Source organism: Molossus molossus, unplaced genomic scaffold (genome assembly GCF_014108415.1).
Source record: "Molossus molossus isolate mMolMol1 unplaced genomic scaffold, mMolMol1.p scaffold_m16_p_1, whole genome shotgun sequence".
In the NCBI taxonomy this organism is placed as follows: domain Eukaryota; kingdom Metazoa; phylum Chordata; class Mammalia; order Chiroptera; family Molossidae; genus Molossus; species Molossus molossus.
In genome coordinates this window covers 133,914,088-134,030,496 of record NW_023425344.1, presented here as the reverse complement: position 1 = coordinate 134,030,496, position 116,409 = coordinate 133,914,088, and the positions used below count along the sequence as shown (strand labels likewise).

At 40.7% G+C, this 116,409-nt stretch overlaps 2 pseudogenes; one reads left to right on the top strand and one right to left on the bottom strand.

Moving 5' to 3' along the window:
- Positions 1 to 12,560: 12,560 nt before the first annotated feature.
- On the bottom strand, positions 12,561 to 16,943 carry LOC118639928 (annotated as a pseudogene).
- A 4,877-nt stretch (positions 16,944 to 21,820) lies between these two features.
- On the top strand, positions 21,821 to 110,739 carry LOC118639870 (annotated as a pseudogene).
- Positions 110,740 to 116,409: the final 5,670 nt, after the last annotated feature.

Genomic DNA, 116,409 nt, shown 5'->3' with positions numbered 1-116,409 from the left:
ACGCAATAATACCTCTTAGAATAATACCAGTTTCTTAGAATTGTTATGAAGATTAAGTAAGTTAATTTGTGAAAGCACTTTGTAAACCCAAGTGCTCTACAATAAGTGTGATTGGGTATTATTCACTTGGTGGTTTAGCCAATTTGCGACTGAAAATTACCCTTTATACCTCAGTTCATCCTGAAACGGAGATGTACATTTCAGGTAGATCAGGTGCATGCAAACCTCTGATAGGGCAACTTCAAAACAAAGATTACTCCTCATAAGAACTGCTACAGCATAACTACAGGAATTTTATGTATATGCTTCGTCTCCTTCACTAAGTGGTAAATCTTAGCGAACCTACCAACCTTCATATATAATACCTAGCAAAATGTTTGGTGACATGACAGATACTAAATAAAAATTAGTTTTTGGATTTACCTCCTTATACGTGCAGCAACTGTCAGATAAAATAGATATTTGGTTAAAGAATACCTATTTATAAAAATTAGAATAAATTAAGGAATTAGTTTTTTAAATACCTGGAAAAGCTCTTCCACTAGAAGTCCAAAAGTTTCCTTCAGATCTTTGTTCAAACATTGCCTTCTCAATGAGGACTTCCCTACACATAGTACTGAAATTTGCAAAACCCCTTTGCATTATTTTTCTGCATAGCACTCACCACCCACCGATATAGTAGATATTTTACTACTTTATTTGTTCACTGTTTAATCTTCCCCAAAGAGAAGGGAAGCTTCATGAAAGCAAGGATTGTTGTCTGTTTTGGTTTGTTATAGCCTCTGTGTCTAGAGCAGTTCCTGGCATATAATATGTGCTGAATAAATATTTGTTGAAGGAATTAATTGAATAAATCTTCTAGAGTCCTTCCTAAGATTGGAAGGTGATGTAAAACAGACAACCTCAACCACTCATGAAATAGTTCTTGAAACCTAAATCAAGTCTATGCAGGCTGTAATATCAAGAGCATATTTGTGAGGTTCACAGTATCCTTCTGCTCTTCTGCTCTTGGGCAGTAATTATGAAAGTGTAGTCCCCAGGTCCCTAGAGCTCCCTTTCAGGGGGACCCTATGATCAAACTATTCTCATGATTGTTCAAGATGTTATTTACTTTTTTCACTCTTGTTCTCTGCTGTTACAGTGGAATTTTCCACAAATCATGACAGCAAAACAGATTAAAGGCAGAACCAGATACGAGAATTCAGCTATTTTTCTATTAAGCCAGCCGTTAAAGAGATTTGCAAAAATGTAAAATAATACCACTCTTCTCACTAATTGTTTTGTTTTAAAATAATTATTTTCATAAATACATAAATCAACTAGTAATAGGTTTATTTTAAAAATGACAATACATATATTTAAGTTTTTCTCAGTTTTACTTTCTAAATAAATATTAGTAGTATAGCCACATAATCAGCTCTTTAGAGGCCTCAATATTTAAAAATGAGGCCTGGATGTATTGCTGCTACATGGAATGTCATCCATCTACTTTGGCAACACTACATTCTCTTAGATTTTTCTAGTACTTCTTGGCCACCTGTACAAGCCCTGACCTCAGCTTAAATGCTCAACCTAATTATGTGCCCTGATTGGGAGTCAAACCTGTAATGTTTTTGGTGTTTGGGACAATGCTCCAACCAACTGTGCAACTAGGCCAGGGCCTTCCTTCTCATCTTTTCAAGATTTTTGTTCTTTGTGTTTAGCTTGGTATTATTTTCTTAGTCTGCACGCACTTTGTCTTTTTGGGCTCACAGGGCTTCCTCATCCCACATACTTTGAGGAGTCCCAAAGTTACATTTCTAGTGGAGATTTCTCTCCTGAGGTTCAGGCCACCATACACAACTTCCAAGACATCTTCACATGGGTATGTCCAGGTTGGAGAATGCCAAGTGAAACATGACTGACGCTGAACTTCCCTTCTATTCTAGTACTTTTTCCTCCCTGATTTCCTTTTTAAGAAATGACTGACATCCATTTAACTTCTCCCTCACTTCTAACACCCAAACATTTAGTCCTCACAGTTCTACCCCTTAAGCATCCCTGAAATGTATCCACTTTTTTTTCATTTTTACCACCACTGCTATGGTCAGGTCATCATCATCATCATCATAGTAGGATAACCTATTATATCAACTGCCCAACTGGCCTTCCTGCCTCCATTTCTCTCTCCCTTCAGAGCCCTCTGCAGCCAAAATAGTATTCTTAAAAGACGTAAAGCTGGTTGAGTCATCCCCATTTTCATATGCTGCTTATTGCCCTTACAAGTCTTTATTTTATCATTAAGTCCTGATTATCCCTGTAACCTTATCTCTTAATATCCCATGTCTTTCACTCTGTGTTCTGGCTAAATTAAACTGCTTTTATATTTTCAATGAACCATGTTTTGCTTGTCTCCAGCACCTTGAACGTGTTGTTCTTTCTGCCTGAAGCACTCTTCTGTACTCCATCCCCCACCCAATCCATGCTCAAACTCACACATTTTTGCTTGTGCAACTCCTGCTCATCTTCCATCATCCAGCTTTTACATTCCTTCCTCTGGGATGACTTCTCTGGCCTCCCAGAGCAGCATTACATGTTTCTCTGGTGTGTTCTGATAGTGTCCTATGCATGTATTGCAATATGTACTCCACAGTATTGTAATTGCATATTTAGTTGTTTGTTCCTCTACCAGAATGTGTGCTATTTTGAAAGCAGAAATGATTAATGTACTGTTCATTGTTCTGCCTCCAGCATCTAGTATAATGCTTAGTCTAGAGTAATTGCTCAAAAAATACTAATATAAAAACCCAAAGTCAGGACTTCCGATCAAGATGACAGCATAGGTAAACATGGTACTCACCTCTTCCCACAACCACATCAAAATTAGAACTGAACACTGAACAACCATCATTCAGAACTGCCTGAATTTGAGCTGAATGGAAGTCCTACAACTACAAAATTAAAGGAGAAGCCACATAGAAATTGGAGGTGTGGAGGTGTGGATGGGCTGGTCTCACACCCACGTGTGGTGGAAAAAATCAGGAGGGACACCTTGGCTGTGAATGTCCTCACTGAGGAGTGAGGGGTCCCCATTCCACACCAGGCCCCCAGCTCAGAGTTCCAGTGCCAGGAAGAGAAGTCCCCATAACTTCTGGCTGTAAAAACCAGCAGGGATTGAGGCTGAGGGAGTTTGAGGCTGAGGGAGTTTGAGGCTTCTGGAGCCCCAGGCAGTTCCTCTTAAAGGACCCGCATACAGACTCACTCAGACTTGCACCCTCCAGGCTCCAGCATGGGGGAGGCAGCTTGAAGGGCAACAGAGACATACTGGGAAGAACTGAGTCATTTGGCATTGGGATGAGAACTGGAGAGGTGGCTTTCTCCCAGACAGATATGCTGGAAGAGGCTGTTGTTCCTTTGGTGAGCCCTTCCCCATGGGCAGCAGACAGCACTGTGTCTGGGACTCCAGCAACCTCGCTCATACTGTTTGTCCCACCCCAGTGATTCCCTGAGGCGCTGCCCCACTCAACATTGGGGCCCACCCAAGGTGTTTCTAGTGGCTTTACCATAGGATTGGCCTGTCGGCTCCTGCTTCAGATTTTCCTAAATTCTCTCAAACAAATGGCATCGGCCTCAGTGAGACCCATTCATCTCGCTAAGTGGCTTCAGGCCAGGCACTAGAAGTAGCTAGTTTTGGTCCACAGCTTGGCTTTGCCTGGGTACATCCAAGCCCAGCACAAGAAGCAACCATCTGTGGATTGCTTTGTAGCTTATGCCTGGTGGCCCTGGATAGAGCACAGGCAGTGGCCTAACCTTGCCCCAGAGCCAACACACCAAGTGGACAACTTCAGACCATGTTGAAGCAGTACCACCCAACCACCTCCACAAGTGACACACTCAAGGACTGGACTCAGTGGGTAGCAGAGCACTGCTGAAGTAAGTCTTGCTCTGTGTGGTGGGCCCCTGCACAGATGATCCTCCAAGGTGGTCAGAGGTCAGTGGTCAGTGGTCTGTGGGCACAGCCATCTTTGCAGCTGATCAGCCTGAGTAAATCCCTCCCATTAATGTGCCAACAGCATTCAAGACTCAATTACAACAGAAGGGTGTATAGTCCACATGAGGGGTGCACCTTGAAGGTCCAGCTGGGATGATCAAGGAGGCTGTGACACTGGACCCTACAGGACGCCTACTACAATAGGCTACCCTGTAAAGCCTAGGAGACATAACAACTCTACCTAATACACAGAAACAAACCCAGGGAGGCAGCCAAAATGAGGAGACAAAGAAACATGTCCCAAATGAAAGAACAGAACAAAACTCCAGGAAAAAATATCTAAATGAAATGGAGACAGTCAATCAATCAGATGCAGAGTTTTAAAAAACTGGTTATAAGGATGCTCAAGAAACTTAGTGTGAACTTCAAAGAACTTAGTGAGAACATCAAAAACATAAAAAGGAGAAGTCAGAAATCAGGAAGCACTAACTGAAATAAAGAATAATCTATAGGGAATCAGTACTAGAGTAGGTGAAGCCAAGAAGCAAACCATTGATTTGGAATATAAGGAAGCAAAAAAACACAACAGCAAAAGAAAAAAGAATCCAAAAGTTGAGGATAGTGTAAGGAGTCTCTGGGACAACTTCAAGTGTACCAACATTTGCATCATGGGGATGCCAGAAGGAAAAGAGAGAGGGCAAGAAACTGAAAACCTATTTGAAAAAATAATGACAGAAAACTTCCCTAACTTGGTGAAGGAAACAGACATACAAGTCCAGGAAACACAGAGTCCCAAACAAAATGAACCCAAAGAGGCCCATATTAAGACATATCATAATCAAAATGCAAAAGATTAAAGACAAGGAGAGAATCTTAAAAGCAGCAAAAGAAAAGCAGTTACTTACAAGGGAGCTCTCATAAGATTGTCAGCCGATTTCTCAAAAGAAACTTTGCAGGCCAGAAGGGATTGGCAAGAATTATTCAAAAGCAATGACCTACAACCAAGACCTAAAACCAGTATTATATGAAATGTTGAAGGGTCTTCTTGAAGAAAATAAAAAATATGAATAATAAAATGGCAATAAATACATTTCAATCAACAATTGAATCTACAAACAAAATGAACAAGCAGGTCATAAACAGACTCATAGATATAGAGAATGTTTTGTTGGTTGCCAGATGGGAGGGGGTTTGGAGGGTGTATGAAAAAGGTGAAGGAGTTAAGAAGTACAAATGGTTGTTAGACTGAGAAACCTTAAAGGAAAGGGGGCGGGGGGCACAAAGAGATAAATCAAAGAACCTATATGCATATATGTATAACCAATGGACACAGACAATAGTGTGGGGAAGGCAGGAGGAGGGCAGGAGTGGGGAGGAGGGGGTTAATGGGGGAAATAAAGAGGGACATCTGTAATACATTCAATAATAAAGACATTTTTAAAAAATAAAATACCCAAAGTCAGTCTCAGGAATTTGGAACAGTAGTCACTTATTTGTGGTTTATATAGTTTGGAATGTCTCTTGAATCTCTATGTTGAACATTAGGCGGGGAAAGAACCCCTTAGTAACTTTTTTTTTTTAAATCCCCACTCGAGGTCATTTTTGCATTTATCTTCAGATAGAGCAGGAGGGAAGAGGGAGAGAGAGAAACATCACGTGAGAGAGACACATCGAGTGGTTGCCACCCAGACGACCCCAACAGGGACTGGGGACAAACCGCAACTGAGGTACATGCCCTTGGCAGGAACCGAACCCGGGATTCTCTGGTCTGCGGGAGGATGCTCTAATCGCTGATACAAACCGGCCAGGGCCCCTTAATAACTCTTAAGGCACAACCATTGCCTGATAATGGAAACGAAGTGAGCATTTGTGTATAGATAAGGCAAAGTAGTATTTTTTTGTGCTAAATTGGTAATACACGTGATAAATGCTCCAGAAATTCAGACAAGAGTAATTAGTTACTGAAGTTTAGGACAACCAGAAAAGGCTTCACAAGGGAAGCAGGATTTGAAAGAAGGGTACACTTTAGACAAGTACAAGAAAAGGGGCAACTCTTCAGACAGAATGAATTTAATAAAAATAAAGGCATCAGGTGATATGTAATGGATGATATTTTAGGTGATAAATCTGGCTATGTATAGGAAGTCATTAGGGAAAGTGTAGGAGTAAAGTAATGGATACATCATAGGAAACCATTGGAAAATCTGAATGCAGTTGTGATAGTGGGAGCTGAAAAATGAAGGGACTATAAAAAGGCACAAGGATTAACCAGTGAAGGGCAAGGAGATAAAAAGGGAGAGAGAAATATCAAGCATTTCTCTAACTCATGAAGGAAATGGGGAGGAAAATAAATTAGGTTTTAAGCATGTTGAATTTTATGTGAAGGTAGGCCTTGGAGGCAAAATGTTTTATAACTCTTTTAGAGCAGAGGTTCTAAAATTCAAGGCAGATAACAAGACACCAAAATGCAAGAATCAGGAAGATGACATTTCTAATCAATAATTTGATTGAGGTTCCACGTATACACGGTTGTCCTTTAATTCCTATGTTATAGGATAGTAAAAAGCTAGTAAAATTTCAGGACAAGAGGAATAGAAAAACAGACAAAAAAATTAAAACAATGCCAAACAGTTTGGCAGCCTGCAGCCGGCTTATAAATAGCAAGTCCTCGCCCTGGCCAGTTTGGCTCAGCGGTAGAGCGTCAGCCTGCAATCCAGAGAGACCCAGGTTCGGTTCCCGCTAAGGGCACGCACCTCGGTTGGTTTGTCCCCAGCCCTGGTTGGGTCATGCGGGTGTCAACCACTCGATGTGTCCCTTTCACGTCAATGTTTCTCTCTCTCTCTCCCTCCTCACTCTATCTGAACAAAAAATGGAAAAATGTCCTCGGGTGAGGATTAAATAAATAAATAAATAAATAAAATAAAATAAAATAACTAGCAAGCCCTTATCTTCTCCCAACTAAGGATGCTTGAGAGCAAATGGTTAATGTCTCTCCAAAGAATGCAGAAGAGGGGGAATGAAAGAGGAGGGGAGGAGGAATCTTAATGCAACTAGAGAATATATAGCTTAAATTACCCTGAAAACTAAAAGGAAGCAGAGAGAAGGGAGAAGAGGGAAGGAAGAGTGCAGTCTTATCTCATTCTACTGTTTAAGCAGAAAAGCCAACAGTATAAAGATTTAATTGCCAAGTGTTTTTTTTTATAAATTCTAAAAAAAGCCATAACAAAGTAAAAGGGAGATAGACCTTCAGAGTTAATCTGTACCAGTATATCTAGCAAAGGAATTTTACAATAAAAAAAGTATATAAGGCAGAAACACCCCCACTGCACTTAATGTGTAGATTCACTTGCCTTGCTTCTTTAATAAATTTGCTTACCTTAATTTTTTAATAAATTGCTTTATCACAAAGCAATTATTTGTAGTCTCTTGTTTGAATTCATTTATACAAGCGTGACAAGAATCAAGGTGGAGACAGCCCTCTCCCTCTGACCTAGGGGGCTATCCCTAACACCTCTCTGGTGTCTGTGAGAGGGGCCTATAACCCCTAGAGAAAAAGAGTCATCTGTTCTTAGGGTTCAGAAATAACTTACTGACCCCCCCCCCCTTTTAAATGGATCCATCTTCTAGTATTGATTTTTTCTGCCACATTTGAAAGATATGATCAGCTTGCTAGGGAATATCTAAGCCAAGATTCTTAATATCTGAAGTTTGGAATGACTTCTGAGCAAGCCCATATAGGAAAAGGGATTGTAATTAAGAAACACTTGGAGGTCCACCTTGGCTAGAGCACTGGTCCATAGACCAAAGGGTCGTGGGTTTGATTCCCAATCAAGGTTATGTACCTGGGTTACAGGTTTAATCCCTGGCCCCGGTTGTGGTCATGTGCAAGGCAACCAATTAGTGTGTGAGATGTTTCTCTCTCTCCCTCCCTTCCTTCCATTCTATCTGAAAATCAATGGGAAAATATCCTCAGATGAGAAGTAACAATAACAAAAAAAGCAACACTTAGAGGTGTGACAGGGAAGGCCTCCTGAATCAGTGCAATTCACAACACGCCCACAGCAACAACCCCAGAAAAGGGACAGAAGGAGAGAAAAACAATCAAATTTGATCTGTTGACTTTTCTGCATCTTTCTGCTGTTTCTCTCAGCATCATTGGCAAAGAATCGAAATGCTGATTGCAGAACTCACAAGCTCTCAACAGGTACCAACATGAGCATTGTGACTCGTGGCTTGTATAGGGATGCTATATCCAAGTGTAACAAGGCCTTTGTGGCTGGAGTTCAGGTGTTACTGGTGGAAAGAGTCACAAGGCATCCCTCGCCAGTAGAGGTTCTAAAACCACACCCTACCTTCCAGGTATCTCCTTGCTTCTGTTGATGAGCCCAGAAACTTTGGTTTTCAGTCAAGGAGGAATTCATTTCATTGTTTAGTTGTTTTGACAAAGCCCTGGGGACTTGGGAGAGATGGGTGAGAGGTGAAGTCCCTGGAAGAGTTAGGTGGTATGCCCTTTGGGCCCTTGTGTGGGATTTCAGCCCTAGGATAAGAGGGGTTGGGGTCCAGAGCCTGATCAGGTATTTTTAAAAATATATTTTTTTTCTTTATTGATTTTAGATAGAGGAAGGGAGAGGAAGAGAGAGATAGAAACGTTGATGAGAGAGAACATCGATTGCCTGCCTCCTGCATGCCCCCCATGGGGATCAAGCCCACAACCTGGGCATGTGCCCTGACTGGGAATGGAACCAGCAACCTCTTGCTGCATGGGTCAATGCTCACCACTGAGCCACACCAGCCGGGAAAGCCTGATGAGGTTTTGTAGTTTAACATAAGCAGTACTATCTTCAGGGCCCATGAAACAGTTTAGTCCAGACTGGGAAGTGGGCAATTGTGCGGTCATTCTTCATTTGACCCAGACCCATTATAACCTCTACAGTTTCACTTCCCACCAAAGAATTCATTTTGCAGCAAAAGAAATGTGACAATGAACTCATGCATGTCCTTAGACTTCATAAGTGTTATCACCACATCCTGCCACCCAAAAGGAGCTTGTCTGATAGACTGGACCTGCCAGCAAGAGGACAATATCCTGTGAGGTTGGCTGTCTGTCTTTGGGATGCAGTAAACTTTAAATCTGCTACCTACAAACAGTGCTGCTTTTCTAATATAATTTATAGTCAACAGGAAGCATCTAACCTCCAGGGTCTATATTAGATATTCCTCCTACGTGGCTCATACCATAGCCCCAGTTCTTCCTGGGCTCTGGTAACACTATTTTCTGCCTCTTCTCTTTTAAATTTACAGTAGAAAGGGCTTCCCACTAAGTTAATCTATGAGTTTTTTCCTTGTTGGTTATTCTATCTTGACCATGCTGCTGTGAATAGTCCCTTAATTGTAGTCTCTTGAGACACCGGAGTTAGATTGTGTCTTTCTGGAACCCTGGCTGATGCAGCCATTCCCATCACCTCTTCATTGAACTGAGCACCTAATATTATTCCCATTTTACAATTAAAGAAATGAAGTCACACAGGGTTCAATGATTTTTCCTAGGTCATAAGTCCAGGAGATGAGAATTGAACCCAGCTCCCCACTGTACCTCCATTACTCTATACAGCATCACCATGATCATGCACATTTAAACTAGACCTGGAAAAATTTGATTCCCCAACCACCAGTAGCCAGTGGTAGGAAAAGGAGTCGTAACTAATCTGGTTCTTTTCTAGTTTCATCTCTTAACCACCATGAAGACACAAAGGAAGATAAATTAACTTTGGAGAACACTGATTAATTGGATATGAGTTCTGTGCTACTAAAACATTTGCATTTTTCTCATTTTCACTATTAACTACAACTTCTTAGATATTTTTTCTATGTTGATGCCAATATGCTCAGTTCCAAATGTCATGTGAATGGTTTGATATTTGAATGTGGTAGACTAAATGGACCACAATTTAAGGTAGGCAGTAGATTTTCTCGAAGACATATTAAGTGAAGAGTTAAAATTTGAGTGAATAAGAAGAAGACCCTGGTGCCAATAGCCAACCACTTGGATTACTAAAAGCCAGTAAGAGTAAGCTAACAAAGAATCTCAATAGAAAATATAGTATTAGAGGTAAGTATGGTTTTTATTATAAAGTCAGTTGAGAATTATTAGTCAATGTAGTATGAGAATATAAAACAGAGATAAACCCAGCATGCATATACCTGGAAGTCAAAATCATGGAGTGGCCAAATTACTGTTCTTACATAAGGATACTTGAGTTCTATTCCTTGGCTCTGCTACATATTTACTCTGTAACTTTTGATAAGTCACTTAGTCTTTCTGACATGTATCCTCATGTAAAATAAAATATTTGGGAGTGTGACATGATAAGAAATGTATATTTGGTCTTACCTCCAGTTCCTGACACAGAGCTTTTCAAACCCTTGTAATTTACTGAGTGATGGGAGTGATAGGAGCATCTTAGGCTGAGTTCCTAAATCTTTTGAATTGCCTGGATGGAAGGAGCATCTTTTGCTCTAATGAGGCAACTCTCGGTGGGTTCCTGGAGAGCTTTAGGATGAGACTGGTCACCACAAATAGTATTTGTAGTTTCTTTCTTTTTTTTTCTTCCATTTTTTGTTCAGATAGAGCGGGAGGGAGAGAGAGGATGAGAGAGAGAGAAACATCAATGTGAAAGGGACACATCGAGTGGTTGCCACCTGCATGCCCAACCAGGGCCGGGGACAAACTGCAACCGAGGTACGTGCCCTTAGCGGGAACCGAACCCGGGTCTCTCTGGACCGCAGGCCGACGCTCTAACTGCTGAGCCAAACTGGCCAGGGCAGTATTTGTAGTTTCTGATTAAAAGACTCCCAAGATAAAGCCAAGAAGTTATCAATATAAGGACAGTCCACACAAAGGCCATATAGGAAGAAAAGAGTCGAAGCAAAGCCAAAGGAAAGAGAAGGTGAAGGGCCAGAGGCATATACAGACACCATAGATGGGCTGAAGAGAACAGGACATCAAAATGGTGAAATACACGGTAGATCAGAGAGCTGGCAGAGATTAAAAAGGGGCAGGTACTAAGGAGGGACAGGTTTCAGATTTAATATCACAAGTACCAAGTGATGATCATCACAGTTCTTTGTTTCCAGGGTCTTAAAATGATACAGCATAGTGTCACAAGATCAGGTTTTTCTTCTTCAAGCCTAGTCTCAAAAGAACAAATAGCTTGTAACAAATTGTCTCTCAGATCCCTTCCAACTCAGCATTTCTTGATATCAGTTAAGTTGTTAGAGCCCTTCGCAGAGTTATTTGGACCTATCTAGTGTATGTACCACTTGATGGCCAATCTAATTCTGAGCAGTGATGTATCTGTTCACTTCGCAAAGTTTTTGGTTTTCTGAATAGGATCAGACCCAATCATGTGACCTTGGAGATGAGCCCCAGAATTCATAAGCAAATATATAGTGTCATTTCCCTGAGCTCCTCCCTCTTGGTAATCTGCCTAATACTTTCTGATTCTTCATAGATCTTCTCAGTCCTCCAGCCAGAGAGTTAGGGCTCTAGTTACCCTGGTATGCTGTGCACTTTCATAACCGGTCCATGTCTGTGGTCAAATCGTGGAAGAACCCAAGGAGAAAAAAAACAGCAATGTTAGTTGACCCCGATATTTTGCTATCTCCACTAAACAGAGAGGAAGGTTTTTCTCCTTGAGTTTTGCCTGCTGTTATAGGCACCAGAAGCACCCTAAAATCTTGTTATCAGAGATCCCTCTGAGTTGAAGGGAGAGGGCTGTCCCCTCATCAGTTCTTGTCAGTCTCATGAGAAAGAATTCAAATGAGTGACAGACAGCAGCATTTAGTAAAGTAAATTTATTAAAGAATCAAGGCAAACAAAAAATATATTTGGCAAAAAGCGCAGCTGTGGGTCTCATCTAATCTGGGGAGTGCTGCTCGCTAAGCAGTTTAGCTTTTTATACTTTTCTCTCCACAGGCTTTAAAACTCCTCTGCTGAATATCTTGGTACAGACTAGATCTCAAAGTCTCCCTTTTACTTTTTTTCATGGCTTTCCCAGAATTTATGAGAAGCATTTGGCAATTTTATCTTGTAAAGCCTCGAGACTGCTGGCTTCACCGTTTAAGAAGTGAGATAAAACTCCCCCTTCTCAGCCCCTGCCCTAGACAGCTGACTCCTTTGTTTAGTGGTGAGATCAAACTTTCCTTTCTTTTTCTTCCCTCTTCCCCTCTCCTGCCTTAGCAGTTCCAGGATGATTTAAGCTATGTATTCTCTGATTAGGGAGGAGAGACATTAACCATTTGTTCTCAAGCATCCTTGGTTGGGGAACATAAGGGCTTGCTATTTACAAGCTGGCTGCAAGCTGCCTAAACCGTTTGGCCTTCTTTAATTTTCTTGTCTCAGTTTTCCTATTACTACTGCCCAGGAATTTCCCTAGCTTCTTACTATCCTGTTACAATTGCCAGTGGCTGCTTTTGCTGCCACAGGATTGCTTGGAGGCTAGGGCCCAAAAGAACAAAGAAAAGAAAAAGAGGAGGCTAGATTTCCACCCTCTCTCTGAGTTAGAAGTTATGTTTTCTACTTCTCAAGCCACTACCAGAGGACTTCTGGAGCTCTGTCTTTTTGTCCTCCACTGCCCGCTTCCAGTGCATTGAGCTGAGGCTAAGAGACATGAGGGGAAAGGTGGTAAACTCACTGCCACTTTTGTGGTACTTCCAATTCTGGCCTTCCCCAAGCCATACGCCACTATTGACTTTTCAGAGTCTCAAATAGCTGCTCCATACATTCTTTGCAAGTTTTATAGCTTCATTCACTGGGAGAGAAAGGGTGAAGTGCATTTATTTCCTCTTACCTGAAACCGGACCCTTTGACCAGTGGCTTTTGAGTTCTGGAGTTTGGGGCCCTCTGGTTCAATCACACAGCTACATCTATTGATGAACAAAGGATAACCTACCACAGCAAAAGCTCAACTTCAACAGAATGTCTTTCTTTAATGTATTTAAAACATAATTATTTACTTTATGATACGCCATTCATAATCCTTGCTGTACATGGAGGGAATTGTCAGGGTTTGTTCCATATCGTCTCAACCCAGTTATATTGTCAAAGGAGTATCCATTAGGGATAGGCTGCCTACTGTCTCCCAACCCTGAACTAATAATCAGCTAGCCCAGCGCCACATCAGAATTACTTGGCCTGCTGCTCTCACCAAAGCGGTGTGCTTATGTTAAGTATGTCTACAGTTCCAGTACCAACAAGTGTTGGAAAACACAACATGGCAAGTCTGGGCCCCTACCAATCTCTTTTCTATCTAGAGCACTTGAGAACTCAGTGCCCTATGGATAACCATGCCAGCTGGCTGGAACCTGCTTCCAGCTTCATTCCTGCCAGCCCCTTTTCCTGTGGGCTGTGTTGTTCTCTGTTTTCTCTAGTTCTGAGATAATTCTTAGAACAACCTGTCTCTGTAACTAACCCTCCCACTGGCCCTGTTCCAAAGCAAGTCTGTGTCCTCATTCTTTAGATCAGGTTTTCCTCGTTGATAAACTAGACTGAAACTGTCCACTTTTGCTATGTTGGTCTTTTATTGGTAGAAAAATTCTCTCATTTTCTGTTTATGATACTTTTAGTATCTGCTTTCTCCCTTAATGTATTAAACTAGCTAAGAAGAAAATATTAAATAATAACGATAATAATAAGCATAATTTTTTCCAGTTCCTAAACTCAATGGGACTTGCTATAGTTTAACTTATTGTTTGTTATTTCTTATAATTTACTAATCTAATGTATTATATGAATAGATTTTGTTATTTTATTCTGTGCTAAGATACATCTTGATTGATTTTGGTAAATTATTCCTTTATATACTGTTCAATTATATTTTCTGACATTTCATTTATGAGTTTGAATATAAAAATACATTCCTAAATGAGACTGATTTATATCTTCCTGTAAGTCACGTTTATATATAGATAGAGCACAGCAGGTATTGTTCTAAGATAATCACAGATAAAGCATACAGGCAATTTTTTTGTGAAAGGGCTCATTGTGGTGTATATCTGTTGTTTCTAATTACCTCGAATCTATTTTCACTTCTTATTAGCACAGTCCTAATTTCCTTGGGAAACACCTTCCTTAGTGACATTTGGGAAAAATTGTCACACCAATTCCAGGAGGTGGCACATAACCATGGCCTATCTAATCAGCTCACTCCCTCTTTAAAATAATTTAATTCATGGATGGGCACTTGACTCAATGGGATGAAATTATAGGACTTTTACTGAAACTGTCAGAAGCAGTGCATGATTTAAAAGATGCTGAAAGGTTAGGACATCGGCCTAGTGCTATTAGGAGCCCTCCAGTTATCATCAGTGAAGAACTTGGACAAGGATAGAACCGAGAGAGAAGAAAGTAGAGCCAAGATATGGAGAGAGCTCCTGACAAATTGATCCTCTGGATAGAGCAGTATCACTCTCGGATTTTTATGTCCCATGAGCCAATAAATTCCCTTTTGAAAGTATCAACATAAGAAACAGTCAAACCTGTAGAGAATTTTTGGGAATTTATTTGAGCCAAACTGTTGACAATTGTTGGGAAGCAATATCTCAACAGGTTGAGACTATGCTCCAGAGAATGGAAGTTTTGCACCTTATTTTATACATTACAATAAAAAGAGAAGACATAAGTGGATTATATGAAATCCATTGGTGATAGTTTAGGAAGGCAGGAGAAGGCAAAGCAGGAAAATTTTTGGGATTGGGTAAAAAGTAAAATGAAAGACACATACATCTTTTACATAAGGATAGTTAACAGTCAACTATTAATTCAATAACAATGATCTGATTTGTGGTCTCTGCTCTGTTATGATACCTGTGCTTTGAGGGGTCTGGAAAAAGAAAATTACTTTGACATTCCAAAGGTATATTATTGTAGATATAAAAAAACAACAGTGATTATTAAGGTACAGATTGACTTTTGATAGGGAAGATTCTAGCCTAGGATATGACTACTTGCCATAAACTGTTTTTAGTTAATAAGTTTTCATTTCACACCATCCTTTGTGGAAACTTTAGGTCTCTGAGCTTGTAATACTGCCACACAGCCCTCCCCTGAGCTTGTCAGGTTTAGTATGTGACCCCTTTTGTCCACAAAAGAAAACTATGAAATATTTTATTTTATTTTTTTAAGAAGAAAAATTTTATTTAAAACAGGTTTGGTGATACATGTATTACAGCAAAACCTAAATATAGCAGTTTCACTTAAAACCAGCAGTAATATAGAAATTAAACATTATTTAGGAATGATTAATTTCTGATAGGTCAAATCCAACAAGTTTTACAATTATTGTAGACCCTATTTCAGTACTAGAGGTTACATATGCATCACCAGAAAATGAGAATAACTGCTAGTAAGGTGAAATTTACTCTCTAGCACTGTTCTGAAAATACATTGCTAAATTGATAATAGAAAATCTGACTTGATCAAAATTCTTTAGCCATCATCTACTTTTGGCTTGATTGTCACTCCTCTTCTTCTTCTTCTTTTTTTTTTTTTTGGTACGTGCCCCTAGCGGGAACTCTCTGTCTGCAGGCCGACACTCCAACCGCTGAGCCAAACCGGCCAGGGCGTCACTCCTCTTCTTATTTGACCCCAACCAATTAAACCCCAGTGTTTCTCAACTCTTTGGCTAAGGGCATTTTTTCCTCCTACTTCTGTGCACACAGGATTAATCAAAACGATTTTGCCCAAATCGGCCTTGACTGCACTAACTCTTCCTCCAGTCAACAGGGACCCTATGTTCGCCTTGACAATTTTTGCACATTTGCTGCTGTTTGTCTCCTTCAGTGTGTACACCTAGAAGCCGTCAAAGCAGGACATAGGAGATTTCCAGTTCTGTGAAGATCTCAGGTAAAGCTCCAACTGCACCAAGTACCTGCCCCACCTTTCTGTCAGCCTGGCACAAAGTAGGGTCAATTTTTGTTTCAACTCCAATAAGACCTCCTGTAGCAGCATACTGAAGATCATTATGTTCCACAAACAGTAATACAATTTTGGAAAAGATTTGTTTACACGTGAGTTTTCCTTTACTATCTTTGGAAACAATACCAGCTCTGACTTCAATCTCTTGGCCTGCTTTGAACACTCCCTTTAGCATACCACCACCAACTACACCCCTCTTAAGGTCATCAACTTCACAGCCAAGTTTGTTGACATCAAAGGACCTAATGACAATAAGTTGAGGTTCTGAAGTAAAATATCTTGGGGGTACTGGAATTTCCTTTACTCACAGACAATTTCAATATTGTGTTTTAGCTGAGCAGAAATTAGAATGATAGGAGCACCTTCTGCTACTGTACCTTGTACAAGCAAGGATCTGTTCGTACTGTTCTTTAGCCTGGCTTTCTTTTACCAAATCAATTTTATTTTGTAGAATCTAAATATGCTTCAGTTTCATGATTTCTATAGTAGCTAGGTGTTCAGAAGTCTGAGGCTGAGGTCAAGACTCACTACCTGCTATCAACAGAAGAGCTGCATCTATCAGTGCTGCACCGTTCAGCATAGTAGCCATCAAAATATCATGGCCAGGACAATCAATGAAGGAAACATGTCTGACTAACTTGAAGTTCCCTTTGGTCCCTGGAATGTCCGTCGGAAACTCAGCAGGTGTACCACTTCCACAGAATCTATAACATTCTGGCCAAGGACGACTTGGGTCATCAAGTTTATAAATCTTAGCATTAGCATACCCAAGCTTGATTGTAATATTTCTTTCTAGTTCATTTTTGAACCTGACAGTGTAACTCCAGAAATAGCTTTTACAACTGTGGATTTCCCATGAGCTACATGACCAGTTGTACGTATATTAATTGTGGCTTGTCTGCTGATAACTTTGTGCGAAAGTGGCTCAGTTTGGTAACATCCAAAGTGGCGAGAAAGGTGCGGCTGGCCAAGAGGCACTCCTGCCTTCCTTGTGGACATCTTGTAGGGAGAGGAAGCAAAACTATGAAATATATTAAACAAACAGATTACAATAGAGAATAGGTGAAATTTCCAATTACTTTATTTGAAACTTGTAAAAAGGGTGTTGTTAATAGGGGTCAGATATATTTGGAGCTAATTTTATATTTGTATATGAGTCTCAGGCCAGTGACATGTCGCCTCATGGGCACCTTCTCAAGTTATTGCCCATCCTCTAGTTACTGCATCACTCAGGTGCTGAAGGCAGATCTCTTAGAACACAACACATCCTAATGGTAGAGAAAGCCAGAGAAAATGGGCACATGATGCTGTTGTTGGAGGGACGAGTGGGCCCGATGCCTCCAGCACTCGTGGGAGAGGGATTCTTGGGGTACTGCTGACAGAAGCATTTTCAGATGCTCCCACTGGAGAATGAATGGTCTTTATTGGTGTTGTGTTACATTTCTGGGATTGTAAGGTCCCTGTTCCCTTAACCCAGTCCTGGAAAAGGGGTAGCTGTGGGTTTAGTAAGGCCAGAAATAGGGCCAGAGTCGAGTGTCCCATGGTTCAGCTGGGTCCAGATCAGGATCAGGCTGAGCTTGTCCATCCGTCCATTGAATGGGGTGATGCAGGGCATGGGAGCCCCACAAGCCAGAAGTCCCTCAAAGGCAGCAAGAGAGAGAAAGAGAGCTTTCCTTTGTCTAGGAGAGTAACCATTCAGGTTTTGTGTGCTTGTGGTGGCCACACCCGTTCTGACCACTGACTGACTTCCAGGTGTAATGGACAGGTAGGCACCACCCATGTCCCTCAGACCTTATTGGGCATGCCTCTAAACTGCCCTTGTGTAGTCTCTTCCTTTACCAATCTGTGGGGAATGAACCTGGAGTGTTAAATTGCTAGTCTCCCCTCTACCCCTTAAATAACGACCGGATTATTGTAACAGTATCAATGCCACGAAAGGAAACAAGGCCTGGGTTTTTCATAAGAAAATCCTCCACAGCCCTGCCAATACCTCCACCTCTCTCTAGGCTCATTCCGAACCTAACTTCTGGGATACCGTCTTCCCCTGCCAGCCACCTTGAGCACTCCTAGTCTTGTCACCTCATTCTCCCCCTCACATCGTCACTGTAGCCCACAAGCTACCAAAATTTAGCTGGTGAGTCACTGAAGATTGTTGACCTTAAAACTGTCTCCAGAGACTAGAGAGCGCTTGTTTTTGAGGCTCTGTTTAGGTAGCACGCATGTCCTGAAATGAATGCATCCAGATGAAGGCACACTTTAGTGCAGAAGAAGAAGATTCGGCTTCCCCTGGAAGTGGACTCTGGTGATCACATCTTCATTGCAGGGATCTCAGGTGATCTCACTATTCCTGCCCAGTGCTCAATGGAAGGAAACTGGGAGATAATGGAAGTGTTTTACCAGTTGGTGACAATTTAAGGATAGTCCCTTCATTTAGAAAAAAAAATAAAAGATGCCCTACCTTCTGTTTGAAAGGTAATTAGGTAATCAAGTTTGGGCTAAATTTTCAGTCTCTTTGAGAAGGTAATTAGACAATGGACTCTGACATTAGTGTGGGGAAGGCAGGAGGGGGCGGGATTGGGGAGGAGGGGGTCAATGTGGAAAAAAGGGAGAAACATCTGTAATACATTCAACAATAAAGATGAGTTTTTAAAAAAAAAGAATGTAATTAGAGTTGCTGATATGCTTACAACTGAAATGTAAGTGAGCTCCAAGAAAAGGTTGAAAGTCTCACTGCTCTTCAACTCTTTAGAAAGACTTAAAACTTTAAAACTATCAATGCTAGATACCCTTAAGAAGTTTTGATGTCATTGATTTAGGGTGGACATAATCTTTTTTTTTTTATTGATTGTAATTTCTCCAATAATTACAATGTGCTGCCAGGGATAGGATCCACTGAGGTAGAGAATTCTACCACTCAGTGTCTCACATGTGTTGAGACGGTTACAGAGTAAGATGGCAGAGTTGGTGATTCTGGGAACAAGAGTTTCACATGCAATTAGTGTGAGCTCTGCTGAGAGAGCTGTAATCACTTAGAATAGATAACACCCATGGATACCAAGGGACATTGGGGCTCTTGGGTGGCTAGGAGAGAACCCCACCTAGGAAAGACTGATGGCTCTGAGAAGTCCCAGGAATAGGACCTGGGAGGTTTCTTTTCCCACTCAAACCCCTAAATCACAACAATAACAAAGCACTACATTTTCAATGGTACGTGTACAAATATAAGTAACTGTGCCTTGTGTGTGCCTTGTGATTGAACGCAACACAGTGGTAAAAACAAGTAACTTACCACATTACTCATGGTTAGAGAGCATATGCTGGTGTATATAAACTCTGTCACTAGAAAATATTACACTGATTGGTAGAGGGAACAAAGAGCCTTCTGGAATGCTTATAATGTTCTTTCTTGTTCTGGATACTGGTTACACCAGTGTGTCTAGTTTATAAAAATTTATAGAGATCTACACTAATAAATTTGAATTTTTCAGTCTGTATTTTATATTTCAATACAAAGTATTTTAAAAAATCAAAAACTGACCAATGCTTCCTTTTAAGTTGTGTATGGAGGTGTGGCTAGATAACGCTTATTAATGGAAAAATAAATGTCTATGTTGAACTATTCCATGTACAGAGCTTGGGAGGAGGCAAACAGGGGTAGCGTGGGGACTGAAGAAAAACAATAATTGCAAAGTGTGCCAGTTCTTTAGTGTTGCAGGGCTGAACCCCAACCTGAGGAGAGAGTGGAGAGCTAATTGCTCTGCCCTGCAAGTGAAGGGAATTGAATCTGAGAAGAGCTAAAGATAAAGAGATCTAGAGAATCAGGGAATAAGAGGGTATATCCGAGGCAGGGAGAGGACTGATTAAACTGCGTGATGGCAGGTTGGAGCCTGGGGAAAAGATGGCCAGAAAAAAGTGGGATGCATTCTGGAGATGCAGTGAGTGGTGGAAGAACTTTTAAGAAAAGGGGTATCTAATATTTAACTGCAAATAGTTTATGTGGCAGCAACGAAAACCAGCTCCATTGCTCCAAATCCCCAGTAACATCTGCTCCTCTCGCTGCCCTGCTTCTCACCTGCCGTATATTACAAATCAGCCAGATGGAAGGGTAATGTAGCTTAATAACCCAGAGAGATTATAGTTTGGTTCGGATAATTTTTCTGGCTTGTTGCAGAATACTGAACTGAATTTTCTTTTAATGATGATACATGACTGGAACTTTGTGATTTGGGGCCAGTCTCTCAAACCGTGAAATGGAAAAGTGTAAAAACTAATCTGGGCCCCTTGTGAAGTAACTTAATTCTGACACATCTGTTGTTTTCATCTTCAAGTATCAGTGATCAGTGTTTCACTGACTGCTGTGATGTGGGACAAAGAGTAGTAAAACTTGAGCCCTGGCTGGTGTGGCTCAGTTGGTTGGAGCATTGTCCTGTGCACCAAAAGGTTGCAAGTTCGATCTCCAGATGGGGCATGTGTGGGAGGCAACCGATCAATATTCCACTCTCACATCAATGTTTCTCTCTCTCTCTCCCTCTCCATTCTTCTCTCTCTAAAATCAATAAAAGCCGCCCTGGCCGGTTTGGTTCAGCGGTTAGAGCGTCGGCCTGCGGTCCTGAGAGACCCGGGTTCAGTTCCCGCTAAGGGCACGTACCTCGGTTGCAGTTTGTCCCCGGCCCTGGTCGGTTGTGCGGGTGGCAGCCACTCGATGTGTTCCTTTCACATCGATGTTTCTCTCTCTCTGTTCCTCTCTCTCCCTCCCACTCTACCTGAACAAAAAATGGAAAAATGTCCTCGGGTGAGGATAAAATCAATAAAAGCCTGTTCTCAAAAACAACAAACAAACTTGAAGTTAGAAGATTATCTACATTTCTTGGGAAAGCTGCTTAAAATCTCTAAGTTTGTTTTCTCATCTATAAAATGGAGGAAAATAACTCCCAAGTAGTGATACTCTGAAAGTTAAATAGAAGAATGTGTTTGAAGTAAGTCCTTTAGAAGATGGCATATAGTGAATAATAAGTATTAACACCTTTTGCCTTGGCTAGTTTGGCTCAGTGGTTAAAGGGTCAGCATGTGGACCAAAGGGTTGAGGGCTCAATTCTGGTCAAGGGCACATCCCTGGTAGGGGTCATGCAGGAGGCAACCAATTGATGTGTCTCTCTCATATTGATGTCTCTTTCTCTCTCTCTCTCTCTCCCTCCCTTCCTTCCACTCTCTCTGAAGAAAAAAAAAAAGTCAATGGAAGAATATCCTAGGGTGAGGATTAACAACAATAAAAGAATTAACACCTTTTCTTCTTCCACTTCCATCATATTGCATGTAAAAGTACTTTGTAAGTTGTCACAAAATAATTGTTAGTAAAATTGGTGAGAACTAAAATTTGTTGATTATTTGAAAAACATGTCCTTCATAAGAGCAAATTTCTAGAAGCAGAAAAAATATTTTTGTGCTGCAAATTAAATCAATGGTTTTAGTGCAGTGATTTCTAACCAGGATTGATTTTACCCCCCAGGGGATATTTGGCAAGATCTGGAGACATTTTTGTTTTTTTTATTTTTATTTATTTATTTATTTATTTTTATCCTCACCAGAGGACATTTTTCCATTTTTTGTACAGATAGAGTGGGAGGGAGAGAGGGGAAGAGAGAGAGAGAGGGAAACATCGATGTGAAAGGGACACATCGAGTGGCTGCCACCCGCACGACCAACCAGGGCCGGGGACAAACTGCAACCGAAGTATGTGCCCTTAGCGGGAACCGAACCCGGGTCTCTCCGGACCGCAGGCGGATGCTCCAACCGCTGAGCCAAACTGGCCAGGGCTGGAGACATTTTTGGTTGTCACAAATGGGGAAGTGCTACTGGCATCTAGTGAGAAGCCGCAGATGCTGCTGAATGCCGTGCAGTGCGCAGAACAGTCTCCTACAATACAGAAGGATCTAGCTCCAAATGTCAATGGCAGTGTTGTTGAGAAGCTGGTGGTAAGTCAGGTTAGTCTGGTTAGTTTTGGCTTCCAACTTTGTAGTGCCTATGCACATATTAACATTCCTTAACTTCAAAGTACTCAGCCTGTGAACTCTCATAAAAAATGGAAATTTGTATTCTAAAGTGTCTATATATTCAAGCCTATATAAGTGATGTACCTGTAATATCAATAAAAGCTTGTGTTCAGCTTGAGAAAAGTCTAAAATACCCTATCACTATACATTGTTCTCCTTACCCCATTCAAAAGATGTATATTTTGTAAAATATTACCGTTTTGAAACTTGTACATTCCTGCTTATCTCAAGCAATACTTGGTAAACAAAATTCCACTGTACTTAACTCATTTCATAATTCAACAATGTGGATGGAGCTCTTTTCAGTAGAGGAGATTGCTTCAGAATAAGAGCCCTCCTTCATAACAATCCGAAATCTTAATTTTAGAGATCAGAATGACATAACTCAGAGCTAGAAAAAGCCACAAAAAACTATTCAGATATATTTATATTATTGTACAATAATTATCAGAAATGTTCTTCCCAGCTATGAATTTAATGGAGGGTGTAGCTGGTAACCACCTGGAACAACTGAGCTGCTAGTACTGCTGTTCAGTTCATCTCCCATGGTCTGTGCCACTACTGCTGCCATTTTATCACTGGCTCCAGGGTAGGGCCTGGAAATCCAACCGCAAGGTCACAGCTGGGTCGGGGGCAAAGGATGCTGGGAAAGTGGGGAGGACCCAGCAGCATAAAGTTGTAGGGTGCAGTAATTTACTTTGTATTTTCACAATATATTACTGATCATTTTATTTATTATTTATTTATTTTATTTTTTTATCCTCACCTGAGGACATTTTTGCATTTATCTTGAGACAGAGCAGGAGGGAGATGGGGAGGAAGAGAAGAGAGAAACAGCAATGTGAGAGAGACACATCGAGTTGTTGCTCCTCACACGACCCCAACCGAGGCCGGGACAAACCGCAACCGAGGTTCGTGCCCTTAATGGGAACCGAACCCAGGTCTTTCAGGTCCGTGGGCTGGCGCTCTAACCACTGAGCAACCGGCCAGGGCTTACTTGGTCATTTTAACAACCCAATGATGTAAGCAAGATAAGTAATTTTATCCCTAGCCTGTGTGTTTGTTAGATGCCGTTGATTCGGCTCTGAGTCCTGGAGATCCTTTGAATGAGTGATGTCCACAACGTCCTGTCCTCAGCAGCCTTGTTCAGCTCCTGTAGATGCAGGCCTGTTTGATTTATGAAACTGAACCATCCCATGGTTGATTTCCCACTTTTTCTGCAGCCTTCTCACCATTATTGTCTTTTCAAAAGACTTCTGCCTTCTCATGATGTGCCTGAAGTAGAACAGCTTCACTTTTGTCATTTTCGTCTTCAATGGTGTTTCCCTAACTTACAGGTGAAAACACACACACACACACACACACACACGCACACACAAACAGACCTATGAAGTTTGAGTGTCTTGCTCTAAACCATGCAGTGTCTAGGATCCAGCTCTCCCATCTCTTAACCTAGAATTCTGTATACTACAGGTCACAAAAATATAAAGCCTACCTTAATGGTCCTTTTCTTTGAGTTTTCTCTTTTTATTTATTTTTCTTTTTTTTTGCCAATCAAATCTGCCCCAATCCGCCCTGGCCGGTTTGGCTCAGCGGTTAGAGCGTCGGCCTGCGGTCCGGAGAGACCCGGGTTCGGTTCCCGCTAAGGGCGCGTACCTTGGTTGCAGTTTGTCCCCGGCCCTGGTTGGGTCGTGTGGGTGGCAACCACTCGATGTGTCGCTTTCACGTCGATGTTTCTCTCTTTCTCTCTCTCTCTCCCTTCCACTCTATCTGAACAAAATATCGAAAAATGTCCTCGGGTGAGGATAAAAAAAAAAAAAAAAAAAAAATCTGCCCCAATCCACCTGACAGGGCAAGCTTTTTATTTTTATTTCTTCTTATTATTTTTTTAACTTTTATTTTTGTTACAGATGTTTCTCCTTTTTTACCCCATTGACACCCTCCTCCCATCCCCCCCGCCCCATCCCCAGTTTTGTTGTCTATGTCCATTGGTTATGCATACATGCATATAACTTCTGTGGTTTATCTCTTCCCTTCCCCCACCACTCCCTCTTCTGGGGATTGTCAGTTTGTACCCTACTTCCATGTTTCGGGGTCTACCCGATTACTCAGACTGTTATGTTCATTATATTGCCATAAATAAGTGAGATCATGTGGTATTTGTCTTTTTCTGCTTGGCTTGTTTCACTTAGGATAATACTTTCCAAGTCCCTCCATGTCATCTCAAAGGATAAGAGATCTTTCTTTCTTACAGCTGCATAGTACTCCATTGTGTATATGTACCACCGCTTTTTTATCCATTCGTCTACTGATGGACACTTGGGCTGTTTCCAGATCTTAGCTATTGTAAATAGTGCTGCTATGAACATGGGGGTACAAATGTTCTTTCTGATTGGTGTTTCAGGCTTCTTAGGGTATATTCCTAGAAGCGGGATCACTGGGTCAAATGGCAGTTCAATTTTTAATTTTTTGAGGTAACACCATATTGTTTTCCATAGTGGCTGCACCAGTCTGCATTCCCACCAGCAGGGTATTAGGGTCCCCTTTTCTCCACATCCTCGCCAACACTTGTTGTTTGATGATTTGTTGATGGCGGCCATTCTGACAGGTGTGAGGTGATACCTCATTGTTGTTTTAATTTGCATCTCTCTGATGATTAGTGATGTTGAGCATTTCTTCATATGTCTCTTGGCCATTTGTATGTCCGGTTTGGAGAGGTGTCTATTCAGCTCCTCTGCCCATTTTTTAATTGAGTTCTTTGTCTTCCTTTTGTTGAGTTGTATGAATACTCTATATATTTTGGAAATTAACCCCTTATCTGATGTACAACATTGGCAGTGATGTTCTCCCATACAGTGGGTTGCCTTTCCATTTTGATGGTTGTTTCTTTTGCTGTGCAGAAGCTTTTTAGTTTGATGTAGTCCCATGTGATCATTTTTTCCTTTATGTCTGTTGCCTTAGGTGATGTATCAGTGAAAATTCTGCTACGTATGATGTCCGAAATTTTGTGGCTTACATTTTCTTCTAGAATTTTTATGGATTCACAGGTCACATTTAAGTCTTTTATCCATTTTGAGTTTATTTTTGTGTATGGTGTAAGTTGATGGTCTAGTTTCATTTTTTTCCGTGTAGCTGTCCAATTTTCCCAACACCATTTATTAAAGAGGCTGTCTTTACTCCACTGTATGCTCTTGCCATCTTTGTCAAATATTAATTGAGCATATTGCCTTGGGTCCATTTCTGGATTCTCTATTCTGTTCCACTGGTTTATATGCCTGTTCTTGTGCCAGTACCAGGCAGTTTTGATTACGGTCTCTTTGTAGTATAACCTGATATCTGGTATTGTGATCCGACCTGCTTTGTCCTTCTTTTTCAAGATTGCTGTGGCTATTCGGGGTCTTTTTTGGTTCCAGATGAACTTTTGAAGTATTTGTTCTAGTTCTGTGAAATATGTCATTGGAATTTTGATGGGGATTTCATTGAATCTATAGATTGCTTTGGGTAATATGGACATTTTAATGATGTTAATTCTTCCAATCCATGAACAGGGTATTTGCTTCCACTTTTTTATATCTTCCTCTATTTCTTTTTTCCATGGTCCTGTAGTTTTTTGCAAATAGGTCCTTTACTTCTTTGCTTAAGTTTATTCCTGGGTATCTTAATTTTTTTGCCACGATGGTAAATGGGATTGTTTTTTCAGTTTCTCTTTCTGTGAGTTCATCATTAGTGTATAAGAATGCCCTCGATTTCTTGAGGTTAATTTTGTATCCTGCTACTTTGCCAAATTCATTTATTATGTCTAGTAGATTTTTGATGGAGTCTTTAGGGTTTTCTATGTACAGTATCATGCCATCTACAAATAATGACAGTTTTACTTCCTCCTTTCCAATTTGGATTTTCTTTATGTTTTCCTCATGTCTAAAGCTACGGCTAAGGCTTCCAGTACTATGTTAAATAAGAGTGGCTAGAGTGGGCATCCCTGTCTGCATCCTGTTCTTAAGGGAAATGCTTGTAGTTTTTGCCCATTAAGTATGATGTTGGCTGTAGGTTTCCTATATATTGCCTTTATTATGTCAAAATATGGTCGCTCTATTCTCACACTGCTGAACATTTGTTTTTTTAATCAAAAATGGGTGCTGGATTTTTTAAAATGCTCTTCAGCATCTATTGATATGATCATATGGTTTTCATCTTTCATTTTGTTTATGTGGTATATCACACTTATTGATTTGCAAATATTGTACCATCCTTGCATCCCTGGGATGAATCCCACTTGGTTGTGATGAATAATTTTTTTTATGTATTGCTGGATCTGATATGCTAATATTTTGTTAAGGATTTTGGTATCTGTGTTCATCAGGGATATTGGCCTGTACCTTCTTTGCAGTGTCTTTACTTGGCTTTGGCATTAGAAATATGTTGTCCTCATAAAATGTGTTTGGAAGTTTTCAGTCTTTTTGAATTTTTTGGAATAGTTTGAGAAGAACTGGTGCTAGTTTTTCTTTGAATGTGTGGTAAAACTCCCCTGTAAGGTGTCAGGCCTGGGCTTTTGTTTGCTGGGAGTTTCTTGATTACATCTTTAATTTCCTTTATTGTTACTGGTGTATTCAAGTTTTCTATCTCTTCCCTGTTCAGTTTTGGGACACTGTGTATTTCTAGAAATTTGTCCACCTCGCCTAGATTGTCCAATTTGTTGGCATATAATTGTTCGTAGTATGTTTTAATAATCCTTTGTATTTCTATGTTGTTAGTTGTTACTTCTCCTCTTTTGTTTCTGATTTTTTTAATTTGAGTCTTCTCTTTTTGTTTCTTGGTGAGTCTGGCTAAGGGTCCATCAAAGTTGTATATCTTTTCAAAGAATCAGCTCTTTGTTTTATTGATCTTTTGAATTTTTTTTTTTTTTTTAGATTCTATGTTGTTTATTTCTGCTTTGACCTTCACTATTTCTTTTCTTCTACTTGAGCTGGGTTTTTCTTTTTGTTTACTTTCTAGTTCTTTGAATTGTAGGGTTAGAAAGTCAGCTAGGAATTTTTCTTGCTTCTTGACGTAGGTCTGTAGTGCTATGAAGTTCCCTCTCAGTACTGCTTTTGCTGCGTCCCATAGATTTAGTGTTATTGTGTGTTCATTTTCATTGGTTTACAGGAAGTTTTTAATTTCTTCCTTGATCTCCCTGGTAACCCATTTATTGTTTAATAACATGCATTTAGCCTCCATGTGTTCGAATGTTTTTACATGTTTTTGTTGTAATTGATTTCTAGTTTCATGCCATTGTGATCTGAGAAGATGCTTGATATAATTTCAGTCTTCTTGAATTTTGTAGAGATTTACTTCATTTCCTAACATATGGTCTACCTTTGAGAATGTCCTGTGTGCACTTGAGAAGAATGTATATTCTGAAGCTTTGGGGTGAAATGTTCTGTAAGTGTCAATAAGGTTCAGCTGATCTAGTTGGTTATTTATGGACTGTGTGTCCCTGTTAATTTTTTGTTTAGAAGATCTATCCAGTGGTGTCAGTGGGGTGTTAAAGTCACCCACTATAATTGCATTGCAATTGATCTCTCCTTTGAAGTCCTCCGGAAGTTTTAAAATATATTTTGGTGCTCCTGTATTTGGTGCATATATGTTTACCAGGGTTATATCCTCTTGTTGGATTTTTCCTTTTAATATTATGTAGTGACCTTCTTTGTCTCTTATTATGGCCTTCATTTTGAAGTCTATCTTATCAGATATGAGTATTCCTACAACAGCTTTTTTTCATTTCCCAGAAAATTTTTTTTCCATTTTTTCACTTTCATCCTATGTGAGTCTTTTATTGTGAGGTGGGTCTCTTGTAGACAGCATATGTATGGGTCATGTTTTCTTATCCAATCAGCTACCCTATGTCTTTTGATTGGGGCATTCATGCCATTTATATTTAAGGTTATTATTGATAGATACTTATTAGTTTCCATTTTTATTTTATGCCTGTGTTCCTCTCTCTCTATTTCTTATTCTTCTTATAGCAGTCCCTTTAGCATTTCTTGCAGCACTGATTTGGTGGTGGTAAATTCCTTTAGCTTTTTGTTTTCTGTGAAGCTCTTTATTTCACCTTCAATTTTGAATGATAGCCTTGTTGGATAGAGTAGTTAGTCTTGAATTCAGACTCTTGCCTTTCATTACTTTGTACACTTCATGCCAGTCCCTTCTGACCTGCAGTGTTTCTATTGAGAAATCAGCTGACAGTCTAATGGAAGTTCTCTTGTAGGTAACTTTCTGTCTCTCTCTTGCTTCTTTGTGTTTAATGTTTACCATTTTAATTATGATGTGTCTAGCTGTGGATCTTTTTGGGTTTCTCTTGCTGGGACTCTCTATATTTCCTGGACCTGTGTGACTTTTTTCTTCACCAAATTAGGGAAGTTTTCTGCCATTATTTCTTCAAATGGGTTCTCTATTCCTTTCTCTGATTCTTCTCCTTCTGGTACCCATATGATGCAAATGTTGTTATGCTTTGTGTTTTCCCAAAGCTCCCTTAAACTCTCCTCCTGTTTTTTAATTTTTTTCCCCATTAACTGCTTTATTTGGATGTTTTTTTCTACCTTGTCTTCTAACTCAAGCATTAGGTCTTCAGCTTCTTCTAATCTACTATTGAATCCTTCTAAGCTATTTTGCATATCAGCTACGCTGTTCTTATTTCCTCTTGATTTTTATTTATAGCTTCAACCTCTTTGTTTATGCTGATGTAGCTCCTGCTGAGCTCTCTATAATTCTCATTAAGTTGCTTGTAGTTCTTACTGAATTATTTGAGCACCCTTAAAATCATTACTTTGAATTCTTTATCTGACAAATTGCTTTCTTCCATTCATGTAGTTCTTTTTCTGGTGATCCTCCTTTTCTTTCTCTCTTTCTTTCTCTCTCTCTCTCTCTCTCTCTCTCTCTCTCTCTCTCTCTTTCTCTCTCCCTTCCTCCCTTCCTCTCTTCCTCCCTTCCTCCCTTCCTCCCTTCCTCCCTTCCTCCCTTCCTTCCTTTTCTTTATAGATTTTAGAGAGAGAGGAAGGGTGAAGGAAAGAGATAGAAACATCAATGATAGAGAACATCAATTGGCTGCCTCCTGCATGCCCCCCACTGGGGACCCAGCCCACGATCTTGGCATGTGCCCTGACTGGGAATCGAACCTATGACCTCTTGGTGCATGGGTAGATGCTCAACCACTAAGCCACACCAGCTGGGCTCCTCCTTTTCTTTCATTTGGGTGTTATTTTTTTGTCTCTTTATTTTAGCCATTTGGTAGTTCTACTACCAGTGAGGGATGTTGGAATGTGTAGGCAGGTCAGTGTGTATCAAATAAGACTTCTGTGCCTCCCAGACACTTCTGGTGCCTGGCATATCTTGCCTGCTGTGGTACCTGGAGGACTGACTACTGGTCGCTAGTATTGGTCTGTCCTGGTAGGCGGTACTGCTAGATCATGCAGGCCCCACTGGAGTTATGGCCCCGCTGGTGTCACAGGCAGCTGTATTGCATGGGCCCCACTGGTGCTAGGGTTCCTGCCAGTGCTGCAGGCTGCTCAATCACATGGACCCCACTGAAGCCACAGTCCCCATCAGTGCCACATGTAACTGTATCATGCAGGTCCCACTGGAGCCCCAGGTCCTGCCACTGGCGGCTGGGGAGTGCTGCTGCCTTGTGGGGCTCAGCTGCTGCTCAGCGTCTGCTGGGGTTGGGTGTCAGCTGCCAATCTGTGTTGCTGCTGCCTGGGGGTGGATGTCTGCTCCAGAGCCTCTGTTGCTGGGGGTATGTCTTGGCTCTAATCAGGCTGCTGCTGTGGGGGATGGTGCTGGGCTCCAGCTGCTTGCAGCTTCCACAGCAGGTACCTTGACAGCACCGCTGCTGTGCACTGGTCTGTGTTGACCCAATGGGGTCCACTGGACCAATGGTGCGAGATACACTGGTGGGCTCACATCACTGGGCCCTAGCCACTCCAGCTGCCTCCCCCCAAGAAAGACCAGGGATCTTCCAAAATGGTGGGGCCTCCTGGACGTGCAGGGAGAAGTGCCCTGATGAGCCACTTACTGTGGTAACCAGCTGCTCCCTGTCCACAGCCCAGGAATCTTCTGCCCTGTGTTTCTGAACTGCTTGAGGTTGCTCGTCCACACTCACGTCCACTCACACTCTCACACTCGCTCACTCTCTCACACACTCACCCTCCCTCTGGTCCTGCCCACCACCATCTTTTTCCATATCTCAAAATTAGCCTTTAAAGAAAATAATAAATAATTTAGTTTTTGCCTAATTTGACGCCATTACTCTAATTTAATCACATTACTATGATTTAATGTGCTTTTCTTCAGGATGATTATTTTAAACATTTGAAGACAACTTGTTCCAAATTAGCAAGGTCATGACCTGAATGCATATATTTACTTTCTTCATTAACTTTCTTAGTCATTGTCCCTTGAAAAGATTTTTCTTTAGTTCCTTAACTTTCTTTTACTTGGATACTCAATGTAATTAATTGTTTTCATAAAGAACATACAGGTTTTTGTTTTTTTTTTCTGAGAATTTAAAGCCACACTTGTTCATTTATAGGAATTTGTTTTGATGAGGGTTTTTGTATGTGTATGTACAGAATGTAATTTTAGTTTTATTTTTGTTTGTCTTCAGAGGAGTTTAAAATTTCACAGTAAGTTCTTAGTACTATTTAAAGTCAGGGATTTGTTTATATGTAGCCACAAAATTGTAGATTGTCTTTATAACTATAAAGGACAAAACCAGGAATGAAGTATTCCTGCAGCAGCATAGAGGTCCTGAATTAAGAATCTGGGCTTTCTAACTTCTATAAATAAAACTCCAAGTTACACTGTTATTTTTTTCTGCTACTACACTTTGAAAATTTATACCTTCAAAGACAGTAAAACTCTGAGAGAGTATATATGAGTCATTATCTTCCTCCATAGTGAAAGAGGCCTTGGTTGTATAATACAGAACTATTCTGTTCTGGTCTCATCTACTTCTAGGAGAAAACAGGGAGACCGTCAATTAAAGATTCACTATGAATTTGCAAAAATTCAGCACAGATCAAGGGTGGCAAAAATATCACTGGATGAAATTGATTTTTTTCAGCTCACCAGTTCTTTAGCATTTTAATCCTTGTCTGTCTCTGAATGATACAATAATGATTTCTTGTAACTAAATGGTTATTTTCTCATCTTCACTGCACTTTTTTAGACAAAACATTTTTTAGCAAAAATTTTATTGTTGATGAGAAATGCCTGCTTTAGTGAACAATTAGTTTTTAAAAAACTTATCTTTATTGTTGAATGTATTACAGATGTCCCTCTTTCCCACCCAACCCCCTCCTCCTCTATCCCAGCCCCCTCCTGCTTTCCCCACACTATTTTCTGTGTACACTGATTATGTATATATGCATATAAGTTCTTTAGTTTCTCTCTTCCCACCCCACCTCTCCCCTTCCCTTTGAGCTACATCACTCTAACAACCAATTTATACTGCTTAATCCCTTCATCTTTTTCACCCAACTCCCCTCCCATCTGGAAACCACCTCTGTGAGTCTGTTTCTATTCTGCTTGCGCATTTTGTTTGTAGATTCAGTTGTTGATAGATATGTATTTATTGCCATTTATTTTTCATATTTTTGTACTTCTTCAAAAAGATCCATCAACATTTCATATAATACTGGTTTGGTGGTGATGAACTCCTTGAACTTTTTCTTGTCTGAGAAACTCTTTATATGGCCATCGATTCTAAATGATAGCTTTGCAGGATAGAGTAATTTTGGTTGTAGGTCGTTGCTTTTCATCACTTGAAATATTTCTTGCCAATCCCTTCTGTCCTGCAACATTTCTTTTCTTTTTTTTTTTTTTTTTTAAATCCTCACCCGGGGACATTTTTTGATATTTTGTTCAGATAGAGTGGGAGGGAGAGAGAGAGAGAGAAACATCGACGTGAAAGGGACACATCGAGTGGCTGCCACCCACACGACCCAACCAGGGCCAGGGACAGACTGCAACCGAGGTACATGCCCTTAGCAGGGACCGAACCCGGGTCTCTCTGGACCGCAGGCCGACACTCTAACTGCTGAGCCAAACCGGCCAGGGCTGGCATGCAACATTTCTTTTGAGAAATCAGCTGACAGCCTTATGGGAGTTCCATTGTAGGTAACTAACTGATTTTCTCTTGCTGCTTTTAAGATTCTCTCTTTATCTTTAACTTTTGCATTTTGATGATGATATGTCTTTGTGTGGACCTGTTTGGGTTCATCTTGTTTGGGATCTCTGTGCTTCCTGGACTTCTTTGTCTGTTTCCTTCACCAAGTTAGGGAAGTTTTCTGTTGTTATATTTTTCAAATAGGTTTTCAATTTCTTGCCCTCTCTCTTCTCCTTCTGGCACTCCCATGATGCAAATGTTGGTACCCTTGAAGTTGTCCCACAGTCTCCTTATGCTATGCTCATTTTGGAGGATTCTTTTTTCTATTTGCTGTTCTGATTGGGTGTTTTCTGCTTCATAACATTCTAACTCAATGGTTTGCTTCTTGGCTTCACCTACTCTACTATTGATTCCCTGTAAATTATTCTTTATTTCAGTTAGTACATCCTTTATTTCTGACTGGTCCTTTATTTATGCTCTTGAGGCCCTCACTAAGTTCATTGAGCATCTTATAAGCTGTGTTTTGAACTCTGCATCTGTTAGATTGCTTACCTCCATTTTATTTAGTTCATTTCTGGAGTTTTGTTCTATTCTTTCATTTGCGACATGTTTCTTTGTCACCTCATTGTGGCTGCCTCCCTGTGTTTGTTTCTATGTATGAGGTAGAGTTGCTGTGTCTCCTGGGCTTCCTAGGGGGGCCTATTAGGTGTCCTGTAGGGTCCAGTGGCACAGCATCCCTGGCCACCCAACTGGGCACTCAAGGTGGACCTCTTGTGTGGACTTTATACCCTTCTGTTATAATTGAGTCTTGACTGCTCTTGGTATGTCAGTGGGAGGGTTTTACTCAGGCTGATCAGCTGCAAGGACTGGCTGTGCCCATTAACCATTGACCTCTAACTATCTTGGAGGATCAGCTGTGCAGGGGCCCACCACACAGAGCAAGACTTACTTTAGCAGTGGTCTGGTTCCCACTGAGTCCATTCATTGAGTGTGTCACTTGTGGAGGTGGTTGGGTGATGGTGCTTCAATATGGTCTGAAGCTGTACACTGGGTGTGCTGGCTCTGGGACAAGGTCAACCACTGCCTGTGTTCTACCCAGGGCCACCAGGCATAAGGTACAAAGTGATCTGCAGATGACTGCTTCTTGTGCTGGTCTTGGATGGGTCCAGGCAAAGCCAAGCTGTGAACCAATGCTGGATGCTTCTAGTGCCAGGCCTGAGGCCACTTAGCAAGAGGTATGGGGCTTGCTGATGCCAGATACTGCTTGTTTGAGAGGATTTAGGAAAATCTGAAGCAGGAGTCAAAACAGGCCAATCCTATGGTAAAGGCACTGGAAACAGCTTGGGTGGGCTTGAAAGTTGGGTGGGGCTGGGCCTTAGGGAGGGGCAAAGAGTATGAGAAGGTTGCTGGAGTCCCAGATATGGTGCCCATCTGCTGGCCATGGGGGGAAGGGCTCACCAAAGGAACAATAGCCTGTGCCAGCATGTCTGTCCAGGACAAAGCTGCCTCTCTGGTCCTCGCCCCTATGCCAAACAACTCAATTCTTCCCCATATGTCTCTGGTGCCCTCCACACTGGAGCTCAGAGAGAGAGAGAGGGTATGAGTAAGTCCATGTGTGAGTCCTTTAACAGGAGTTGCCTGGGGCTCCAGCAGCCTCAGCCTCCCTCAGCCTCAGTTTCCTCTGTTTTTCCAGCTAGAAGGTATGGGGACTTCTCTTCCTGGCACTGGAACCCTGAGCTGGGGGCCTGGTGTGGGACAGGGACCCCTCACTCCTCAGGGAGGAACTTCACAGCTGAGGTATCCCTCCTGATTTTTATCCTCCACACGTGGGTCTGGGACCAGCTCGTCTGAGCCTCTGCCCTTCCTACCAGTCCTGATGTGGCTGCTGCTTTAATTTTGTAGTTATAGGACTTCTATTTGGCTTGATTTCAGATGGTTCTGAAGGATGTTTGTTCTCTAGTTTAGTTGTAATTTTGATGTCAACAATTAGTTTTTTGGGACCACATAAATCAAACTAAGAATCTCTCTCTCTCTCTCTCTCTCTCTCTCTCTCTCTCTCTCACACACACACACAAATATTACCCACAAATAAAATGTACTGGTATGCCCTGGCTGTTTGTCAGCTGTTAGAGCTTAGGCCTATGCACTAAAGAGTCTACAGTTTGATTCCTGGTCAAGAGCATGTACCGTGGTTGCAGGTTCAATCCCCAGCCCTGGTCAGGGTCTTGCGGGAGGCAACTAATCGATGTGTCTCTCTCACATCGATGTTTCTCTCTCCCTCCCTCCCTCCTTCCCACTCTATCTAAAAATCAATGGGAAAATATCTTCAGATGAGACTTAAAAACAAAATTAAAATGTACATGTGTAATTTAACAAATAATTTTAAAACCCCACATGTCAGTGCAACCGCCATGTAGGTCACAGATAGAAATTCTCTAGCACAGCAGCCACCCACATGTGCAGTCCTTCCTGCTCCCAACCCCCCTCTCCATTGGTGTCACAGTTTACTCCAACTTTTACGCTAATCATTTCCTGCTTTCCTTTATATTTTTACCATATATTCATGCATCTATAAGTAATATGTTCAATTTTGCCTGTTTAAAAAATATTAAGTAGAATAATGTATTTTGTCTCTTTTTTAAAATTTGTTTATAAGATGCATTTATATTGTGTGTAGCTGTAATTAATACAATTTTGTTTCTGTATAAGATTCTAATTTATAAAAATACCACAGTTTATCCTTTTCACAGATGGTGACCATTTGGGTCATTTCCAATGTCAACAACACTGCTATGTATGTGATTGTACATATATTTAGAGTATTCCTAGGAGTGAAATTTCTGAGGCATAGAATAGGCATATCTTGAGTATTATTATATAATTTTAAACCATCCCCAAAAGCCATTGTACCAACTTAAGCACTCATTCATCCTACATGTGAGCTCTTACAGTTTACATCCTTGCCAGCTTTGGTATTGTGAGACTAGCGGCCTGAGCGAAGAATCAGAATGCACTTTTCTGGGAGCAAATTTTATTTACCTCCCTCTTCATTGTTCTTTCATGCACAATGCCTGATCTAATATTAAGAATTATGAGACATTCAAAGAAGGAAGAAAATTTGAACTGTTATTTAAAAAAACAGTAAACACAGGCCCAGATGTTGGGCTTGTCAGAAAAGGACTTTAAACTAGCTATAATAAATATGTTAAAAGATGTACTGGGTATAAGATAGACACAGATGGACAATATCCATAGAGAGCTGGTATAAAAGAGAAACAAATAGAAATGTTAGAAATAAAAACAACAGATATGAGAATCATTCAATGGATTTCACAGACTGGAGACAGCAGAGGAAGAAAAAATTCAGTGAGCTTATAGACAAGTCAATAAAAAGTATCCAAATATAACTAAAAGAGGGAAAGAAGTAGTTTAAAAAGAGAGAATCTGACTTCTTTGGGACAATAACAATAATGGCCTAACATTGTACATGTAATCAGAGTCCCAGAAGGAGAGCAGAGAGAGTGGAACATAGAAAAATTTTGAAGAAATAATAGTTGAGCCCTGGCTGGTTTGGCTCAGTGGTTGGAGCATTGGCCCGAGTCTCAGGTTCGATTCTGGTCAAGGGCACATACTTCATTTGTGGTTTGATCCCCCGCCCTCACTGGGGTCATGGGGGAGGCAACCAATTGATGTGTTTCTCACATTGATGTCTGTCTCTCTCTCCCTTGCCCCAACTTTATCTGAAGATAAATGGAAAAATATCCTCAAGTGAGGATTATAAAAAAGAAAAAAAAAGAAATAACGATTGAGAAATTTCTTCAAATGATTAGTAATATTAACCCACAGATTCAGGAATCTGAGTGGACTTAAAGCAAGATACACACAAAGAAAACTACTCCTACACACATCAGAGTCAAACTACTAAAAACCAAAGACAAAGAGCAGATCTTAAGAGCATCCAGAAGATAAGGGGAATCATTACGTTCAGGGAAATAATGATAAGAATGATAGTTTAATTCTCCCAGAAACCATGAAGACCAGAAAACATTAGAGCACATCTTTAGTCCTGAAAGGGGAATAAAAATCCTGCTAACCTAACATTCTATATCCAGTGAAATTATCCTTCAAAAGGCAAGGCAAGGTAAAGGCATTTTCAGAGTAAGGCTGAAGGGAAGTAATACCAAATAGAAGCAAGAATTTGCAGATAAAATGAAGAGCACCAAAAAGTGTCAATGTGTAACCAACTCAGCATAAAAACTTGGTTTTGATACCCAAGTCACTGTCACCAATACTTTGCCCTAGGGAAGTGGTATGGGTAGTAGGAACTTTTCCTCCTAGAGTGTGAGCTCATTTGCTGTGATAAAAAGTTGGCCATTATTTCTAGCTGTTGTGATATGTGTGAAAGCATAACCCATACAGGCACTGTTCTTGGGGCTCTCCCTTTATTTCCTCTTGACTATAGTTCTTTTTGTTGTTTTTTAATTTATCACCTGAGGATATTTTTCTATTTATTATCAAATAGAGCGGGAGGGAGAGAGAAACAGAGAGAAACATTGATGTGATGGAGCCACATCGACTGGTTGCCTCCTACATGACCCAGCCAGGGCCAGTTATGAACTGCAACCAAGGTACGTGTCCTTGACTAGAATCGAACCTGAGACTCATTGGTCCATGGACCAATGCTCTAACCACTGAACCAAACTGGCCAGGGCTTGACTATAGTTTTTTGTAAAAATCATTTTATTTTATTTATTAAAAAAAAAATTTATTCCTCTATTGATTTTTAGAGAAAGAGGAAGGGAGACAGAGAAAGAGATAGAAAGAAACATGATGAAAGAGAACATCAATTGGCCACCTCCTGCATGCCCCCCACTGGGGATCTGGCCCACAACCTGGGCATGTGCCCTGACCAGGAATCAAACTGGTGACCTCTTGGTGCGTGGGTTGATGCTCAACCACTGAGCCACACTGGCGGGGTGTAAAAATCATTTTATATTGAAATGTAGCACTGCCTGCCACAGTGTGGCTGGAGTTTTAAAATCTGAATAGCTATGGTAGGAAAGAGCAGTGAGGTGGGGCTGGATGTACCTAAGAGGAGAGGGGGCGGAGCTCTGACCAGCTGACAACAGAGCTTGTATGCCTCCCGTGTAGTTTTAATTTTTTTTTTTTTTTATATCCTCACCCGAGGACATTTTTCCATTTTTTGTTCAGATAGAGTGGAAGGGAGAGAGAGAGAAAGAGATAGAAACATCGACGTGAAAGGGACACATCGAGTGGTTGCCACCCACACAACCCAACGAGGGCCGAGGACAAACTGCAACCGAGGTATGTGCCCTTAGCGGGAACCAAACCCAGGTCTCTCTGAACAGCAGGCCTATGCTCTAACCGCTGAGCCAAACAGGCCAAGGCCTCCCATGTAGTTTTAGTCCAAGAGTGCTCCTCATTCTGGACAGGCAGTTGAGGTGAATTTAGAATTCACAGCACATATAGTCCAAAAATGTGTCTCTTAGCCCAAACCCAGTGATAGAATAGTGCAACTGTCTTTCAATTTTGCAGTCCTTTTTCCCCTTAGTTTCCAGTATTTGCCTTTTTGTGTATCTTCTTAGGTATAACAATGGACATAGCAGGTAAGTATAATCTATTTCTTTTACAATTCCTTGTTAATAAGTTTTCATACATATGGGAAAGCGGAAAGAATTCTACAGGGAACGCCCATATACCCACCACTTAAGTTCTACCTAAAGTATTGCTTTTACTTATTAATGATAAATTTTAATTTTTTAGACACATGTTAAAATATATTTAATTTCATTCAAGCTGATTATTATTATGGATATTCTCAAGATCTATGAACATTAGATAACCTTTAAAATATTAATAATAAAAATAATTAACTAGAGAAATAAAAAATAGAGTATGTATAATCGGATGATAAATGTTATGTCTGCATTACATTAAAAATGGAGAATTGAAACAGTCATTTTAACAACAACTTGTGTTTTAAGGGTTTTTATTTTGCTCATTAGCTGAATAATGTTTTACAACTATACACCTCATTCCATAGGTTAAAAAAATGGTCAATTGAAGGGGAAGGAGAAATAAGTGACCTTGATGTCAATTTGGGCCCATGTTCTACACGTAAAAATTTACCTGAAATATAAGTCAATCTAATAATTCAAGAGATTTCCTTTTGTAGATAATTTAAAAAGTATATTATATAGTTAGTCATATAGTCTCATGCCAGATGATGAGCACAAGAATGAGAAAGTTCTTCTTGGCTTTGTGATTCATCATTTTCCAATACTTTCAAGATTTGGGAAAAGACAAGAACAGCATCAGCAAGTGGGTTGCTTTCTTGAGAAGACAAAGGATGGCATCAAAGTCCTTTAAAAGGAGTACTTGAGCTCCAATCTCCTTTGGAAGGGTATTTTATACCACAACCTTGGTTGTGATATTCCTCCACTTTACGTTTTCCCCTTGTAATACAGCATTTTTAATATACCAGCTGAGGGACCATAAAGCAATCTGACTCTTATGTAACAATTTTCCGCATGCTATTATTATTATTAGTTTTTACATTGCATTTCCCTGGCACAAATTACAAAGAACTTTTTTCTACAGATCAAAACCAAAAGCCTGGACTGAGCTAATGTTAGTTTCAACTTGAATCACCACCCACCTGGGCCTGACTCAGGCTGGCAGTCCAAAGGGAAAATCCTGCCTAAGTGCATTGCAGCCTCTGGATCTGTCCCCTGCTCAGGTGCACAGAACCAGGGTAGCTGGGAGAGGCAACAAGGCAAATTTGACTGGAGTTGAATTCTGGGAAGCAGGAGGGTATAAGGGAGCACACACATTTGGCAAGGCCTAAGTAGAAATGACTTTTGAGGGAAATAGTTTGAGCAAGAACAAGGTTGTTCATGATTGCAAACTGGTTTCAGGGCTTGCTGAAGCTTTTTAACTAGAATTGCTTCAGGATAAGACTTTTTCTCTGGAGAAGCTTAAGGTGGGAAACCAGCCATCTTTTGCTATTATAAAACTTCAGAATATATAAAATTTTAAAACAAAGACTCATTCATGTTCAAGAATGTACTGAAAATAAAAATAAACTAGAATAATCTGTTCTTTACTTCTAAGATTTCTTTCAACATTAGGTTTTTACACGCTAAAAGTAGAATCCTTTTCAAATTAGTTTGCGGGAAAAGGAAATATAGTTTTATTAGACAATTATTGATTTTTCCTTTTACCCATTGACCAGATTTTGCCAGATGAGTAACTGTTCATTGGCTGAGCCTTTCTAGCTTTAAACTCCGTTAGCTCTCCTGAGCCCCCAGGATATTGCTTTTTAAGGACAGGCATTCATTACTCTCTACCCAAGGGCTCAGCAATGTAGTGAGTCTCCTGAAAAGTTGATGAGGAGGAGGTGCTGTGTGTATTATCTGGGGTTAGTCAAAAGCCCAGATGCCGCCCTGGCCAGTTTGGCTCAGCGGTTAAAGCGTCGGCCTGCGGTACAGAGAGACCCAGGTTCGGTTCCCGCTAAGGGCACGTACTTCAGTTGCAGTTTGTCCTCGGCCCTGGTTGGTCCTGCAGGTGGCAGCCACTCGATGTGTCCCTTCACGTCGATGTTTCTCTCTCTCTCTCCCTTCCTCTCTCTCCCTCCCACTCTATCTGTACAAAAAATGGAAAAATATCCTCAGGTGAGGATAAAAATAAATAAATAAATAAATAAATAAAAATTAAATTAAATTAAATTTTTAAAAAAAGCCCAGATGCCTGGGAGACCATGGTTGCTGCTCCTGGAGATTTTACTGGTGTGACTGCTTAGAAAACCATGACAGTGTTCCCAGCTGGTCCATTTAGTGGCTGGATAGATTGGGACAAGTTATTTAACCACTAAGGTTTATTTCCTTATCCATAAAATGGGCTGGTCACAATGCCTACATCATACCACTGTATTGATGAATAAATGATATAGAGGGAGCACAAAGAAAATGTTAGATACATGTCAGCCATTACTATCAGATGTCTGTGCGTGTGACTCAGCTGCACTAAGACCAATTTTTATTTGTGCCAGTAGCATTTCATCATCAACTTTAGTCAGAAATATCATGTTTCTAAACTTCTTTAATGATTGTGAAAAGAAAACAAAAAAGAAGCAGTGAACCAATAGCTGAGGCAGAGGGAGAACAGGGGCCACCTGAAACTGTTGCTCTCGGTGTCCTTGCTGGTTCTCACACCATCGAAAGCTACTCTTTTGGACAAGATAAAGCACTCTTGAGCCTCCATGGACCAGGCTGTGTGTGTGTGTGTGTGTGTGTGTGTGTGTGTGTGTGTTTAATTTCCTCAACAAATGTACTGAACTCTTGTTTGGGGATACAGGTCAAAGATCCACAAAAAGAAATCTGTAGAAAGAAATGTTATGGACCTAAAAAACCTCATAAGGTTGTCACTAATGCTTGGTTATTTACACTGTTTATATTTATAGACTCTTCAAATTACCTATTTAGGTGACTGAAATAGGCTCAGCATGAACATGTTTTTAATATGGTTACAGTTAAAATTACTAAATGCAGTTTCTGTCTCCAAGGATGGTTTTATTGCTTTTGCATCATACTTGCTAAGTACATTTTTAAAGTAGAGGCTTGAATACCTAGTAAATAAAATTACTGGATATTAGACAATGAACTTCATTGAATGATAATCAGATTCTTGGATATCCTAGATTTTTCTTTCATATTTTACATTTTCTAAAAGAAAAATTTAATTAGTTTTTTCTTCTATTGCCAGAGAAACATGGAAGGATTCATCACTTCATTTCTATGTAAAATATATTATAATATCACACTCTGGATTCTGATACTGGTCTAGAATTTCTGAGGGGAACTTTGCTCACAAATATTCAAATTCACAATGTGACTGCTGACATCATAAGGAGTTATTTTATTGTTTCATTGGCCAAACAACAGGGAAAATTCACACATTCTATATGACTCCACTAAATACTAACATCTCTCAGTATTTAAAACACATTGTATTCTGGTATCACCCTTGGTGCTGGAAAAAAAAAACGATTTTTTCTGGTTTACTTAAATTCTTGCATTTCATCTTTGGAGATATTGTGATCAATATAGATGTCTCATGAAATAATAGGTGTCTTAATTTTACATACAGACAGTGGCATGAAACAAAAAGGATCTTGTCCAGCCACTGCTATGAATTTATGCTTATGTAAATCCCCCAATCTAATATTAGACTAATGTTTTAATTCTCTCATAATGTAGGTACTTCAGGAAAATGATAAAATCAGGAACATTTGACTTAAAGCCTAATTGGTGAGAGATAGTTTATTTCTTAAAAAATAGAAATCCTCAGCCCTGGCTCGTTTGGCTCAGTGGTTAGAGTGTCGGCCTGTGGTCCAGAGAGACCCGGGTTTGGTTCCCGCTAAGGGCTCGTACCTCGGTTGCAGTTTGTCTCCGACCCTGGTTGAGTCATGCGGGTGGCAGCCACTCGATGTGTCCCTTTCACATCGATGTTTCTCTCTCTCTCTCTCCCTTCCTCCCACTCTATCTGAACAACAACAAAAATGGAAATCCTCCTATTTCTTCTTCTTTTTTTTTTTGGTACATGCCCCTAGCGGAGGGAACCAAACCCGGGACTCTCTGGTCCACAGGCCCATGCTCCAACTGCTGAGCCAAATCGGCCTGGGCAATCCTCCTATTTCTTTGAGACATATTTTACCAGATATTTACAAACACCAGCACATCTCTTGATTCCTGATGTGCAATAGGAAATCTCTGCTTTAGAGTATATATGGAATGGTAAAAATTTTAAGTTAAGGGACCATTGTTACTAACGGTGTGTCAATTGAAGATATTAACAACAGCATCCCTTCATCTCAAACATAATATGTCAAAAAACAAAATTCTTGATCTCTTCCTGCCAACATAAATCTGATTCCTTGGTGTCATCAGTTTAGCAAATGGCACCACCATTCACCCAAAAATGTTTGCTTAAGTCAAAGCTTGAGAGTCACTCTTGACTCCTTTATTTCTCTCATATCCAACATCTGATTACTAGCAAATTTTTTGGCTCTACCTTCCCCAATAATCCCAATCTAGCCACTTCTTACCACCTTGATCTCTAACTCCCTAATCTAAACCACCATCCTTTCTTTTTTAAAAGTTTTATTTATCTTTGTTGATGAAAGTAATATAGATGTCCCTCCTTTTCCCCCCACTGACACCCTCCTCCCCACCCCATCAGATTATTTCTAATCTGTTCTACACAATAGGTTCCAAGTAGAGGAGCCAGGCATTTTTAAAAAATTATCACCTGAGGACATGCTGGGGGGGGGGGGGGGAGGGGGGGGAGGAGGAGGAGGAGGAGGAGGAGGAGGAGAGAGAGAGAGAGAGAAACATCGATTGGTTGCCCTCCCCACCTGCCCCAACCAGGAATCAAAACGTCAATCCTTTGGGGCACTGGTGATGCCCAACCAACTGAGCCACTCCTGTGGGACAAGGCGTTCTTTGGTGGCTAGATAATCTTTTCATTTAGGCTCTATCTAGGGGAGATGAATTATTTAACAATTTATCTCTTCTCAGTACCTAAGGTACTTAGAGGAGAGTTAAGCTAATTTACTGCACAAAAGTAAAAACCAGTCCAGAGAGTTTTTTCCCCATATTATATAGGTTTTTTATAAAATAGCAACACAGACTACAACCACACTTAAAAAGTTCAAACTACATAAAATTAAAATGTAGACATTTCCCAATTCTATATTATTCATTCACTCTTCACTGGCAACTACTATCTGCAGTTTGAGTGAATCCTTCTAGACATTTTCTGTGTATATCACACACATGCACATACATGGTAATTTCCTCCATTCTAGGATGCCATCAAATGTAATTAAATTGCTACCATTCCTCCAGGCTATGGTCCTATTCCACTGACTCTTTGCCCCAAGTGTAGGCACAGGAAATCTCCTATTTCTTCTCATCAAGACTGAGACCAGAAGGCAATTGTTTACTGAGCAATACTGACCTTCTGAAGGATAGATAACTGGCAGGAATTACATAATACAACAGGCAAGAAAGCAAACTAAAACTGGATATTGCACATTATCTCACTAGAATTAGACGGCCCAGGTTCATATCTTGGCTCTTCTGCTCATTAATGATATGACCTGAGAAAATCACCTAAATCTTCCAATATCTGATTTGTGAAAAGGGATTGATAATAGTACCTACCTCGTAAAGTTGTTCACAGAATTATATTAAATACATGTGAAGAACTTAGCATGATGCTGGGAAAAGTGAGAGTTCAGCATATACATAGTTTTAGTATCACCTTTCTGAAAATCCATGAGTTGTATCATAAGGCATGAGTTAGCAAATGTTTTCAGAAATGGGCCACATGGTGAATATTTCTGGCTGTGGGAGCCACATGGTCTCTGTCAGAACTACTCTGCCCTGGGAGGAGCAGACAACATGCAAATAGTCGGGCTTGGCAAGATTCAGTAAAACTGTATTTGTGGACACTGGAACCTAAATTTCATATAATTTTCATGTGTCATGAAATATTATTCTTTTTATTTCTTTCTGAACCATTTTAATATAAAAAAACACTCTTTGCTCCAGGGCCATACAAACCTAGGCGGTGGGCTGAATTTGGCCTATGGGCTGTAGTTTGCCAATAACCTCCCCCATCCACCACCACAGGGTGCCCCTTCCTGGCTTTTCACATCTTCACTCTTCCATGCTACTGACCACCCTGCTTCTTGCTGACCATCAAAGTTTCTGTGCATCCTCTCTTGTTCAGGTCCCCAACTCCCTGTCTTTGCCCATCTTTCCTCCATAGGAGAAAGCCAAAACTCGGTAATGACCTTTCCACCTCACTATGACACAAGTAAGCATGTTCCCTCTTTGTCTCAGCCTCTGTGCTCCAGATTGAGCTCTGGCCACATACCTGGTAGGAGGAAGCCTGCCTGTGTTTGGGGAATATAAATGTGATATGACTTGTTTCACAGTAGTCATTTGTTTGAGTCTACCAATTTAACTTGTTTCTTATTAATGAATATGTATATTAAATTGTTTCTGGGCTTCAGATTTTCACTATTACTAAGAATGTTACATTTTCTCATATAATCCTCTAACAATTCTGTCAGATAAGAACAATTTAATTCCATTTTACAGATGAAGAAATAGAGAGAGACACAGGGAAATGAAATAACTTGCCTAATCTATACATGTAATAAGTGGAAAAAGTAGAATTCTTATCCAGAGCCTACATTATTTCCTTCTGTTGTCTTCCTGCCTAAAAGAGGGCATATACTGATATTTAACATATTAAATAAGATGTTAGAGGAGTGTTGCAGAGTATGTACACCAGGAGCTTCAGTAGTGTTTGTAATATGCTATTTATTCAGCTTAGGTCATGAATTTGTGTGTTTATTTCTTAATTAACATTAGTGTTGCATATGACCTTTCATATATATCATCTGCTGAACAATTAAAGCTATAAAAAAATCCTGATATTGGTATAAAGATGAGCAAGCAAAATCTAAAGACATGTTCCTTAGATTGCTTTAAATTTTTTAACCTATTTCTGCATAGCTAGGGAAAGGAGGGATTGGAATTATGATTTAGGAACCTAGGCAGAGCACATATTACGTTTGATCATATAATGGCCTTCTCAGCAATTGTCTGACCTTCTTGTTCTAGGAACTGCTGTTCTCCCAAAATTCCTCGTTACAGTGGAAGGCACTATGACAACACTTCCTGGATACAGTTGATTGGACCAAGAGTCACCTGAACAAAGATTCATTCCTGGCCTCAGTTGATTGGTCTATAAGCAGCACATGACTCAGGCTAAGCCAATCAGTGTCCTTTTCCTAGAATTTTAGAACTGGAATTAAGAAACTCTTTTTTTCTTAATTTAATTTTATTTTTTCAATTACAGTTTACATTCAGTTGGGAAACTGTTAAGCTTGAAACTCGGATCTGCCAGTAGTCTCTTGGAGAAAAATTCATTTACATTTAAAGAGAAAGAAGTCACAGCAGACAGAAAAAGATGAGTCACTGGGAGTCTTGATGGCATTTAGGGCTTGGTTCCAGATGTTCCTGAGGCTCAGCCACACCCCAGACCTTGCAGAAACTTAAGTTGTATTATAAGAATCCAGTGTATGCATTTAATACTTTACTTTTTAAAAGTAGTTATTTAAATAAAGGTTTCTTTTATTTTAACTGAGAGAGTTCTAATTTATTTAAGTCAATTAATCAGTAAGTGGTTCTATAGAAGTTATAAAAAGACAACTATAAGGATAATGAGGACTGTTTCTGTGATGACCACTGAGAATTGAATAGCTTATAGACTCAGGACAAGCATTTCTATCAAACAGCCAAAAGATAGTATAATTACCAAACCAAGAAACATATCCTATTAGTCATCATATAAGAACAAACAAAAATAAAGTCGCAAGAGCTGTAGAACTTCCCTTGCTAAAAATAAAGAGGAAAAAAAAATTGAAAGGCAGAGGAAGAATAATGCATCCCAATGAACAGGAATAAATTATTTAAAATCTTCTCTTTGTTACTGCCTCAGTTTTGTGTAAAATAAAGTAGGTGAACCAGGTAACTGCCAAGCTCTTTACTAGCTCAAACATTCTTTGGCTCTGATGTTAAAAACATCAATAGTAATTCATAAATTTGTTAAAATCCTGAACATATGACAAAGACTATTTCATGTTGAATATAACTGTTAAAAGTGGAGGTCTTGGTTGACTTAGATCCAATGATAAAATCAGAACAATAGCCTGAGAATATTTTTTTTATGTTAAATTATTATTTTTTAAAAAAATTCTTATTGTTAAATGTATTACAAATGTTCCTCATTTTTCCTCCATTGACCCCCTCCTCCCCACTCCCGCTCCCCTCCCGCCTTTTCCCACACTGTTGTCTGTGTCCATTGGTTATGCATATAAGTTCTTTGGTTTATTTCTCCCCACCCCCGAACCCCTTTCCCTTTGAGGTTTGTCAGTTTAGCAATGAATTTGTACTTCTTAATCCTTTCACCTTTTTCACACATTCCCCCAGCCCCCTCCCATCTGGTAACCAACAAAATATTCTCTGCATCTATGAGAATGTTTCTGTTCTGCCTGTTCATTTTGTTTGTAGATTCCATTGTCAATAGATATGTATTCATTGCCATTTTGTTTGTTCATATATTTCATCTTTTTCTTCAAAAAGACCCTTCATCATTTCATATAATAACAGTTTGGTAGTGATGAACTCCTTTAACTTTCTCTTGTCTGGGAAAGTCTTTACATGGCCATCGAGTCTAAATGACAGCTTTGCAGGATAGAGTAATCTTGGTTGTAGGTTCTTGCTTTCATCACTCTGAATATTTCTTGCCACTCCCTTCTGGCCTACAAAGATTTTTTTGAGAAATCAGCTGACGTAGTTTGTGTTACATGGAGGAACTACTTAGTGTTCCATGGAAGGAACTCGCTAGTTTTCCATGGAAAAAACTACTTAGTGTTACATGGAAGGAACTACTTAGAGTTCCATGAAAAATATTAGCTAGTGTTCCATGGAAGTAAGTAGCTAGTGTTTCATGGATGGAACTAGCTACTGTTCCATGGAAGGATATACTTACCGCATTATGGAAAGAACTACTTAGTGTTCCATGGAAGGAACTACTTACTGTTCAATGGAAGCAACTAGCTAGTGTTCCATGGAAGAAACTAGCTAGTGTTTTTTGGACGGAACTAGTTAGTGTACCATGGAAAGAACTACTTAGTGTTCCATGGAAAAATCTAGCTGGTGTTCCATGGAAGGAACTACTTACTGTTCCATGATAGGAACTAGCTAGTGTTCCATGAAAGGAACTAGCTAGGTTCCATAGAAGAAACAAGTTCATGTTCAATGGAAGAAACTAGTTAGTGTTTTCCATGCAAGAAACTAAATGGAGTTCCTTAGAAGGAACAAGCAATATTTCCATGGAAGAAACTACTTAGAATTTCATGAAAGTAACTACTTAATGTTCCATGGAAGGATCTATTACTAGTGATCCAGGAAAGGTAATAGATAGTGTTCCAGGGAAGGAACTACTTAGTGTTCCAGAGAAAGAACTAGCTAGTGTTTCATGGAAGGAACTATTTAGTGTTCTATGGAAGGAATTAGCTAGTGTTTCATAGAAGGGACTACTTAGTGTCAAAGGAAGGAACTCATATTGTTCCATGAACGGAACAAGCTAGGGTTCCATGGAAGAAACTAGCTAGTGTTCCATGGAAGGAACTAGTAGTGTTCCATGGAAGAAACTAGTTAGTGTTTCATGCAAGGAACTATATAGTGTTCCATGGAAGGAACTAGCTAGTTTTCCATGAAAGAAACTACTTAGGGTTTCATGGAAGTAACTACTTAATATTCCATGGAAGGAACTAGCTAGTGTTTCAGGAAAGGAACTAAGTGTTCCAGGGAAGAAACTACTTATTGTTCCAGAGAAGGAACTAGCTAGTGTTCCAGGGAAGGAACTAGCTAGTGTTCCATGGAAGGAAATAGCTTGTGTTACAGGGAAGAAACTAGTCAGTGTTCCATAGAAGAAACTAGCTAGTGTTCCTTGGAAGGAACTACTTTTTTTTCCATGAAAATAAGTACCTAGTGTTTCATGGGAGGAACTACCTAGTGTTCCATGGAAGAAAGTAGCTAGTTTTGCATGCAAGGAACTACTTGTGTTCCATAATGAAACCTAGCTACTGTTCCGTGGAAGAAAATAGCTAGTGTTCCATGAAAGGAATTAGCTAGTGTTCCAAGGAAGGAAATATCTAGTGTTTTATGGGAAAAACTAGCTAGTGTTCCTTGGAAAGAACTAACTAGTGTTCCAGGGTAGAGACTACTTAGCGTTCCATGGAGAAATAAAGCTAGTGTTACATGGAAAAAAATACTTAGTGTTCCATAAAAAAACTAGCTAGTGATCCATGGAAGAAACTATGTAGTGTTCCATGGAAGGAACTACCTAGTGTTCCATGGAGAAATAAAGCTAGTGTTCCATGGATGGAACTACTTAGTGTTACATTGAAGAGACTACTTAGTGTTCAAGGAAGAAACTAGATAGTGTTCCATGGAAAGAACAAGATAGTGTTCCATGGGAGGAACTACTTAGTGTTCCATGGAAGGAACTACTTACTGCTCCATGGAAGGAACTAGTTTGTGTTCCATGAAGGAACTAGCTAGTGTAACATGGAAGGAACTATCTTGTGTTCCATGGAAGAAACTAGCTAGTGTTCTATGGAAGGAACTAGCTAGTGTTCCATGGAAGGAACTACCTACTGTTGCATGGAAGGAAGTAGCTAGTGTTACATGGAAGATACTAGTTAGTGTTCCATGCAAGTACCTATATAGTGATCCATGGAAGGAACAAGCTAGTTTTTCAAGATACTACTTAGTATTTCATGGAAGTAACTACTTAATATTCCATGAAAGGAACTAGCTAGTGTTCCATGAGAAAACTTGTTATTTTTCCTGGGAAGAAACTAGTTGGTGTTCTAGAAAAGGAACTAGCTAGTGTTCCAGGGAAGGAACTAGCTAGTATTCCATGGAAGAAACTATCTAGTGATGCATGGGAAGAACTATTTAGTGTTCCATGGAAGAAACTAGCTAGTGTTCCATGGAAAGAACAAGCTAGTGTTTAATGGAAAGAACTAGCTAGTGTTCCATGGAAGGAAATATCTAGTGTTGCATGGAAGAAATTATCTAGTGTTTCATGGAAGGAACTATCTAGTGTTCCATGGAAGGAACTAGCAAGTGTTTCAGGGAAGAAACTACTTAGAGTTCCATGGAAGAAACTACTTAGTGTTGCATGGAAAGAGCTAGTTAGTGTTCCATAGTAGAAACTAAGTAGTGTTCCATGAAAGGAACTAGCTAGTGTTGCATGGAAGTATCTAACTTGTGTTCCATGGAAGGAAATACTTACTGTTTTATGGAAGGAACTACCCAGTGTTCCATGGAAGGACTTAGCTAGTTTTCCATAAAAGTACTACTTAGTTTTCTATGGAAGGAACTACTTAGTGTTCCATGGAAGGAACTACTTAATGTTCCATGGAAGGAACTACTTAGTGTTCCTTGGAAGGAACTAGCTAGTGTTCCATGAAGGAACTAGCTAGTGTTCCATGAAAGGAACTACTTAGTGTTCAATGGAAAGTATTAGCTTGAACTAGCTTGGGTATGATGGAAGAAACTACTTAGTATTTTCAAAATGTCTGAGATTTTGCTGCCTATGTTTTCTTCTAGAATTTTTATGGTTTCACAAGTTACATTTAAGTGTTTTATACATTTTGAGGTTATTCTTGTGTATGCTGTAATTTGGTGGTCTAATTTCATATTTTTTTGCATGTACCTGTCCAATTTTCTCAATACCATTTACTGAAGTGACTGTCTTTACCCACTGTATACTCTTGCCTCCTTTGTCAAATATGAATTGTGCATAATATCTTGGGTCAATTACCTGGTTCTCTGTCTAGTTCCATTGATCTATGCCTGTTCTTGTGCCAGTACCAGGATGTTTTGAGTATGATGGCTTTGTAGTATAGCTTGATATTTGGTATTGTAATCCCTCTAACTTTGTTCTTCTTTTTCAAGATTGCTGTGGCTATCTGGGATCTTTTTTGGTTCCACATACATTTTTACTTTTTCTTTTTTTTTGATATTTTGTTCAGATAGAGTGGGGGAGAGTGAGAGAGAGAAAGGGAGAGAGAGAGAGAGAGAGAGAGAGAGAGAGAGAGAAACATTGACGTGAAAGGGACACATCGAGTGGTTGCCACCCTCACAACCCAACCAGGGCCTGAGACAAACTGCAACCGAGGTATGTGCCCTTAGCGGGAACTAAACCCGGGTCTCTCTGGACCACAGGCTGATGCTCTAACTGCTGAGCCAAACCGGCCAGGGCTCCACATACATTTTTGGAGTAGTTGTTCTAGATTCATGAAATATGCCATTAGTATTTTAATATAGATTGCATTGAATCTGTAGATTGCTTTGGGTAGTATGGACATTTTAATGATGTTCATTCTTCTAATCCATGAACATGGTATATAAACACTTCTCAACAAAGGACATACAAATGGCCAAGAGACATATGAAAAAATGCTCAATGTCACTAATCATTGCAGAGATGCAAATTAAAATGACAATGAGTTATCACCTCATACCTGCCAGAATGGCTAACATCAATAAATTAACAATCAACAAGTGCTGACAAGGATGTGAAGAAAATGAAACACTAGTAAATTGCTGGTGGGAATGCAGACTGATGCAGCCACTATAGAAAACAGTGTGGAGTTTTCTCAAAAAAATAAAAATGGAACTGCCATTTGACCCTGTGACCTCACTTCTAGGAACATATCCAAAGAATCCTGAAACACTAACCAGAAAGAATACATGCATTCCCATGTTTATAGTAGAGTTATTTACAGTAGCTAAGATCTGGAAACAGCCCAAATGCCCATCAGCAGATTAGTGGATAAAAAAGTTGTGGTATATTTACACAATGGAATACTATGCAGCTGTAAAAAAGAAGGATCTATTACCCTTTGAGATAGCATGGAAAGACCTGGAGATTTCTATGCTAAGTCAGGGAAAGACAAGTATCTCATAATCTCACTTACACGTGGAATCTAATGAACAAAATAAACTCATGAATAAAATATTACTAGAGGAATCAAAACATGGAACAGGCAAATCTCAGAGGAAAGGGGTGTGGGAGATCTGAAAGAGCTTAACCGAAGAACTTATATGCATATATGCATTGCACATGGACAAAGACAATAAGGTGGCGAAGTCCTGGGGTGGAGGGTATGGGGGCTGGCTGGAGGGGGAAATAAAAGAAGAGGGGACATCTGTAATACTCTAATACTCTCAACATAAAGATAATTTAATAAAATTTACACTCGGTAGGTATGTACAGTTTTGTTTTGTTTTTTATCCTCATCCAAGGACTTTTTTTTTTTTTGCATTTATCTTCAGATAGAACAGAAGGGAGAGAGGGAACAAAATAGAGAGAGAAACATCGATGTTAGAGAGACACATCGAGTGGTTGCCACCCACATGACTCCAACCGGGGTGGGGACAAACTGCAGCAGAGGTACGTGCCCTTAGCGGGAACCGAATCTGGGTCTCTCTGGTCCGCGGGCCAACACTCTAACCACTGAGCCAAACCGGCCAGGGCTAGTTTTGTTTTTTATTTATTTTTAGTTTTTATTTATTTATTCTAAGATTTTACTTTAATTTTTATTAACATTTGCTGAAAAGCACAGAACAGTTAACATTTGAATGGCTTGAGATTAGGATTACAAACAAAATTGTTGCGTCAAAGAGTTACAGGATTCCATATCAGTTATTTCAAATTAAGTGCGGGTTGTTTAAAAAAGAAAAATTAGCCCTGGCCGGTTTGGCTCAGCGGTTGGAGCGTTGGCCTGCGGTCCTGAGAGACCCGGGTTCGGTTCCCGCTAAGGGCACGTACCTCAGTTGCAGTTTGTCCCCGGCCCTGGTGGGTCATGCGGGTGGCAGCCACCCGGTGTGTTCCTTTCACATCGATGTTTCTCTCTCTATATCTGTTCCTCTCTCTCCCTCCCACTCTACCTGAATGAAAAATGGAAAAATGTCCTCTCCTCCGGTGAGGATAAAAAGAAAAAAAAAAGAAAAGAAAAATTAGTGCTATGTTCGAATGGAGCACAAGGTAAGCATTTCAATTTAGTAATAAAATTAAACCTAGCACCTTTTTATTAATTTTTAATTTTAGTTTTATTACAGATGTTTCTCCTTTTTTACCCCATTGACACCCTCCTCCCCATCCCCCCCGCCGCGTCCCTGGCTTTGTTGTCCTTATCCATTGGTTATGCATACATGCATATAAGTTCTGTGGTTTATCTCTTCCCTCCCCCCAGCACCCCCTCTTCTGAGGGTTGTCAGTCTCTACCCTACCTCCATGTTTCTGGGTCTACCCTATTTCTTAGACTGTTATGTTCATTATGTTTCACAAATGAGTGAGATCATGTGATATTTGTCTTTTTCTGCTTGGCTTGTTTCACTTAGTATAATACTTTCCAGGTCCCTTCATGTCATCTCAAAGGATAAGAGATCTTTCTTTCTTATAGCTGCATAGTATTCCATTGTGTATATGTACCAGAGCTTTTTTATCCATTTGTCTACTGATGGACACTTGGGCTGTTTCCAGATCTTAGCTATTGTAAATAGGGCTGCTATGAACGTGGGGTAAACCTAGCACCTTTAAAAAAAATACTGATAACCACTTTATAAGTACAAAAGTATAATTTCTATAGGGAGAAAATCCAGTTCACCATCAGCACAAACAAATAGTAGCATATTTAAAGTTAAAATTAAATTTGTGTAAGCAATACCCACAGCCACTCTGCCTGGTACAGTGAGTGAATCCTCCCCACCCAGGGCCGAAAGGAAAGAGTTCCTGCTGAGTCTCTCAGATTCCACATCTGAAAGCTGCCAAGGACTGGAAAGACCCGAGTGCAGTATAAGAGAGATCCATATGTTTGAGCAGGAAGGAGTTCTTTTTCAGATAAGCCAACTAGAAACATTTTCAGTCCAACCTCAGAGCCTTCCAGCCCAAGGGTATATATGATCACAGGCCTACCGATGTGATCCTTCAGTGGGGGCGTCTGCATGCAAAGCCCAAGGCTGCGTGAGGAGTGATGGCCTACGTTCCCCACAGCTGACACTGCTTTGCCACCCGAGTACTCTAGGCCGACTCAGTATTATTAAAAACATTTTGATTCCTAACCTATTGTCATCTACATATTAAATCTTCCTCTTAATCTCTTCAAACATTAATGATTGATCCTTTCCAACGTGATTTTTTTTTTTTTTTTTATCCTCACCCGAGGACATTTTTCCATTTTTTTTTTGTTCAGACAGAGCGGGAGGGAGAGAGAGGAAAAGAGAGAGGGAGAAACATCGATGTGAAGGGACACATCGAGTGGCTGCCACCCGCACGACCAACCAGGGCCGGGGACAAACTGCAACCGAGGTACGTGCCCTTAGCGGGAACCGAACCCGGGTCTCTCTGTACCGCAGGCCGACGCTCCAACTGCTGAGCCAAACCGGCCAGGGCTCCAACGTGATTTTTAATGTCACTCACAAGGTTATTGTGTTTCCTTTCTCGTGAGCACTTCATCTTTACACTGTAATTTACACTGAGCTTTAGGTCTTACTTGTAACCAGTACAGCCACATTTAAAAAGAAATACTAGAAACAGACCCATGACCAATTATTTGCATCACAGTGTTAGGGAAAAAAATAACTGCTAGATGTTTTTTCTACATCAGCATTTACCACCTGTCCAGACCAAAGATAATTTCCAAGCAGGAAAATTCGGATTCCAACTTCTCCACTGACCCATGTGCAACACTACTTATTCTGTTTCCAAATATTCATGGAAGAAATTGCTTGCTCGGCTATTATTGACGCTGAATGGGCTTGTAGACACAAAATGCCATAAGGATCATGGTCACCAGCAGGATGCTGAAAATGAATCCCATCACTGCAAAAGGAATACAGGTCACCTCCCAAAGGCAGCTCCAGGTTCTGTAAGTCATCCATCCATTGGCAATGGTGTACCAAATGTCACTCAATAGCAGGCACTGTGCCAGGTGTCAGGTATGAGGGTGCGGGACAGTCATGAACAGATCCTCTCTCTGGAAGTCTCCCTGTATTTGGGGGAGAGAATGTAAACAAATAAGACCATTTCACACAGCCTGAAGAGCTGCAGTGAAGAAAACTGTAATGTGACTGTGATGGGGGAGGGGTGGGCAACAGTAGGGATGGTGGTGGAGGAAGCATCTGAGGTGGGGACACAGGAGTGGGGCCTTAATGAAATGAAGGAGCTGGCTGTGTGAAGATGTGCGGGGCGAGCACTGCCGTCCCCAGAATCAGCAAACGAAGGCCCTTGAGGCCAGAGCAAGCCGATAAGCCAGTGGATGAATAGAAGGCCAGCATGGCAGAGGTGGGAACAGTGAAGGAAGAAAAGCAGGAAATGAAGCCAGAGAGGAAGGCTGCCACTAGTTCATGTAGATGGAAACATGGATTTTATTCTAAGTTTATTATTATTATTATTATTTTTTATCCTCACCCGAGGACATTTTTCCATTTTTTGTTCAGGTAGAGTTGGGGGGGGGAGGGAGAGGAACAGAGAGAGAGAGAGAAACATCGATGTGAAAGGGACACATCGAGTGGCTGCCACCCGCACCACCAACCAGGGCCGGGGACAAACTGCAACCGAGGTACACACCCTTAGCGGGAACCGAACCCGGGTCTCTCAGGACCGCAGGCCGACGCCCTAACCACTGAGCCAAACCGGCCAGGGCAGATTTTATTCTAAGTTTAAAGAAAGGGTTGTAGGCAAAGAAAGCCATGAACTGAATAAAAGCAGGGAGCCTAACTATCTCTCTCTTTAAAAAGTCAATAAAATGTTGTTGTTGTTGTTTTTTAATTCAGGGCTTGGGGTCATGACTAATCACTCCAGTTCAGGGACACAGAACTGGTCTCTTTGCTTGGATGTTGCAACAACATCAACTTGTTAAATTTCTATACTTAGTCTCAATTTCTATAGTCATCTCTTTGCAGATAATGAATAGTTTGCAGATGCCACTGATATGCTGATAACCCTTTGAATAGTACTATACTACAGCAGTAGTTCTCAAGCAGGGGGGTTTTACCCCAGTGTATATTTGGATGTCTGGAGATATTCTGATTATCTGGACTGGGCATGGGGTGTGCTACTGGCATCTAGTGGGTATAGGCTGAGGATGCTGCTAAGGATATTGTGCAGGATAGCGTGTCTCCACTTCCCCCCAATCCCAACAATAAATAATTTGGTTCAACATGTTAGTAGTACCCAGATTGAGAAACCCTGTTCTAAAGGATGTGTGGAAACCTCTTAGCAGAGTGCTAGGTACACAGTAAGTGATCAATGCAGGACAATGAGTTCATGTAGAGTAAAAATAACCCAGAAATGATACTATGTGCTGACTTTATAGATGTCCAGATGTAGCAATGAGGTACAGTGAAAAGAAAGGACTTTGGCCAAACACGAGGCAGAGTTATTTTAAGTTTGCCAAGCTTTAACGCCCAGGATCCCTCCAGTGGCCATGTATGTATGTATGTATGTAGGTATGTGTTGTATGTATATATGCATGTATGTATGTATGTATGTATGTATGTGTTGAAGAGATGCTCTCAAGCAAAATCTAGGTTCTAGTACTGGCCATCACCACTTTCTAGCTTTGTAACCCTGGGCAAATAATCTCTCTGAGTTTCGTTTTTCTTATCTGTAAAATACTGCTGATTATTGTCCCAATTAGGAAAGAAGAGGGAGTGGAGTACAATACTATTATGTACCTTGTTGCCTTGCCTGGACCCACACAGCTAGAGAGGATGGGGCTCAATTGAGACCCAGGTCTCCATACTCGCAGGTCATTCATGCAAACAGCACATATTGAGAGCCTAGTGTGTACCAGGCCTTGAGCTTAGCGGTAAAGCTGAAGCCTTCTTCCCCAGGCCTTCAGAGAGGAGCAGCCCTCACACATCCCCCGCCCTCTACCAGGCTCCCAGGGCCCCAAGAGGCGGAAGCTCGGCCAGATCCCACCGCCTGTCAGCCTGGTGCCGCTCACCCAGGTTCTGCCCACACAGCACCGCGTACAGCCGGCGACTCCGCTCCAGGGCTCCACTGCGCTCTGGGCCTCCGCCTGGCCCATTAGGAGGCTGCACAGTGCGAGGCACAGCCACCAGCACACTGCACGCAACATCTTCCTGGGGTGCTGGCTGCAGAGTCCGGTATGCACAGTCTTTGAATACAGGTTCTATTATAAATGTAAATCATAGCAGAAATATATTTGCCCTTCTCACAATCTTCAAAGTAGATTTCAGTTATAGATAAGTGCTTTGAAATTTTATACTCCATTTTCTCCAATGATAATTTTGCATTTTAATCACCACTTCAGATACTGTATTTCTCTTAAATAGGCATCTTAATAGAAGTGTGTTAACACATGCACATAAATACACATGTTACTCTTTCTTAGCTTTACTTGTAGCCTTTGATTCCACAAATTTTTTCATCATTTCTTTAAAGCTTTCTTTTATTACATTTTCCATAATTACAAGATATCAGATATTTTTTGCCTTTGTAACTTTTAGTAAATTTAATGACATTATACATGAAATTCTGTTAGGTTTAGTTCAGAAAAAGGGAAGAGGTACTATAACTATAATGTTATAAACAAAAAGGTACTGTAAATTTTCTGGATTATTTATTAGGTCAAATATTCTAATTCTCAAATTATATTATTTAAAACAAAAATGTGTTTTCTCCAAAGTTATTGGCCAATCAATTTAAAACCTCTCAAATGGTTAATGATAATTCAGTGCAGAAATAAAATAAAATCAAGATCACACATTTCTACCTCTCCTTTTATCCCAAATCCCTAGAAATGACAGGAAAAAAAATAAAATTGATAATGGTGCTGGAGAGCAATAGAGGATACCATTGGTGAACAAAAACTTTCAGTGAAGCCCTAAGAGACGAAAAGCAGATATAACTTGCTGAGGATAAGCCACAGTGGGAACACACAGAAAAGAACTGCTGTGAAACTTGGATGCTCTGCAGGTTTCTAAGCTAGAAGAACTGATCCCCTTTCTCCTGCTCCAAGGACTCGCTCCCCCATTTTGTCAAGTAGAGGACAGCAGAGCCATTTACTCCAGGTCGGAAAAGTGAGATTGGACAGGTCAGCTGGAGAGACAGAGCAGTGCCCTTTGTGAAGGGTGTCACCCAGTATTCCTCATCCAGCGGCACATCTCATTCCCTCACCCCAACTTTGGAGACTAGCCTTAGATGGATACACCACCCAAATTGCCAAATATGTGAGAAAAACTAGTATCACAAAAGAGATATGCTAAACTTCATCTATAGAACTGATACCTGAGAAAAAAATGCTTGCCCAGCTGGTGTGGCTCAGTGGTTGAGCACCAAGAGGTCGCCAGTTCAATTCCAGTCAGGACACATGCCCAGGTTATAGGCCAAATCCCCAGTGGGGGGCATGCAGGAGGCGGTCAAACGATGTTCTCTCTCATTTCTCTCATCAATGTTTCTATCTCTCCTCGCTCTATCTAAAATCAATAAAGGGGGAAAAAATGCTTAACAGAGCAAACAAAAGGAGGCTTTAATAAAAATAAAATTAATATCCTCTGAATGATATTATAACATATAAAAAGAACAGGTATTACAACAAAGTAATTTTAGGTCTTAGAGATAAAAAAAATTATTATTAAAATAAAACTCAATATGTGGGCTGAATAATAGAATGAACACATAGAAAAGCTGGAAGATCACATTGACTACCTTACCCTAAATGCAGTGCAACAGAATACATGGGTGGGAAAATGAAATAAAAGTTAAGGCTTGAGAAAGAGTCCCAGAAGTTCTTGCATTCATCAAATAGAGTTCCAAGAAGAAGAAAAAGAAAAATATGACTGAAAAAATAAAAGTAATGATAGGAGCACATTTCAAAAACATCAAAAGACACGAGTCTTCAGATTTAAAGGAACAATTGAACATTGAGCAGTATGAAAAGCAACCATAGATTTCTTATTATAAAATATTAAAGAATAATAACGCCATAAAAGTTTTCAGAGAAGAAAAATATCTACAAGGAGCAAGAATCTGATTGCTATTAGATTTTATTATAGCAATGCTGGATGCAAGAAGTCAATAGAGCGCCCTGGCCAGTTTGTCCCCGGCCCTGGTTGGGTTGTGTGGGTGGCAACCACTCGATGTGTCCCTTTCACGTTGATGTTTCTCTCTCTCTCTCTCTCTCTCTCTCTCTCTCTCTATCTTTTCCTCTCTCTCCCTCTCACTCTATCTGAACAAAAAATGAAAAAATGTCTTTGGGTGAGGATAAAAAAAAAAAAGAAGTCAATAGAGCAAATTTTCAAAGTACCAAATAAAAATAGATCTAGTTCAATTTAAATCTGAATCAATCTAAAAAAGTAAAATATTTACCAATAACAGGATAATTAAATGAGACATAGTATATCCATATTATTTGTCATTATACAGCAGTAAAATATAATTACATTTCTAAGACACACTGTTAGGAAGAAACAAGTTACAGAAATATAGCCCTGGCTGGTGTGTTCAGTGTGCTCAGTGATTAGAACATAAACCCATGCACTGAAGGGTTATGGATTTGATTCCCGGTCAAGGGCACATACTGTACCTGGATTGCAGATTCGATCCCCAGCCACGGTCAGAGTATACATGTGAGGCAGCTGACTGATGCGTCTCTCTCATATCAATGTTTCTCTCTCTCTCTCTATCCCCTCACCCCCAACCTTCATCCCTTCCACTCTCTCTAAAAATCAATGAGAAAAAATATTCTCAGGTGAGGATTAACAACAAAGAGAAATATACATGCATATATATATATATATGTATATTTATATATATAAACATATATATAGTGTGTGTGTGTGTGTGTGTGTGTGTGTGTATTACTGATTATGGCTCAACCAGAGAAACAGAATCAATGGGAAATATATAGTAAGAGCTTTACTGCAGAGTTGGCTTATGCAATTGTCAGGGTTGAACAGGCAGGTCTGATAATCACAGGGCAGACCATCAGGAAGGGAACTGATGGAAGGATAGTCTTAAAACTATCAGACAGAAACAGAACGTACTCTCCCTCAACAGAATTTATTTAAAATAATTTTTGTTTTTCAATTATAGTTGGAATACAATATTATATTAATTTCAGCTGTACAACCCAATGATTAGATGTTTGTATAACTTAGAGGTGATTACCCCAATAAATTTAGTACCCCCTGACACCATACATAGTTATTACAATATTATAGCCTATATCCTCTATGATATACCCTGACTATTTTATAACTACCAATTTGTACTTCTTAATCCCTTCTCCTTTTTCACCCATCCCCTTAACTCCTTTTCTATCTGGCAAACTGTCAACTTGCCCTCTGTATCTGTGAGTTTGTTTCTGCTTTGTTTACTCATTTATTTTATTTTTCTAGATTCCACATTTTAAATAAATCATATGGTATTTGTCTTTCCCTGTCTGGCTTATTTCACTTAATATAGTACCCTTTAGGTCCATCCATGTTGTTGCAAATGGCAAGATTTCATTCTTTTTTGTTTTTATTGTTGTTAATCCTCACCTGAGGTGGCTTTTTCCATTGATTTTTTTAGAGAGAATGAAAGGGAGGGAGGGGGAGAGAGAAAAAGAGGGAGAGAGAGAGAACCATCAATGTGAGAGAGACACATTGATTGGTTGTCTCCTGCACAAGCCCTGACTGGGATTGAGGATTGAACCTACAACCCAGGTACATGCCCGTGACTGGGATTTAAACCCATGACCCTTCAGTGCATGGGATCACACTCTAACCACTGCACCACCTTGTCCAGGGCTCATTCATTTTAAAGGCTGAGTCATATTCCATTATATATATGCATCGTTCTTTATTCATCATCTACTGATGGACACTTAGGTTGCTTCCATATGTTAGCTGTTGTAAATAATGCGGTAATGAACATATGGCTGCATATGTCCTTTCAAATTTCAGAAAAATACCCAGAAGTGGAATTGCTGGGTTATTCTTGTTCTCTTATTAAAATCTATTTTGTCTGATGTAAATATGGCTACCCAAGCTTTTTTGTTTGTTTGTTTCTATCATCATGAAATATGTTTTTCCATCCCTTTATTTTCAGTCATTGTACGTTTTTCAATCTGGAGTGAGTCTCTTGTAGACAGTATATGTAAGGGTCTTGTTTTCTTATCAATGCAGCCATTGTATGTCATTTAAAGTAACTTTGTTGTTGTTGTTGTTAATCCTCACCTGGGAATATTTTTCCATTAATTTTTTTCTTTATTGATTTTTAGAGAGAGGCGGGAGAGGGAAAGAGACATAGAAACATAAATGAGGAGAGAACATCGATTGGCCACCTCCTGTATGATCCCCACTGGGGATCTGGCTCACAACTTGGGCATGTGCCCTGACTGGGAATTGAATTGATGATCTCTTGGTGCATGGGTCGATGCTCAACCACTGAGCTACACTGGCACGACTTTTCATTAATTTTTAGATAGAGTGGAAGAAAGGGAGGGGGAGAGAGACAGAGGAAGAGAGAGAGAGAGATATCTACATAAGAGAGACATATTGATGGGTAGCTTCCTGAAAGACCCCGACCAGGGCTGGGGAATCTAACCTGCAACCTAGGTGGGTGCCCTTGACTGGGAATCGAAACCATGGACCTTTGGTCTGAGGGCCAGTGTTCTAACTGCTGAGCCAAACTGGCCAAGGCTAAAGTAACTTTTGATAGCTATTCAGTTACTGCCATTTTATTACTCATATATTTTAATCTTTTTTTCTTCCTTCTTCGTAATTAAGACCCTTTAACATTTCTTATAATACTAGTTTGGTGGTGATGAATTCCTACAGATTTTCTTGACTTGGAAGTTCCTTTCTGTCCTTTGATTCTAAATAATAGCTTTGTTGATTTGAGTAATATTGTTTGTAGGTCCTTGCTTTTCATCACTTTGACTATTTTGTGTCATTCATTTTGGGCCTGAAATGTTTCTGTTGAGAAATCAGTTGACAGTCTGTTTTTTTTGTTTTTTTTTTTGTTTGTTTGTTTTTTTTTGGTACGTGCCCCTAGCCACCAGGGTCTAGCGGGAACTGAACCTGGGACTCTCTGGTCCACAGGCCAACGTTCCAACCACTGAGCCAAACTGGCCAGGGCAGCTGACAGTCTTATGGGAGCTCCCTTGTAGGTAACTACTTCTCTCTTGCTGATTTTAAAATTCTCTGTTTGTCTCTAACCTTTGCCATTTTAATTATGATGTGTCTTGGTTTGGGCCTCTTTGGACTCATCTTGTTTGGGACTCTGTGCTTCCTGGACTTGTGTGTCTTTTTTCTTCTCCAGTCATTATTTCTTCAAGTAGGTTGTTAATTCCTTACTTCCTCTCTTTTGGAACCATTATGGCACACATGTTGTTATACTTTATGTTGTCCCAAAGGCTCCTTAAACTATCCTCATTTTTTAAAATTCTTTTTTTTTTTTTTCCTGCTCTGACTGGGTGTTTTCCTTGTGTTCCACACTATTAATTTGTTCCTTTGCTTCATCTAACCTCCTGTTTATGGCTTCTAGTGTATTCTTCATTTCAGATATTATGTTCTTCATTTATCAATTTTTAAATTATTTCTGTCTTTTTGCATGCTGTTGAAGTTTGCACTAAGTTCCTTGAGTGTCCTCATAACAAAATAGTCAAAGTGATGAAAAGCAATACCTAAAACAATATTACTCAAACCAACAAAGCTATTATTTACAACTGCTGTTTTAAACTCTATATCTGGTGGATTGCTTGTTTTCATTTCATTTAGTTTATTTTCTAGAGATTTCACTTGTTCTTTCACTTGGGGTATGTTATTTTGGCTGCCTGTCTGTGTTTGTTTCTGTGTGTTATGTAGATCTGCTATGTCTCCCAGTCTTACTAGAGTGACCTTATGCAGTAGGTGTTCTGTGGGGCCCAGCAGTGTAGTTTCCCTTGTCACCTGAGTGCCAGGTGTGTCCCTGTTGGCACATCAATGAAAAGGATTGACTCTGAGGCTGATTGGTTGTGAGGACTGGCTATGAATGTAGTGGAGGAGCTGTCATGCAGGATTTGTTTTGGAGAGGCTCTTGTGCCTACTGAGTTTTCCCTTTGGATACATTCTTTGTGGAGGTGGTTAGGTGGTGTCTGGTGTGGTCTGAAGCCAGCCACTGGGTGTATTGGTTCTGAACTTTTGAGGGGTTCTAGTGCAAGCCGAGTTCCACCTTTTCCTGTTCCCTGCTTGGGGCCACATGGTATGATCTACAAAGTGATCTGCAGATGGTTTCCACTTATGCTGGGCTTGGAGACACCTGGGAGAGGCTAAGCTGCAAAGTGAGGTAGATGCAGCGAATGGCAGGCCTGGGGCCACTTAGCAAGAGGTACAGGGAATGCTGAGGCCAGATGCTGCTTGTATGAGGTTTGTAAACCTTTAAGAGATTTTAGGAAAGTCCATGACGTGATCCAAGACAGGCCATTTCTGTGGAAATCCATTTGAAATGACCTGAAAATTGGATGTAGCATAGTCTCAGGGACTCACCAGGGACAGGTGAACAGTGTTAGCCAGTTCGATGGAGACTCAGAAATGGCACTTGCCTGCCAGCTCTGTGAGGAGAGGTTTCAACAAAGAAAAAATAGCCTCTGCTAGCCCTTTTATCTGGGAGAAAACTGCCCCTCCAGCCCTTGCTGGACAATTCAGTTCTTCCCTGTATATCCCTGGAGCTTTTCAAGCTGCTGCCTCAGAGCTGGATCTTAAGCCAGAGAGTCTGAGTAAGTTCGTATGTGGACCCTTCAAGAGGAATGCATGGGACTCCACCTGCCCTCCGTCTCTCTCAGCTATAGTCTCTGCCTCCCGGTACTGAAACTCTGGGCTGGGGAGCCTGGTATGGGACAGGGACTCCTTGCCACTCAAGGGGGAAGTCCACACCCAAGATATACCTCCTAATTTTTATTTTTTAAAATTTGTTTTTATTGATTTTTTGGAGAGAAAGGAATGGAGAGACATATAAACATTGATGTGAGAGAGACATTGATCAGCTGCCTGCACGCCTCCTACTAGGGATAGAGCCTGCAACCCAGGTATGTGCCCTGACTGAGAATTGAACTGGGACCTCTCAGTCCACGGGATGACACCCAATCCACTGAGTCACACTGGCCAGGCTTCCTCCCAATTTTTAACCACCACACATGGGTGTGGAAAAGCCCCTTTCTGCTTCTTCTACCCATCTTCACATGGGCTATTTCATATACCTTAGTTATAGGACTTCTGTTCATCTAGACTTCAGACAGTTCTCAATGATGGTTATTCTGTAGCTTAGTTGTAAATTTGATGTGGTCGTGGCAGGAGGTAAGTACAGTGTTTACCTACTCGGCGATCTCCAACATTTCTTCTTCAGGAAAGACTCAGCTCTGCTCTTAAGACCTTTCAAATAATTGAATCATGCACACCAGATTATCTGTGATAATCTCCCTTCCTCAAAGTCCACTGGTAGCCTGGCCGATTTGGCTCAGCAGTTGGAGCATCAGCCTGTGAACCAGAGAGTCCTGGGTTTGGTTCCCACTAGGGGCACACATCAAAAAAGAAAAGAAAAAAGAAAAGTCCACTGGTTATGGACTTAAATCACATCTACAAAAAAGCCTTCACAACACCTAGATAAATGTTTAATTAAATAACTAGAGACTATGGTCTAGTCAAGTTGACACAAAACTGACCATCACAATCACATGTATATAAATGTATATCATATATTAGTATTAAGATCCAAATGCACTGTTGCACTGTGTGTGTGGGGTGTGTGTGTATGTGTGTGTGTGTGTAGACAGATAAAGCTCAAGAAGGATGCACACCAAATCACTTTTGTCTTTTTTAGTGTTTCTCCTTTCCCCAGTGTTTCTTTTCTTCCCATGCTTCTTCTTTAAGGAGATTTCACTAGAAATTCTTGGTCTCCTAAGGGCTCGGGAAATACACAAACATTTTCCTAAGTAACTTCACCACCTCAAAATTTACCTAATGCATGAAATAGCCTAAGATAATTGCCCAGGTTAGGGACTTAAAAATCTACTTATATTTTCTGTAAGCACTTGGACTGGCTCATCTTTTCTTTAAGGAAACATCTCCAAGGGCACCAGGAACATCTCCAATGCACCCTCTGGGAGCATTACTCTGGTTTCTGTTGTTAGATTTTTTATATATATATATTCTCTCTCTGCCCTATTAATTATTAAAATATTTCCCTCTTTTGTCCTGGCTGGTGTGGCTCAATGATTAGAATGTTGGCCTGTAGACCAAAGGGCTTCAGGTTCAATTCCTGGCCAATATCAGTCTACCTGGGTTGCAGGTTCAGTTCCCAGCTCTGGTCAGGATGTAAGTGGGAGGCAACCAATCAATGTGTCTCTCTCACACTGATACTTCTCTCTGTCTCTATCTCTCCTTCCCTCCCTCCCTCTCTTCTGTTCTCTCTAAAAAAATCAATGGAAAAAGTATCCTCAGGTGAGGATTAACAAAAATATATGCTAGCCCCTTTTTAAAATTCTATCTCAATAAAATGTGGATCTGTTTTTTTGTGTGTTTTTTTTATCCTCACCTGAGGACATTTTTCTTTTTTGTTTAGATAGAGTGGGAGGGAGGGGGAGAGAGAGAGAGAGAAAGAGAGAGAGAGAGAGAGAGAGAGAGAGAGAAAAATCAATGTGAAAGGGACACATCGAGTGGCTGCCACACAAACGACCAACCACCAACCAGAGCCGGGGACAAACTGCAACCAAGGTACCCGCCCTTAGCAGGAACCGAACTCGGCTCTCTCTGGACCGCAGGCAGACGCTCCAACCGCTGAGCCAAACCGGCGAGGGCTGGGTCTGGTTTTTCTTTGTTCTTTTTGCATGTTGAGTGTGGCCTTCAAGATTTTATTTTTCCTTTTGTCTAATATGATTCCCCAAAATTCCAACACTTCTATTAAGGAAATCTCTTTTTCTCTTTTCCTTAAGCAGTCTCCAGTTTTTGTTCTGCTGTTTCCTAAGCCAGCTTTTTGGGTATGATTATACTACAGGAAATGAGAAATTTACTTTATTGTATAAAAAGAAATTTAATGAAGATCAAGGATAACTTAACTAGTACTTCAAAGAGCTTTACCATTAGCATTGTGAACTTCAAGTAAGCAAGGCTGAAATGCACAGGGTTTATCAACCCTCTGCTTATATCACAGTTGCTAATGTGCCAGTGGACCAAGTAAGTCACATGGTCAAACCCAGAGCCCATGTGAAGTCAGAAATACTGATTCATTGGAGGCTATCAATATCAAAGTCTACCACCTCACCATACTATTAATATGCCTTCTAACAATATGTTTTCTCTCCCCCAACACTGTGTTTATGGTCAGTTCGTGCTGCTGTCTGAACTCAGAGCATCTCTTTCTTAACTGCTCCAGAAGTTAAGACCTTCTTTTCTTTTTCTTTATCTGATGTATATATTACAAATTTTTTTCTTTATTGATTTAAAGAAAGAGGAAGAAAGAGGAAGAGAGAGAGAGAGAGAAACATCCATGAGAGAGAACATAGATTGGCCGCCTCCTGCATGCCCCCCACTGGGAATTGGCGCACAGCCTGGGCATGTGCCCTGACTGGGAATTGAACTGGTGATCTCTTGGTACATGGGTCGATGTTCAACCACTGAGCCACACCAGCCAGGCAAGATCTTATTTTCTACTGGAATATGGGAGGAGCAGTCATCTGACTAATAGGCTCTCAGTGAGTAATGTGATGATCTATTCCTTACACAGACTTTCAACTCAGTCTACATTTAGCTCTGTTTGGCATTGTGTTTTTGCAGGTAACTGGTGCTTTCAATTCCTGAGCCATAATAATTTTGGGCACTATGAATTGCTTGCTTATTATTAACTTTACCTAAAGAGAGCTTTATCTTTATCTGTCCTTCAAAGTCAGTTACTACCATTGATATTTTTCATCTACTGTTGTCTCCTCTCCCATTTTCCTAACCTTATGAGTTTACTCTTATGTAGCTCCTATACAGAGATCATAGGGCCATACACATATTTAAGCCTTCTCTGTAACTAAAGGCTTCTGACAGTCAATAATTCTCTAGGCTTAACTTTATTGTTCCTAACATTTTCCTGGCTCCTATCCCACAGACCTATGACTAAAATGTCAAGCCTCTTAATGAATTTACAGGAACTGTATTTTTGCAAGGATGACATCGGCAAGATGGCGAAATAAGAGTTTCCAGCCCTCATCCTCCCACAGAATTACTGATTTTGACAACCACCCATTGATGAGAGTACCTTTGTGGAAGCTCAGGTGTCCAGTGGAGAGGTTTCAGCATCTGAGAATAGACACATTGCAGGGGATAAGATGAACAGTTTCTCTTTGTCAGCATCACCTGTCCCCCAATCCAGAAACACTTGGCTTGCAAGTTCTCCACAGGTGAAGTGAGAGTGTAGTGAACACTCAGCTGTCCCAGATGCCAAACAGGTCTATGTTCTCACTCCACACAGAACACTAAGGGGAGTAACATAGTAGAATGGTCTGGAAGCATCTCAGAGCAGGAAAATGGGGTGGGGGCTCACAGCAACTGTGGCACAGAACTCAACAAAGGGCCATGGTTTCTACTAACCACCTTGCAGACTCAACCAAGAGGCCCACTCATGAACTTCATAGGGGGCATCAACTGTGTAATCCCCAACTAGCCTAGTGCATCCCAGCACTTTGCATACTCCTCCTCCCTATTGTAGACACCCTACAATACCCACAGAGGGCAAGCAGGAGTCTCTGCAAATCATGCAAAAACACAAACAACTGGCTCAACTCTTCATGAGTGGTAGAAGGAACATAACCTTAAACACTTTAGGGTACTGCCCTATGAAAAATAAATGGAAGGTACTCAGTACTCAGCCTAGCTTTGTGGAGTCAGACAAGCCATACAATCCCAAGACCTCTCCCTCAAAGACGGAACAAGAAGAGTGGAGCAGATGTATCCATAAAAAAGGTCTGAGAGATCCCTGGGATCTCAAGTTGGGCTAACTGGTGAAGGTTTTCTCTCCTGAAGCCAGTCAGTAAAGACTAAAGGAGATCATTATTCTTTAGATGTGAAAATGGTAATGCAAGTCTTTAAGGAAAAAAAAAAAATATATATATATATATATATATGTCAAGGAAACATGATACCATCAAAGAAGCACAAAAAATTTCCAGCAATAAACTCCAAAGAAATGGGGCTCTATCAATTGCTAAAAAAAAATAATAATTAAAAATAATTCTTTTAAGAAAACTCAGTGTATAAGAGAATATAAACAACTCATTAAAATCAGGCAAACAACACATGAACAGAACAAATAGTTAAAAAATACATAGTAGTCATAACAGAGAACTAAACAGAAATTTTGGAAGTGAATCAAAAATATAATGCATAAACTTAAAATATAAAGTTTCATCAGCAGACTCAATCCAGCAAATGAAAGAATTAGTAAACTTTAAGAGAAATTATTGTAATTTATCCAGTTCAATGAGAAAAATGAAAATGAAAAAGGAATAAAAAAATTATGTGAGATTTGTGGGACACTATTAAATAGCTAACATTCACATTTGAGAGTCCCAAAAGAGAAAAGAGAGAGAAAGGGGCAGAAAGCTTATTTAAAGAAACCATGGCCCTGGCCAGTTCTGCTCAGATGTTAGAGCATTGGCCCACAGGCCAAGGAGTCACGGATTTGATTCTGATCAAGGGCACGTACCTCAGTTGTAGTTCATTCCTGGCCCTGGCTGGGGTTGTGTGGGAGGCAACCAGTCGATGTGTCCCTCTCACATCGATGTTTCTCTCTTTCTCCCTCCTTCCCACTCTATCTAAAGATAAAATAGAAAAATATCCTTGGGTAATGATTAAAAAAAAAAAGAAGAAAAAATAGAAAGAAACCATGGCTGAAAGTTTCCCACATCACAGTTTTATGAATTTCAAAAATCCCTGAACAAGGTCACCCCAAAAAAGATTAGACTGAGATATATTATAATCAAATTGTTAAAATTAAATTTAAAGACAGAATTTTTATTATTTTATTTTATTTTGTGGTACATGCCCAAGCAGGAACCGAACCCAGAACTCTCTGGTCTGCAGGCTGACGCTCAACCGCTGATCCAAACTGGCCAGAGCTAAAGACAGAATTTTTAAAACAGCAAGAGAAAATTGACTTGTCACATACAATGATACCCCGTGAAGCTATCAGCAAATTTGTCACAAAAAAACTTTGCAGGTCATGAAAGAGTACAATGATATATTTAAAGTGCTGAGGGGAATAAAAACTTGCCAACCAAGTTTACTATACCCAGCAAAGCTACAATACTATAACCAAGCTGTCCTTCAAAAGAAAAGGAAAAACAAAGATGTTCCCAGATAAACAGAAACTGGACCTAATCACCACTAAACATACCTTACAAGAAATGCAAACGGAAATTTTTCAATTTGAAACGAAAGAACATGAATTAGTAACATGAAAGTATAAAACTCACTGCAAACATCAGCATATAGTTAGATTCAGAATACTTTAATACTGAAATGGCAGTGTGTACATAATTTAAAACCTGAGTACAAAAGTTAAATGATTAAAGTATTAAAAATAACTACAAATACAATAACTTGTTAATGAAAAAATATAAAAATATGTAAATTGAGACATTAGAACATAAAATGGAAGGAGAGAAGTAAAAGACAAAAGTTTTTGATTACCTTGATTACTTCATGCCATTCTCTTCTGGCCTGTAGTGTTTCTTTTGAGAAGTCAGCTGACAGCCTTATGGGGGTTCCTTTGTAGGTACCCTGTTGCTTATCTCTTGTTGCCTATAGGATTCTCTATTTATCTTTAATTTTTGGCATTTTAATTATGATGTATCTTGGTGTGGGCCTCTTTGGGTTCTTCTCTCTTGGGGCTCTCTGAGCTTCTTGAACTTGTATGCCTTTTTCCTTTACCAAGTTAGGAAAGTTTTCTGTCACCATTTCTTTAAATATATTCTCTAACCCTTGCTCATTTTCTTCTTCTGGAACTCCTATGATACAGATGTTGTTGTGTTTCATATTGTCCCACAGTTCTCTTAAGCTGTCTTTGTGCTTTTTTTCTTTTTTAGTTCTCTGATTAGGTGATTTTTTCTACCCTGTCTTCCAGGTCACTGATCTGATTCTCAGCTTCTCTGCTCTGCTAGTTATTCTTTCCAATGTGTTCTTTTTTTTTCTGCTATGTCATTCTTCATTTCTGCTTGGTGGTTTTTCATTTCCAGTTGGTTGATTTTTAATGTTTCTATATCTTGACTCATGCTGTTGAGCTTACTCATTATCACTACTCTGAACTCTGCCTCTGATAACTTGCTTAACTGCATTTGATTTATATGTTCTTCTGTAGAGTTGTCTTGTTCTTTCATTTGGGATTTGTTTCTTTTCAGTGCATGTTATGATGCTCAACCAACTGAGCCACATTGGCCAGGGCTGGGATTTGTTTCTTTGTTCCAGCATTTTGGCTGTCTCAGTGGGTTTGGGAGCTGCAAATTTTCCATGGGTGTTGGTGTTCCACTGATTGTAGCTCCTTCTACTGGGTTTGGATGAGTGTGGGAGGACCTATGTTAAACACCACCATAAAGTCTCACTTTCTTGGGTAGATTTGCAGGCCAATCAAAGGTTCAGTTTTCCTCTAGCTTTTGCCTGCTAGATATTAGTCTCAGTTACTTGATGAGCCTTGGGTTGTAGCCCTCAGCTGAATAAAAAAAAAAACCCTCAGCTGTTCAGGGTAAGAAAATTTCCAGCAGGTGGGGCAGATGCTTGTTAGCTGTTAATGAGCCTCTATTTGTATTTCTCTGGCCTGGCTGGGTTGTGTTAAGTTCTTGAAGGAGGGATTGTTGCTTCTCCTTGGGGCTCTGGGAAGGGGCTCTTTGAGTAATATGGCTGCTGCCCTATGAGAGAGTGATTCAGCACAAAATTCCCAGTGCCTTCTCAGCTCTCTAAACTCCCAAGTCCCTCCACACAGTTCCAGTCTAATCTGTCCTCCCTCTGCCAGAGCCCAAGGTGAGTGGCTGTAGCTAATTTAGTGCTCTGTCCCAGCACTCTGTGCTGTAGAGCGGTTTGGGAGTTTAATCCCAAGGAAACTGCTCACATCTTCAACAACCCTCAGCTGCCAGTGTGTGGAGGGTAGGAAAAATGGGGAAATATTGGTCAAAAGGTACAAAGTTTTAGTTATGCAGAATGAATAAATTCTGGAGAGCTGATGTAAAGTTAATAACACTGTATGCTATACTTAAAATTTGCTAAAAAAAAAAAAAAAAAAAAGAGTAGATCTGAGGTGTTTTTCCCACAGCAAAAAATAAAAAACTATGTGAAATGATATATATGTTAATTAGCTTACAATGAACACATATATTGAAACATCATGTTATATGTTTTAAATATAATTGGTAGAGCAAAAAATAAACAAACAAATATAAACTGGAGAATAACAAAATAGATGATGAAGAATAAAGAAGACTATATAATTCAGCACTTGCATAACTGGGATTCCTAAAAAAAAAAAAAAGATATTAGAAACTTTTTTATATTCCAACATTAAGAAAATCTTTGCCCTGGCTGGTTTGGCTCAGTGGTTAAAGCGTCGTCATTCGTACTGAAGAGTCTTGAGTTCAATTCTGACCAAGGGCATGCACCGGGGTTGCGGTTTGTTCCAGCCCCGGTTGGGGGTCATGTGGGTGGCAGCCAATTGATGTGTCTCTCTTGCATCAATGTTTCTCTCTCTCTCTCTTTCTCTCTCCCTCCTACTCTGTCTGAAAATAAATGTAAAAATATCCTTGGATGAGGATTAAAAAAAAATCCCTCAGGGAAAAAATTCAAAAATAATATTAGGGGAACAACATTCATTGCATAAAGGAAGACTTGAGTCTTCAGATTAAAAAAGTGAAATTAATAAATGCAATGTATTTTAGTGAAGGTACTGATTGGCAAGTACAAATAAAGACTGCTATGGATAGACAGCCAAAAAAAAAATAAATGCAAAGGGAAGAAAAATTTACTTACAAGGTGAGGCAGGCGAATGGCCTCATACAGACAATACTGAATGCCAGAAGCCAGTAAAGCAATATTTATAAAGTTCTCTTAGAAAATATAACAATAGCCCTGGCTGGTTTGGCTCAGCAGTTAGAGCATCGGCCAGTGGGCCAGACAGGCCCAGATTCATTTCCTGCTAAGGGTACGTACCTCAGTTGCAGTTTGTCCCAGCTCCGGTTGGAGTTGTGTGGGTGGCAACCACTTGATGTGTCTCTCTCACACTGATGTCTCTCTCTTTCTCTTCCTCCCCCTCTCCCTCCCTCTCTATCTGAAGATAAATGCAAAAATGTCCTCAGATGAGGATAAAAAAAGAAAATATAAGAATAAAAATCCTCAAATAAGCAAAATGAAAGAAGATATGTCTTTCTTTAAAGAAACCTTCTTGGCAATTAAATCATTTCAACTAATAAGTCAAAATTAAAAACTCAGAAATTGGGAAGTCATGGTAAAGGAACTTACAGAACGTATTAAGACCATTAAAAATAGAAGTACAAGCCCTCCCCAGATGTGTGGCTTGAGCATCGAGGAATGCACCAAGAGATCACTGGCTCGATTCCCAGTCAGGGCATATGCCCAGGTTGTGAGCCAAATCTCCAGTGGGGGCATACAGGGGGTAACCAATCGATGTTCTCTCTCATTGATGTTTCTATCTCTCTCCCTCTTCCTTCCTCTCTCTCTAAAATCAATAAAGAAAAAAAATTAAAACAGAACTATAAATATAAACAACTACAAGAATTTTAGCTACTGGATATGCTGTCAATTTACTAAATTATAACACTGTAAAATATAATAAACTATTTCATCAAAATCAAGGGTTGAAGGAAAAAGAAAGAAGAAACTTCTCTAAATTCAGTTTAGAAAGTTCATAAAGTATATAGCTAAGTATATTTAAAATTAATTAAAATTTTCAATAAATATTTATTTGGTACCTATTACATATAGGCTTTGTCTGGGTACTGAAGATACGAAAAAGCTAATGTTATATTTGATTGATCATATTGTAGTTGGCATTTGTAACTACCTTCTTTCACTATCCGTTCATATTACCTTTTGCCTCAGCCAACACCCCAGCTGATGATGATTCCTTGTTTGGCAGAGTGACCCAAACTTTTATTCCTGAGGGTCTGGACCATTACTAGTTCTGCTTGAATCAGGTTATTATAGTTTAACACAGGGCCATGTAGTACTAAGAGGGACCCTAATGGATCTCCTGTATTTTGGAAATACTCTTTCTCAACTCCATTGTATAGCAACAGTCCAATTTCCCCTTGGAAATCAGGATCAATCACTCCAGCCTATACTGTAACTCTCTACTTTGCCGGTTGATTCAGAGGCACGAGGAGGTCAAATTAGCCAGCTAGCAGCCTTGACTTCCAGTTCAATGGAATTATTGTTGTGTCTCCAAGCAAAAGCATACTTCTCGTAAGAACAAAGACCTCCAGACCAGCAAAGCATAAGGTCATGGGCACAGAGAAAAAAATTTGCTAGTAGATACTAGAAGTGATTTCTGGACCTGTGAATCCTGGCTATGGGAGAAACGACTCCACATACTGGATGCTGATTTATAGCATGTATATAATCCAGAAGAACATTGCCCAAGCCCTGCAAGATATTGACACCTAGCTGTCAGTGTTCAAAAAGACATTCCACTATTATATCAGGCAGCTGCTTTCTGGATGATGGGGAACATGGTAAAATCAGTAAATATAATGAGGTCTTGACTAATGGGTGACACAAATCACTTCCCCTTATGTTCTGTAGTGGATTACTGGTCACGTGACCACACATATAATGCAAAGTGACTAGAATATGTAGTCCTTAAATGGGAAGCCATGTTTCAACTTCAATTCCATACTATGGAAAGGTAGCACAATTTTTGGTTGACAGGAATGCTCAATATTATTGACTTTTTGTGTGTAATTGTTTAGTAAGTGCATATTTTATTTATGTTTTAAAATTATTGACACTACAAGAGATGTCCCCCAATTATCCCCTTTGATGCCCCCACCACATACTCTCCCCTCCCTAGGCTTCACCATATTGTTCTCTGTGTCCATGGAGTTATGTATATATGCATACAGGTTCTTTGGCTAAACTTTTATAATCCCTGCTACCCGCTTCCCTCTTAGATCTGTCAGTCTGTCCATGTACCCATGCCTCTGGTGCTATTTTGCTTGTCAGTTTATTTTGAGATCATATGGCACTTGTATTTCTCTGATTGGTTTACTTAGCTTAACATAATAATCTCCAGCTCCATTCATGTTTTCACAAAAGGTAAGAGTTCTTTCTTTTTTACAGCTGTGTAGTATTTCATTGTGTAAATATACCACAGCTTTTTTACCCACTCATCTACTAATGGTAACTTGGGCTCTTTCTAGATTTTGGCTATTGTAAAGAATGCTACTATGAACATTAGAGGTGCATATATTCTTTCTGATTAGTATTTCAAGAATCTTAGTATACATTCCCAGAAGTAGGACTGCTGGGGCAAATGGCAGTTCCACTTTTAATTTTTTGAGGAAACTCTATACTGTTTTCTACTATGGCTGCACCAGTCTGCATTCTCACCAGCAATGTACTAGGGTTCCCTTTTCTCTATATCCTCACCAGCACATGTTGTTGGTTGATCTATTGATTATAGCCACCTTAGCATTTCTGAGGTGATATCTCAATGTGGTTTTATTTATTTATTTTTATCCTCACCGAGGACATTTTTCCATTTTTTGTTCAGGTAGAGTGGGAGGGAGAGAGAGGAACAGAGAGAGAGAGAGAAACATCGATGTGAAAGGAACACATCGAGTGGCTGCCACCCACACAACCGACCAGGGCCGGGGACAAACTGCAAGCGAGGTATGCGCCATTAGCGGGAACCGAACCCGGGTCTCTCAGGACCGCAGGCCGACGCTCTAACCGCTGAACCAAACCGGCCAGGGCTCAATGTGGTTTTAATTTGCATCTCTCTCATGATTAGTGGCATTGAGCATTTTTTTAATATGTCTAATGGTCATTTGTATGTCCTCTTTGGAGAAGTGTATAATCAGGTCTTCTGCCTATTTTATAATTGGATTGTTCATCTTCCTTTTCTTGAGTTGTATGAGTACTTTATATATTTTGTATATTAACCCCTTATCCAATGTATCATTGGCAAATGTCTCTTCCCATTGAGTAGGTTTCCTTTTTATTTTGATGATAATTTATTTTGCTATGCACATGATCTTTAGTTAAATGTAGTCCCATTTGTTTATTTTTCCTGTATTTCTCTTGCCTGAGGAGATATAGCAGAAAAAATATTCCTTTGTGAAATGTCTGAGATTTTACTGCTTATGTTTTCTTCTAGAAATTGATGACTTTGTGACTTGCATTTAATTCTTTAATGCATTATGTGTTTATTCCTGTTGACGGTGTAAGTTGATGGTCTAGTTTCTTTTTTTGCATATAGCTGTCCAATTTTCCCAACACCATTTATTGAAGAAACTGTTTTTACCCAACTATGTGTACTTTTTGTAAATGTTTTTAAAATTGGTTTTAGAGAGAAAAGAAGGGAAATGAGAGAGAGAGACAGAGAGAGAGAGAGAGAGAGAGAGAGAGAGAGAGAGAGAGAGAGAGAGAGATGAGAGAGAAACAATGATTGGTTGCCTCCCATATGCACCCCAACTAGGGATCAAGCCTACAACCTGGGTATTTGCCCTGACCAGAAATCAAGTCAGCAACATTTCAGTGCATGGAACAATGCTCAACCAGCTGAGCCACGTGGGCCAAGGCCCATTGGATAGTCTTGTCTCGTTTGTCGAATATTAATTGGTCATAAAGGCATGAATTTATTTTGGGCTCTTTATTTTGTTCCATTGATCTACATGTCTGTTTTTGTGCCAGTGCCTTACTGTTTTGATTATACTACAGCCTTGTAGTATAGCTTGATATCAGTTAGTGTGAGACCTCCAACTTTTTTTTCTTTTTCAAGATTTCTGAGGCTATTCAAGGTCTTTTTGGTTCCATATGAATTTTTGGAACATTTGTTCTAAATTTGTGAGGTATGCAATAGTATTTTATTCTTTTATTTTTTTGTTGAAGTATTACAGATGTCCCCTCAACTTTTTTCCCCATTGACCCACTCCTCTCTGCTCCCAATCCCCACCTGCTTCCCCCAAACTATTGTCTGTGTCCATTGGTTATGCATATATGCATATAAGGTCTTTGGTTTATCTCTTCCCAGCACCTCCACCCACCTTCTCTCTGAGGTTTGTCGGTCTGTTCCCTACTTCCACGTCTCTGGATCTATTTTGTTTGACAGCATTTTGTTCATGATATTCTGCAAATAAGTGAGATCATGTGGTATTTGTCTTTCTCTGATTGGCTTATTTCACTCAGCATAATACTCTCCAGGTGCCTCCATGTTGTTTCTAAAGGTAAGAGATCTTTCTCTTTTACAGCTGCATAGTATTTCATTGTGTAAATGTACAACAGCATTTTTATCCACTCTTCTACTGAGAGACACTTGCGGTGTTTCCAGATCTTAGCTATTGCAAATAGTGCTGCTATGAACATGGGGGTGTACATATTCATTCCGATTGGTGTTTTATGCTTCTTAGGATATATTCCAAGAAGTGGAATCACTGGGTCAAATGGCAATTGCATTTTTTAAAAATTAATTAATTAATTAATTTTTTTGCAACTTTTATTAATTTATTTTTGTTACAGATGTTCCTTTTTTTTCTACCCTGGAACCCTCCTCCTGCTCCTGCCCACCACCAGAATTGTTGTCTATGTGCATTGGTTATGCATACATGCATATAAGTTCTTTGGTTTATCTCATGCATTCCCCTGGCCACCCTCCTCTGAGATTTGTCAGTCTGAAAAATACTTCTTTCTATGTGTCTGGGTCTATTTTATTCATTATATTCCACAAATAAGTGAGGTCATGTGGTATTTGTCTTTCTCTGATTGGTATATTTTGCTTAGCATAATGCTCTCCAGGTCCCTCCATGTCATCTCAAAGGAAGAGATCTTCTTTCTTAACAGCTGCACAGTGTTCCATTGTTTATATGTACCACAGCTTTTTTTATCCACTTGTCTATTGATGGGCACTTGGGCTGTTTCCAGATCTTAGCTATTGTAAATAGTGCTGCTATGAACATAGGGGTATATACATTCTTCCTGATTGGTGTTTCAGGCTTCTTAGGGTATATTCCTTGAAGTGGGATCACTGGGTCAAATAGCAGTTCAATTTTTAATTTTTTGAGGTAACACCATATTGTTTTCCATAGTGGCTGCACCAGTCTGTATTCCCACCAGCAGTGCACTAGAGTCCCCTTTTCTCCACACCCCGCCAGCACTTGCTGTTTGATGATTTGTTGATGGTGGCCATTCTGACAGATGTGAGATGATACCTCATTGTTGTTTGAATCTGCGTCTCTCTGATGATTAGTGATGTTGTGCATTTCTTCATATGTCTCTTGGCCATTTGCATGTCCTGTTTAGAGAAGTGTCTCTTTAGGTCCTCTGTCTATTTGTTCTTTTTTATCCTCACCTGAGGACATTTTTCCATTTTTTATTCAGATAGAGTGGGAGGGAGAGAGAGGAAGAGAAAGAGAGAGAAACATCGATGTGAAAGGGACACATCGAGTGGCTGCCACCTGCACGACCAACCAGGGCCGGGGATAAACCACAACTGAAGTGTATACATGCCCTTAGTGGGAACTGAACCTGGGTCTCTCTGGACCGCAGGCCGATGCTCTAACTGCTGAGCCAAGCCAGGGCCTTTGGGTTCTTTGTCTTCCTTTTGTTGAGTTGTGTGAGTACTCTATATATTTTGGAAATTAACACTTTATCTGATATATCATTGGCAATGATGCTCTCCCATATAGTGGGTTCCCTTTCTGATTTGATGGTTGTTTCTTTTGCGGTGCAGGAACTTTTTAGTTTAATGTAGTCCTATGTGTTCATTTTTTGCCTTTGTTTTTGTTGCCTTAGGTGATGTATCAGTGAAAATTCTGCAGCTTATGATGTCTGAAATTTTGTTGCCTGCATTTTCTTCTAGGATTTTTATGGAATCACGAGTCACATTTAAGTCTTTTATTCATTTTGAGTTTATTCTTGTGAATGGTATAAGTTGGTGGTCTAGTTTCATATTTTGCATGTAGCTGTCCAATTTTCCCAACACCATTTATTAAAGAGGCTGTATTTACTTTACTGTATTCTCCTGCCACCTTTGTCAAATATAAATTGAGCATATTTTCTTGGGTCAATTTCTGGGTTCTCTACTCTGTTCCATTGATCTATGTCCCTGTTCTTATGCCAGTACCAGACTGTTTTGATTACGGTGGCTTTGTAGTATAACCTGATGTTTGATAATGTGATCTCTCCTACATTGTTCTTGTTTTTCAAGATTGCTGTGGGTATTTGGGGCCTTTTTTGGTTCCATATAAACTTTTTGATTATTTGTTCTAGTTCTGTGAAGTATATTGTTAAAGTTATTATTGATATGTACTTATTTATTGCCATTTTTGTTTATTGTGGTTCTATTTTTCTTTCTATCTCTTCTACTAATTACAGCAGTCCTTTTAACATTTTTTGCAGTGCTAGTTTTGTGGTAATATATTCCCTTAACCTTTTTTTTTTTTTTTTTTGGTCTCGGAAGCTCTTTATTTCACCTTCTGTTCTAAATGATAGCCTTCTTGGATAAAGTAGTCTTGGATTCAGATCCTTGTTTTTCATTATCTTGATTATTTCATGACATTCCCTTCTGGCCTGTAGTGTTTGTGTTGAGAAGTCAGCTTATAGCCGAATGGGGGTTCCTTTGTAGGTAACCTGTTGCTTATCTCTTGCTGCCTTTAAGATTTTCTCCTTGTCTTTAATTTTTGACATTTTAATTATTATGTGTCTTGGTGTGGAGCTATTTGGGTTCTTCTTACTTGGGGCTCTCTCTGCTTCTTGAACTTGAATGCCTTCTTCCTTCACCCAGTTAGGAAACTTTTCTGTCACTATTTCTTCAAATATATTCTCTAACCCTTGCTCATTTCCTTCTTCTTCTGAAATTTCTATGATGCAGATGTTGTTACATTTTATATTGTCCCACAGTTCTCTTAGGTCGTCTTCCTGTTTTTTAATTGTTTTTTCTTTTCGGTTCTCTTATTGGGCATTTTTTTCTACCCTGTTTTCTAATTCACTGATCTGATCCTCGGCCTCTACTCTGCTGGTTATTCCTTCCAATGTGTTTTTTATTTCTGCTATATGTTATTCTTCATTTTCATTTGGTTGGTTTTAAATGCTTCTATATTTTGACTCATGCTGTTGAGCTTCCTCATGATGATTAGTCTAAACTCTCCCTCTGATATTCTGCTCAATTCCTTTTCATTTATTTCATCTTCTGTCAAATTATCTTGTTCTTTCATTTGGAATTTGTTTCTTTGTTTCACCATTTTGGCGGTCTCAGTGGGTTTTGGAGCCTGCCAAATTTTTTCTGTGGGTGTTGGTGTTACACTGGTTGTCGCTTCCTCTGCTGGGTTTGATGACTGTGGGAGGACCCATGTAAAACACCACTGTGAAGTCTTACTTTCCTGGGTAGAGTTGCAAGCCCAGGAACGGTCAGTTAACTCTCTAGCTTTTTGCCTGGAGGCTATTAGTCTCAGTTACTTGATGAGCCTTGTGTTGTACTCCTCAACTGAATAAAAATCTCCTTGAGGTGTTTAGTGTAAGAGGCTGTCCAGTGGGTGGGGCAGATGCTTGCTGGCTGTGGATGAGTCTCAATTTTCATTTCTCTGGGCTGGCCAGTTGGTGTTAAATTCCTGAGGGAGGGGCTGTTGCTTCTCCCTGGGGCTCTGATAAGGGGCTTTGAGTAATATGGCTACTGTGCTATGAGGGAGTGATTCAGCATAAAACTCCCAGAGTCCTCCCTCCAGCTCTCCAAACTCCCTAATTGTTTCCCAGCCTGCCCTCTCACACCTTCACAGTTTCTACCAGGCTCAATTTGGTGTCATCATTCTGTCCCTGGTTATGTGGGTTCTCTCCAGCTGCTTTTCTGTTGGCTTTTTCTGATGATTTGCCTTTATTTTAGTTGTAATTCCAGTTCGGTCCTAGGAGATGGACTGTGTAGCTCCCATTCACTCTGCCGCCATTTTTCCAAATCCCCTGGTGTCACAGTTTTATGTTTTGTTTGTTTGTTTGTTTTTTATCCTCACCCGAGGACATTTTTCCATTTGTTGTTCAGACAGACTGGGAGGGAGAGAGAGAGAGAAAAAAAAACATTGATGTGAAAGGGACACATCGAGTGGCTGCCACCTGCACAACCAACCAGGGCCAGGGACAAACTGCAACCGAGGTACGTGACCTTAGCGGGAACCGAACCCAGGTCTCTTTGGACCACAGGCTGATGCTCTAACTGCTGAGCCAAACCGGCCAGGGCAGGTGTCACAGTTTTTAAAGAAATCCTCTATCTCCTTCTTCAGCAGCTCTGGTCTCTCCTCTACCACTGGAACTGATGTAAATGCATCAGCTCTTGGAGCTGCATTAACTGCACTCCAAATCCTGCTGTGTCACATACCAAACAGTTCCAAGCAAACTGATGTATCTTAGCCCAGCATGTACACAGTCTAGACCTCCAGTGCTATTGGGAGGCAGAGACTTAGTTTACCTGGAGAAGGAGGACAGACAGACAGCAAGGAAGAAACAAGATCTTGGTTTCTCCTTCACCAAGGTACCAGGCAGTGTCCATGGTCAAGTCCTGTGAAGTGCAGTGATTCAGGATCCCCTTCAAATTTGGACTTTCTTCCCTACTTTGCATAGTCTGAGAGCTGTCTTAGCTATCCTTGGCTCCTCTTATCAGGCCTTCCTATCCCTGTGTCCTTAGGGGCCCAATGACAAACAATGACCTCTACCCCCAAACCTGGCCTCCACGTGGCTTTTAATTCTCTGAGAGACCCAAACAGTCTTTCTATTACTTAGTTATCCACTGTAGCAGGGCTTCATTTTTCCTGCGAACACACACCTGTGTCTTTTCTTGCAAAAACAGTTCAATTGCCAGTCAAGGGCATGTACCTGAGTTGTAGGTTCTATCCCTGGCCCTGGGAGGGGTTGTACAGGAGGTAACTGATGTATCTCTCTCACATTGATGTTTCTCTCTTTCTCCCTATGGAGCTTCCACTCTATCTTAAAAAAAAAATCAATGAAAAAATAGTCTCTGGTGAGGATCAACAAAAAATAAATATATAAATAAAACAGACGTTATTTTATAATGAAAGGGCAAGAACTTTTGGAACTTTTTGAAAGTTTCTCAAAAAAAACATAAACAAAAAAACTCCTCTTCTTCCCTAAAAGTACTTGCAATTTTGATCTTCTGTTGACTGATGGAAATACATTATTCTCCTGGCTAGACTGGCTGGGAAAAAACCTGCAACCCATGGAAAAAGTTGTTCACCTAGAAACTATTTTGAACCTTGGTAGTATCAAACTGTAAATGTTATAAGCAAATTGTGGCTTATTGAATAGCAATGTGGGATAATGACAGTGAACATTTTCTAGAGCTGGTACCCTTTTGTACTGATGGATTCAGTTAGACAAGGGTGGGGAATGTCCAGCCTGAGGAGGCCCGTGAAATCAATACCAGCTAACATCACAGGCCTCACCAAATTAGCCTGACCAAATATAGCAGGCTAATTTTTAAGTTGATAATTTTATACAGCCTGCAAATGATGTTATAAATATCCAAATAACCTTTGACAGAAAAAAAGTTTCTCACCACTGAGTTAGAGGGTCACTGGCTTTATTTGCAAATTAGTGAGTTCAAGCAAAAAGAACACTGAATTGGAAACTGAGATTTGGGTTCCACCGCCAGTTTTCCACTCCCTCTGTGATCTTGAACAAGTCCTCCCATCCCTAACTCTTAGGTTTTCATCTTATAACATGGTAAATTTTTTTTGAGCCCTAACCTATACCTAGCATTAGATTTACATAAGCACTTTGATTTTTGTGGTCATTTGGCGGACAGTAATTAAATACATTTTTCTGTGCTTTTGAGCTGTTCAAGTCACACAGCTGCCTGGTGGCAGAGCCCTGCTTTAATTGCTGGTGTCTCTGACTCCAGCTTTGCTTTTTCCATTATAGAATAGTATCTGATTGCTAATGGTCATGCCCAGTAAACTGTGTGTGTGTGTGTCATCAGTATTACAAGAGAATAAGCTTCACTCTTGCCTCACATAGAAAGTACCGATATCTCACTTTATGTGATGAAGTGTCCAAGCAATGGTTTATGTAGCAGACTCCCTGCAGACTGTGTAGAATGCAAGACATATTTCTCCTGTGTCTATGGGAAGCCTGTCACCTTTGACTGCACAGTCAAACCTGCTGTCTGTGTTGTAAGCACTGCAGCTTATTCATTGTAAATAAACTCATTGTAAACCTGGAGCTATCAGGAGAGTTTAGTCTTGACGATGGGGGAAATTCTGAAAGAAAGTGCTCTGCACTTTATAAGTAATATTTTAGAATGAAAGTCTACTTTATCCAAATTCTGAAGCTCCCATTTCTAAGTGAGGTTTGGTTACAAGGGTTCAGATGGCAAATTTTTGACATATGGATAAATTGAAGCAATTGCAAGGTTTCTTACAGAAAGTCAGAAATAGAAAAAAACTCAAGCATACCAACTTGCCCTGTTACAGTCATCATGCCAACATCCCATCTCTGGTATTTTGACAGATAGAAAGGAGCGTAGAAAGGCTTCCATAGTTTGTGTTTCTTACAGAGTGCCCCAGGGATACCTGCTTCAGACCTACTTGACCTGGGCTTCTGTCAGAATCACAGACCCCTGCAGGGAGCCCCAGACCTGCTGAATTGTGAACAGGTCAGGGAGACTTAGGTATCCCCAAGTGGGCCCAGTAATTACTGCACACTGCATTTAGGAATACTCTCCTAGTCCCTGGACAAGATAAAAAGTAGAAATGACTAATGTTTTATACTTGGTCCTGCCATGACTAGTTGTGTGATTTATTCATCTCTTTTGTTAAATGAGAAAGTGGGCCCAGGATGCCTTTTCCTAGTGTTTCCATGGAACCCTCTTTCTGGGAAATGGTTGAGGAAGAAAAAACAGTTTCCATACCACGTCCTCTTTTCCAGATTTCCTTTGAGCAGCAATTGTAGCATTTCCTTCACCTGTTAGAACTAGGTCCACCCCCCACCTCAATTCTTTGGAACTTGGTCTGCAAAGGCCTACATTGGAAGGTTCCTTCTGCCCCCAGGCTCTTCCTGTAACTCTCTTGAAGTCTGTTATCAGGAGAGGGAATGAGGGAGGCTTCACTCCAACAGGGAAATAGGATTTTATGTGCTGTCTCTGTCCGAATGTAGTTTTTGTTAACTTAAGTATTTGCTATTTTTATATATTGATATTGCCCTTTATAGCACACTGGAAAATCCAGATAATTGGTAGATATTCTTCAAGACTGCCCTTAAATTATTAGCTGGTCTTTCTTGCTGTGTTAAATAGAAATTTCTCCCCACTTACCTAATGGCTAAACCTATTTGAAGGCTTTTAAAATTATGTGTATTATGGGTCTGGCACATTGTTGGTACTTAGTGAAAATGGGAAACCTTTACTGTCTAAAGGGAACTTTTCCAGAATTTGCTTCCTCTGTTTTTTGCCTCAGCGTCTTTGACATTTATTTCCCAAAACTGGCTACTTAGTGAGACATAGTTCTTGATTTCTTCCTTCTTTAGGTGTTCCAAAAACTAGCTGTTTTATTTAGTGGAAAATAGCAGAGAACAAGAAAAATGACAAAGCAAGGGAAGTTTTCTGAACCCCTTGGTCATGGTCCCTGGTAGAGTCCTCACCCTCTGGGTGCATGTGCCCCAGATTGGGTTGTTTGTCTCCTCCAGGCACCTCCATTTCACCTGCTCCCTGTACCAGCCAGTAATAGGGAGTCCTGTCAAGTAGCAGGTGTCCATCCTAAGATGTGGAATTTGAATTCTTCCCCAAGAGAGTGTGGTGGTTTGTTTCTTCCTCAAAAGAACAGTGAAATCCATGAATTGCCTGTCAGGAGCCCTAGGTCCTAGGACCACTGTTGCCAAATGATCCAGAGGAAGCCTCATTTTCTTTAACTTTTGTATTTTTCCCAATTTTTATTAATTTATTTTTGTTACAGGTGTTTTTCCTTTTTTCCCCATAGACACCCTCCTCCCCATCTCACCCCCAACCCCTCAAGCATTGTTGTCTATGTCTGTGTCTTATACATGCATACAAGTTCTTTGCATCTCATCCACCACCCCATACCCCTCCTCTGAGGTTTGTCAGTCTGAACCATACTTCTTTCTATGTCTTTGGGTCTATTTTGTTCATCGGCACATCTTGTTCATTATATTTCACAAGTAAGATCATGTGGTATTCATCTTTCTCTGCTTGGCTTGTTTCGCTTAGTGTAATACTCTCCAGGTCTCTCCAAGTTGTCTCAAAAGATAAGACATCTTTCTTTCTTACAGCTGCATAGTACTCCATTGTATATATGTACGATGGCTTTTTTATCCACTCATCTATTGATGGGCACTTGGGCTGTTTCCAGATCTTAGCTATTGTAAATAGTGCTGCTATAAACATAGGGAAACATATATTCTTCCTGATTGGTGTTTAAGGCTTCTTAGGGTATATTCCTAGAAGTGGGATCACTGGGTAAAATGTCAATTCAATTCTTAATTTTTTGAGGAAACACCATAGTGTTTTCCTTAGTGGTTGTACCAGTCTGCATTCACACGAGCAGTGTACTAGAGTCCCCTTTTCTTCACACCCTTGCCAGCACTTGTTGTTTGATGATTTGTTGATAGTGGCCATTCTGACAGGTGTGAGGCATACCTCATTGTTGTTTTAATTTGCATCTTTCTATGATTAGTGATATTGAGCATCTCTTCATATGTCTCTTGGCCATTTGTATGTCCTTCTTGGAGAGGTGTCTATTTAGTTCCTCTGCCCATTTTTTAATTGGGTTCTTTGTCTTCCTTTTGTTGAGTTGTATGAGCACTCTATATATTTTGGAAATTAACCCCTTATCTGACGTATCATGGCAATTATGCTCTCCCATATAGTGGGTCCCCTTTCCATTTTGTTGGTGTTTCTTTTGCTGTGCAGAAGCTTTTTAGTTTGATGTAGTCCCAGGTGTTCATTTTTTCCTGTTTCTCTTGCCTTAGATGATGTGTCAATGAAAATTCTGCTGCGTATGATTTCTGAAATTTTGTTGCCTACATTTTCTTCTAGAATTTTTATGGATTCACAGGTCACATTTAAGTCTTTTATCCATTATAAATTTATTCTTGTGTATAGTATAAGTTGATGGTCTAGTTTCATTTTTTTTTTTTTTTGCATGTCCAATTTTGCTGTCCAATTTTCTCAACACCATTTATTGAAGAGGCTCTCTTTACTCCATTGTATGCTCTTGCCATCTTTGTCAAATATTAATTGAGCATAATGTCTTGGGTCAATTTCTGTGTTCTCTGTTCTGTTCTATTGATCTATATGCCTGTTCTTGTGCCAGTACCAGGTTGTTTTTATTACAGTGGTTTTGTAGTATAACCTGATATCTGGTATTATGATCCCACCTACTTTGTCCTTCTTTTTCAAGATTGCTGGGGCTATTCAGGGTCTTTTTTGGTTCCATATGAACTTTTGAAGTATTTGTTTTAGTTCTGTGAAATATGTCATTGGTATTTTGGTGGAGATTGCGCTGAATTTATAGATCCCTTTGAGCAGTATGGACATTTTAATGATCTTACTTCTTCCAGTCCATAAACAAGGTATGTACTTCCACTTTTTAATATCTTCCTCTATTTCTTTTTTCAATGTCCTGTAGTTTTATGCAAATAGGTCATTTACTTCTTTGGCTAAGTTTATTCCTAAGAATCTTTATTTTATTGCCACAATGATAAGTGGGATTGTTTTGTTTTTTTAGTTTTTCTTTTTGTGAATTCATTATTGTGTATAAGAATGCTGTTGATTTCTTGATGTTAATTTTGTATCCTGCTACCTTGCCAAAGTTGTTTATTAAATCTAGTAAATTTTTGATGGAGTCTTTAGGTTTTTCTTTGTACAATATTATGTCATTTGCGAATAATGACAGTTTTACTTCCTCCTTTCTAATTTGGAATCCCTTTATTTTTACTTCATGTCTCATAGCTGTGGCTAAGAGTTCCAGTACTATGTTAAATAAGAGTGGCAAAAGTGGGCATCCCTGTCTTGTTTCTGTTCTTAAGGGAAATGTTTTTAGTTTTTGCCCATTGAGTATGATGTTGGCTGTAGTTTCTTCATATATGGTCTTTATTATGTCGAGATATGATCCCTCTACCACATTGCTGAATGTTTTTATTAGAAATGGGTGCTGGATTTTATCAAGTGCTTTTTCAGCGTCTAAGATATGATCATATGATTTTTTATCTTTCATTGTGTTTATGTGGTGTATCACATTTATTGATTTGTGAATATTGTACCACCCTTGCATCCCTGGGATAAATTCCACTAGGTCATAGTGAATAATTTTTTTAATGTATTGCTGGATCCAATTTGCTAATATTTTTGTTAAGGATTTTGGCATCCCTGATGTTTATCAGGGATATTGGCCTGTAGTTTTCTTTCTTTGTAGTGTCTTTATCTGGTTTGGGAATTACACTTATGCTGGCCTCATAAAACAAGTTTGGAAGTCTTCCTTCTTCTTGATTTTTTTTGGAATAGTTTGAGGAGAATGGGTGTTAGTTCTTCTTGAAACATTCAGTAAAACTCCCGCATGAAGCCATCTGGGCTGGGAGAGACTTGATTACATCTTTAATTTTCTTAGTTGTTATTGGTCTATTCAAGTTTTCTATCTCTTCCCAGTTCAGTTTTGGGAGACTATTTATTTCTAGAAATTTGTCCATTTTGCTTAGATTGTCCAATTTGTTGCCGTATACTTGATCATAGTATTCGTCAATGATCTTTTGTATTTTTGTGTTGTCAGTTGTTACTTCTCTATCATTTTTGATTTTGTTTATTTGGGTCCTCTCTCTTTGTTTCTTGGTGAGTCTAGCTAAGTGTCCATCAATCTTGTTTATCTTTTCAAAGAACCAGCTGTTTGTTTCATTGATCTTTTGAAAAAAAAATTTTTTTTGGTCTCTGTGTCATTTATTTCTGCTTTGATCTTTACTACTTCTTTCCTTCTACTTGCTTTGGGTTTTTTTTTATTTGTTGCTTTGATTTCTAGTTCTTTAAGTTGTGAGGTTAGATAGTCAATTAGAAATTTTTCTTATTTCTCGAGGTAGGCCTATAGTGCTATAAACTTCCATCTCAGGACTGCTTTCACTATATCCCATAGATTTTGTGTTGTTGTGTGTTCATTTTCATTGGTTTCCAGGAAGTTTTCAATTTCTTCCTTGATCTCCTTGGTAATTCATTCATTGGTTAATAACATACTATTTAGCCTCCATGTGTTCAAATGTATTTCATGTTTTTGTTGTAATTGATTTCTAGTTTTGTGCCATTGTGATCCTGAGAAGATGTTTCATATGATTCCAATTATTTTGAACTTATAGAGACTTAGTTTGTGTCCTAACATGTGATCTGTCTTTGAGAATGTCTCATGTGCACTTGAGACAAATGTGAATTCTGAAATTTGGGGGTGTAATTCTCTGTAGGTTTCTATTAAATTTATTTAATCTAGTGCATCATTTAAAGTCTCTGTTTCCTTGTTAATTTTTTTTTTGTGTGAACTTTTATTTATTTTTTTGTTACAGATATTTTACCTTTTTACCCCATTGGCACCCCCCACCCCACCCCACCTCCGCCACGTCCCCGGCTTAGTTGTCCATGTCCATTGGTCATGCATACATGCATATAGGTTCTGTGGTTTATCTCTTCCCACCCCCCACCCCCCCCATCCCCTCTTCTGAGGGATGTCAGTCTGTGCCCTACTTCCATGTGTCTGGGTCTACTTTATTCCTCAGACTGTTATGTTCATTATATTCCATATATAAGTGAGATCATGTGGTATTTGTCTTTTTCTGCTTGGCTTCTTTCACTTAGGATAATACTTTCCAGGTCCCTCCATGTCGTCTCAAAGGATAAGACGTCTTTCTTTCTTACCACTGCATAGTACTCCATTGTGTATATGTACCACAGCTTTTTGATCCATTCATCTCCTGGTGGACACTTGGGCTGTTTCCAGATCTTAGCTATTGTAAATAGTGTTCCTATGAACATGGGGGTACATATATTCTTCCTGATTGGTGTTTCAGGCTTCTCAGGGTATATTCCCAGCAGTGGGATCACTGGGTCAAATGGAAGTTCAATTTTTAATTTTTTGAGGTAACACCATCTTGTTTTCCATAGCGGCTGCACCAGTCTGCATTCCCACCAGCAGTGTATTTGAGTCCCCTTTTCTCCACACCCTCGCCAACACTTGTTGTTTGATGATTTGTTGATGACAGCCATTCTGACAGGTGTGAGGTGATACCTCATTGTTGTTCTAATTTGCATCTCTCTGATGATTAGTGATGTTGAGCATTTCTTCATATGTCTTTTGGCCATTTGTATGTCCTGTTTGGAGAGGTGTCTATTCAGCTCCTCTGCCCATTTTTTAATTGGGTTCTTTGTCTTCCTTTTGTGGAGTTGTAGGAGCACTCTCTATATATTGGAAATTAACCCTTTATCTGATACATCATTGGCAATGATGTTCTCCCATACAGTGGGTTGCCTTTCCATTTTGATGATTGTTTCTTTTGCTGTGCAGAAGCTTTTTAGTTTGATGTAGTCCCATGTGTTCATTTTCTCCTTTATTTCTGTTGCCTTAGGTGATGTATCAGTGAAAATTCTGCTCCGTATGATGTCCGAAATTTTGTTGCTTACATTTTCTTATAGAATTTTTATGGATTCACGGGTCACATTTAAGTCTTTTATCCATTTTGAGTTTATTTTTGTGTATGGTGTAAGTTGATGGTCTAGTTTCATTTTTTTGCATGTAGCTGTCCGATTTTCCCAACACCATTTATTAAAGAGGCTGTCTTTACTCCACTGTATGCTCTTGCCACCTTTGTCAAATATTAATTGAGCGTATTGCCTTGGGCCCATTTCTGGGTTTTCAGTTCTGTTCCACTGGTCTATATGCCTGTTCTTGTGCCAGAACCAGGCTGTTTTGGTTACAGTCGCTTTGTAGTATAACCTGTAATCTGGTATTGTGATCCGACCTGCTTTGTTCTTCTTTTTCAAGATTGCTGTGGCTATTCAGGGTCTTTTTTGGTTCCATATGAACTTTTGAAGTATTTGTTCTAGTTCTATGAAATATGTCGTTGGTATTTTTATGGGAATTGCATTGAATCTATAGATTGCTTTGGGTAGTATGGACATTTTAATTATGCTAATTCTTCCAATCCATGAACAGGGTATGTGCTTCCACTTTTTTATATCTTCCTCTATTTCTTTTTTCAATGACTTGTAGTTTTCTGCAAATAGGTCCTTTACCTCTTTGGTTAAGTTTATTCCTAGGTATCGTAATTTTTTTGGCACGATGGTAAATGGGATTGTTTTTTCAGTTTCTCTTTCTGTGAGTTCATCATTGGTGTACAAGAATGCCGTCGATTTCTTGATGTTAATTTTGTATCCTGCTACTTTGCCAAATTCATTTATTAAGTCTAGTAGATTTTTGATGGAGTCTTTAGGGTTTTCTATGTACAATATCATGTCATCTGCAAATAATGACACTTTCACTTCCTCCTTTCCAATTTGGATCCCTTTTATTTTTTCTCCATGTCTGATTGCTGTGGCTAAGACTTCCAGTACAATGTTAAATAAGAGTGGCAAAAGTGGACATCCCTGTCTTGTTCCTGTTCTTAATGGAAATGTTTTTAGTTTCTGTCCATTGAGTATAATGTTGGCTGTAGGTCTTTCATATATGGCCTTTATTATGTCGAGATATGATCCCTCTATTCCTACATTGCTGAGCGTTTTTATCAGAAATGGATGCTGGATTTTGTCGAATGCTTTTTCAGCATCTATTGATATGATCATGTGGTTTTTATTCTTCATTTTGTTTATGTGGTGTATCACGTTTATTGATTTGCGAATATTGTACGAGCCTTGCATCCCTGGAATGAATCCCACTTGGTCATGGTGAATAATTTTTTTGATGTATTTCTGGATCCGATTTGCTAATATTTTGTTCAGGATTTTGGCGTCTATGTTCATCAGGGATATTGGCCTGTAGTTTTCTTTCTTTGTAGTGTCTTTTTCTGGTTTTGGAATTAGAATTATGCTGGCTTCATAGAACGTGTTTGGAAATCTTCCTTTTTCTTGAATGTTTTGAAAGAGTTTGCGGAGAATGGGTGTTAGTTCTTTTTGGAATGTTCGGTAATACTCCCCCGTGAAGCCATCTGGGCCTGGGCTTTGGTTTGCTGGGAGAGTCTTGATTACCTCTTCAATTTCTTCTGTTGTTATTGGTCTGTTCAAGTTTTCTATCTCTTCCGGGAATAGTCTTGGGAGACTGTGTGTTTCTAGAAATTTGTCCATTTCGTTTAGATTGTCGAATTTGTTGCTGTAAGGTAGCCAGGTGCCGCCGGTGGGAGGTGGGAAGAAACCAGAGAGCCAAACAGCCGAATAAGCAGAAATCAGGCTTTATTGGGTACACTCTGGGCGGGTTCACAGACTCGGGGGGTCGAGTCTGAGAAGCCGCGCCCGATGCTGGGGTTTGTGATTTTTATATCTGCGCCTGTGGCAGAGGGAACTTGTTGTTAGGTTAGGTCCTGAGGGGCTACGCATGGGGGCCCCTGGAATGTGAGTCTATTGTCCCGGAGCAAACAGTTCCTGGACTAGGACAGGAGAATGGGACAGGAGTTGATCTATGAGTTTGGGGCAAACAGTTCCTGAAACAGGGAGGGAGTTTAGGTTGGGTAAGCGAGGTAACGGCTGAGCAGTTTGCCTGGTGCCAGTTCCCAGGCTCTCGGACATTCCCGACTCTGTGATATAGGAACAGGGGCCAGGTCGTCTTTCTGACTACTTCCTGCTGGACGGGGGCGGCGTCAGGGGAGGGGTGCCGAGTCGGTGTGGTCCGAGTTCGGGGGACTGGTCAAAGGCTGGTAATGTTGTAGCATCATTTGGTGGACCTCTATTGTCCGTGTGAGCTGTGCGAATCGGTCCTGGATGAAGCGGAGAAAACAGGGGGCAATTAGCAGTATAATTATTATGATGATGGTTGGGCCAAGGAGGGGGAGGAGTAAGGAGTACATGGAGGAATTCCACCAGGAGGAGGCGTCTACTGAGAACTTTTGTTTTTTTAGTTCTGAACTTAGCTGGTGGAGGGTTTCAATGCGGGTTTCTACCAAACCTGATTCGTTGATATAATAGCAACATTCTTCCCCAAGAAAGAGACAGGTTCCTTCGTGTTCCGCTGTGAGGAGGTCCAGGGCCCTTCGATTCTGCATCGACAGCTGGGCCAGGGAGGTGATCTGCCTCTGGAGAGAAGCTAGGGACTCAGCCGAGCTGTCAATAGCAATCTGAAATTGAGATTCTAAGCGTTCTGAGGTGACTAAGGAGTGTGCTAGGGCACCCCCTCCCAGTCCAGCAGCGACAGCCGAGGCTAAGAGGGAGAGTCCCACTAAAAGGGGTAAAAAGATTGCCCGCTTTTGTTTTAGGTTGTAATATATGTATTTTTGTTGGAATTTGGCAGGTGTGTAGACCATGAGTTGGGGGGTTAGGGTGACAGGCAGGCAGAGAAGAGTGGGATCCAAGGGGGTCGAGAGAGTTTTTGATAAGGTATGATTACACCAGAAGAAATAGCCTTTAGGGGCAGTTAAGTTGAAAGTGGGAGATTGTGTGACATTGCAAAGGTTGGATGGACTGTTACTGTAACAAAAGGGAATTTGAGAGAGATCAGGAGGCATATATAGGGCTACATCGGCAAGAGGAGTCATAAGTTTTGGTGCGGTGGACATCCCGGAGCAGTTGAGAGCGGCGGGATAAGGGACCGCAGTCAGAGGAGGTTTTCAGGTTGCACACATTAAACAAGATGAGAGGTTGCCTGCCCCAGTGAGATTGGCTAGTATTAGACCTTCCTGGAGGAGAGAGAGCCATGAAAAGGGGGAGGTTTGGGCAGCTAATTGTCTGGTGAGTAGGGCCACCACGATGGCATAGGCGGCCCGCCGGGGCCCCGGTGGTTCGGAAATTGAGCTGCCATCTATGTAAAGGGTATGTTGGGCTTCTGGCAGGGGATGAGCCATTAGGTCGGGTCGGGGAGATTTAGATTCCTCTAAGATTTCGAGGCAGGAGTGTGTAGAGACGGGCAGGTCAGAGACAGGAAGGAGGGTAGCTGGATTAAGAGGGCTACAGTTGGAGAGGGTGATAGAGGGGTTTTCTATAAAGAGGAGGTGGTACAGCTGGAGTCGGGAGGGCCCAAGATGGGCCAGAGCCTGGTGTGAGAGAAGGTCTGTAAGGCGATGGGGAGAGAAGACCTGTAATGGTTGTTGGAGGTTGATTTTCAGAGCCTCGGTGGTGAGATCGGCTGCAGCTGCAAGAGCTCGGAGACAGGGTTGCCATCCGTGAACCGTGGGGTCCAGCTGTCTGGAGAGATAGGCTACCGGGACCAGAGTTGGACCTATCGGTTGGGCTAAGACTCCGAGAGCTAAGTGGTGTCTCTCCTCAGTATATAGGACAAAAGGTCGTGAGGGATGAGGTAAGACCAGGGCCGATGCTGAGCAGAGGGCCTTCAGGAGGGCCGAGAAGGCCTGGCGAACAACTTCGGGGGATGTCAAGGGCCCCTCGGGCGTTTCTTTGGCTGCCAGATAGAGGGGTTTGGCTAGAAGGGCAAAGCCTGGGACCCAGTAGCTAAAGAAGCCTACCAGTCCCAGAAATGACTGGATTTCAGCCGCTGAGTTAGGGGTCTGCAGGCCCCGAAGAGCCTGCAGCCTGTCGGTGGTAATGGCTCGATGGGTCGGGGTGACTAGGAGGCCAAGGTAAGTGACAGACGAGGTGGCTATTTGTGCCTTCTTGGAGGATACCCGATATCCCTTGCTGCAAAGGAAATTCAGTAGGAGGGTGGTGGCCATGAGGCAATCGGCCTTGGTTGGTGAACAGATCAGAAGATCATCTACATATTGTAAAAGGGTGGAGGGAGTTAAATTGCAAGCAAGTAGGTCTGCAGCTAATGTTTGTCCAAATAGGTGAGGACTGTCCCGGAATCCTTGGGGGAGGACCGTCCAGGTCAGTTGTTGAGCGGTATTGGAAACAGGGTCCTCCCAGGTAAAGGCAAATAGGAAGTGGGAATCCGGGTGGAGGGGTATGGTGAAGAAGGCATCCTTAAGGTCAAGGACTGAAAAATGGGTGGTGGTAGGGGGAATGTGAGAGAGAAGGGTGTAGGGATTGGGGACTACTGGGGAAATGGGAACGACTGCCGCGTTGATGATGCGGAGGTCCTGAACAAGGCGGTACTGTCCTGAGGCCTTTTTAACGGGGAGAATAGGAGTATTACAAGGTGAATTGGTGGGGATCAGGAGGCCTTGTGTCTTAAGCCTGGTGATGATGGGCAGGAGTCCCATCCTATGAGCATGTGAGATGGGGAATTGCGGGCGGTTAGGAAAAGAAGATGGGTCTTTGAGTTTAATTAAAACAGGAGTGTGGTGGGAAGCAATGGTGGGGGTATCCGTGTCCCAGACCTTGGGGTGGACTCCAGGTAGGAGCTGGACGTTGGGGTCTGGGTCAGGCTCAAGGTTGGGGCCTGGCACCAGTGCCAGCAAGAAGGTCTGTTTCGGGGAGAATGAGATGCTTGCCTGGAGTTTGGACAGAATGTCTCTCCCCAGGAGGGGGACCGGACATGAGGGCATGACTAGGAAGGAGTGGGAGAACGGGTGACCCTCAAATAGGCAGTTAAGGAGGGTCGTCCGTTGTGGGGTTGAGGGTGATCCGTCAATTCCTATGACCGAGACCTGGGAAGGAACCGTAAGGCCCGAATGAGAGGGAAGGACAGAGTAGGTAGCCCCCGTGCCTACCAAAAAGGAGACAGACTTACCCGCTACCTGGAGCGTGACCCTGGGCTCAGCGAGGGTAACCGGAGTCGAAGAGCCAGGGCCCCCTCAGTCGTCCATCAGCCCCAGCAGTTCTAGGGCCGGGAACGTCTGGTTCTCAGTCCCCCTGCATTGAGGTGCCGAGGGCTGAGCCAGGGTCGGGCAGTCCGACTTCCAGTGGCCCATTTGTTTGCATTGAGGGCAAGGCTTGGTGGGGGGCCTGGGCTGCGGACAGGCCTTCGCCCAGTGGCCTTCCTTTCCGCATTTGAAACAGGCGCCCGGGGGCGTGCGCTGTCCTCCTTTGGAGGTCAGCCTTTTTGTCGGTTCCCCTGCCGGCCGGAGGGCCGCTACCAAGGCTTGGGTCTGGAGGCTAACTTTCTGTTGCAGCCGCGCCTGCCGGGCTGCTTCAGCCGTCTCCTCCCGGGCGTTAAAAACTTTAAAAGCCATTTTTACCAGGTCTCGGATGGGAGTTTCAGGGCCCTCTTCAGCCTTTTTTAGTTTTTTTCTGATATCTGGGGCGGACTGAGAGATGAAGTGGGAGGCTAGGATTGTGGCCCCGTTGTGGGACCCCGGGTCTAGGCGGGTGTAGCGAACCAGGGCCTCCTGCAGGCGGTTGAGAAAAAGGGCCGGGTTCTCTTCGGGGAGCTGGGTAATTTCTCTCAATTTGTCATAGTTAACTATTTTATTGGAGACTGCGTCCATACCCCGAAGAAGGTATTGGAGCATGAGGTTCCGGCGCGGAATATTAGATCCAGGGCCGGCCTGATAGTTCCATGCAGGATCGTCCTGGGGAACTGCTTCATTGCCGAGGGGGACAGTATTGTCTACTAGGTGGTCTCTATCTGCCTGCTGCCTGGCGGCAGAGAGGATACGCTCATGTTCCTCAGGGGTGAGAGTGGAGGTGCAGATTACTTTGATGTCATGCCATGTCAGGTCATAAGTCTGGGACAGGTATCGGAACTCTCTGATGTAGGTTGAGGGGTCAGCTGAGAAGGATCCTAACCTCTTTTCAATCTGAGAGAGGTCCTGGAGGGAGAAGGGGACATGTACCCGCACCAGTCCTTCTGCCCCAGCCACCTCGCGGAGAGGGGCCAGGACAGCAGGCGGGGGTTGGGGAGTGCGAGATCGGGTATGGGCTGCTATGGGAGAGCCCAGGGGGTCAGCGGGAGGTGGGGCAGCCGGAGCCGGGTCAGGACCAGGGGGGTCTTCTCTGAGGAGGGTTGGGGGAGGCGATAGGTGATCAGGGAGGTCATCAGGCAGAGAGTAAGGAGGGGGATCTATAGGAGGTGCCTTTGGAGGAGGGGAAGTCTGGGCTAGGAGAATCTGGAGAGTGGAGCAGTGTGAGCAAAGGTCAGGGCGGGAGCGGAGGTCCCAAAAAGCCTGAATGTATGGGATCTCAGAGTCCTTTCCGGTCCGCCGGCAAAAATTGGCCAGGTCCCGGAGGACATTAAAGTCGAAAGTACTTGTAGGTGGCCAGTGAGACTGGTTGTCTAGGGTGTATTGAGGCCAAGCGACCTGAGACAAGAAGATGAGTTTCTTCTTGTGGAGGGTCTGAGAGTATCCCAATTTGGAGAAATTTATAAGAAGACATCCCAAAGGAGTCTTAGGGTCTATTTTGGATTCGGAGTTTCCCATAATTTAGTGGCCTTCCGGAACCCTAAGTGTCGGAGGAGAAAGGGTATGAGGGAGGCGTCCCTTCCAGATACCCGTCTCCGGATAGAGATAGAGGGGTGACTGAAAGGTGTCCCTTTCAATCAGTCCCCCTATATAGACTCCAGGAGTCGTGAGGGGAGGGCTCTCGGCTTGGCCAAGTCTAGGACGAGAGACCCCGGCGGGGACACAGGATTCCGGCAGGAAGGGAAAGGGATCGAATTACTTACGGTTGCAAGCCGTATCTGCAGGGAGCTCCGAATTCAAAGCGGTGGAGGGCGGCACGAGGCAGGGAGAGAGAGAGGGGGGGACTCTCGCCTCAGCCTGCAGGGACTGAGGCGGGTCGCAAAACCCCTCTCCCGGGTTTCGGCACCAGATGTAAGGTAGCCAGGTGCCGCCGGTGGGAGGTGGGAAGAAACCAGAGAGCCAAACAGCCGAATAAGCAGAAATCAGGCTTTATTGGGTACACTCCGGGCGGGTTCACAGACTCGGGGGGTCGAGTCTGAGAAGCCGCGCCCGATGCTGGGGTTTGTGATTTTTATATCTGCGCCTGTGGCAGAGGGAACTTGTTGTTAGGTTAGGTCCTGAGGGGCTACGCATGGGGGCCCCTGGAATGTGAGTCTATTGTCCCGGAGCGAACAGTTCCTGGACTAGGACAGGAGAATGGGACAGGAGTTGATCTATGAGTTTGGGGCAAACAGTTCCTGAAACAGGGAGGGAGTTTAGGTTGGGTAAGCGAGGTAACGGCTGAGCAGTTTGCCTGGTGCCAGTTCCCAGGCTCTCGGACAGTTGCCATATAGTTGTTCATAGTAGTTGTTAATGATCTTTTGTATTTCCGTGGTGTTGGTTGTTACTTCTCCTCTTTCATTTCTGATTTTGTGTATTTGGGTTCTCTCTCTTTGTTTCTTGGTGAGTCTAGCTAAGGGTCCATCAATCTTGTTTATCTTTTCGAAAAACCAGCTCTTTGTTTCATTGATCCTTTGAATTGTTTTTTTGGTGTCTATGTCATTTATTTCTGCTCTGATCTTTACTATTTCCTTCCTTCTACTTGCTCTGGGGTTTTCTTTTTCTTTGCTTTCTAATTCTTTAAGTTGTGAGGTTAGACAGTCAATTAGAAATTTTTCTTGTTTTTTGAGGTAGGCCTGTAGTGCTATGAACTTCCCTCTCAGAACTGCTTTCGCTGCATCCCATAGATTTTGTGTTGTTGTGTGTTCATTTTCATTGGTTTCCAGGAAGTTTTTAATTTCTTCCTTGATCTCCTCGGTGACCCATTCATTGTTTAATAACATGCTATTTAGCCTCCATGTGTTGAAATGTCTTTGCATGTTCCTGTTGCAATTGATTTCTAGTTTCATGCCATTGTGATCTGAGAAGATGCTTGATATGATTTCAATCTTCTTGAACTTGTAGAGATTTAGTTTGTGTCCTATCATGTGGTCTATCTTGAGAATGTCCCATGTGCACTTGAGAAGAATGTGTTTTCTGTAGTTTTGAGGTGTAATTCTCTGTAGATATCTGTTAAATCCATTTGGTCAAGTGCTTCATTTAGAGTCTCTGTTTCCTTGCTAATTTTTTGCCTAGAGGATCTATCCAGTGCTGTCAACGGGGTGTTGAAGTCCCCTGCTATGATTGTATTGTTGTCGATTTCTCCTTGGAAGTCCTCCAGAAGATTTTTAATATATTTTAGTGCTCCTATATTGGGTGCATATATGTTTATCAAGGTTATATCTTCCTGTTGGATAGGTCCTTTCAATATTATGTAGTGGCCGTCTTTGTCTCTAGTTATGGTCTTCATTTTGAAATCTATTTTAACAGATATGAGAATTGCTACCCCAACTTTTCTTTGCTTTCCATTTGCTTGGAAAATTTTTTTCCATCCCTTCACTTTCAACCTATGTGAGTCTTTTGTTGACAGGTGGGTCTCTTGTAAACAACATATAGATGAGTCATGCTTTCTTATCCAATCAGCTACTCTGTGTCTTTTTATGGGAGCATTCAATCCATTTACGTTTAAGGTGATCATTGATATGTACTTATTTATTGCCATTTTTGTTTAGTGTGGTTTTATTTTTCTTCCCATTTCTACTGCTAATTACAGCAGTCCTTTTAACATTTCTTGCAGTGCTGGTTTGGTACTAATGTATTCCCTTAGCCTTTTTTTTGTCTGGGAAGCTCTTTACTTGATCTTCTATTTTGAATGATAGCCTTGCTGGGTAGAGTAGTCTTGGATTCAGATTCTTGTTTTTCATGACTTTAATTACTTCATGCCATTCTCTTCTTGCCTGTAGTGTTTCTTGTGAGAAGTCAGCTGAGAGCCTTATGGGGTTCCCTTTGTAGGAAACCTGTTGCTTATCTCTTGCTGCTTTTAGGATTCTCTCTTTGTCTTTAAGTTGTGGCATTTTAATTACTATGTGTCTTGGTGTGGGCCTGTTTGGGTTCTTCTTACTTGGGACTCTCTGTGCTTCTTGAACTTGAATGCCTTCTTCCGTCACCAAATTAGGGAAGTTTTCTCTCACTATTTTTTTGAATATATTCTCTATCCCTTGCTCATTTTTTTCTTCTTTGGGGACCCCTCTGATGCGAATATTATTACGTTTCCAGTTGTCCCATAGTTCTCTTAAACTGTCTTCCTGTTTTTTAATAGTTTTTTCCTTTTGTTTTTCTGATTGGTTGATTTTTTCTACCCTGTCTTCTAATTCACTGAACTTGTCCTCAGCTTCCTCTACTCTGCTTTTTAAACCTTCCAATGTGTTTTTCATTTCTGATATGTCATTTTTTATCTCTTCTTGTTGGTTTTTAATTTCCAATTGGCTTATTTTCAGTGTCTCTATGTCCTTACTCATGCTGTTCAGCTTCCTCAAGATCATGGCTCTGAATTCTAGCTCTGTTAACATGCCTACTTGCTCCACATTGATCTCATCTTCGGTGGAGGTCTCTTGCTCTTTCATTTGGCTTCTGTTTCTGTGTTTCACCATTTTGGCTATCACTGTGGGCTTTGGATCCTGTCAAGTTCTCCCTGTGGGTGTTGGTGTTCTGCTGTTTGTGGCTCCCTCTCCTGTGTTTAGATGAGCGAGGGAGGACCCATGTTGAACACCACTGTCAAGTCTTACTTTCCTGGTTAAAGTTGCCAGCCCAGGAAAGGTACTGTTATCCTCTAGCTTTTTGCATGGAGGCTAGCAGTCTAGGTTACTTGATGAGTTTTGGGTTGTCAGTTGATTGAAAAACTCCCTCTGGTGCTCAGCCAAGGGGCTTTCACGAGGGTGGGGCAGATGCTGGTTGTTAGTGAGCCTGAATTAGTACTTCAATGGCCCACAGGGTGGGGTTGGATCTCCGAGGGAGGGGCTGCTGCCTCTCCTCAGAGCCCTGAGAAGGAGCAATGTGGCCACCGTCCTGAGTGGCTGCACTCAGCCAAAGCTCTGAGAGCCCTCCAAACCCCGAGTGTCCCGACACAGTTCCAGTCCAGTCTGCCCTCCCTCCGCCGGAGCCCAAGGTGAGTGGCTGTGGCTGTTTCAGCCTCTGTCCCGGCTGCGCTGTGGAGCCGCCTGGGAGTGTAACCCGAGGGCGCTGCTCCCAGCTGAGGCCGCTGCCGAGCTGCCGACCGTGGGCTCCCAACCCCCGTCTCACGCCTTCGCAAGCCTACCGGGATGGAGTCAGTGTCCCTGGTTGTATGATCCTCGCAAGCTGCTTTTTGTTGGTTTTTCCCGTCGATTTGTCTGTGTTATAGTTGTAATTCCATTTTGGTTCTGGGAGACGGTCTGTGTAGCTCCGTTCACTCAGCCGCCATTTTTCTTCTCTTTGTTTCCTTTTTAATTTTTTGTCTAGAGGATCTATCCAGTGATGTCAGTGGGGTGTTGAAGTCTATTTCTATGGCTCTATTGCTGTTGATTTCTCCTTGGAAGTCCTCCAGAAGATTTTTAATATATTTTGGTGCTCCTATATTGGATACATACATGTTTACCAACATTATATTTTCCTGTTGGATAGATCCTTTCAATATTATGTAGTGGCCTTCTTTCTCTTTAGCTATGGCCTTCACTTTGAAATCTATTTTATCAGATATGAGTATTGCCACCCCAGCTTTTTTTTTTTTTTTTTTTTCTTTCCATTTGCGTGGAAGATTTTTTTCCATCCCTTCACTTTCAACCTGTGTGAGTCTTTTGTTGTGAGGTAGGTCTCTTATAAACAACATATATATGAATCATGCTTTCTTATCCAATCAGCTACTTTGTGTCTTTTGATCAGAGCGTTCAATTTATTTACATTTAAGGTTATTATTGATATGTACTTATTTATTGCCATTTTTGTTTATTGTGGTTCTATTTTTCTTACTATTTCTTCTTCTAATTACAGTAGTCCTTTTAACGTTTCTTGCAGTGCTGGTTTGGTCCTAATGTATTCCCTTAGCCTTTTTTTGTCTGGGAAGCTCTTTATTTGACCTTCTATTTGAATGACAGCCTTGCTGGATAGAGTAGTCTTGGATTCAGATCCTTGTTTTTCATTACCTTCATTACTTTATGCCATTCCCTTCTGGCATGTAGTGCTTTGTTGAGAAGTCAGCTGATACCTTATGGGGGTTCCTTTGTAGGTAACCTGTTGCTTATTTCTTGCTGCCTTTAGGATTCTCTCTTTTTCTTTAATTTTTGGCATTTTAATTATCATGTGTCTTGGTGTGGGCCTGTTTAGGATTTTCTTACATGGGGCTCTCTGTGCTTCTTTAACTGGAATGCCTTCTTCCTTCACCGGTTAGGAAAGTTTTCTGTCACTATTTCTTCAAACATATTCTCTACCTTTTGCTCATTTTCTTCTTCTTCTGGAACTCCTATGATGTGAATATTGTTATGTTTCCAGTTATCCCACAGTTCTCTTAAGCCATCTTTCTGTTTTTAATTTTTTTTTTTCTTTTTAGTTTTTTGATTGATTTTTTTTACCCTGTTTTCTAATTCACTGATCCAGTCCTCAGCTTCCTGTACTCTGCTGGTTATTCCTTCCAATGTGTTCTTTATTTCTGCTATGCCATTCTTCATTTCCACTTGGTTGGTTTTTAATATTCCTATATCTTTACTCATAGTGTTGAGCTCCTTACTCATGCTGTTGAGCTTCCTCAAGATCATGGCTCTGAACTCTACCTCTGATAACTTACTTAACTGCATTTCATTTATCTCATGTTCTATAGAGTTCTCTTGTTGTTTCATTTGGGATTTGTTTCTTTGTTTCACCATTTAGGCTATCTCAGTGGATTTTGGATCCTGCCAAACTTTCCCTGTGGGTGTTGGAGTGCTGCTGTTTGTGGCTTTCTCTACTGGGTTTAGATGAGTGTGGGAGGACTCATGTTAAATACCACTGTTAAGTCTTACTTTCCTGGGTAGATTTGCAAGTCCAGGAAAGATTCAGTCATCCTCTAGCTTTTTGCCTGAAGGCTATTAGTCTCAGTTACTTGATGAGCCTTGGGTTGTAACCCTCAACTAAGTGAAAAACTCTTTTGGTGTTTAGGGTAAGAGGATTTCTAGAGGGTGGGGCATATGCTGCTTGTTAGTGAGCCTTAATTTGCATTTCTCTGACCCAGCTGGGTGGGGTTAAATCTTCAATGGAGGGGCTGTTGCTTCTCCCCAGGGATCTGGGAAGGGGCTTCCTGAACAAGATGGCCCCTCTCCTGTGATGGTGCAACTCAGCAAAACTCTCAACACCCTCCAAATTCCAAGTTCCCCCACACTGTTCCAGTCCAGTCTGCCCTCCAAATTCCAAGTTCTCCCACACTGTTCCAGTCCAGTCTGCCCTCCAAATTCCAAGTTCTCCCACACTGTTCCAGTCCAGTCTGCCCTCCCTCTGCCAGAGCTCAATGTGAGTAGCTGTAGCTGATTTAGTGCTCTGTCCTGCTCCTCTGCACTGTTAAGCTGGCTTGGGATTTTAACCCAGGGGGAGCTGCTCATAGCTAAAACAGGCTCTCAGCCTGCCCTCTTATGAGTCTGTAGATCTACCAGGCTCAATTCAATGTTCTTTTCTTCTGTCTCTGGTTATATGGACCCTCTCCAGCTGCTTTTCTGTTGCTTTTTCCTTATGATTTTCATGTTTAATGACAATCTGTAGGGTTCTTTCTCAGTAAATAAGGTAGCATTTTAGGAAGAAATAATCTATGACCATCTCACACACACATATACATATTAATTCTCGGGCATGCACTCAGGCCCTCTTTCTCTCTCCCATCTTATTTTGAACTTCAGATTCATGGAAGGAAATATACTCTTCTAGTCCTCCATGCATACTACTCACAGACTAAGGGAATCTCACCGGATTATACTGGTCAATGGCATTATTTCATAAGGACCCTGCTAAGTATATAAATAGAAATAAATGTAAAAATCCTGCAGCCCCTTCCATATCAGGTTGCCCCTGTTCCAGTTATAATGGCAGCTGTCAAGCCAGTTGATGTCAGCTAGAAATGTGCTCAGCAGAGAGCTGCTTTGTGTTACTTGGAGAAAATACCTGTTTGTAGTGTATCTACAGCAGGTACAATGCCTTCAGATGGGCTCTGTGTTTTAATAAGGACAGCTATTTCACAGGGGAAAGGTAACATCTGTGTACTCTAGAGGAGCTTTTGAAGGGGACTGTACTCTCTGTGGTAAGAAGAATTCAGTAAATGTTGGGATGCCTATGTAGCTATCTGGAACGAAGTGGAATTCTTGTTGTGTTCAAGATAAATTACAGATAGGTCAGATATTTAATGTGAGAAAAATGAAACCACAAAGTACCAGAAAAGGCATGAGATATGTTTTGTTAAAATCAAGGTATAAAATAAAGTTTGGATGCCATAAAAGAAAGAATTGAGGTATTTGACTACTAAAAATTAGAGATTTCTGCATGACCTAAAAAATCATAACGGCAAAAGATAAATGACAAACTAGGAAAAAGTATTTTTAACATGTTACAAATAATGCAGTAATATCGATAATATATAAAGATTTCCCAAGACCAATGAGAAATAAATGACAGTCCTTAGAAAAATGGTTTTAGGACATGAGCAGATGGTTCATAAAATAGGAAGTACAAATGGACTTTCAACATGTTTAATTATTTTATAACTGAATAAACACACATTAATGTGCTTTTTATTTATTAGATTGACAAAACAAAGTTTGATAACATTGATTTTGTGAGCGTCAGTTGTATCTTGTTAGTGGGTGCGGATTGGTCATCCTCTCACAGGGAATGTGTCACAGCTGTGAGACTGGCACATGGACATAGCCTTGGGCCCAGCAATTCTGTATCTCAGAATTTATCTTACAGATATCAAAGATAGATATGCCCAAGAATAGATACTCAGTTGCATTGTTTACCTAATCAAGAGATTCAAAACAAACAATGTTTAATTTGTGGTTCACTGTGTAATGAGACAATTACATTGCAGCTTTACAAAGAACTGGGCAGTTCTAGAGATATTTATAGATAGCTACAGAATGAAGTGAAAAGTAAGTATCAGTGGGACAGTTACATTTTAAGAAAAGAAATGTACTTGGGCATAGAATAGACTCCCTTGAGCCAGTGGGTAAGCAGTGCTCAGTGCTGGGAGGACAGGCTTCCTCCTCTCCAGTTCTGTCTGGGAGTTTGTACCAAAGACATGTATTATCTAGTCTAAAAAACAATTGCTAAAAAATATTATGAATACATCACTAGAAACACGCAGACATTTAAAACTTAATTGCCTAAATCAGGTGGTGTCTTATTCAGTTTGCTGTCCAAAAAAAGCAGTTTTGCATAGATGAGAAAAAATAATAACATCCAGAGATGATTGTATTACCATTTAAAAATGATTTTGAAAAGTATGTACTACAATATAATGTCAGGTGGGAGTAAGAAAGGATACAAAATGCTTTCAGTGTAATTCTGCTTCTATAAATCTTTTACAGAAGAAAAAAATGAAAGAAGATTAAAAATGTGTCTCTCTGGAGAAGTTAGAGGGTTTTGTTTTTTCTATAATTTCTAAATGTACAACTTACAGAGAATATGTGCTACTTTCTTTTGTTGTTAATCCTCTCCTGAGGATATTTTTTTCAATGATTTTTAGAGAGAGTGGAAAGGAGGAAGGAAGGGGGGGGAAACAAACATCGATGTGAAAGAGACACATCGATTGACTGCCTCCCATACATGCCCCAGCTGGGGCCAGGGATTGAACGTGCAACCCAGGTATGTGCCCTTGACTGCGTGGGAATCGAACTCATGACGCTTTGGTGTGAGAGGGCTTACCCTTTAACCACTGAGCAACACCGGCCAGGGTGAACGTGTGCTACTTTTATAAGCAGAAAACCTAATAATGACTTTTTAAAAATGAAAAGAAAAAGTTTGGTCTCAAAAGCTAAGGACCACCAATGAACACTTGCTGAGTCTCTACCGGTGGTTCTTCTAAGTTGAATGATTTTCTGGGGCTGCCTTTGGGTAGATCATGCCAAGTGCTCATCTTGGTGGGAGCAGCAGTAACAGCCCTAGATTATGGTAGAAATATTAGGGACAGTTTGAAACTGGCAGGTCTTGGATTCTACTTCGAACTTGCAGTTAAGTGACCTTGAATAGATCTCCTCATCTGTACTTACAGCTGTTTGTGACTCTCTGGCTTTATATCACAAATTTTCCTTTTTTTGTACAAAAGTACACATGCTCATTATTAAAAATTTAGCCAGGTAAACATGATGACAGTCTTAACACCCTGAAATAACCTTAGTGATTTTTAAAAAATCTTCATCCAAGGACATTTTTCCATTTTTATTCAGATAGAGTGGGAAGGAGGGAGAGAGAGAGAGAGAGAGAGAATCATCGACGTGAAAGGGACACATCAAGTGGCTGCCTCCCACACAAGCCCAACCAGGGCCGGGGACAAACTGCAACTGAGGCATGTGCCCTTAGCGGGAACTGAACCTGGGTCTCTCTGGACCGTGGGCCGACGCTCTAACCGCTGAGCCAAACTGGCCAGGGCAACCTTAGTGATTTTGATGTGAATTTCTCTAGATATTTTTTCTAAGGTGTATATTAATGAGTGTGTATATTAATGAGTGTGTATTTTTATGATTATAGGATCATACCATATACACTTGTTTTGTATACACAATGGTTTGGTAACTATTTTCTTGATGCTTTCTGCCAGATCATAAAGTATATTGCAAACTTTGTACCATATGACAGTGTAGTTTTATTGACATATTAATGAGCTACTATATTATGACTAATGGCTTCTGTGTTCTTTGCTACATAGGATCAGGACTTCTGATCCCAAAAGAACTTCATCATCAACATGACTTGCTGATTTTGCTGGCAGCTTCCAGAAATAATTGAGTGCCCCGATTTCACCAGCTGCACGACGGTGTCCTGTCCTCAGCATTGGTACACACCTTCTACACGGTGCGGGACTATGTTCACTGCATGGATAAGTTGGAAGTCAGAGAAATTTGGGCGCAAGATATTTTTCTCTAAGTTTACTTATGGAACTTTATTCAGAAATCTGAGAATTAAGTTTAAATTATTTCATAAGAAGCATTTTGGAGTTATGCCAAGCCTCATTAATATACTCAGTGAACTAAAAAAAAATTCATAAAATTTTCAATGTTCTTATCGATTAAAATGTAGTATTTGATAAAACAAGAAAAAATCTGTAAGGTATAAAGTCTAATGTACTGTAATTGGCTTTCATATTAACAACTAAAGCAGTGATGATACCATCACAACTACCCGACTGCTTTTCTTATACCTCCTTCAGAGGTAACCACACTTTTGAATTTTGTTATCATTCCACTTCCTTTTTCTTTTCTTCTTTTTAAATGTATCTTTATTGTTGAAAGTATTACAGATGTTCCCCCCTTTTCCCCCCATTGACCCCCTCCTCCCTGCTCCCGCCCTCCTCCTTTCCCCACACTATTGTCTGTATCCATTAGTTATGCATACATGCATATCAATTCTTTGGTTTATCTCTTCCTGCTCCTCCACCCACTTCCCTTTGAGATTTATCAGTATAACAACAAATTTGTATTTCTTTATATATTTTTTCCCTTTATTGATTTTAGAGAGTGAGGAAGTGAGAGGGAGAGATAGAAACATCAATGAGAGAGAACATTGATTGGCTGCCTCCTGCATGCCGCCCACTGGGGATCGGGCCCACAACCTGGGCATGTGTCCTGACCTGGAATCAAACCAGGAACCTCTTGGTGCATGGTTCAATGCTCAACCACTGAGCCACACGGGCTGAACCAAATTTGTATTCCTTAATCCCTTCACCTTTTCATCCATCCCCTAACCCTGCTCCCATCTGGTATCCAACAAAAAAATCTCTGTGTCTATGAGTCTGTTTCTCTTCTTGTTCATTTTGTTTGTAGATTCAATTGTTGCTAGATGTGTGTTTATTGTCATTTTATTATTCACATTTTGATCTTCTTCTTTAAGAAGACCCTTTAAGATTTTGTATAATACTGCTTTGGTGGTGATGAACTCCCTTAGCTTTTCCTTGTCTGGGAAACTCTTTATATAGCTATAGATTCTAAATGATAGCTTCGCAGAATAGAGTAATCTTGGTTGTAGATTCTTGTTTTTCATTACTTTGAATACCTCTTGTCACTCCCTCCTTTTGAGAAATCATCTGACAGTCTTATGGGAGCTCCTTTGTAGGTTACAGACTGCTTTTCTCTTGCTGTTTTTAATATTCTCTTCTTGTCTTTAAACTTTTGCATTTTGATTATGATGTATCTTGGTGTGGGTCTCTTTGGGTTCATCTTATTTGGGACTCTCTGTGCTTCCTCACTTGTATATCTGTTTCCTTCACCAAGTTAGGGAAGATTAATTTTTCAAATAGTTTTCGATTTCTTACTCACTATCTTCTTTTCCTTGATGCAAATATTGACACACTAGAAATTGTCCCAGAGGCTTCTTATATTATCCTCATTATTTTGGATTTTTTTTTTCTTTTTGCTGTTCTGATTGGGTGTTTTTTTGCTTTCTTATATTCCAAATTAATGGTTTGCTTCACCTACTCTACTATCAATTCCCTGTAAACTTTTCTTTATTTCAGCTAGTGCATCCTTCATTTCTGACCAATTCTTTTTCATGCTTTTGAGGTCCTCACCAAGTTTCTTGAACATTCTTATAACCAGTATTTTGAATTCTGCATCTGCTAGATTGCTTATCTCCATTTCATTTAGTTCTTTTCCTGGAGTTTTGTTCTTTTCTTTCATTTGGGACATGTTTCTTTGTCTCCTTATTTTAGCTGCTTCTCTGTGTTTGTTTCTATGTATTTGGTAGAGTTTCTATGTCTCCTAGGCTTTGTAGGGTGGCCTATTATAGTGGGTGTCCTGAAGGTCCAGTGGCACAGCCTCCATCATCACCCCAGCTGGGCCCTCAAAGTGCACTCCTTGTGTGGACTGTACACCCTTCTGTTGTAATTGAGTCTTGATTGCTGTTGGCACATCAATGGGAGGGATTTACTCAGGCTGATCAGCTGCAAGGACTGGCTGTGACCACTGACCATTGACCTCTGACTACCTTGGAGGATCAGCTGTGCAGAGCCCACCACACAGAGAAAGACTTACTTGAGCAGGGCTCTGGTACGCACTGAGTCCACCACTTGAGTGTGTCACTTGTGGAGGTGGTTGGTTGGTGGTACTTTGACATGGTCTGAAGCAGTCCACTGGCTGTGCTGGCTCTGTGGCCTCCCAGGAGGCACAAGCCAAGGTCAGCCACTGCCTTGTTCTACCCTGAGCCACCAGGCATAAGCTACAAAGTGATATGCAGATGGCTGCTTCCTGTCCTGGGCTTGGAGGTGTCCAGGCAAAGCCAAGCTGTGAACCAAGACTGGCTGCTGCCAGTGCCAGGCCTGGGAACACTTAGCCAGAGGTATGGGGCTTACTGAGGCCAGATGCTGCTTGTTTGAGAGAATTTAGGAAAATCTGAAGCAGGAGCCAAGACTTTATCCTATGGTAAAGCCACTGAAAACAACTGTGGTGGGCCCAAACATTGGGAGGGGCAGGGCCTCAGAGAATTATCAGGGCATGGCAAACAGTGTGAGCCAGGTAGCTGGAGACCCAGAAATGATGCCTAACTGCCAGCCCTGTGGGGGAAGGGCTCACCAAAGGAACAATGCCTCTGCCAGTACATCTATCCAGGAGAAAGCTGCCTCTCCAGCTCTCGCCCTGATACCAAACAACTCTCTTCCTCCATGTAGGTCTCTGGTGCCTTTCAAGCTTCTTTCCCGATGCTGGAGCCCGGAGAGAGTGAGTCTGAGTAAGTTCATACATGGGCCCTTTAAGAGGAATGCCTGGGAGTTTAGCAGCTTTAGCCTCCTTCAGCCTCCCTCAGCCACAATTCCTGGTTGTTTTTATAGCCAGAAGTTGTGGGACTTCTTTTCCTGGCACTGGAACCCTGAACTTGGGGGTGGGGGTGGGGACTGGCGTGGGACTGGAACACATTGCTCTCCAGGGAGGACCTTGACAGCCAAGGTATCGTCTTGTGGTTTTATCCACCACACATGGGTGTGGGACCAGCCTGTCTGCCTCCGCCCCTCTTATCAGTCTTGATGTGGTTTCTTCTTTAATTTCGTAATTGTAGGAGTTCCATTCAGCTCGGTTTCAGGTGGTTTCTGAATGGTGGTTGTTTTTTAGTTTAGTTGTAATTTTGATGTGGTTGTGGGAGGAGGTGAGTAAATGCATTTACCTATGTCACCATATTGACCAGAAGTTCCCCACTTCCTTTTCTGTACATTATTTAGCTCTATCACATTTGTGTAATAAGATGTAGTATGAGCCCTGGCTGGCATAGCTCAGTGGGTTGGGCATTGTGCATGCACCGAGAAGTCACAGGTCCGATTCCCAGTCAGGACACGTGCCTGGTTGTGGGCTAAATCCCCAGGATGGGGGGTGCAGGGGAAGCCCATTGGTATTTCTCTCTCACCCTCTTTCTTCTTCTCTCTCTAAAATCAATACAAACATCTTTTTTTAAAAAGAGGTAGTATGATATATTACCCAGTGGTGCATGTTTTAAAATTGCATTAAATGATAGCCAGTTTATGGTCCTCAGGGACTTTCTGTTTTTCCTCTCAATGTTATGTGTCTAAGATTCATCCTTGTACCTTCTCTTATTTATTTATTTATTTATTTTTACGTCTGAATAAGAATCTTTGTAAGATTGAGTCATTGTTTATTTATTCTCCCATGTATTTGGATTATTTATATTCATAGTTCTTACAGATTATGCTGCCATTAAAATGTGTGTGCATCCCGCCTGGTTGCATGCTTGTAGGAGTTGGTCTGGTGTATACTCTCTAGCATGTATCATTTTCTCATTTTACATCCCCCCCGGGTACATAACTGTTCTTGATGATCCACATCCTCTTCAATACTTGTTATCCCTAAGTTTTGTCTTTTTCTTAAAGATTTCTGGGAATTATGTTTTGGGTACTAACCTTTTAATATCCATAAAATCCTTTCCCAGGCTTTTAACTTTTTATTTTTTTACTTTGTTTTTGGTATGTTTTGATGAACAAAATTTGACATTTTTAAAAAGAATAGTTTATTGATATTTAGAGAGAGAAAAAGGGAGAAGAGAGAAACATCAATGTGAGAGTGTAGCATCGATAGGCCCCCTACTGGGATCGAGCCCACAACCCAAGTGTGTGCCCTGACTGGAAATCAAACCAGCATCCTCTCAGTGCCTGGGACGACACCCAACCAAGTGGGCAATGCTGGCCAGGGCCAGAACTTGAAATTTGAGTTAGTTGAAGGTTATTAGTATTTCCTAGTCAGCTCTTTTTGTTGTAAGATATCTTATTCCAGCTTTATAAAAAATTTTTCTATATTTTCTTTTAAATGTTGTAAGTTTGGCCTTTTACACTTAGGTCTGTATTGGGTGTTGGTTTATGGTGTCAGGTGGGTTCAGCTTCACGTTTTTCCCCCACATGGACAGCCAGTCGTCTTAGGACTCTGCAGGACCAATGTGTGTGCCCCGTGTTCATGGAAACGGTTCTGAGAACATGGTCTGAGCTCCCTTCTTGCATTGCCTGACTGTCTGCCTCAGGAGCACACTGTCCTCTTCCCTCTTCCTCTTCCCTAAGTCTTGATGGCTGGTAGGGCATTCCTCATTCTTCACCTGTAACCTTACCGGATTTAAATTTTAAATCAGTGCTTAGGGATGGTAAGGTCTTTCTTTTATCATTCATTGTAATGAACATTTTTATAAGGAAGGTAGACTTTTTAAATCTTTAAATTACAAGGCCACTAATTACAGGTAAGTCCCTGGGTAAGACTATTTCTACATATGTGTTTCTAAATAGAGAACTTTCTTTTTTTTCAAAGGTAATCAGACTTTTTCGAAAATTCTGTATTGCAATTGGACTAGAGGTTACAAGTGGTCTACTACTCTGGCTCTGAGGTAAGCTTTGTTACCAATAAGCTAAAGGTCCTGTTGGGATCAGTGGAATCTCCCAGACACTGAGCTAAAACAAGCTCCTCCTTCACTCAGATCCCACCATGTGTCAAACATCTGAGGGAGCGGGAGATCCTTCGGTAATCAGACCAATGCCTTTATGGAATTTAATGGCAGGAAGTTAGCTTGTCTCCTAAGAAGGCTGCACATGACTTAACTGAGTCATTATAGATCATTAGAACCAGTCAGGGTTTCCCATCCTGAACGTACCATGAATCAGTAAATAAGTAGATTTACACCCTGGCAGGTTTGGCTTAGCGGTTAGAGCATCAGCCCTGGGGTCAAAGGGTCTTGTGTTCCATTACCAGTCAAGGGCACGTACCTGGGTTGCAGGTTTGTTCCTTGGCCCTGGTTGGGGTCATGTAGGAGGCTAAATAATTGATGTCTCTCTCACACATCAATATTTCTCTCTCTCTCTCTCTCTCCCTCCCTCTCTTCCTTCCATTCTATTAAAAAAATCAGTGAGAAAATATTTTTGGGTGAGGATTAACAAAAAATTTAAAAAATAAATAATTTGCTAGATTTATGAGGTATATTTTAAGTTTTTATAACATTTTTTATTATAAAAAGCAAGACGTGCTCAATACTGAACACTGGAAAAGTGAAAAGGACAAAGAAAAATGTTAAAAATCACCTATAAATCCACCATCCAGAAGTAATTATAGACTTACAATTTTTACATGCTTGTATTTCTCAAACTTTACAACAGTTTGAAAAAAACTATTTTACCCATTCTTCCCACCAGAGGGAAGGACAGGTGAGACACTGGTTGAATGACTCACTAGTTACAAAGTTGAGCCACCTCTAGTTGAAGGGTTCAAGTTAGAGCTGGAGACCCCGTGGCCTGCAGCATGACTCGGGGCAGGGGTTCTCATCCTCGCAAATAGATGAGCCAGGGATGGCCAAGTGTTGATATTGTCGGAGCTGGGTCATGGGTGCTGTTCTCTTTACTTTGTACTTTTATATATTCTAAAATTTCCTATCATAAAAACTTTAAAAGAAATCCAGTGATAAGTTGCCCAAATGGTGTTAGATCTTAGCATGGGCAGGAACCTTAAAAGTCATTCATTTGTAACAGTAAATTTTTAGAGATAAGTGACTGAAACAGACAGCCTGACCTGGGTCAGCCAGAGGGCCCTGCGTGGTCTCACGGTGCCAACTCCTGACTCCGTGTTCGAGCTCCGTTCTCAAGGATGTGCCATTTTCAAGATTAAAATGCAGAGAGATCCATTACTTTACCTAAAAAGGGAGAAACCTCAGATTTCAGTTCAGCTAAAGATCGCATGTTTGCTTTGGGCATTGTAACAGTCTTCTAGCTGGTGACTACAGTGGATCCTTGAACAATGCAGGGTAGGGGTGCCGACCACTTGCATGGCTGAAAATCTGCGTATAAAGTCAGCCTTTTGCATCTGTCAATTCCCACCAAGGATCGAAGATTGAAAATACATGCTTGGTGTGAAGTGTGTAATAGTCCTTGTGTTTTTACGAAGAGTTAAGATCACTTGAGGGCCTTTCCCAGGTGTGACTTAGCAGTGTTATGGAGCCATACCTGGCTGGGGGCGGTATGGGGGATGTCTGGTGGATCCAGTCCTACTTGGTGTTACAGCATCACCCTTGGTGGGTTTGGAGCGGACCATTTCCACCTGAGCCAATGGAGAGAAGGTCTTGGCAAGCTCTTCAGCTGTGGCCGCCTGGGAATATGGACGCTGATAGATGTCTTGTTGATTGGAGTCGGCTACGTGGGACCAGCAGATGGCTCTCTGTACATTTAGCTGTGGTAGTGTGCTTCACAGAGGAGCAGTGCTTAGAAAAAGTTCTTTGATGTGTCGTGAGTGACGTATATGAATGTTTTTAATGTACAGCATCTGTACTTTGCCTGCCTTGATGAAGGTAAAATAAAGAAACACTAAACCATGCTTCTCTGGAATTTGGTTTTATTTGCCTGAAAATATATTATTTTCCATGAAAAAACTTGGACCTAATTAAACTAGAGGAACAAACTCTGCAGTGATTAGAAATAGATTTAATTCTTATGACTTTTAGTTTATATTGTTTAAGTCAAAGTTTATCACTGAGATCTTCGCCCGAATGTGATCTGCCTGGAAAAGCTTCTAGCTGTGATTGCAGAAAGTGGGAAGGTTTTCATTCTTTAGCTAAATAAATTATCTACCTGCAGTTCAGTGCTCTGTGAGTTTTATAGTGTTATATGTATGTAGTCTGGTCCTTGTGCGTAATTGTTTAAAGTAAACTAGGACTTTGAATGTTATTAAAGAGATTGTGAGAGTACTAAAAAATCAATAGAACTACAACTTGCTTTAAGAAACACTGTATACCTGTTTTCTGTATTAACAGATAATCTTAAGTAGTTGTAACAGCTGTTATCATTAAGTAGTAAAATATTTATTTTTCAGGGCATTGCTCCATTCCAACAGGTACACAATTGACCCTTAAACAGCTTGGGGGTTAGGGCAATTGAAAATCCACAAATAGGCCCTGGCCGGTTTGGCTCAGCGGTTAGAGCGTCGGCCTGTGGTCCAGAGAGACCCGGATTCGGTTCCCGCTAAGGGCATGTACCTTGGTTGCAATTTGTATCCCTGCCCTGGTCGGTCGTGCGGGTGGCAGCCATTCGATGTGTCCCTTTCACGTCGATGTTTCTCTCTCTCTCTCTCTCTCTCTCTCTCTCTGTTCCTCTCTCTCCCTCCCGCTCTACCTGAACAAAAAATGGAAAAATGTCCTCTGGTGAGGAGGATTTAAAAAAAAAGAAAATCCACAAATAGGGTAAGTCAGCCCTACAAATACAGAGATTCCCAACTGTAGTAGAAAATACAGTTGACCCTTGAACAACACAAGTTTGAACAGCATGTGTCCACCTCAAATCTGCACAGAAGTGGACTCATACAGTTCAGGGCTCAGCTGTATTCACAGTCGGCTGGGTCGTTGGCATATGGTAAACTGTTCAATGTGTTTTAGCATGAAGAGTGTTTTTGAGTCTATAGCTCCTTTATTCGGGGGAAGAAATTATTAATTTCTTCACCCCCAAGCTGTTTAAGGGTCAATTACTAATCCAAAATGGGTTTTGCAAAGGTTTCTTTTGAAACATTACAACTCTTAGCATTTCCCTTTCAAATTGGGCATCTGTTAATAGCCAGAAGATTTAACCAGCCTGTCAGATCTAGAAGCTATAAAATACTTTTGGAGAATATATCCATAAATCTCATGGAACAAAACCATATTTTGTTCACCAGATTATTAAATACAATTTGCTTGAAAGGGGACTTGAATTCCTCTGGTGATACCATGCCATTTAAGATCTGTTCAGGTGTGTTTTGGTATAGCTAAGTAGCAGTTCCAGCTCTGGCCACTAGGTGGTGCATCCCCTTTACATTTGCTTTCTCATGTTTCCAGAACCAGCCAATCTTAACGTGTTTTGTTCTGGGAACGTGAACATGGGCACAGAGCACCACAGCACTTTTAGCTGAAAAGGCTGGTTTGCACAGACCTTTCTTCTCTAGGGAAAACGCACTTTCATATCCATCATGAGTACTTGACATTTGGTGGAGCAGGTATGTTTTTAGATGAGAACCTGTTCCTGCAAGGGAGCAGCCCCTTTGCTACCTTTAACACATTTTTTCCCCCTGGAATTTCCTGCACAGTTAGCTCTGTGCAGAAGAGACTCTCCAGCATTTCCCTGTTGAGTGAGCACATGAGGAGGAACCCAGGAAGCCATGGGAACTATTGGCTCTGTACCATGTTCATGGAGGAAGTAGGTAGCAGCTGCCTTAACAGTTGACCATCTTCATGGCTTTGTGATCTGAGTGAAATAATGAAGCCCCAGTGCTTGGAACCAAAAGCTGAAAGATTCTGAATCCATGAAAGAAGATGAATGCATGAATTTGTTTCCAAGGAGTACAAGTCTTTGGAACCTAAAGGATGTGAGCAAATCAGGGATGCTTCCTATCAAGGATTTGATGGAGCTGGTGGCTTCTGAGATGGGGAATAGCAGGAAAGTGAAGATTTAAAATACAGTTAAGCAAATTTATGAATGATGAACTCATACATTGGCCCCTAAAAGAAACTGTGTTAAAACTACAACCAAAGGGCACCAGAAAGAGTATATGATCTCTGGCAAATTCCATGGGCCTCTGTTGGCAACAACATGTCATGTTTGGGTCTGACATTTAGGTTCTGTGCCTGTTGAGCTGTTAGCTCTGGCAAGGGGGATGTTAGATAGGGGACCTCTCAAATCTCAGGAAATCCCAAATTTATCACTGCAGCATGCCATATGTCATTACTTCATCCTAAGAACCTCTGCCTTGCCTTGTCTGCTATTCCACTTGCTCCAGAAATTCCTCCCAGGCAGGTGCTATTGTCTATTTCTAGCTCCCCAGCGTCCCCAGCACAATGTCTTGCACACAGTGGCTCATATATTTGCTGAGCGAGTCAATGCCTTGAGTGTCTTGGAAGGATTGAAGCACTTGAGTGGAATTCTGGACACAATTGAGGTGGCTGCAGGGAGATAATGCAAAGAAATTGGCTTTGAGTAAGTGTTGGCCATAGCACTATGTTAATTGGATTCCTGCACATTGCTGTGGAACAACTCTGGTTAATGGTGCTTCTAAAAACAGGTTTTTCAAAGCTCTTATACTTGAAGATTTTCAAATGCCTTCTCTGTGCCACACAACTTGGTCTCCGTATATGTTTTTAAAAACTTTCTGCCAGAATTGTATTTATTTTTGGCAAATCATCAGCTAATCATCCTACAGATATTTGAATTTATCCCATAGCATTGAGTGAAAAACAAGCTGTGTCTGAGGCAGCTTTTCAGATATAGCAGCAGAGCTGAAAAGGAAGGATTGCTTCACTCCTGCTCTTAAGCTTCCGGTCTGTCCACCCCATGTCTGAGGAAAGCACCTCTGGGCAGAGTGTGAAGTGTAACAAGAATATGAGAGGGCATGTAAGTTAATGATAACCTAGGCAAATTTAGTGTAAATTCTCAGATTTGAAGTATTAGAGTTGAGTTATATAAATGCACTTATGCAAACTAAATAAGCTTTGACCAAAACACATGGCCATTTTTAACTAGGGCTCCATGAGAGCAAGCCTCTGGCTGTCTGCTGTAGCCCAGCTTCGGGAGCCCTCCCTGGCACACAGCGACCCTCTGTTTGACGAGGGAATGAGGGGGACTCTCCAGGCATAAGCTAAGCCCCTGAAAGTATTGTCAAACACTTTTGGATAAAATGGTAGAGTATGGCTGGATCACAACGTCTTTCTTTTTAAATACTTAATGACGTGAACCCAGTGAAGTAAAACCTGGCATCTCCTTCCCACAAAAACAAACAAACAAACAAAACCCAGCAGCAAACTAGGAAAAAGACAATCACATGTCTAAAACATCCACAAATGGTAAGAGAAGAAAATTATGCTCAGATGTGCAAGGCTACTCCTGCAAAATGGTCCTGGTGAATCAGCGGACTCCAGGAACTCTCACATTCAGGAGAAACAGACTGATAATTGGGAGAAGGGGGACAGCCTTATCTTTTCCCCGTTATTGCAGGGGAAGTGAAAAGTCTTAAGGTAAGAGACCAGTGAGAGAGGCCAATGGACAACAGCACTGATTCTCTGATGGATGGGTTTGGGGGGTAGGTCCACACTGAATCAGAAAAAGGATCCAAACCCCAAGATGATCCTAATGGATTATGAGACCCACTTCCTAACCAGGGAAGGAAATGTTAGTTGTGGGCATTAATAAATGCCTCAGTAAAGAGACCAAATATTCTAGAAAAGATAGTCTCAGCTGAGTTCTTCCATGCCTTACTCTAGCTATCAGGCTACTGAACATTAAATGGAACCCAAAAAACAACTCAAACTTCTCAAAGAAAAATAAATAGGGGAATTTATTTAATGCTATCACAAAGTTCCCCACATTACACAAGAACACAAAAAAGAACAATTCACACCCACTAGAATGACTATAATAAAATGACAGACAATAGTATGTATCACTGAGGAGGTGGAGAAATTAGAATCCTCATATATTGGTGGTGAAAATGTAAAGTGATTGCAGCCACTTTGGAAAACACCTTGGCAAACTTAAAAATTTTAAATAGTTACCATGTGACTCAGCAATTCTAAATATATGTCCAAGAAAAATGGAAATATTATATACATATAAAAACTTGTTTATGGCAGCATTATTCATAATAATCAAAAAGTGGAAACAATCCAAATGTCCACCAACTGATGAATAATGCATGGCAATGTATACCCTTGTAATAAAATATTATTTGATCATAAGAAGGAGTGAAGTGCCAAAATATGCCACAGCATGAATAAACCTCAAAAACTCTGCAAAGTGAAAAAAGCCAGTTACACTTTAAGCTGAGAAACTTTACGGTATATAAATTATATCACAGTAAGGTTGTTTCTAAAAAAAGAAATGACACAGCAACTGCATGTATTATATTATAACAGGGAGAACAAATGAATACAGAAGAAAGGGAGGAAGGAACATAGTCTGTGAAATTACATGAAGATCCCATCATGAAGAAAACATAACCTAAGAAACAGAAGAAAAGTCCCTATAAATTTTTTGGTGCTATAGAACCATAAGTATATTTCATTCTTCAGTAAATAAATACTGAGTACCTAATATGTGCCATGTACCTTTCTAGGCACTGAAGATAGAGCAGTAAATAAGTTCTCTATTTCATGTATACAACAATATAATCACAGAGAGATTAATTTTGTTGGCCCACTTTCATCATGGAGGGGACATTGATTTATACTCACTGGAACAGACATATATTCTGGATATATATTTGCTTTCCTAGCCTTATTAACTGCTTTACACAAAACTGTTTCTAATTAAAGAATTCATTTCACATTTCTTCATGCTGAGAAAGGGTAAAATGGTCCTTATAGTATCCAGACTCTGATTTTAACCTCTAAATATAAAAAATGCTCAGAATACAAGCAATACTTACTGCCCCCCCCCCCTTTCTGGTTTATGAAGATGAAAGTTTGGGTCGTTGATTGGAGACATTTTTAATTTTATAATATAAGTATTTAATGCTATAAATTTCTCTTTAAGCTTTGGGTACATATAAAAAATTCTGCTATTTATAAAAAGATTTTATAATTTTCTTTTATTTCCTCTTTGACTCAAGGGTTATGTTTATTTTTTTATTAAAAAAATTTTTTTTATATTAAGAATGTTTACTTATTTAAACATTTTTAAATAAGGAGAACACATTTGCCATGTTCAAGCTAGCAAGGTTCATTTGTGTAAACTTCACAGGAGGATAAACATTTTTTTAAGTTCAGGCTCTTAGGGACACCTAGACATTAGCATGTCTGTAACTGAGTATGTTCAATGCCTCTTCTCAAAGTTTATGAGTTATATAGAATTTTCCATTTTTTTGTGAAATTATTTTACTATAACG